This window comes from Vanellus vanellus, assembly GCF_965231255.1.
Source record: "Vanellus vanellus genome assembly, chromosome: 2".
NCBI lineage: Eukaryota > Metazoa > Chordata > Aves > Charadriiformes > Charadriidae > Vanellus > Vanellus vanellus.
In genome coordinates, this window is record NC_138906.1 from 34,016,655 (window position 1) to 34,160,833 (window position 144,179).

Consider the following 144,179-nt stretch of genomic DNA (forward strand, 5'->3'; position numbering starts at 1 on the left):
TCACCACTACTTTATAAAATTCTTTAGTTTTTATTTAATAAAATGTATTATTTATTAAATGTACTATTGTTACTGTTAACCTTGTGATGGATGAACAAGTCTTAGGGAAGAATTTTAATTTGGCTGGAGAAGAAGGAAGGGTACATAATAATCTGTTTTTCCTTTCCTTTGAAGCAATGTTAGGAAGTAATGCTTAAGTAAATTAGAGAAGCGTGAAAATACAACATAGGATCTAGTTCCTCTTCCTTGATACAAACAGGACTAGCCTTCTTATCAGACATGATTATATAAGGAATTTCATAATAAAATAGGGCAGAATCTGCCTGAATGATACCCAAAAGAAGATTTGGGAACTTTAATTTTACTTCCTCTCTTTCAGGGACTGCCAGACAGACTGTCAATATGATGTTCTTAAAGTTTCAGAAGGTTTCAGAATTTTCAGATCCTTTCCCCTTACCCCCAACACTTTCAGCATGTCACAACATTTGCTCACAGTGGCTGTCCTGGAGAGAGAGAGAGACACTGATCTCCTCTTTGGTGTTCCTGTGGGTGGAAAGCTGCTTCATCAAAGTCTTGCAAGAAAATCTGAGAAGTTTGATATGCTCAAGTGCACAGTTAAGTCTGGTGGATGTTGATGCTGCCGTAGGAAGTGAGTACTACTGGACGCTTCACGCTGGAGAGAATTGAACCTGAGGTCCAGTATCTGTGTCCTAACCACAAGGCTGAGCAGTAGCCTGAGTGAAACGCTGCTCTGGCGGTTGATGCTGATTCATCCGTGCTGCCAAGAATGGAGGTATCGCGTGGTAAAAACGAAAGCAGGTAACAGAGAGCCTAGTCTAGTGGTTGGAGTATCCTACTAAGAGACACAACTTAACTGCCATGGCCAAGATGATATATTCATTTATATCAGATCATCACTGCATAAAATCAAAACCAGTCCTGGAAGTAGGAACTACAACCCCAGCCTTTTGCTGAAGCTACATCTGAAATAAGCATATGAATTAGACAGAAGGATTTCCGTCACTGTTGGATTCTCAACGACTGTGTTATGTGAAATCTTAAACAAATGCTATGAAATATGTAAATATACATATAAACATGCATGTATATAAAAGTAGTAATTTTCTAACCAGGATCACCTGCTAAACCATTAAGGTTTTATTGGATAAAACAGGAGACAAGCTAATTGCTCTGTGCTTTATATTCCTCTGACTATTCCAAGTTTTCTTGATGAAACACTTGCCAGAAACCTGTGGTTTGCTTATATCTCAGAACTGTATTGCTAGTTACTTGTATTATTTGGTGATGTTTCTGTTTGACTGTCTGATTCCAGCATCCCTTAATTCTGTGATTCATTTTTACTAAAAGAAATAATCACCCCCCCTCCAAAGTTGCTTAAAATCACCTGTCTGAATTATTAAGAAATGCAGTTTCACAATATCACACGACTTCCCAAATTCTCTTTCTTCAAATACTATGTCCTGAAGCTCCTTTAATGCTGTTCCCAGAAAATGACTCATGATTCTTTATTAATTATGAAAGATGTTAACTTAATGACTGCACTAAAATGTGTTTTTCTCTTCTCACCATAGCTTGAAGGAAATATCATTGCCAAGGTATTATCTCTGACACTGATCTCGTACTAGTAGTGTACATGTAACCTTTTCATGATTGATTCTTTAAAGCTTGGCCAAATGGGGTATTTTAACATGTTAATGCAGACCTGATTTCATTTTCAATAGACTACACCTTTAATTGCATGAATAATTGCAGACATTTAAGGTTAAATATGAATTTCATTAAAAATGAGGACAAAAACTCTCCGACTGTAGGGTGGCCAGCATTTTGCTCTGTTCATGCATAAGTTTATTGCTGATATGGCGCATTGGATTTTTTATTATTCTTCTTTTTTGCACTGTAATAATCTGAATACTACTCACTGGAAGTAACCGGCTTTTGTGAGTTTGATGGGTAGCGTATCCCAGTGTCAGGAAGTAAATGAGAATATTCCAGCTTTAGCTTCAAATACATTCTCCTGGTACCATCAAGGCCATGTCTGGAGAAAAATTATGTGTTTGTGTAGAGATGGTAAATGGAGCAGTTCATATTCTTAGTTATGTTGTGCCCTCTGGCAAGCCTGCCAGGAGAGTGCTGTGCTTGTTTTGTGAAGAGAAACCTCCTCCACATTCCAGCTTGAGCACATCTATTGTTTTCAGACATAAACAGATGTGTTCCTTACCTAAGGGAAGCTCTCAAAAATATGGAAGTAAAACAGAAGAAACTGATGTGAAACCACAACAGTATTTGACCTGTCTGCATGCATTAATAATCCCAACTTTAGCTGAAGGCAGAGTTCTGTTGCATTCAGCTTTATTTATTTGCTTAGTTCCTGCCCTGCAGTATGTAAGAACAATGAAGGATATAAGTATTAACGTCTTGGTTTTAGTTTTAATTAGGGTTTTGTTAAATACATACATGCTTATTATGTCATTCCTAATTGTTAAATGCAGGATAATTCAAATTTGCTTAACAAAAGATGGGGAAAGGAGGGTAAACATATTCTTTGTTCTGCCAAATCACCCTCTATTCCACAGGCCAAAATCTCAAAGCTTGTGATGAGACCAAACTGCAGATCCAGAACAGAACTTTTTCTAACAATTTGGAGAGGGTGAGTGAATTTTATTTGCTTGCATCTCTGCTGATTGTTAGCAAAAATAATGTATATTTGTCAATAGTAAGATTTTTTTTTTACTTCTATACATTTACTTTCTGCAACATGCTGATCTGTGTTTTCTAACCTTAAACCAATGTTTGTAGGACGTTCAGACATGTGTTAGACTTCGAGTGTCTGGGGAAGTCACCAGTGGGTCAGGGTTACAGCTCCTTCATGAAGTCAAGGCACAGCAAACTTGTGTAACTCCTGGGTGTGCACCTTCTCCCTAGTGGTGGTGTGTCTCTCTCCTGTCCCTCATCACCCATCTACGTCACAGTTACAACACAGACTGTATGATGAAATAAAAAAAAAAAAAATGCTAATAATGAGTAACTGCTACTAGTACTGAGAAAAAGTACTCTATGTTGGAAAAGAACAGCGGGATGAGCGTATCAACAAAGAGGAAGAAAGGGGAGTGTTGAACACAATGCAGGTACAAAGGAAGGCGAGAGACACTGAAGTGTGATGCAGTACTCCCAGTATAGCACTGTCCTGGAACCAGCTCTAGGCACACTGGGAAAGCAACACATCACAGCACAGCACGGGCCGATCCAGCTTCTCTCCAACGCACCATGCTGTGCTGATGCTGGTGATGCCTTCGCTATCTGTGTCACATCGCAGAGCAAAGGCAGCCAGCTTGGATTAGAGACCTCCCTGCAAGGTTATATCCATTTGCAGAATTAGCAGGCTGAAAGAGTTGGGGCTGTTCAGCCTGGAGAAGAGAAGGCTCTGGGGACATCTTATTGCGGCCTTCCAATATCTAAAGGGGGCCTACAGGAGAGCTGGGGAAGGATGTTTTACTAGGGCATGTAGGGATAGGACAAGGGGGAATGGCTTTAGACTGGAAGAGGACAGGTTCAGATTGAACATTAGGAAGAAGTTTTTCACTTTAAGGGTGGTGAGGCACTGGAACAGGTTGCCCAGAGAGGTTGTTGAGGCCCCATCCCTGGAGGTGTTCAAGGCCAGGCTGGACGTGGCCTTGGGCAACCTGGTCTAGTGGGAAGTGTCCCTGCCTATGGCAGGGGGGTTGGAATGTGATGATCTTCAAGGTCCTTTCCAACCTAAACCGTTCTATGATTCTATGGTTCTATGTAACAAACCCTATTTAAAGCAAAGATGCCCAGAAATTCAGATTTTTTTACTTTTTTTTTTTAATCTACAGATATGAGATGGTCAGAATAGAAGCTGGTTGTGACTCTCCAGTCACACTGTGAATGATGAATGGGAATGATGAAACTGTGGTGCTACAAGAAGGAAAAAAATAAGAATCTAGAAAACCGTATGGCAAAATGTGATGGAAGGATTCAAGAAATGGAAATTAACTATCTCTAAATCTTGTAAATTCCAAAGTATTCAATTTTAAAATTTCAGTGCAAGTAGCATCTCAGTTCTGTAAAACTCAGTGAGATATAATTTAAAATATGAGACTAAATATAAACTGGAACTACCTGCAAAAAAGGATAATTAGCGGTTCAAAACCCTTTTACTCAGAGACAGAAGAATTTAATCAGTCTCATTCATAAGTAAACTGTGAAGTTTAATTTGTTCATAGAGCAAACAAGGTTTCCTGTAGAAATTCTTAAGAATGATAGTTATCATGATAGACTGCTATCTTTGTTCTTTATTTGATATTTCTGAATGTGCATCATATTAAAACCTTGGTTTTCATGCTACTGCAGTGTGATTCATATCTTGTGGTTAAAAAGACTGGCTTTTGTTTCCAAAATTTCTGCTGTGAGAAAACATCTGCTGAAATGTAGATAGTTTGTGGTGTGTGGATGAAATATGTATTCTTTATAACCTCTTCCAGTAAGAATAAACTCATCACAAGACATGTGACAGCACTATTCCTACAGTTGCATTTGAGTTGACACCCACTAATAGTATGATCAAATATTTTTTCTGTTTAGAAAGAAAGGTTTCATGTGATATTTGCACATGTATGATTTGCATAATTTCCAGGCTGTAGTTGTATACATTACTCTTGTTGCAGGACAATTTCTATCACTTAAAATGATATAATCAAAATTATTGTTCCATAGGATATAATAATTTCTATTACATAGAGCAAACACTCCTTAAAATACCAAGAAACACTTGTTGGACTGGAAATCCAGCTTTAAGTCCTAAAAGCAGAAAGTTTTTCTTATTCAGTTGCAGTTTATTGGGCTGTAATGGGAACTGTCTCACATGTTACAACATGAGTACTCATTGACAGGAGCTACCTGTTGTTAGTGGCATCTCCCAAGCTTCCAAACAGAGTTCATATGTCTAGATCGCGTAGCCACGCTTTTGCGTCCCTATGCTTCTGTACCCCTTTCCTCAACTGAGGATGGCTCCCAGAAGGAGCAGAAGATCCCCAACCTTTCTGCCACATGCTCCATGATGTCCACCAAGTAGCCACCTTACCCTCCTCAATACCTGGTGGCTTGGGCAATTCTCTTAGATAAGAAATGCAACTTCTTTCTCATGAAAGTGGATCCCCACTTTGTATTTCCAATCTCAAAGCAGCCCAGGCCTGCACCAGCATCCTGAGCGAGAAGTACAGAACCACCTGTAGATTGTCTAGATGTGCACCCATGCGGCCTGGAGAGAGACAGAAACAGCTGTTCCTCACTCTGTACATGCATAAAAATGAATCATTTCCTTCGCAACCAGTAGAATTAGAACCGCAGTTCAACACTGTCTTCCTGGATAAATGGTGTTACTGTTCGCACTACAGAGCAGTGGATACCGATGGGCTTCCTGGAATCCCTCTGTGGCCAAGACAATGCTGTCATTGTGTACTGTAACATGGAAGAGAACTAGAATTCCACAAAGTTTTGGTGTGAGAATTTTCACATGAAAGAAAACCTGTATTTTGTGATGGAGTGGTAAACTTGTGAGGATTTTGAAACTGAGGCTGCTTAATTGGATCGCTCTATATTTGTACATCTGCAGCAACTTCAAAATGTTTGTATTTAATTCAAACGTGTGTAAAGAAATTATTAATACACTAACATTTTTTATGAGGAAGGATTTTGAAAAGATGAAACTTGTGGCTTTTTTTTTTCAAAGTCACAGTATTTGACATCATCAACTGCTCAAACAACTTCTGTTAGTTTCTCCGTTAATGGTTTTGCCAGACTTTGCCAGTACACCACGGACAGACCTAGAGATAAAACTTACCCCTCCAATGTTCTTTTTAGCTGTCATGTCAGCAGGCAAACGTGGACCAACAGGGAAGAATGAGCTATCCTTTCACCTACAAAAAGTGCAAGCACCATGTAGGAGCTTGTACTGCTTCTTTCTGTGTAACACCTGTCTCACAGAGAAAGGTGAGGCTCCAGCTTTCACCACGGTCAAGAGGTGCTGCTGGAGTGCACTCATCCTGCTGGATACCCTGATTGCAGTGATGCTGAAAAGGGTTGTCACTCTGACGAAGACGAAACCAGAAACTCATTACAGAATGCCAGTGTGACTATAATACTTCTTACCAATAGATTTCTTCTACACACACACACAGTCTTTGTGGATGTACATTGCTTCCTCTAAATTATTGATACTCTATTTTAATAGCACAGATATTGCGTGGCTATCACATGGGAGGGTACAAAGCATAATGAATTGCTTGAAGATTATAATTTGTTCCAATGAAACCTGAATGTTGTGGTTTTGATTACATGTTTAACTGCATTAGGGAAAGCACAACGTACATAGACTGGTAATGAAGGGAAGGAGAGGTTTGCTTCTCTTAAGTGGTTATAGTCTACAAAAATCTGTCGTGGTTTTCTGGTATTATATACCTTTATTTTCTGTAGCTATTTAAGCTGTTAAATAGTTATTAAGCTATTTATCTTACTTATTTAATCAAAAGGGATATAACAAAGAAATGTACTTCTTGCATAATGAAAGTGAAAAGAAAGACAGGGGAAAAGCAAAAAAAATTATTTAAAGACAATTATCTTCCTGCCACAAATTCATTAGAAAACCAGCTGGCAGATGCTTAACTGTTTCCTAACCATCTCTAAGGTAAAATACCTCCCTGCAGCCTTGCTTAAAGACAGTAAGAAGATGCGCTGTTTACAGGAGATTGTGCCAGCCCCAGTCGGTAACAGTCAGCACCGCACAAACCCACCCTTCTGCTGTGTCTATGCATTTTCTAAGTTTAAACAATACAAAGGCAGATCTCTCTGAAATTCATCCTTGTACTTAAGTGCCCCCTTCAAATTCTTCACGTGATCTAGCCCGAGTGAACTCTCAGAAGAATACAAATAGCGTGCTAGCTCCTAGCACAGTTCCAAATTTCCCTGTGTGTAGGTGTTCCTCAGCGGTCACTAAGACTAGCGTTTCACCTGCTTTGTTAGGTATCGAGGTATCGCAAGCAACTCCGTTGCGATTGTCAAGAACAGAAGGATAATGCTGCAATTTTTGCAACAAACTTCACTCCAGTTAACTAAGTACTCACCCAGAAAATGTACATACATAATCTTATACTTAGCCTTCTCTTTTTCCTGTTTCTGCAGTTTCACTAATGTAACAGAAATTTCACAGCTCCTCTTCACACCCCCCTGCAAAACCTCAGATGCACATGCTCTGCCTGCCTGCTCCACATACCGTACAAAACACAATTTAAAAGAGTTTTCCGCAATATCATGTTACAGGAAAAAATTACACTTCTTTCACAAGAAAAGAAAGAAAATGGAGTGGCTGAAAATAGCCCTTTCCTCATATTTAAATAAGTTTTTAAAATCAATGTTATACATAGGGGTAACACATAGTATGCTCACTTGTCCACAGGAAAGCTCAACTTCATTTCTTGATTATTAAAATTAAACTGCAAACTGAGTTCTAGATTTTAGAGAATATGGGAAATAAAAATATGTGTTCACATATCCTGGCTGTTTCTTTAAAACATGTGAAAATGTATTCCCACAGCTGAGTAGTTAATGTAACAGATGTCTTATCTCCTCCTAGACTGATTTTTTTTCTTTGGCCGCTTCCTACTACTGAAAAGCAGAAGTATGTACTATGTTTGGTAAGCAGAGTGGTATTCAATGACTGATGTATTCAGCTATGATCCTAAGGAACATTATTTCATCATTGGTTACAACCGTCCCCAGTGGTGGTGTGCCATGTTTTTCTCTGTTTTCCTTTGGATCTCTTTCTTTTTACAGTTTGAAACGGAGCTGACTTTTGCACAGTTTGTAGGAGTATCATATATGTTTTCTTGATAATAGTCAGAACTCAAAGAATGCTTTTTGTTTGGAATGCTTGAAGAAAGCCGTCATGGAGTGAAGTGGGTGTTTCCCTGTTCTCTGACATTTTAATGGGCTGAGCTAAACTTAACAACCGTAGATGCCTGTTACCTCAATGGGATTGCTCTTGTATGGAAGTGATCAGATGCTCTTAAGAGGGAGACTCCCTTGGATAGGGAACCGACAGTCTGATCAGTATAACGTACACTGTCTCTGTATGCCCTTTATGGAACTTATGGCACTGTTGACATTTTGAGAAGTCATGTTTCCTTGATTTTCTCTCATTTTTATGCACTTGACTGCTAACAGTCTGGTTATTCAATTTTAAAAGGTTTTTGTTTTTTTTTTTTTGGTAGACACGGGGGAAGTCATGGAGGAAAATGATTCATTTGGTTGCTCTGTGTGGGTGTGTGAGCCTATGGATTTAAAAAGCCGCAGGAGTACAGAAAGATACAGTGGGAGGAGAAATTGCACTGAAGATTTTGTCAGCTTCAGAAGCAATGGGTGCAGTTTCAGATCTATATTTCTCTATTTGGCTGTATCAGTGAGAACTTGGTATTAGAACGAAAACATGATTTTTCAGTCATGGTTGGATTTCCGTCATTTTATCTGATTAACAAATATAGTAACAACTTGTCTCTCAAGTGGTTTAACATCTCTGTGATATAAATGTCAAGAAATGGCAGAAATTTTCTCTTCAGAGCTGATATGCCTGAGTATCTAACTCTGTTGAAAACGGTAAGGGTACAACCCTTGTCTAAATTAGGTGGATGAACAGATCAGGAGAGTAAGCCCTAAAGCATTACTAGGCTGCTTTGGTCTGAAATATATCCAGGGAAACACACACGGGGCAGTGGTGGGGAGTGCATAAAAGGGAAAAGTGTGGTGGGGTGTTGGCCACCCTTTTATAGACTTTTTAGAGCCTACCAAGAATGCCCGATTGAAATGCCAACACCAAAACAAAAATGCTTTGCTGCAGCCTGTCCCGCACCCCCCCCCGGCCCCAAACACTGGCAGCACATGTTTTTTAAACACAGCTTTAAAGAAGGACATTTTAGAGACAAATGCTGCTCTTTCTTGCCAAGTCTACCTAAACTGGGAGTAATGGGAGCTACTCCTGATCCCTGGCTCTGTCAAGAGATGAGGGAAGAATTCCCTCAATACTGAGGTAAGGTTCTGGCTTATGAAGCAACTTCTAAACTTCTCCCTCACAAAGGCGATGAAGTCCCCAGCAGAGGGAGCTTGCCTGGGTGCTAGGGGAGAGAAACCAGGTTTCTGGACTATGAAGGATTCTTGGTGCAGGAAACATCTCACAAACCTCAGCCAAGGGTAGTGTCTTCTCTCTGTGAGGTATAAACAACCTCTTAACTTTCACCAGGGACCACAGTGGCTTTTGGTGCAAGCTAAATCTGACAGCTTGAAAGCAGCAGCAAGCTCTGCTCTCTGAATCCTTTGACCTGGCTCTTACACTGCAGTGTCCCAAGGCAAAATTCTTAATGTCTTTGCCACTAGTAAATGTTTACGTTTCAAAGTTAGCTTGGAGGCCCTTCAACCTGTACAGAAGCTGTGGGTTTGGAGAATGGATGAAGAAGTCTGTCTCCTCACACTTGCATTTTGTTTTAATTTTTATGTTTCTTGTATATGTGAAGTCACCGACTTGTAATCTCAGAAAATAGAAATATCACCTTCTCTTTTTGTCAGATAGATGGACTTCTGAGATCAACATCAACACTTATTCAGTACAAACATGCAGGAGAATGTTCATGTGCTAATCTTCAGTGCCTGCTTATGAGTGTAGTAGAACTTTTTACGGGAAGCTGACCAGACAAAAAACCCATGAGTGATCATTTGGTTAAAAGGCTAACACTAAAACCAGAGGTTAAGCTGAAGAAAGAACTGGAAGACAAGAGGGTAGAGAACTTGGTCTTGCTAAAGGCCAAAGGAGCCTTGCAGACTCATTTGGTAGGCCATAGTTACAAGTGCATCACCCTGTACAGTGTGGCGGGGAAAGAAACCCAACACCAATGTGGCCACTGGATTTACAAAAGGGAATTGTGGGCCTAGCCTGGTGCCCCAAGTCAAAGGTTCTCTAGCAGAGATTTAGGAGCTCACATTTAATAGCAGGTCAGGCTCTGAAAATTTTCAGTGCTTGCAATTAGAGAAAATATAAGGTCATGTTTTCAATTTACAATTTGTTCCTTGCAATCTGGCATTGCTGATGGTACTCAAGTAATGGTTCTTAGAATAATTTACTCATCATGCTCTGATTTGGCTCAAGACTTCTTTTGTATTTGTATACATTTAGAGTCGCCCATGTCTCGAGTTTGTTAATTACAGCTTCTGAATTTGTTCTCCTCGGCATAGCAGAGATCCTTTTATTTAAAATAACAGTAGGAACATAATAAACAAAGAGAGGAAAATAATCAAACACAACTGCCTTTAAGCTGATCCACATCATGTTATATTGGATACTCCATCAAAATAAAAAACACTTAGAAAAGAGTGATTCTTTTATGGCAGTGAAAACCAAATGCGTTCAACTTCTTATTGAAAAGATTAATCAAATTGCATCATGTTGCTGTCTTAATCCCATTAGGGCTTAAAGAACATTAGTTTATTCACAGCCTTCTTTCATCTAACACTAGACAAAGCCCTATATTAAATCATTATTCAGAGTCCCTTTAATATTGTAGATCCTGGTTCCATGTTCCTCACTTGCACTGAAAATGGCTCATTTTTAGAACTCACAGGTTCATTATTCATATTTCTAGCAAATTAAAAATATTTTTTTTCTACTTGTCATGTAACTAATAATGTATTAATAATCTCAGTTGTTGTCTTAGTAGAGAGATGTGTTTTTAGCTTATCTGCGCACTAAGGCTTTGGGAAATGGTACTTAGTTCTGTTCAGTCATATTTCTAGCAATGCCTCTTTTGTGGTTCACCCTTTTCCCAGGAGACTCATATTTTAGCTCTTCCATATTGTTATCAACACAGAATCTTTCTCAGTCCCCAGAAGGCTTGGTTTTAAGCCACTTGTTTCCAGTTTCTTTAAAATCTTTACCCCTAATATCCTCCCGTGCCATACAGAGCAGCTATTCACCAGATGCCAGATGCATAAAGTGCGCTTCAGTTGGCTCCTTTCCTCAAGATAACTGATTTCTAAGCCAAACTAATTTCTAACTTTTGGGCTCCGTAGCTGCTGATTGTGCTGTTTCCTCAGGGCAGTTGTTACTGGAAACAGTCCCAGACGTCAGTGACTACTGTCATAAAACTTTTGAAAAAGTCTCGATATACTCTCTTTCTCACGTATTTTTTCTGGAACTTCTAAGGGTGAGCAACTAAACCTCAGTAGGAATAGGTAATTGTGGAACACATAACTTTTTACAGAGCTGAAATGTCAGTTTCATGATCTATGAGAGCTACATTTCAACAGCTGCTTTTACATCCTGAATAATGTTCTTTTAACATTTTTTCCCCAGACATTATTTAAACATATATGATGATGTAGGTATATTCCATAGGAAATAATTTTGCTTGCCTACCCTGTTAGGCTTCTTAGGATTTTTTTCTCAGAAGATGAAAACACGCATAAAACTACATCACAGTTGCAAAGTTGCTCCATATCTGAGGTGTCTTACAGCTGACAGGTTGATGGTTATCCCAAGTTTTATGAGTTATAGAACTGAAATGTTTGAAGATGGGACTGCTTAGTGTAAAACGCTACACACTATTGAGTCTAGAACTTTATAGTGCAAGAAAAGATACCAGTAGTGATATGCCGCGTGTTTATATACCTATTACAACACTGCCTTCAATTACATGGTCACTTGCTATCTTATTCCATAGCATTCTGTGTTTATTCTGACCTCTCAAGAATTACATAAGAAGGAAAATTTAAGGTTTCTCAGGCTGCTGTAAATCCTGGAATTTTTACTTTCTTTCCTTACAGTAAGCTAAAATTTATTATTTTTTTAATGTAATAATGGTACATATGACAGAAGTACCTTTGGTAGTTTACAAAACTACATTCAAGCAGCATGTTAATACTGCTTATCCATTTTCTCGGATTTGTCTTCTCCCTCATTCTTCTTTAGGCCTATCAAAAGCCTCTTTTTCTAACTACCTCATTCCCTACAGCAGATGTTTTGCTGATCCTTTTCTCAGAGAAAGAAGAGAATGTAAAAGCAACTACTCCCCAGGAGCACAATCTGATCCCTTTAAGGGCTTACTTTAAGCCTCCCATCTGAAGGATTTTGTGGGAAAGCACCTGAGTGGAGTGAATACTTCTGATTTGCAGGGAGCTGCTTTCTCTGGAGAAGTGATGACTACAGCGAGATGCTGGGGAGCCGGTTATCCCTCCCACTGTTCCAGCTACAGAAACAACACAGAAGCACAAAATAAAGGCCAGAAGATCATTTTTGACAATATTTACATAGTGAAAAGCACACACAGAATCCCCGTAGGTGATTTACATACACACCTGTGTTGGGTAAATCATTGAATATTCCCTAAAATAAGGATCAAGGTACAGGTTGTCAAAATAACCATTGTTAATTTTCTTTTCTGCATTTCAATTCATTTTACAGGAGACATTCTTCCTGTATTAAATATATTTTAGAGTATCTCAAATACCTTATGATTTTTATCTGCTACAACCTCTGTCTGGTGGCTATACCATACATTAGCATAGGGTTGGATTCCCTAACCTACCATCAGTCCTTCCTGTTTCTAACTACTACTATTAACTAAAGTTCCTTTAGTTTATATGCTGCCTATTCTGCTTCAGGGCCTAGCTTCCTCCATGCTAATGGGCTGGTTACAGCTGTCCAGTCTTCTCTCCGCCAGCCCTGCGAGATTAACTACATCCAGCCCTTTCAGACACTGATGAGGAGAAGGGGAATTCAGCTTCCCCTTTGTATCGTTTCTTATCAAGAGACTTAACACTCTCGGTTGGTGGTTAACGAAATAATGTTGTCTGTTGTACATATTCCCTGGCACGACAGACAAGTGAAATGACACACTAATAGAGACATTACATCTGCGGGAGAAATTCCCGAGAGTCTTCTGAAATCCATCCCTGTTTAGGAAAGTGTAGATCCAAATGTGGATGTTGGGGTTTTTTTATTATTTTTCTTTTTTTCCAAAGGTAAACGCACATATGATCAGTATTCCCGAGCGGAGGTGCTGTCCCCATTCAGAGCTTTAGAAGGGTCTCCTGCAAAGCAAGAAGGGTAACATTTTAGATTCTCAAAATTGTAATAAAGATAATTAAATCCAGATAGGCTGTAGCCATCAGTTTTCATTTTGCATACCAGCTTCTTTGGAGCAAGTGTTTAGGTTAGGGTCAGTAGACATACAGGGATTTTCATATCTGGATTTGAATGTGTGCAGATCCCGGGAGTGTTTGAATAGCAGGTTTGGACCTCAGCCTTCCTTCTTTTCCCATCTTCCTAAATAGCTCTTTCATATTGCTGCACCAAAAAAAAAGGTCTCTTGAACCACTTAATCTACAGTAGAAATCTCTCAAAGTTAGGAAAAGACTATAAATTAATAGTGTATTTCCACTTTTTATTTTGTACACACCAGCCACAGATATTTGTTTAATTTCTTGTGAAACAAGTGAACTGGAATATCTTTGTTATTGTTGTTACCATTTTTATTATGTCAAAGGGAAAAGGGAAGTAAACCCGAACTGAGTGGACTTGTCAGCACTGCCAGTGTGTTTCTGTGAGGATTCTGTGTGAAAAAAAGAAAAAGAAATTCTGAGAATAAAGAAGTCTGACAAAATTCGGGAAACACCTTACCTCACTATTCTTCCTCTTTCTTTTTTTTTTTTTTTTTAATCTTTGCTTGGTTTCCCTTGTTTTGGTAAAAATAGTAAAATGAGCAAATGTATTAAGTTGAATGAAGGAATGACTATTTATAGTCACACTCTCTTTTTTAATTTTTCCACTCTCCCTTGCTAAGTAAATCAGTTAAGAGAACTGAAGTCTTACAATTAGCAGCATTTGTTTGACATTATAGTCTCTTTAGATGAAATATAGAACTTTTATGATGGATACTAAAAAGTGGGACAGGCAAGTTTTTCCCTTTGAAGAAGAGCTAATTCCCCAGCATGGTGGAAGCCTTTGCTCCTTTTCCTTTAATCCTCAAGAGAGCTGACACCCTTACTCATGACATTACCCTTACACCCTCACATTGGCCTTAGGACTATATTCTGGTTGATGCCTTCTTTCAATATCTTCCCAGCTATCTCATGCAAAGAGAGACCCATCTCTCTGCTGCTCTGTCTGGAACAACCTTTAAACTCAGTATTTCCCCTGTATCTTAGTGCCCAGTTGGTATAAAGGCAGTAAAAGGGGAGACAACTGGTGTCTTGTTTGGAGACAGGAAGTGGTTGAAATTGGTCACACTGCCTAGTCCACTCAGAAGCTCTGCAGAGGTTTCTTTTCTTGTCTACAGTGAGGCTCCAGAAGTTTTCCCAAAAATAGGAGGCAGTATGAGTCAAATGTATTTTTCAAATGTCAGTTCAGCAAGTTGCATAACTGTGAAAGCCATACAAATGGATTTCACTTTTCTGCAGAATAATTCACACACACAAAACTATACAATTACCTCATGAAACAAAATCCTGAAATGTTCAGGTCTGTTCAAAACTCCGGTATAAGAGAAAGAGAAAGAGAAAAAAAAAGAAAAAAAAAAGAAAAAGAAAAAGAAGAAAAAAGAAAAAGAAAAAGAAAAAGAAAAAGAAAAAGAAAAAGAAAAAGAAAAAGAAAAAGAAAAAGAAAAAGAAAAAGAAAAAGAAAAAGAAAAAGAAAAAGAAAAAGAAAAAGAAAAAGAAAAAGAAAAAATAAGAAAAAAGAGAGGAGAGGAGAGGAGAGGAGAGGAGAGGAGAGGAGAGGAGAGGAGAGGAGAGGAGAGGAGAGGAGAGGAGAGGAGAGGAGAGGAGAGGAGAGGAGAGGAGAGAAGAGAAGAGAAGAGAAGAGAAGAGAAGAGAAGAGAAGAGAAGAGAAGAGAAGAGAAGAGAAGAGAAGAGAAGAGAAGAGAAGAGAAGAGAAGAGAAGAGAAGAGAAGAGAAGAGAGGAGAAAGCAAATACTGCAGAAGGTGCACTGGAATACAAAATATACCTTAATTTCTAATATCCAAATTTTTATGGCTACCTAGCATAGGCAGCAAATTTTGTTATTGATGTTTGAAATAGTCCTACTGGAAAGGATCTTTTATAGTAGGAGAGGAGATGGGACTCCCAATTTAAGGAAATTTAAGAAAACATTTTAGGAAAAGAAATCCAGATTCAAATTATATTGTCAATGTATCTTAATAGTAGCTATACTCCAAAATAAATTGCTAATTTAACCATATAATACCAATGCAAATATTCATCCGTATGGTTAAAAAGGTGTCAAATATATATTTATACATATAAAATCTCTCTATCTTTTAAATAAAAGAGTGGCTGCTTTTTCACGGGTTATTTTTCAATATACTCAGAAGACATTTTGGGTTAAAAAAAAAGATAAGCAGACCTAACGATACTTTGTCTTTTTATATACTGCATACCAGCTACAGGCATAGCTTTCAGCATTACGACAGAGTGTCCATGAGCTGCCTTCTTTCCCCCATCTCCCTCCCAGAAAACATTATTACTGAGAAATTTTCACAGGTGGGAAAAAAGTGAGGAACTGTTTCAGAGTTTTTATTTTCAAGTCGTTGATAACATTTTAATTGAAACATTTCTGAAACTCCATCTGAGCCTTTAATGTGTGTAGAGTGCAGTGCATACTATGCTGTGCTGTGGAGTCTTGCAAAAGGAAAAGAAAAATGCATCCATGCTTTGTAAATACAATTTTAGTGCCTGGAAATTTCTCTTGCACAAAGAGCTTTGTGTCATGCCATGTGCTGACACCTTTGAAATCTTGCTTGAAGTAGATTATAGCTTTGCCTAAATTGAGGTATTTGCACATGATGGTTTATACGATGACGAATTACTCTTCGCAAGTAGAGGACTTTGTACAGTTGTTAGGTTTAGCACTGCTATATAAAGCATTAAGCTTATTAAGCCCAAAAGAATTAAATTATGCTGAGGCAATTTGATTAGTTGTGTCCAAAGGAAGACACAATTGCAATGAGCTAAAAGCTTGAAATTAACATTGTTAATAGTAATGCATTATAATTAAAGAAAAATATTAGCCTAACTATTTTCATTACATCTGTTTTCCCTTTTATTTAGTCCATTTGCTGTTCTTGTAAAAACGTTATTTGCCTTCCAGACAATTCAAAACATGAAAGTCGATTGAGTTTTCTAACCTTATTTTGGTGTTTATACACACTACGCACAATCTTGCGTTCACAATCTGTATAAAAAAAATTTGGATTAGTTGGATTTCTTTCAAAATGTTAAATTATAGGCACCTTAATTTACATTTTCTTGAAACATCCAGGTCTGTGTATAAAATATGATACCAAAATAAAATAGCATCTACTCATTTCAGTCTGGCAAACTTAGACCAGTCATGAATGGAAGCTGGTTGATATTTCATTAGCATTATTTTTATTTGAAGCAAATGGAAAACCTGGATGCCTCGTGGTGGTCTGCTAAATGATGAAGAAGAGAGAAGACTATTGAAGCAGTGAGGTAACACAGTGAGCAAATCAATAGATTGCTGCAGAAGCAGGTTATTCAAAATTGGCACCTTGCCTTCAGAAACAGGGAGTGACGCAGCGATGGCAAGTGATGTCTCATGGACAGCCTTCACAGCACAGCTGTTTTCAGCAAAATATAATTTGATAAGCATTTTCATCTCAGCACAATTTAGCATATTTATTCCTTCATGAGTTGTAATTCCTCTTAAGAGGAATGATCCTATGAACATAAAGGGGTCATAAGGATTGCTGCATGGTCAGATTAACCTCTCTTCTACCTCATTGCCTCCAAGCTTTAGATCAGTTCTGCCTGATTTTGAAAACCGTTTGTGTGCTGTTTCCAGGCTACTCTTTCCATTTTGTTGTCATGATACTATATTTATTTATCTCTGTCTATTACTTTATCTATTTATATTCATATTTATTGGCCCATTCCTACCATATAGCCTGGTTCTAGGAGGTTTATATATCAGCACTGTATTTTAGGACTTTCCTATCTTTTCATTTTTGTAACTTTTTTTGTAACTATCTAGTTGTACTGTACAAATAACAGGGATTTACACTGATATTAATAATATTCTCTTCCCTTCTTCACCACAAACTGAGGTGAACAAGCACCTATTTATAATAGGACTGTTTGCAGTATTTATGCTGAAATCTCAGAGCCATCAGAACTTCACCTTAAGGCTGAGGCTATGTGGATTTATGAATCTGAGCTCATTCCTATACAAGTTTTTAAACTTCTGTAGGGTGGTTGATAGGATAGATGGGGATTTCATACTGTGGTTACCCTCTGAAGTTGCTTACAACAACCCCTAAAATCCCATGCTTTCTCACTGCCTCTGTTGAGCTTGAAACAGCTGATTCCTGGAGGTCCTATAGGGAGAGCTGAGAGAGGAGGTTGACTTTGTTTCCCTCCAAGGTGAAAATATGGAATGAAGGCAAACAGGCACGACTTAGGGTTTTACCCACTCGGGGTTTGTGCAGTATGTTTATGGTTCAGCAACTATTTATTAGTTATTTAAATTAGTGTTGTTATTATTACCCATATGATTGCTTGCGGCATAACCACTTAAGAGCAACAATTCCTTAAAAACATTTCCCTGGGAACTTTTCCACTGCTTTTCATTGTTTTCTACCTAGTAACAATAGCTCTTCAGGAGCAATTTGACAACTGGACATCAATATATTGCTACTGGGGTTTTGGTTTTGTTTTGTTATCACCTATATTGCGTGTTAATTGTGTTATTTGTATTTGTCATGTGGTATGTTAAGGAATGTCAGGTATTCCATATTTGTTAGATGCTCAGTTTAATTCTGACTTTTCAAGATTCAGTTTCTCAGGATAATTCAAATGTACTTAGTAGTTATTATGCAGAATATAAACTGATGCCTATTTATTTCAGCTTGATAGCCTCAAATGGAATAGGTACCACATGGAAAGTGTGCCTGAGAGTCCATTCAAAATCTGAGCCTGAGTTGTGTTGGATTCATTGTTCATGGTGCTGCATAAACCCATAGCAAAGGCAAACTTGCATCCATTTTGAGTAGAGCTGGATCCAAGTAGTTAATTTATTATGTGTATGAGATTCACTTATTTCAGAAAATCCACTTTGCATAATCCTGACTTTGTTTCAACTGACATTGGAGGGGAAAAAAAAAAAAAAAAAAGATTGCAGTGCTTTTTAGTGTTTACTCCAAAGGCTGGAAATCTTAACCCGTTGCCTAAATGAAGGAATTTTCTTTTGGAAAAGAAACTTGGAGATAAGGAAGTGTTCATTTTTTCTAGAAAGTCTGAATTATTGCTGTTTCAGTTCAGCCCAAATCAATCACTTTTTTGATTCTCTCCTACTTTCTCTCCCCGCCGCCCCCCCCAAAATTGAGTCTACATTATAAGTCTCAACTTACATGCTACACCTGTAATTTTCCATTGTGATTACAAGTCAGTATTATTGATAACTTCTAACTTCAGCCTCTGTATTTGTTTACTAACACAATAAGAGTCACAGTAGGTAAAAATGCATGTAAGTGTTGCCATAAAAACTATTAAAAAATAAAAGTATTTATTTTAATTACATCTAATACCACTTTCCATGTATTTAATTTAGACACCTTAAACATTCATTCCTGAAGAATGCAGTTTAATTTCAGTAAGAAAGCAATTAAAGAGGATATTTCTATTCCTGGATTTTTTTGCTTGTTTTGCTCTTGTTGCTTGTTTTCCCCATGCCTTCAAAATAACCAAAGTTGAGTGTGGTTTCATGAATGTGTCTTTGTGCAGTGTACAGCTGCAGAAGAAACAAAACACATTCTGGTGAAGGGTGGTGGAGGTACTTTCAATGACTAATGTGTTTAGCTTTGTATTGTTGTCTGACTGTTCAACAGCTAAGGGTTAGATAAAAAAAAGGCAATAAAGGAAGAGTTTAAAAAGTGAGAAAGAAAAGTAAAATAATGGTAGTGGTACAACCTCCCCGTACCTCTTCAAAGCTGCAGAGAAAAGCACTTGCACATTGGGTATATTGGGATAAGAGTGATTGGGAGGAGTACAACATAGATAATCCTCAGATCAGGGGAAACAAAAAATCTCAAGAATCCTTCAAACAGGAGGAAGTTTGAAAAGAAAGGAGAAGCTATCAAAAATGTGCCATTGATATCTGTTCAAAACAACAAAGTGATTTTTTGTTTGTTTTCTTTTCAGTGGTGGGATTTGCTCACAAAGAGAATTTATTTATTTATTACTTTTCCTAAAGGCTTTTTACCTTGCAAAAAGCAATATAAATTACTCTGTTTCTAAAGCCCTCTGTCAGTGCAAACATGCCATGACAAGTTCCCTCAAGGAAAGTCCTGTAGGGTCCAGATCCCAGCTGAAATTCCTGAGTGAGCCACGCTGAATGTTTGAGGCTGTTGCTGGTCGGAGTGACTGGATTGCAGAATACCGACTTGAAAGGTACAAAAGCCTGAGGATCTGTACATCTGGCAATACAGGTGGCTGCTCATCAAACCAAAGAGCGGCATCGGGGTGTTGTTCTGAATCTTTCACTCCTTAGAAAAGCAAGATGAAATTGCAAAAGTACTCATCATTGGCGAATTTCTGTTAACTTTGTATTCAGTAATATCTCTCCCTGGATTGCAATATCTCTCCCTGGATTGCAGCTGGTGAAGGGTCTGGAGGACAAACCTTATGAGGAACGACTGAGGGATCTGGGGTTGTTTAGCCTGGAGAAGAGGAGGCTGAGGGGAGACCTTATCACCCTCTACAACTACCTGAAAGGAGGTTTTAGAGAGATGGGAGCTGACCTCTTCTCCCTGGCGACAAGTGATAGGATAAGAGGAAATGGGTTCAAGTTATGTCAGGGCAGGTTTAGATTGGATATTAGGAAGCATTTTTTCACAGAAAGGGTTATTAAACATTGGAATAAGCTGCCCAGAGAGGTGGTGGATTCACCATCCATGGAGGTGTTTAAGAAAAGGGTAGATGAGGTGCTTAGGGACATGGTTTAGGAGTGGTGGTGTTTTTATCAGGGTAGGTTAATGGTTGGACTTGATGATCTTAAAGGTCCCTTCCAACCTCACTGATTCTATGATTCTATGATTCTATGATTTAGGCTACCGAGCTGGAGCAGTTTGTAATTGACCCCACAGTTCAGCTGCCCTGATGCCCATCACACACTGACTTTCCTTCCTCTTGGTGTTTCTTCTTCCAGTGTAAACTGGAGTACAGGAAATAAGGGAAGAGGAAGAGAGAAAATGATATTCAATTGCAGTTCACCTCATCCCACCATAGAATGCAGCCAGCACCTGCACCCCGGCGCAGGGACTAACAGCACCTGCAGTTTGGATGAACAGTTAATGTCAACAGAATCCTTTGCAAAGCTGCATGCTGCTCAGAGCTGATGAGGATAGCCACTTGTTCTCTTAAATTGGAGTGGTTTGGGAGAATAAGATAGGCTGGAAATTATATAACCCACATGGAAGCTGTAGTTTTCTAGAAATGAATATGATTTTTCTTTCTATATCGCCATTGCAATAGTTTCTGTTCAAGATGAGACGGGAATAATGTCATCAGCTTGCTGTCCAGATTATTTTCTTGAACAACAAGCTTGAGAAGGACAGATTTTTTTCCATCTGTGTGCCTCTGTACGTCTGTTATGCTAAATAGATTGAAGGGATTGGGAAATACTACCAGTCTAAACACTGTGATTTCTGTTTTTTTTACAGATGGATATGACCTAGCTGCTAAAAAATAATGTTTTATTTCATAAAGAAGACACAGGTGAATTAGAATATGGAGTACTGCTCAAAGCTTGTTCTGTAAGTTATGCCATTCTTCTAAAGTATTTCTGAAAATGTAGTATCTATGCTGTTTGGATACATGCAAATGTATTAACAGTGTGAAAGAGGCTCAATGAAATGAGGACAATATACCAAATATTACCAATATCGGCTGTTCTTACACCATGTGAATACCAAGGAACTCCATTAAATGCCTAGTGTTAATAATAGTAATTCAACAACAAAAAGGATATCATACTCTTTCCTTTCCCTCCCCCACGACACACGGTGGCTTAAACCTGAATCATTCGTTCATTTGCAGAAAATTCTGCTCTAAGTCTGCATACAGCTTGATGTTAGAAATTATTGTTTCTATGACTGTTTATTAGGCACATATCAATCTTTGTAGGATAGTTTGATGCATCTATCTATCTATCTATCTATCTATCTATCTATCTACGTATCTCATGCAGCTTGCACTGCTTATGGACTGCAGTTGTAATAAACTTGGAGAGGATCACAGGAGGTTGTTCTAGCCACCACAAGCCTAAGCTATCTGCAGCACCATCATCAAGTTTAATGTCATTAATGATGCCTGTGTGAAATAACTTTATGGTAGCAACTATTCAGCTGCTTATGGGTAGACTGTACATAGATGCTGAAGTTAAAGCATCAGCAAAGTCAGAGCATCGATAACCATAGCAGGAATAGAATGGCACAAACATACCTGAAATTCTTATACTTAATGCTATTTTCATATAATAAAAGCAGTTCAGGTGACCCACAGCCATGATTTTAAGGTAATCATATTTCCATCCATTAGGAACAGTAACATTTTAGGCCAACAATCATGAACTAGCAGTTTTCTTCACTCTGCTCTGCCTACAATAGAAAAAATTGAGATGAAGGGGAAAAAAAACCCTAAACACTAAGCTGTGTTTCTTCCATCTGTGTAGCTACAAAGGGAAGGAAAACAAGGGGAAAACACACACAAGGTAACCACCAGGTTCTGCCCTGATCAAGATAACTGCCTCATTGTGTCCGTTATAAATGTTGTCATGACTTTAGTTCAAACTTTGGCCTTAAACAATGGAGACCACGAAATACATGTTTGCTGCGTATTGAGAATGTTATGGGAATGACCTAAATATTTTATACAAGGGTAGCAATATAACTTGAACAAACATTATCTAGCCATAACATTCTGGAACATGGACTGCTGAAACAATTGTGGCTGGGGAGAGGTTCCTACAGGAAGACGAATATCCCAAAGTAAATTTGCTTTCAGGTCTCCTTTTAGAAAGGCTTTCTTTTTTCAGTTTACTACAGAAGGACTGTGTGGTGGGGGAGGTGGAGGTTTCCCTGCATATGCCCTTCCCTTAGGGGCTTCACTGAGGAAGAATTATTGTAAATTCCCAAGATGCTCTGCAGAGCCAAAAGGCCACCAGAAGACTCTATGGGAACAAGCTGAAGATTATTCCCATATCTTTCTCTTTCTTTGTCCATTTTTTCAACTGGCTGATTCTAGAACATGGGCATAAAAGGCAACATCTACATAGAAAATTAAGGCGAGCCTAGATGTTTGCAGTGACCCAGATACTGCAGCTTAGATGTACATACACTGTTAAATTTGTAGAATTCCTTGTATGGCTCTCTGCCACTGTAACTGCTGCCATGACAAACTTTAAGAAAGGTCTTTTTAATGTAACAACATATTGATCACTAGATCCTACAGTGACTTTCCTAAATATACTATTAGGAAATAATAGCTTCTGTGGTTCTATGAACTACTAGTGGAACTCTTTCTCTTTTGTCTCCTTTTTTCAGATTTTTTTTTACGTCTCCTTTTTGGTCACAAGTTCTTCCTTAACCATTGCCAGTTTTCTCTTCAATAACTAACTCTTTTAACTATTGGCTTATTGTTATTTCTGGATTTCCTTGTCTGCTGTACTTATTCTCTTTCCTTTTCTCCAGTTTTACCTTCCTGTTCAATTCTGGTTGCATTTCCAGGAATGTACTGTACAAATCCCACTTTTAGAGAGCAAAATTTTAAAACATCTGTGACTCTGATAAAATGCTACAAGACTTTTTTGTTATTAAAAGTCTCAAGGTCATATAGAGGTGCTTAATTACTTTTAGCAGATAATGAGTGTGTAATTGCACCAAGAACAACATGGTGTTCTCTCATTACTTAGCATGCACAAGACTGCCAGGTTTTCTGATCTGATGGAATTAGGGAACTGAATGAAACACAGACTTAATTCACTGTGTGTTGTTATAACTATTTATATTTTTTAACTATTTATATTTTAGTAGGGATAGTAGGAATGTTTACTAGAAAACAGAAAAAAGAAAATGTAACAGAGTTGTTGCATTTCATTCAATAAGATAACTTCAATAACTGAAGCAACCTTCAACTGATTGATTCTTGATTCTTTTAGGGTTGAGGTAGCAACAAGATCAGAAATTATTTCTTCCATCTTTGGAAACACACTTAAAAAAAATCACACCGGTCTTGGGCCACTATGTAGACTGTAGGCCACCTTAAGCCAGTCCTGAAGGTCAGCTGAAAGGTTCAGATAGACCAACTTGCAGCTGTTTGTTTCTTTCTTAGCATGGATGAGTCCACCTCACACAATTTCTGTGCTTATCCTTTGGTTTCTTTTCAAATCCCACTCTATTTTGAATATTGTCATGTGTTCCTTGAAAGGATTATCGGATACTTTTGAAGGACCATCTATTATGCTGCCCATTACTAGAGAAACCTCACCCTTTATTTTGTAACCTGAAAGAGCCCAGATCCAAACTTACCAAGTGTTGAGTCAGGGAATTCTTATAAGAGAAACCCTGGATGAAAAATTCATGCTTGCTGGAGTCTTACTGCCTCTAGGATCTCTTTTAGTAAGCCTTCCTTATGAAAGAAGCTGTGAACTGGCTCCAGATATACACCCTCAGCAATATTTTATACCTCTGAAATGAGCAATTTTTAATCTCTGGCAGACAGACTAGATAGAGGCTCCAGTGACTATTTAGAGGAAATTATAAACTTCTAAAGCTTCATGGTATCTTGGTGATGCAATCTATTGTAGCTATAGGGATGCAGTAAGAATATTTGTGTGAAACACTGAAGAAACAGTTCTGAACACTATTGTGCTGAGGTCACTGGAATTGCTAAGAGCACTGACAGTCATAAAAACTGGCACTGTGCAGGTTTTGAAGCTGCTTTTATCTACTATTTTCTAGAAGATTAAAGACATACTCTAAAAATAAGCACTTCTTTTTAAAAGATCTTTTATTACAAAGAATGTCCATGACAGCTTTTTTTTCCACTTCATTATTTCATTTGTCAGGGACACTATGAAGTTACATGTATGATATAGAATACAAATTATAAATAGGGCAACTTCCTTTAGAAGAAACAGAAGAACTGCTTTTTTTCACCATACAGGAAGTTTTCTAATTCAGTTTCTTCAATGACATTAGCGTAAACAGAAAAATATTTCAAGAACATTCTGAACTGCAAAAGAAGCCTCTAGACATTGCTCTGGGTTTTTGTATGTCTATAATATACAAACATTTAAGAGACAGCTTCTGCATAGCTGAGATGATTGTTAAAACCTTACTTTTCAGACGGCACCTGAGGCTCTTAATTGAAGCTGATGCTGCATAGGTAGTTGTGAAAATTAACAGGTAAGTCACTATAATTGAGGAGCTAAACATTTATCTTGCATGCGGGGCACATTGATTAGAAGGTTTTCAGAAGACTCATTACCATCAAGTGTTAAATACTACAAGTTACTCTGTGGGCCAGACTGAATTCAGAGAACCGGAGATAATGGGACTATAAAGATGATATGTAGCTAGCAACAGTTGTGACTTGCTTAAGGATACATGTAAACACAGCCTGGCTAGGACACTTAACAGGATAAATGTGGAAAAAAGGAAAGGATAAAGCAAACAAGATATGAAACGGTTTGAGGGCAGTTTTCAGTGCATTCATGTTCTCCTGTAATGCTGAGAAGAAATAACATGCCATGACTACTACTTGTAGAACAAAAGTGTTTCCCATAGCAAAGATACCTGCTCCCGTTACCCTTTCTCCTGTGTTATTGTTTGCTCTATGTAATGTGGTAGCTCACTAGATACATGCTGGCTTTAATTCTCCAGAGGCATCTTTTTCCCTACTTTTCTGCCCTAACAGACTCACTGTCCTCTCTCCTCTCTTCGCGTCCTCAGGTGTCTCTGTCACAGCTGAAACCAAAGAAAATTTATTATTGGAATGATGGAAAGTTGTAGTCATTCTGGATGGGAAAATATGTTACAGGTCTAAATTATATAACCTACGAAAATTACAAGTGCTCATTGAGAAACAGTCTCTAGCCCTGGAAAGGTTACCCAGGGAGGCTGTAGTGTCCTTGGGACAGAAGGCTGTAAACGAAGGGTAGGGCAATTAACCATCAGGCGTGACACAGGTACAGCTCACTTTGTTTTCAAAAACTATGGACTCAACGAACGACTGAATTTTGTATCATGTCAATGAAAACATTTTGAATGGAACTAACACTTTGTTCTCAAGCAGGCAACTTTCCTGAGTAGGTATTAAAATCACTGTGCCTGGGCTTTCTTGTTTGTTTGTTCTTGTTTCTTATTAATTACACATTATGTTCATTGAAATCTCTCTGTGTAATCATACCGATTTCATATCGGTTTTAGCCTTGGCCTTTGGCATTCAGACATCCGTGTATCTATTTGCTGTTTTTTCATGTTCTTCTCTAGGTATACCTACTAGATCCTATAGGAAATCCCATTAAAAAGAGAGAAGATACAACTGCCATTAATACAATACCTGCAGCTTGTCTTAATCACGGAAAGGTTTTATAAGGCTAAATTTAGCTATATTTAGCTAATATAATTTAACTATATTTATTAAAATTAGCTCAGTTTTGTTGGTACAGAAATTAAACTCTGGCTTGGCAACTGCATTGTCACTTCTAATTTAGATCATTTTTTTTACTCATTAGTCTTACTTTGTGTATACCCTTTCCTCTTAATGAGAGCAGAAAGAGAATTTGCAGCCTACTGAGTTAGCCATCATAATGGTAAGCTTGTTTCAGGCCCTCTCAAACCACAGGTTTGGTTAATATTATAAGCCAATTTAGCAACAAAGCCCTGTTAATAAATATGGTTCAGTAGTGTTTTTAAAGCAGAAGTAAAATGATCAGCTCTTTATGTATTTGTTCTGCGTATAACAGCACAGAAGGTCTTGGTGCAGCAAAATCATATGTTGGCGCAGCTGGATCATATGCTGCCCACATTTGCTGATTGTCATGGTGATTTACTGTTGTGATCAAAACTTTCCTGCTTCTGCATACTAATAATTGTAGGCTATTTGTAACATTTATGGCCAAAGGCATTGGAAATATACTCTAAGGTTATATCTGCACTAGTAAATTTAACGAGCGCTATGGAACTTCCTGGACATTAAAACTCAATCACTGGTAGTTTTAAATGGTCAGAATCATCCTTTACACAGTTTTGGCATGTTCCCACATCATTCCCAGGGGCACTTTAGGGGTTAGCGTGCAGCCACCTTAGTTTGGAAACTAAGAAAGTATAATAACATGAATGTGATTCGTTGCGTGCCTGTGAGCCTTGGTGGCAGGGAAGGATGCTGGGAACAGAAGGTATTTGTCAATTCTGATACGTTGACTGTCAGAAACATCGTACAACGTATGCAGAAATAGTATTTTTCTTTAAATGGGTCTGTAGTTGCAGACATAAGTCTTTGTATGTTCATGTAACAAACATAAACTTACCCCTTCAACAAGGAAGGAGGGGAGAAGGAAGGAGTGGTGGTCAGTCATACAGCTGTTTACTGCTGGTGTCTTGGTTAAGAGGCTCTACCAAGTCCTCCTGACTTGCCTTGGGAAGAGATGACTTGTTACCACTCATCACTTTATGGCTCTCAGTACTTCATTGGGAGTGGATTACATTAGAATAAAATAATGAGTGGCTTTTTACTTTTCAGGAAAAAATCATGAAGTTCATTGGGAATGAGAATGTAAGACTATTTTAACTATATAATAAAATCTACTTTTAATGCTTATAGTGGAAGAAAGTTGCTGAATGCTTTGGGCAGGGAAGGTTAAATTAAGTTTCTTGCTATGTCTGTATAGCTCTTAAGAACTGGGTTTTTTTAGATTAAAAAAGAGAGTTCTCTTGAACTGGGAGGCAGTTTCTGTATAAACTTTTTCTCTTCTGCTCATTTCTATGTACAAGAGAAAACCTGAAAATAGTAAGCAATGTAGTGATTTTTATACTTACTCTATAATGATATTGTTCCTTTATTCCTGTACTTACAGGTGAAACGTGATTTTCATTTTACATATCTCAGGATCTGAGCAGAATCATGATCCTGTCTCACAGATGATGCTTAATAATTTCTCAAATTTTCTCAAAGTGGAAAAATCTTGAACACTGTCTCTAAATGTGTTTTTTGTCTACTCAGGATTTTTTTCTGGCCCCTGTTGGAACAATTAAGACTATTTCATTGGATTAGTGCAATTCAATGAATTTTAAATAATTAAAATACCATTATTAACAAAGACCTTTCAGCACTAACCATTTTGTGAGGATCATAGTCTACTTGCCCAAATACTAATTATGGTTTGTATTTTTCATCCTTTATATGGCTCTTCAATTTCTGGAAATGGTCCCCAAGTTAAATACTCAATAGAAACCCAGGTGAAATTTTAAACACTGGCATATTGGAAGCACCTGCAAGGGTAGGGGGAGTGGGGACCCAGATGGGGAACAGGAGAAGAGAAAAAGAATGGGCTGGTTCTGTCCTATATTGACAAAAATACAAATAGCAGCGGGGAAAAAAGTTTCTCGTCAATCTAATTCTCATTAAAACTGTATACAGGTCAACTAGTACCTGCAAATGAGGCTTCTGTAAGAAAAGCTGTATTAAAGCAGTGTACTATTAGTTCCATTACCAAGTTTCTTTTTTCTAGATATAATTATTTCTGTTTAAGTTTTAAAAAGTGGGGCAGAATTTCCATTGATATTCCTCGTTCCTCACAGTAAAATGTTTGTGTGACCTTCCCAGTCACTAAAGAATCAGTATATTGGCTATTCACTGACTCTAATTGAAATTCCCTGGATGATTAGTTCCCTGAAACAAGTACGAAGAGAGTCATCTGAGTTACCATATTCTCCTTTAGCGGAACAAAGGTGCATGGAAAATAACACCTAAAACAGTGGTAGTTCTGTATATCCCCAAAATTTGAGCTGCATAAATAACAATTTAAAATCAGAACCTTCTTTCCTCATCTCCAGGGAGGCAGACAAGAAATCACAGATAAGCAAACCGGATTTCTTCTGTGTTATTTGCACTGGAAACAGCTAGAACAAGTCAGCACACAGAATTAAGCTGAGGGAAGTAAAACTTTGCCCATGGACAGAAAGAGTAGGATAAAAACTAGAAATGAGTCAGAGATGACCCTAAGATAACAAGCAGTGTTTATAATTCTTATAAATTCCTCCCAAATGACAAGATTTTTGTTGGTCTCATGGTGATCCTGTGAAACTCCAGCCCACTTGGGGATTTCTGTCTTTTTAGTAAAAGTCCCCTCTTCCAAACAGCTTGCATCTTGTGAAATGAGTGAGGGGCCAGGAGACAGAGCTGAGGAGGGGACTGTGCAGGGCAGGAGAAGCAGAAATGGGGCAGAACAGATGTGTGGAGCAAAAGAATATCGCTGATTTTGGAGTCAAGGCAGCAGACATGACTGCTGACAAGTGAGAGCTCTGGAAGCTTCAGAGGACAATAACCACAAAGCATATTGGATACAGAAGAACGTGTCCATTAATATGGCACCTCACACATGCCAGGGGTAGGGAAAGGCATGGTCCACTAGATGCACAAGCACATTTTTCTTAAAAATCTCATCATTGGATGGCATCGTGATTCATGATTATAAAGGCAAAAAATGCCGGATTTGAGCAATGGTGGGAGAAAGGTGATCACTAGTTGTTTGAGAAATTTTTTTAAGGGAAGATGATTCTATGATTCTATAAAGATGTGGTCTTTAGTTTAGACCTAGTAAGCCACTTGGGTAGTAGCCTAGAGATAAAATGAGAAGAGACTAGTTAGAGCTGTACAATACACACGAAAGTGATCTGCATAGGAGTTAAATCCTTTTTATTGTCCACATGACATCAGCCTCAGCCATCTTTTGCAACACCAAACATGTTGCTAAACCTGAAAAAATATTACTTTAAAAAAGAATAATAATAAGAAGAAAAGCCCAACAAAAAACTTATGCTGTAAAGATGGGGATAAGATTTCTGAATATTGGTTGCATAGTTTTTGCTTGTTTTACACTGAATATGAGGCAAGATCTCTACTGTACCCAAATTAACAAATAGAAAAGAACAAAAGACAGTAATAAAATCAGGTGAGGACAGATTTACAAAACCTGCAGATAACGTGATACAGAAATTTTTAGGTAACTGTGTCTAAAATGCCCCAGTGACACATAAGGAAGTTCTCCATGCATTCCGTGATTCTTTGTGTGCCAAACATCTGAAATCTCATATTTGTTGTTAAATAGGCAGCTGACCCATAGGAGTGGATTTCCAATAGCGGGCAGTGAATTCCAAATGTACAGAAGATGTGGTTTCCACCTAGCAACATGAGTTTTCCTTACTCTCTCTTTCCAAATTAGGAAGTTGAAGAGTAACCACAATCACAGAATCACAGAATCACAGAATCATCAGAGTTGGAAGGGACCTCTAGAGATCATCTAGTCCAACTCCCCTGCTACAGCAGCATCGCCTAGAGCACATTACTCAGGACTGCATCCAGGCGGGTCTTGAAAATCTCCAGGGAAGGGGACTCCACAACCTCCCTGGGCAGCCTCTGCCAGTGCTCTGTCACCCTCACTGTAAAGAACTGTTTCCGTGTATTTGAACGGAACTTCCTGTGTTCTAACTTGTGCCCATTGCCCCTCGTCCTGTCACTTGGAACCATTGAAAAGAGCCTGGCTCCATCCTCCTTCAACCCACCCTTTAGATACTTGTATGCCATAATAAGGTCTCCCCTCAGCCTTCTCTTCTCCAGGCTAAAGAGTCCCAGCTCTCTCAGCCTTTCCTCATACGGGAGATGCTCCAAGCCCTTAATCATCTTAGTTGCCCTTCGCTGGACTCGCTCCAGCAGTTCCCTGTCCCTCTTGAACTGGGGAGCCCAAAACTGGACACAGTATTCCAGTTGTGGCCTCACCAGTGCCGAGTAGAGGGGGAGAATGACCTCCCTCGACCTACTGGCCACACTCTTCCCTATGCAGCCCAGGATTCCATTGGCCTTTTTGGCAACAAGGGCACATTGCTGGGCCATGGATAATTTACTGTCTACCACAACCCCCAGATCCTTCTCCTCCAAGCTGCTTCCCAGCAGGTCCGCCCCTAACCTGTACTGGTGCCTAGCATTCTTCCTCCCCAGGTGCAGGACCTTGCACTTGCTTTTGTTGAACCTCATTAGGTTCTTCTCTGCCCAGCTCTCCAGTCTGTCCAGGTCACGCTGGATGGCAGCACGGCCCTCTGGGGTGTCAGCCACCCCACCCAGTTTGGTATCATCAGCAAACTTGCTGAGGATACACTCTGTCCCCTCATCCAGGTCATTAATGAATATATTGAACAAAATTGGACCAAGTATTGACCCCTGGGGGACACCACTGGTTACAGGCCTCCAACTAGACTCTGTACCGCTGATCACAACCCTCTGAGTTCTGTCCCGCAGCCAACTCTCAATCCACCTCACTGTCACCTCATCTAGCCCATACTTCCTCAGCTTCCTAATGAGGATGTCATGGGAGACAGTGTCAAAAGCCTTGCTAAAGTCAAGGTAGATGACATCCACAACTTTCCCCTCATCCAGCCAACCAGTTATAACATCATAGAAAGCTATCGGATTGGTCAAGCATGATTTACCCTTGGTAAATCCATGTTGACCACTTCCAATAACTTCCTGTTCCTGGACGTGTTTGGAGATGACATCCAGAATGAGTCGCTCCAATACCTTCCCAGGGACAGAGGTTAGACTAACCGGTCTGTAGTTCCCTGGGTCCTCCTTCTTGCCTTTTTTGAAGATTGGAGTGATGTCGGCCTTCCTCCAGTCCTCAGGCACCTCTCCTGTTCTCCATGACCGTTCAAAGACGATGGAGAGTGGTCTAGCAATAACATCCGCCAGCTCTCTCAGCACTCGCGGATGCATGCCATCAGGGCCCATGGACTTGTGAATGTCCAGCTTGGCCAAGTGGTCTCTGACACGGTCCTCCTCAACTGAGGGAAAATCTTCCACTCTCCAGACCTTCCCCTTTGCCTTCAGAGTGTGGGATTCATGAGGGACAGCTTTAGCAGTGAAGACCGAAGAAAAGAAGGCATTCAGTAACTCTGCCTTCTCTGCGTCCTCCACCACTAGGGCACCTGTCTCATTCACCAGTGGGCCTACATTTTCCCTAGTCTTCCTTTTTCTATTGATATATTTAAAGAACCTTTTCTTATTGTCTTTAACTGCAGTGGCCAAGCTGAGTTCTGACTGAGCTTTTGCCCTTCTCATTTTCCCCCTACATAGCTTTGTTATATCTTGATAGTCCTCGTAAGTTGCCAGCCCCCTTTTCCAGAGAATGTAAACTTTCCTTTTTTTCCTGAGGTCCAGCCAAAGTTCTCTATTTAGCCAGGCTGGTCGTCTTCCCCGTCTGCTCGTTTTTCGAGACAAGGGGATGGCCTTCTCCTGCGCTTTTAAGAGCACCTGCTTGAAGTATGCCCAGCCTTCCTGGGCACCTTTGCTCTTCAAAACTGCCTCCCAAGGGACACTCTCGACCATGCTCCTAAACAGGCTAAAGTCTGCCCTTCGGAAATCCAAGGTGGGAGTTCTGCTGGCTCCCCGCCTTACGTGATCAAGAATTGAAAATTCTATCATTTCGTGATCACTCTGCCCAAGGCGACCTCCAACTTTTACATCCCCCACAAGACCTTCTCTGTTAACAAACAGTTAACAGACAATACCTCACTGGTACCATGCAAGTTCCTGTGGCCCCAGAATGAAGCTGGGAGATGAAGGCCATCATGGGAGGCTAAAGCCTACTTCCTTCTTCATGTAGCCCCCAGTAGCTTTGGAGCTGGCAGATGAGACAGCATTAAGTATGGATGTCCCTGACAGTATCTCAGTAGCAAATAAGGTCAAGAAAGAGTTGAGATCTTGAGGTTCAGTGAAGAATAAGAAGTTGCTAGAGACTTTGTTCAATCTCAGTAAGGAAGTGAAAGACAGACTGGAAGCAATTAAATTAAAAATTGGAAGAAGAGGAGCCTTAAACAATGCCTGTAAGCTTTCAACACAAAGATAATGTAGCTGAGGAGAAGAATGAAAGCAGAGCAGCAATTTATATTGCGTATGGAGTGATCACAGTGCACTTGTGTTGACAGAGGAAGAAACCAGTGATCAGGGAGAGGCTAGGAGTGAAGAGTACTGAAAGGGACTGGGAAGTTTAGGCTGGAAGAAACTGAGTGCTTGGATAGATGGATGGGTTTGGAGTGAAGAAAATGCATTAATTTCCAATTTCAGCCCTAAAATCAGAAAAAGAAAGGGGCTGGAGAAGACAAGAAGGTAAGACGTGATGTACAGTATTGCCCACCTTTTTTTCCAGGATGCTGGTAAGATCTTGTGAAGCGAAAGGAGAGTGAAGAGCAAAGGGGCTGAGGAGAGAGGGAAGCTAGTGAATAGTTGACATCCTCTGCAAAGGCGTTTGGCCAGGAATGTGGCAGGAATGTGACTGCAAGGCACCGACCTCGTAAGGTGTATGGTTCTTTTAACTAAATTTTTTCATCAATTGCATTTGCTGGAGACATATTTTTCAAAACATCATTTGATCAGCTCCTGGCGTACTAACAAGCACGCTAGCATCGTTAAGGTTCAGTCAAATTAATTTTATCTGCATATTGTGGCTTCAGCGTACTTTGCATCTGGCATAGCTTCCCAGGCAATTAAACCCGAGCAATTAAACTGGTAAACAAGCGCGGGTTATGCTGCCTTTATCCCAGCTGCCAGCGCCCGCGGAGGAGGAGGAGGAGGAGGCGGCCCGGGCGGCGGGACGGGAGGCAGCGGCCGCCGGCGCCGGGGGAAGCCGCTGTGTTGCGGGACGGGCGCCGGGCTCTGCACACTCTCACGCTTTTGGGTTTTTTTACCGCACGGTGATACGTGGGCCACCCCGCTCATCATCTCCGTCGTCAGAGGGGAGCCGAAACGCCCGCATAACCGGGGCTTCAGCCACCAGCGAGGGAAGGTGCAGCAGCGCTGATGCAGCGCTGACAGCCCGGCGGGCGGGCGGGCAGACAGACAGACAGACAGACACCAGCACCACGGACACTGCCTCAGCCGGCCGGCAGCCGGGCACCGGCGGCTGCGGGGGGCACCGAGCGGCGGGGCCGGGGCTCAGCCCGCGACTGCGGGCTCGGCCGCCCCCCGCGGGACGCGGGTGGGTTTGAAGGGGGGAGAGGGGGGCGCTGCCGCAGGCTCTCGCCTCAGCCGTGACCGCGCACGACTTGTGTTTACCCAGGGCGACTCCCGGGCTCCCGAGTTCAGCGTTGAGATGAAATTTACCGTGGTTATTCCGGGGGGGGATGGGGGGGGGGGGGAGAGCTCTGCTGCCGCCGCTGCGAAGGGAAAGAGAGGAAGAAAACGGGCGGGAGCGGCGGCGGCGGCGGGTCAGAAAGGCACCGGGGGCTCTTCTCGGATGGTTTTATTTGTCAGCAGTTTGGCAGCACCTCCGACTTTTTGCGGTGCTGCTCCTTTCCTTTAAAACAAGTGTTGAGCTGAAAACGCCACTGTAATAACTCAGGGGTTTATGCCCTGACGAGCGATGAACCACGTCCAGGAAGCCCCGCCGGCCCTCTTGGTGCTCGCCCTGGTGGCAGCCGGGCCGCCGGTGACCTCCTTTCTTTTCCCAGGTGTCCTGCTGTCCTTGTCCTTGCCGGAGCCCGGCGCCTTTCCACTTCTTCCCCCGCGGGGACTCCTCCCCAGGGCTCTCCCCCCCCACCCCCTTCCCCCGATTTTGGGCGGCCGAGTATCCGCCGCGGATTCAGCCCGGGGGCGGCGGGAAGCGGGGGCGGTGGCAGTCCCGGCGGGGGGGGGTGGTGGGGGGGTGGGGGTGGCAGACACTGTGCCGCTGAGGTAGTGTCATTTTTCCTTCAAAACTGAATGCTGTGATTTTCCCCTACCCCCCTGCAACCCCCTCCTCCCGGTTATTTTTTTGCTATTAGGACTACACGAGCGCTCGGAGCTGACCTCCCTTCTCGCTTTGCCGCGGCAGCGCCCCTGCTCACCCCTCCCCGGCCACCCCAGGCTCGGGCGGTTTCCCTCTCCGACCCGATCCCCTCTGCCGCGGTCCCGCCGGGCGGGCGCCCCCCGCGGCGGCGGCCCCTCCGCTGCCGCGCCGGTCCTCCCCTCTCCTCGCCTGACCTTCCCAACATGGCGGCACGGCCGCCCCCTCCTCCTCCTCCTCCTCCTCCTCCTCCTCCTCCTGCCGCCGCTGCTGCCGGCAAAGGGCCTCCTCAGCGAGGCGGCGGCGGCTGTCAGCCGGGCGGGGCGGGAGCCGGGCGGGACCCAGCCGGGAGACCGCGGCGGCGGCGACGGGAGGAGCGGCGGCAGGAGGAGCGGTTGCGGGGCCGGGCGGGGCGGGGCGGGGCGGGGCGGCGCGGCCCGGCCCGGCGCCGCGCACACTGACAGGCGCTCGGCCAGCAGACGGCGGCCGCGCCGGGGTGCAGAGGCCGCGGCGCAGCACCCTCCCGCCGCCGCAGAGGGAACGGGCCGGAGCAAACAGCGTCGCCTCGGTTGGGGAGACGCGGGGCGAGCGGCATTGGAAAGCCCCGGCCGCCCCCACACCTGTGCCCTGCGGGGGCGGTGAGTGGGTGTAGCCGCCGCCGATCACCTGGGATCCCCGCCCCGTAGCGCCTCCGCCTCCCGTCCTCACCCGGCCGGGGAAGGCGCCGCTGCGAGCGAGCGATCGCGCTGCGGGCGGCCGCAGGCAGCAGGGCCGGGGCCCGCGGGCGAAGCGAAGCGAAGCGAGGCGAGGCGGCTGCGGCGCCGGTGGGGCTCGCCCGCTCCCGCCAGCCGGGTCGAAGGCGGGCAGGAGGGCGGCGGCGGCCCCCGGCCGGCGGAGCCTGCGGCGCGGGGCGCTGGATACCGCGGCAGGATGAACCCCAATGTCACCTACGCCAGTCGCAAGCGGCGGAAACCTGTGCAGAAAATGTAAGCGGCCCGGGCGGGCGGGCGGGAGGGGAGGGAGGCGGGGAGGGAGGGACCGGCTCCCCGGCGGGCTCGCCGTCCTGCCGCGCACCGCGCTGTGGAGGCCCGGCGGGGGCGGCCGCTGGCGGCGCGGTGTGGTGCCGGGGCGCCCGGGATAGAGGTGGTGCCTATGGGTGCCGGCAGAGGTTTTATTGCTTTTAGCTTTTTATTTTATTTTATTTTATTAAAAAAAAAAAAAAAGCAAGCAAGGAGTGTCGAGGCGGTGGAAGGGAGGGAGGGAGCGGTGCCGGCGGCGCGGCGCAGCCGGGTGACCTAGATGGGGAGGCATCTGAGGTGACGGCTCCCGAGCGGCGGCTGCGCTCGCCCCGCCGGGGAGCGGGTCCCGCTGGTGGGTGCCCCGCCGTCCCGTGCCGTCCCGTGCTGGGCGGGCCCCCACGCGCGATGGGGCCGCGCTCCCGCCGCTCCGCTCCGCGCTGCTGCGCGGCGGACGGCGACTCAGGTGTCTGCGCGGGGTTGGAGCCAGGGAAGGCTCGGCCGGTTCCCACCGTTTAAGGCTATTTTTAGACTCTCTGGGAGGGCTGAACCAGCTTTAACCCTCCGGTATTACACTATATGTTTTTATTTGTTCGGCTCCAGACAAACCCAAGGGCTGCAGACCGGTCGCAAGAGTGGGGGGAAAAATTGTGTGGCCGTATGGTGGTTTTTTGTTTATTAATTTATTATTTTGAAACTCTGGGAGCAGCTTTAGTACCTGAGTATTTTCGTATTATGCACCTGCTGTAGGTTTGACTCGTAGGCTTTGCATGCTCTGTTAAAAGACTGGTCTCATGGGAGTGATTTTTTCAGGCTAGAGGAGATGCTTAACTTGCACTTTCAACTGAAAGTCAAGAATCTATAGGTCATAACAAGTAGCAAAGCTAAACTACTGAGTTGCAAGAAAAATAAGCTAACCGTGATGCAAAGCTCAAAAAATCCCAGTGTATTTCTGCGGGGTACTTCTGTAGGTGTAAAATAACTGCCAAGGCTACAAAAGCATTAAAGGAGATAATGACAAATATTTAATGAAATTCTATTGTGAATCGTATGTTTTTAGATTTATAGCAGACAACTGTCTCTGGGGCAGGGGAATTAGCTTGAGTGCTTGTTTCTTTACGGTTGGAGTTGTTAGAATGGATGCATGTACATAGCTGGGTTTTCACCGTACAAATTAACACAGAAAGTCTAAAAATGCCTTTTAAAAATAAAACCCTTTCTAGAAGATGCATTCATTATGAAAACAGCAGTGTTTGCTTTTTGACCAGTCATTTCCAAACAAAAATGTAGAGGTGCTGAATTAAGTTCATGCTGTAAGTCTGGATTTTAAGAATGAAATGCGTGTTTTTTTGTGAAGAAAAATATACTGGAGGTATTTTTAGGCTATTAGTCACTAAAGGCAAATCTTAAGTTCTGATTGTGAAAGGGTGAAGTGTTCTGCCTTTGTGGTAAGAGCACATAATGTCTCGCTTACTATTAAATTCTGGTTAGTCTTGGTTAGAGGATGTGAAATCTCTTTTACGTTACTATAGTATCTAAGTAAGTAATCCTTGTCCGTGTATCTCCTCTTTATGTAAGTTGGCTGAGCTTCTCTGATTAGTTGAACTTGAAGCCTTTTTGTATTACTAATGGGAACCATTTATCTATTGAGGGACTTTGCCCTTTGGGACCAAAGGGAGAAGTAAGTGTTTCTTCTTAAAATAAAAGTATTCATATTAAAGTAGTTTGCTCACCCATAATTGAAGTGGAAGGTGATTATTAACGCACCGTGCTTGGGTTACTAGAAATTTTTATGCAAGACAAATCTATCTTACATGTAATGCTTCTGTGTTTCTTTTCTTCTTATAATGGCTCTGCTCTTTGGTTGCTTCTTGTGTTATACCAATCTTACAGAACATTGCTAGTGGGTCAGAGGGCTCCGATTTCTCATGTAACTAATTACAGATCATACCTTTAGGCCAAAAAAAAAAAAGTGTGAGAGGCAATAAGCTTTTGTAACTCTTTGGGGGAGGGAGGGAGGGAGGGAAGATGTACTTGCTGCTGGTTAATAAAGATTTTAAACTCTATGAACAGTTCCAGTGTTGTGTTTTCTTGTCCTATGGTTTGACAGTACTGTGATTTTAATCTGTTTGAAGTTGATATTTCCTTCCCCAAGTAGAATTCATAGCTCTTCGGGGGGGGGGGGGGGAATGTGCCACAAACCTGTGACAATAGGCAGCTAGTTTATAGAAATGGAAGAAGCTATTCATATAATGCCATAGTTGCCATGGAAAAAGAAAGTAGAAGAAACTTCTTGCTTCAGGTGCAAATAACTCATTAAAACCATGGTGGTAACTCAAAACTAGTGTAAGAAACTCCCTATTTTTATTATGTGTCAAGTAAAGAACTGAACTTGAGAGGGAATCTTGGGCTATTGCCCGACAGTGCTGAGTGTTGAAATGTGCTTTTTTGATTCAGTAGGGAAATACAGTATCACGGCTGAAAAAGAAAAGCAAACATGGGGGAACTTAATAGGCAACTGTTTCTGCAGTTCATCTTGTTATCTTGTCATCTGAAACAAAGGAGAAAAAAAAAAAGCCCGCTAAACTATGTGTACTCCAATTGCACGTAATATGCTACAGAAATCAATCTCTTAAACCGTCGGAGGCTTTAAATTTCCTCCTCGTTTGCTGTTTGAACACTGCGAGTCCCCCTGGTGGCAGCACGTCTGCGGGGTGTTTCACTCCCCACTGAAATTTGGGGAGCAATGAGTGGCCCCTGCTTTTTCTTCTTTTTTTTTTTTTTTAAAGTCTTTTCTACTGATTAATTGAACTGCTGAATTAATATGCTACTATTAGAGTAGGAATGATAAAATGTAAATTCTATGGAAGTGGGTTTTACTATAGATAGATTCTGTCAGGTAAAGGATATCATATAGATGTACCTCCATGTTGCAGTTTTAATATTTTTCTACCTAGCTTTTTATTTTTCTACTAGCTCTGATTTGCCTTGCTTTTCTTTACTTCGGTGTTTGGATAGGGATTGTTTTACATAACTGCATAAAATGTTATAGACAAGGAACAGGGTGAGGAGGTGTAAATGCTTGCACGATACTATGCAGGTGCAAAAAGTGTAACGGCATGTTCCTTTTGCAGACTAAATAAGAAGTTATGATATGGTGTTGTTCTGTGTTAGCTTAAATGTATTTATAATATTAAATACTCCAGAGAAAAATGTTTGACTGGTTGATCCTTAATTATAAGTAGACATAGTAATTTCAGAAAGCAGTGTAGAGATATTTTAATTTAAAAATGTAAACTATTCATGTATTCTTTCAAGGCAAACAAACTTTCAAAATGGAAGATCATCAGAAAAGAAAAATCATCACTAGAAGATTCCTTTGCATAAAGCATTGTCTGCTACAGACAGCAGTTTGCACCTCTTATTTGAAATGGAGGCAATATAGCTGTTATAATAAATTTATTCTACATATGATATAAATGTTACATGTAAGCTGCTACTTAAAATTAAGGTTTATGGGGTTTTTTGGGTTGTTTTTTGGTCAATGCTTCTTGCAAAAAATATACTTTTTAGAAAGAGAATCTGCAGCAAATGGGGATAGACAAATGTAGATAACATGGTCAGTAGGTAGGAACATACTTTTTTCTCTTTCCAAATAGCCTTGGCTTGTCATCTTAAACAATAATTAAATATATTAAAACTGAATGTGAAACTTTCATTCTTGGTTGGTGTTCTGGCTGTCTCTGTTGCTCTGGTGGAGTCCTGCATACAGCAAAGCAACCTGAGCACATTAAAATTCTGCTTACTGCTGGAGGACAAACAGTTGCCCAGCATCAGATGAGTAGCACACTGCTGATAGAGGGTTTTTAGTAAAAATAACTCTATCCCTTCAGTGGCAAATCTTTGTTGGTTTCATTGCCTGCTGAAGGAGCCGCTGGAAAGGGTCTCTTGCTTCTTCATGGTAGGTTGACAAGAAATTTTGATCAGAGTTCAATATCAATAGCCTGTGTTGTTTCTTTTGCTTCCAAAGGAATCGTCAGCTGAATTTTCAGTAACTGTTAATTCGATGTGGCAAATGAAAGAGTAAATGCTTGGATGTATTTTTCCAGATGCTAAAGTAAATAGAGAATTTTGGAGGATGTCACCTATTGTAATATTTGTTTAGTGGTGACTGATGCTTTTCTTATACCTGACCTACATTGAATTCAATAATATACATTAAGGATAACATATGTATAAGTTATTGCATGTACTATTAAATATAAGATGAAAAATACACGTAGCTGAAAAGATTAAGTCCATTAGTTAGGTGACAAGTATGTTCTCCCATATGTCCTTTTTTTCCTAAGCAATAAAACAGTTCTGATGAACTTCTGGTTAGATTTGTTAATCAGAATTAGGTTTTTAAAATGCCACTGTATCTTTAGTGCTCTTCTTGCATGTGCTTTTATTTTCTGACTTCATTTCATGCTTCAGTCTTGTTAATCATGCTTTTCAGTGCTTGGTTGTTGGTTTTTTTCCTTTCTTTCAAAGTTTTTGTTTTCATATTATGAAAAAAATTTGTGCTTTCTTTTCTTTTTCTCAAAGAACTGCTTCAATTTCCCTTAAAAAAAAATATACAAATTAGCATGTAAATATTGAAACTTATTTTGGCCTTTTGATAATAATAAAGACCCAGGTACTTATGCGCTTTCATTTCCATAATTTAGTGTTCTTAATGTTTGTGAAAGCGCACATGGTAAGCATGTGTTGTGAAAATTTCTGATTAAGTAGTCTGCAGCAGACCCATGCAAATAGTAGTCAGCTAATGTTATGATGGCAAATCCTTTAGAATTGTTAAAACAAGAATTAAGAGTGCTTCCTTGTCTTGCATCTGTTGGATGATAAGGATTGTAGCTCGGTTTGCAGGCACTGAGTGTAGAGAGACCTCTGGCCTTTGATTAAGGAATTCAAATTTCATGTGAAAGGTAAAAGATCAAGAACTGAATGATCAGCTTAAAACCCATTCCCTCCTTCAGTCTTTTTTTTTTTTTTTTTTTCTTTTAAATAAAACACATGCATGGATTTAATCTTGACATAGCATGTAATTTTCCTTGACGATAATTTTCTGCAACACAGCTAGGGCTGTCCTTAGCACCAAGGGTTTACATAAGTGGATGGAAAATGGTTTAGCTTGCTACTTATACCCGAGGCATTTCCGCCCTTATTCCTTTTGTCACTAAGGGATCCATTTTTATATAAATGGATTTTACTAGGGTGACAAAAGGGAAAAATAGGGAAAATCAATGTTTGGTTTGGAGGAAGAGAGCATGGTAAGATTTACGCTGCAAATACCAGTAACTTCATATTCAGAAATGTTGTATGCTCCGCTTTAGAAAATCCTTATGCTTTGAACTAGTTGGAAGAAAGAGAAATCATTAGAAAATAAAGCAAAACCAGTTAGGTCTAACTAACAACTTGACGAGATAACTGCACGGTTGCATATAGTTTCAACTAACTTGTCGAATTGCTTATAGAAGTTCTAAGCAAAGCGCAGGACGGTTGTGAAAATAGTAAAGTTGATATTTAGAGCTGATTTATTTAAAAAAGATTGTGTGTTTTGAATGGTTTCCGTGGGGACCTCCACTTTTCAGAAGCAGACCTGTTTGATGTGATAGTAGTGAGCTGTTTACTGATTGTTATACAACTGTTATCTGCTTAAAGTTTTGAATTTATTATTCTGTCTCTACATTTATGGCAGTTGAATACATGAAAAAATATTTATGAAGTAGCTTTTAATATTACTGGTAATGTTTGGTGATTATTGAACTTTATATTGTTAGGGTTATATTTAAATTGTGTTAATCATATGGCTTGTACAAGTGAATATTCTGCCAGAATGAGAGGATGTGAAGAAAGCTTTACTAAATTATTTTAAGTTTAGAATTCACTTGGGTTATGGTGAGCTGCAGGTCTCAAAGTCAGGGCTTGTGACTGAGGCGCACATCTAACCAAATATTTACTTTCATCATCAACTGCAATGGATAAGTTTTCTTTCTTTTTCCAAAAGAGAATTTTCATGTTTCTTGATTCATCTGTTTTTCCTGCTTTTCCAATGTTTTTAGGATAAAGCTCTACTAGAACCGTGTCCTAGACAGTCTTTACTCTGCAGCAAGCTTAACTTTATCCATCTGGGGAGTAAGTAGTTGCTGCTGAGATATTATACTTCTGTGCGTTAACAAAACTTTGTATTACGGCATCTTCAAGTTTCCAGGCTCCACATAAGGAGCATGCCTCCTTTAAAGGGCAGCTGTGGTGGTAGGGAACAGGCAGCCAGGCTTAAGTGCAGGTTTTTGACAAGTGACAATTGAATAAACAATGCCTCTGAAAAGAAGGGCTTGAATTTAAACTAACAAGAAGTGTAATTGAAACATAAAGTGAAAACAAGTTAAAAATAGGAATGTCCACTCTATTGCTATTTATTTCACTGGAAATACAAAACAAAATTATTTTTCAGTATGGTTTACTTTCAGCAGTGGCAAAAATAACTATTGGAGCTTTTGTAATTTCTTATCATAAAATTGGTGTAAGGATGAAGCTTGGGAGCAGACTAAATGACATACTGAAGAAATTAACCACTGAAAGTCTTTATGCTCAGTATTTTTGAGAGCTACATCTTGCAGAACCAACATTCCTATGAGAGCAGCATAAACTGATAACTGCTGCAGGTTTCAAGTAGAACTGCAATACTGGAAAAGTGAGAATGAATCACTCTTTAATTAGAGAACTGTTTAATAAACATTATAAAATCTACAATGGCTTGTGCAGATAAATTATTTGGTTTCAGTATTGGCTTGTAATGACTAATTATAATTCAAATGAGTAGTGGTTTAAACCTGTTCCTAGACTTCAGTGTACGTGGGAAGGTGTGAGTATCCAAGTATCTGGAATTGGAGTTCAGGGTGGATATGAATGGAAAATAGCAAGTTTACAAAAACTTCATTATGTAATTCATAACAGAAAGCTTTTTAAATTGTATTTCATAAGGTACAAAGGCATGCCTTCATTATGCCGTACTCAAATGAAATGCCTTCAGCTGAGAGCTGACTTAAAGGATGAGCTCGATAGTGTTTGCTACAAAGATTTTACCTGCTGACTGTGCTGTATCTCTTGTGTTCTTGTGCAGTTTTGGGTGCTTTGGTGTCTAGTAAAACTTTTACATTCGATTGGCAGTAGCCTGTTCCAAACACTGACAAAAATTAAGGACACCTGTGAAAAATTGCAATTGAAGTGAAAAACTGTATTGTCAAATGCCTTTGTAGACAAGTATTACTAAAAGTTATTGAATTATTTGTAATACAAACATTTGGAAGAATTCAAGTGACATTGGAGTGAAAGCGTAGGAAGCTGTCTAAAAAATGCTGAATCGCAAAGGTTTCAAATGTTCATTAGGTGTTCAAATAGCCATTGTAGTTCGAACTGCTTCATTTAATAGTGTGTGTGCTGGAGGGGGGTTAAACCATCTTAGATAATTTTTTTTTTTTTCTGATGGGGGAAACAAAAGTCACTGGGGAAAAATGTTTTGCTTGCTAAAGTTTAAAAGACAACTTGTAACTTTGTTTGGCAAATATTTACCTTCACTTTGGGAAGAAACTTACATTTATATCCTATTTGTTTTTTGTTTTTGTTTTTTTTTTCCCAGAGTAAAGCCGTCCCCAGCTGAAGGAGTCAAGTCCAATCCATCCAAGAGACACAGGGACCGCTTGAATGCAGAGTTAGACCGCTTGGCTAGCCTTCTGCCTTTCCCTCAAGATGTTATCGCCAAATTGGATAAGCTGTCTGTACTTAGGCTTAGCGTCAGTTACCTGAGAGCCAAAAGCTTTTTTGATGGTAAGAGTTGGTAATTTATTTGCGTTTGGACTGCTTGTAAAATTCAGTTGTGTTGATTTTAGCTGTTTAAGTACTTAAAACTGTTAATTTATCTGTATTTTAATGGAACATCCAGTTGCGTGGGTATGTACAACGGAACTGTATAAAGTAAGCTTTCCAGTTTCTTGAAAACCAAATGTAACTACTTATATTTCACTTAAATCACCAGTCTTTCAAAGCTTTGCATTTGGAAGTAATATTGCCCTTAATGAGTCTTGCAGTCCTCTTCCTTAGACTTTCAAAGACTTTTTCTTTCTCCTCTGAAATTCAATTTCAGAAAACCATTACTGTTTGAAACGTGTCATACGAGTTCCCATCAGCTGTATGTTTTGCTTAACGATGCATGAAAAATGACTTTGTTTTGATACAAAATAACAGCTAGTGCCCCTTGCTATAGTTTATTGCAAGGGTGACTTCTAAAGAAATAGAGGCAAAGTCTTTCCTGTGCTCAAGCCCTGATTAATGCAGGGCATGAGGCATTAAGATGACAGCTAAGGTTCTCCAGTTGTGTGGGCAGGTTTTCCCTGGCCCCAGCCCTGGCAAGGGTAATACCGCAGCACTCGGAATAGTAATCAGACCAGAAGCACGTGTCTTCTTACACCATCTCAGAGCTGGCCAAGGAGTCCTACCCCTCTCCTTCACTACCCGAGTTGTGCTGCGGGGTGAGATGGGATGGCTGGCTTCATGCCAGTTGCTTCAAAGCAGAAATAGTCTGGTCCTTTTCATTGCTGGAATAAAGCAGGGACCTTGCATTTAAATGCTTGTCCTGCTTTTGGACATGAAAATAACCTCTGTCCTCGGCAGTTTTTCCTGCAGGAATACAGAACATGTATTTTTATCTACTGTGTCTAGTGGGTTCAATTTAGTAGTGCTTGTACATTTCTATCCTGTGCTTTATTGCTTGAAGAATATATGCAAGTGTCTTGATTTCTGTGCTTGTTCGGGACAATTCTTAGTATGGAATCTACTCAAGTTGGTCAAATATTTCTAGCAGTGTTTTTCTGAATAAAAATACTTGCTCCCATGAAATGAAAGAATTCTCTTGGCACATCTGTTTTATCAAAGTCTTTGAAACATTATCTCAGGTGAGTGCCATAAAACAAATGATTTGGCTTGTCTGTGCTCTCTTGATGAATTGAAGAGGAAGTTCTAGTCTCAATGAAACTGTTTAAAAAAAAAAAAAAAAAGGATTCTGAAACAAATACAAGATTACAAGTTTTTTGTATTACTTGGGATGGATTGATAATAGCAAATCTCAAGTTCTCATGCAATGAAAATGCTTGATTTTTGGTGTCGTGTCCCCCTCCCCCCAAAAAAAAATAAAATAATTGCACTTGAAGGTCCTGGAATAAAGGGATTTAAGACTATGATTTCTATATAGGAAAAAAATTCACGGCTTTATCTGTAAAGCGGCAGCCAGAATCACTTCACACCAAAATTTACATCAGTTGCTCATTTCTAATTTGAACATGAAGGCAGCTTTCAGCCATTTAGATTGGTGATGTCAGGTGTGCATTAGTGGCAGGGAAGTTATATTTGCATTTCAGCTTGCAATTTAACTACTGTGGATCCAGAATTGAAACCAACTTAACCTGTGTTTTCAACTCAGTAGCGTACTACAAACATATGTAGCTAATGCAACCACACTGGACCACAGCTGTAGAATGTAGGGTATTGTGTTATAATGAGTTAAGTAGCAGAATTTTGATTTGTCTCATAGGAAATGCAACAAGCAAGTGCATATACTAGGTGCATTACAGGAGAATATTTTTCCTATAGTCTCCATAAAATGAAAAAGCCTGGTAAATGTGGAAAGATAAATAATTTCATGTTGCTTATCTTGTGCAAGACATTTCAAGCAGTGTAAGATGGAGCAAGTTTAATTTATACCTTTACGTAGAATAGCTTCAGTAGTAGCTGTCTTAACCCTTTTTTAGCAGAAAAAGGATTTTTGCTACTTCTTTTCAGGCCTTTGAACTGTAGGAGTACAAATCAGGTTAGTAATCAGTATCTATCTGAAGGTGTTTAAAGGCTAACATCAATGATTACAGATAAACAAGAGTAACCAATCTATGACTATGACAGATCCAGTATTGAAAATGAGATTTTATACTATTTTAATGTACTTAAATAACATGGAATTTATTTCAGTTGAAACTTACCCTCCAAAAGAGAAATTAGTACTTCGAAATACAGAATTAACAAAAATACCCTGGAAACCCCTAGGTTAGAGTTTTGCGATCTGTCTATGTAGTGCTTCTCACAAACTGCTTTTCTGAAGGAATGATTTGTGTAGTTAAATAGATGTGGGAAGCCCTATAGAATAAATCTGACAAATGCAAGAGTGGACACTGATTGTCACCCTGAGTGCCTAGACTGAGCCAACAGGTCCACTTTATTAACGCAGCATGCTGAAGTAAAGGGAAACGCTAAATGAATAACAGGATGCAAATGGGGGGTGTGTAAATTCCTGCGGAAAGTAAAATATAAACGCGTAATCATATGATCTTGCTTGAAAGGAAACCCAAGTTTTTGCTGTAACAATGGATATTTTTTCAAAGAAAACACTTGCATTTTTCCAAGTTTAAATAATCCAGAGTGAATGTCTGTTTTCTGAAGGCGGAAGTCTGGGGGCGGGGAACCTGTTTTGTGAAAGACATCTCAAGAAGTTACATCAATTTGAATAAATGTACCTCAGTTAGACTTTTTTTTTTTGTTAAAATCTAAGTGTATATATGTAAAAAAAAAAAAAAAAAAAAAGAAACAAACACATAAACAAAAATGCGTCTCCCTTGCCCCCAGTCATTAAGATGGTGCAGAATTGTCTCCAGAGGTAAAGACAGGTTTTTCCATAGTGTCAACTGAAACGTGTTAGACTTCTGCATGCTTACCATATTTCAGGTTGTAGGAAATAGGTATACGTTTTTTTTTCCTCTTCCATCTTACTTTCTTCTGTTGGTTATTGTATTCTGTTAAGCAGTTGCTTTTGATAGTTGTAGTTTGTTATGAAGTTATTGTGCTGCTAAGTGATCCTTCTGTATCCCTAACTTTTAAACACACTAGTTCTGCATGGTCAGGTTAGTCTCAAGTCCACGTGGTGTCAGAAAGCTTTCTGTATCCCCACGTCAAACACCCTGGCATGCTTCTATATGTACGAATTTGACCTTGTAGTCGAGACGGAAATTCAGTAGTGGCTTAAAGAAGCAGACTTGAGACCTTATTTTACGAAGTCAAAGTTCTTGTGTGATGAGTCAAAGCTAAGAAGTGATTTAAGGTGGTGTCACTTCTCAGCTGTGTGGCGCTACCTGTCTGTACTGAAGTGGATTAGCAGTCCTCAAAGTCAAGCAGGATAGCCTAAATCACTGCTGGAGTGTTTATTTTGTACATGTAAGATACTTTCTGAAAGTGGCTTAAGGCAAGCTTTTTATTTTTAAGAGCCGTGGATAAATCAGGCAGGTGTCTGCTGACAGTCAGTAAAGAAAGTCTTAATATGTTGTCCTGGTATTACTTCACTCCCTTTTGATGCTAGGTGCCCATGCGTGTGTGCAATCAGCGCTGAAAAATACAAGGTGGAGTATGGGACAACAGCTCTTTGTTTGGGTGCAGGTTAGTGCGAGTTCAGCATCTGGAGCACAACTGGATGATCATTTAGGCGTAGCCTGTGTTCCCCATGCATACTAAAGGGAAAAGCCCTTTTGCCTCTAGCTTTGGTCCTGATATGATGAACTGATAATCATTTAAGCCCTTTTCTGCTGTAAGGAAGAACATTTATAATGAGTCTTCTCGGGGTTTTGGTGAAGCGGTTAGATTAAAGGGATAAAAGAAGAGTTCGTATGATTGATTGCTTTTTTTAACGTTAGGGGCATGTTTTTCTTTTTAAAGGTATGCTGAGAATTAAGTAGAGGCATGGAGAATCTAAAATGAAGTAGCCATGCTATGTGTGTGTATCGATACATTAGAAACAAAATTTAACATGTTGCTTATTAATTATCCTTTCATCCATTTCACTAAGAATTCCTGTGGTTTAAAGTATGCATTTTTTTCCCTCTTGCTTATTGGACAGTATTCTGCAATTACAGAAGAAAGTTTCTGTTCAAAATTAGTTTAGAATTGGTTTCTTATGTTGGATGCAAGTGATTCTGGCAAGCATAGCAATAACAAAATAATTAAGAATTTTTTCCAGTAAGTTTGCATTGCCTAATTTTACTTTGTAATATAATTAACACACATTCCTTGGCATAACATAGCTTAAATTTGCAACACACCCATTGTCATCAGATACATTATATCAAAGAATAGATTTTATTTTTCCTGTGATGCCCACTGTTCTATCATACTGTGTATTGGAGAGAGCAGACTGCATGTGGTTCCTGCCCTGGAGAGTATAGCTTCAGAAAAGATGTACAGATGGGAAAGACAGGCAAAGTGGGAGACAATGTATGTATTCTGTCACATTGAGAAGGGCTGCAACATATCTGCAGTCTAGTGGATATAGACAGCCGTTCTGCCAAGTGTTAGGTGGTGGTCTGAAACAAACCTGGAAGCGCGAAAACAACTGATTCAAACTCAACCCATTAAGGCCAAGATAATACCGCAGATCTGGCCTGACTTGCTTTTGGTTCAGACTGTTGCTATATTTACCTGCCTTGTTTGTCTAATGCAGTTTTCCTCATGTATTTTTTGAAAGTGTGCCTTCCCTTTCGTGTTACCCTCTTTCCCTGCTCCTCCTGCTTTATACATAGACACTCCTGACTCCCATGTCAGGAAAAGCTAAAGCCCTCCAGGATAGAGCAGTGGAGTCAGGCTGCACTTACTGCTTTCAAGTGTTTGTTGATGCCATATGGGAATTTACTGTTGCCAGCAGCTTCTGGTGGGCTTGACTAGTCTTATTTGATTCACGATTCCATCTTGAGGTGTTTTTGTACTCCCAAGGTAGAAAACACCTTATAGTTTGAGAGAGATTGTTTGTGGTTTTTGTAGAACACCATCTGATTTTGATGTGAAGAAGTTAAATGGAGAATCCACTGCATCTCTTGGTAACTCTTCTAGCAGAAATATCATCCTGTTAAAATAATATTCAGATTTAAATATGCTTTGTTTCCTGCCTTGGAAGTTATGTCATTCTCTAATTAGCTTTTCTGTATTTGGTATTTCTGCCATGCATATGAACTCATTTTCACACTTTTAAATGAGCTGCTTTGAATTTTATCTGAGAGTTGGAGGGAAAAAAATAATTTGAAAAAACCCAAATAAACCAACCTTATTTCCTTCTGTACTGTCTTCCCCCCCGGCCTCAGTCCAAAATTATTATAAAATGTGAACCTTGGAATTGTATGGTTATTTCACTATTGGACTGTTGTACCATTCAAGTTATTTCCTAATCCATGCTTGTTCTTCCACACTGCTGTACTTATCTTTTTTTTTTTTTTTTCCTCTTTAAACATTTCCCCCCCTGCCCCCAATCCCCTGTGATTCATACTGAGCATTTGTAGCTGTCTGCTACAGGCTATTTTAGCCTGTATTTTACATAACAGAACATAAGTAGGGATTTAGGCTTTGAAGTCCTAAATTCTGATCCTCAAAAATGATGATTAGAGCCATGTAGCTGTGACATCACCTTAAATCTCCAAATGTGTATGCTTCCATTGTTACATGCTCATTCTTAGCTTGCTCAGAAACATTTTATTTTTAGGAGTGCTGTGTCACGAGGCAACTAGGCAACCCTGTACCCCTACAGATTGATATAATTGATGTCTAATATACCCCAGACCAAACATCTAAAGTTGAAAATTCTGTGTATATCACAAAGAGCTTAATATGTCAATATATTTGTAGGATAAAGAGGAGAAACTGGGTACAAATACTGATAGTTAATGTATTTGGGTTTTCTTTTCCTGGTGCACTCTAGTATTTCAGTGATTAATGTTAATCAACTCCCTTTGCAGGGAGGAGAAATAAAAGGTTATCTCTTCTTCTCTGCCCTATGTGTATTATTTAATCAAAGGCATATGGAAAGTCAGTGTAGCAGCCTCTCATGTTCCACAAAGCTCTTGTAAAATTTCTTGAAAACCCTGTCCCAGTATGCGGAGCATTTGTCTTTTCTCTGTAGCCCTTGTTAATAGGGAGATTAGTTTTATGCATACTGTTCTGGGCTTTGCTCTGGATACCTGTTGCAGTCAATATTCTCTTGTTTGCAAGATCATAGCCTAAAATGTAATGTCCTATGCTAACCATGTCAGTGTTTGGGAGATTGACTTTGTTGGCGTTACTATGATATTCAAAGCCAGAATGAGTAACAAGATAAAAAGCCTGGTCTCGGGAATTACCGCTGCTTCTCTGACTCTGTCTTCCAAATCTTGTAATCCTTAATGTTTTTATAACTATACTGTAGCACCTAAAGATAATGAGATTTGGAGCTTTTTGTTACACAAACCACAGTAACTGTTGATCCCTTCTCCAAAGACAGTTTAAGTGGAGAAGTATAATTAGTGGTAGCACCGGGGTCTCAACATCTGTCTTCCATGAACTTCGCGATTCATCCATTTGAATTTGTACAAGTATAGTTTGCTTGACTATGACCTTAAAAATATGTCCTGGTCATTTAAGACTTCAGTATGAATACACTTTAAAAATGTGTACAAATAATCTATTAATACTGGAATAGCTTTTAATGCTGTGTGTGCCTCTGTGACTCAGGAGTTTTCCTCTTGTGTGTGCTTGTTGATAGGAGAAATGCCCTAGCTTTTCCTGTTTGACTTCATCTGTTTTCTGATAAGGAAATAAGACTTGCTTGTATGATTAAGCTCTGTAGATGTTTACAGTTCTAGCCAGTTATAACGCTGTTTATTTTTCCTGAGTAAACAAAAAATTTAGCTCTCTTAAACCAGTTCCTGCTCCATACATACTTTGATAGAGTACTGACTAGTTAAAGAATGATTACTTTGTGAATCATTTTGGAAATCTAGCTAGATAGCTAGAAGTTAATTCTAGTTACTGGAACTTGGTTTTTGCATCAGATTAATTTGTAATTTCTTTATAAGAGAATGTGAAAAAGGTAAAAGAAATAAGTAATTTCAAAAGTATTCTTCAGAGATTCAGCTGATGTGTTGATAAATGTTTCCTGGGAAAAGCCTCCCAGGTGTTCCTGCACATTCGTGCAGTGATGGACTTTAACAAAGCATTATATTAGTGATAAAACTTACCATAGTTATTCTAGAAACCTAAATGAAGCAAACTGTAAGAACCAGAATAGCTATATGAAACTGCCTTAAGAAAACCTAGGTTTGCTGTTTGCCAGCTGTGAACATTAAAGGGGACACACAAATAGGAATTAGTCGCCTTCAGTGATGCATGCTAAACTCTGTTTTTAATTGAACAAAGAGATGCTCGTTTTTTTCCACTGAATAATTGCCTCTTGAAATTCAACCCATGTGCCTTTTGAATTGCTCAGTACTGCACACTTTATGCGTGGCATCATATAACATCTAATAAGCTGAAAGACATACATACTTGGCCCCTCAAGACAAATTCTAACTGATTGCATAAAGTAGGAATTTGCTGGAGCAAGTCCATGGCCTGACTGGTCAAATATTCTGACTCCCCCATCAGACTCCACTGTCACGTCTTCCGTGATACAATTCCTGTGGGCCAGCAGGAGACACTAGCTTTTCATACTGAAGTATTCAGTTTTAGGGAATTCATTTTGACCTCTTGGTGTCTATATCAGACTTAAAAACTGAAGGATGATGTCTTTCCTTTATTGACAAGCTATTTCCTTTTTTGACAAATTAGTGTGACACACAAATGTTTCGTATGTTTGGAGGAAAAGATAAGGGTAGCCCCAGTCTCCCCCTTGCTTATACCATTTGTTGTTTGGGGCACTTTCATTAGACAATGATAAGAGATGCATCTAGAACAAACAATCCCAGACTCTTCCTTTTGTCCTTCTCACAACTGCTCTTAATTTTGCTCTCATACCGTCATGCTCTGTATGGTGCTATATGTAGTATCCTACTAGAGACCAGGCTGTTGATTTGATCACATTAAAGGATGTTGAAATGCATCTGGTGTCATACAGCACCACTTGATAGTGAAAGCTTTTGTTAATTTTCTTTCCTGACCTATTTAATGGGAATCTTTGTAGGCAGGTGGAGCCTAATATATATAATTTTGTGTTTTGTAGCTGATGCTTCAGAAGGATAACAAAGCAAAGATGAATTCCTGGTGGCATAAATACTAATGAGTTATACCTAATTATGTGGGAGGAAAAAAAGTTGCCCCTCTTCATGTACATCATCACCATTTGAAGGTAGAATGCAAGGCTTATGCTCTTCTGCAGAAAGGGTTTGAGCCCTGTGGCTGTAAGAGCTTTTAGGAATGCATCAGCCTGTGTATTTCTGAAGTGTCCCCCTTTCCTCTGCTTGTCTCAGCTGTTTTAGCTGACTGGGGGCCTTCTGAGGGAATGCTTGCAATTCCTTACCTGCAGTGTTAGGAGCATCAGCCACCCGAAGTCCCCCGGTGTTTCTTGTGACATGGGTGTACTTCTCTGAATGGCTACTGCCTTAGTTAAGCGAAGAAGTTCTTCCTCAGCTTTTACCCCGTGAGAATACTAGTCTTATTCATCTGTATACTGTGGGCAAATCATGCCTGACAAACCTACCTTTTATGAAGGATGCCTGGTTTTGTGGACAATGGGAGACTGGTAGATATTGTTTCCCTTGACTTTAACAAGGTCTTCAGTGTCGGCTGTCGCTGGTTTTGTATCACTAAGCTGGTGAGTTAGGGTCTCTCCAGAGCATCCCTCCAGTTCTGTAACAAGCGATCCATTCATCTTCCCCTCTGTGTAGTACAACTGAGGTCTAACCGTTGACCTCAACGGCAACCTGTGAAGTGCCAGGCGTGACTAGAGGTTTCTGCAAGGGACAAGGAAGGACTCGTCTTTCAAACTGAGGACATGCATGTGGCTTTAGCAGGATGTGTCCATGGGCCTTGACAGTGAAATAAGCTGGGAATAAGTCCCATCTCCCACGTAGAGAAAAGGCAGTCTTGGGCTGGAAAGGAAGCAACCCTCCAAAAGCTCACTTGACTCCCTTGCCATGCTTTAGTGATTGCAGAAAGTCTTCTGTTAAATTGCTGAAAAGCTTTGAGTTGGCATAAAAAGACAACTTAATGTCTTTTGGTGGAATGTATGGGGTTTTTTCCTCCGTTTAAAGAAAAGATATTTCTGTTAGAAAGTGCTTATTCATTAATACCCTTATGTAGCAAGGATTGGACTTGAATAGTTTTGTAAAGAAACCTTCCAAACCTACCTCCATACCCTCTTAATGTAATAGTGGCAAAACTCAATATCACATTTTACTAGTAGAATAATTAAACTGTCCCACTTCATCCATGGAATGTAATTGACTGTTTCCTTTTTTTTGTTAAAATCCTAGAGAAATTCCCCAGTCAAAAATTCTATGTGATTGCGCCATCAGTTGGGTGAAGCCAAAGTTAAGGTATTGTCTCAGTAGGGGGAAAAAGAAACCAAATGGATTTGAGGTAATCATTGAGTACCAGGACCAAGTTTGGTTGAGATGAGTTCCTCACTGAAACTGATAGGTAAGAAAATAACTGTGAACAGTAAAGGGAATTTAAAAATCACTTTAAATTCCTAGGCTTTATTATAAAAAAATTACTGTTGATGTATAAAACAGTTATTTTGATAAGTTTGTTTTTTTGAGTGAAGAGTTTAACCAGTTATTTTGGACTCTATGGTATTAACTGTCATTTTCTACTTGGTATTAGTCTTTTCTACAAATCAAAAGCATAATAAATTGTTTTAACATATGGGAAAACTAAGTTATAGGAGAAGAAAACTCTGTTTTAGGAATCAAAGGTTCAAAAACCCCCAAAACATGATAGGTAGGTACCTCTATGCATCTAGGCTCAACTCCCCATAGACTTCATCCCACAAGGAAGTAAATCACTTCTCTCATCTAAAAAAAAAAAAAAATAAAAAAAATTAGCAAGCTTTTTTTGTCCCCTTCTTGTGGCTAAAGCAGTATCATATTAATAGGTCTGAGGGTAAGTTACAAGCATGTACCTCTCGCTGACTTTTTTTCTGTACAAGCAAGGAAGACGAACCCAGACAAGCAATTGAATGGGAAATACCTCAGAATAAATGTGGGTGTGCCAGGATATGGTTTTGGTGATTCAGCAGGTGACTGTCGTCTCTGTGATAGTTATGGAACCAGAGTTCATTGCCTCTAAGTTTTGAAACCACAAGCAGTATACGGTTTGGTATGTGGTTGTTAAGCTTCAAAGCCCAAGTGAGAGTTGACAAATTTGAACAACTGCATATTTCCTGAGATCTACTTTTCTGTTTTAAAGTAAATGATAAAAACAAAAGAAAAATTATATTCCCTATGTGTGTAAAAAAAAAAAAAAAAAAAAAAAAAAAAAAATAAAAAAAAATCCTGAACTAAAATTCTGGCATCAGGTGACAAGGTACAACTAGCCAGTTGTAGAAGTGCTGCACAGTAATGCTGTTCTGCTGCATTACAGCTATGTCATTCTTCAGGATTGTTTTTTCTCAACTCCAGGCTCTAGTTTAAGTTGATGTATGAGAATCTCAGAAATTTCCAGACAGCCTATCGATACTATTGACCCTCTCGGACAAAGACATAATAGTTTATTCCTGATGGTCCTGTAACTTTCTGCCTAATTCTTGCTCTCAAAAATGGCTGCTTGCCTTCAACGATATAAATCTCGTTCTGTCTCCTTCTTACATTATCCCAATCTGGGAACCTGATGGGGGTGTTCTGAGCAAGAAGCACACACGTGCTTGTAGGCTTTAAGGGAATGAGCTTTTATTGCATAGTGGTTGCCACAGCTTCTGATTTTTATTCACACACACCCCCACTCTTTTCTTTTTCCCCCTCTTCTTTTTGTGTGTGTGGTTTTTTTTTTTTTGGTTTGGGTTTTTTTTTTTTCCTCCCTCTGTCCCTCAGCCCAGGACCGGTGGCTCCTAATGCCTACCCCACACATGAAATAACTTTGAAGTGTCTTGCATAGCACGGTTTAGGAACATCTGCTTTAGGTAGTGCGAGTCTTTGTGTGAACAAAGACTTGAGTCTTCCAAATGCAATGACTGAAGTCTCATTTTTGGAGGTAGGCACATGTTGACTTAGTGTGGTGTTTCTGGAGTGATTAATTAGCCTGCTATGAAGTAAGTTCAGCATCACTCAGTCACTTAAGAAAAAAAAATACACAACTTGGTGGTTGTTTTTTCCTTCTACTTAAGAAAACATAGCAGTGTGTTAAGTGCCACTTTGTGGCAACTGAAGATATGTCCCCCATTTAAGGGAGACTAGTGCCTAAACACTTAACATTCCACACTTAATGCTGTTACTCTTTCTTTAAAAAGCAACATTAAAAATGATTAAAACATACAAAAAAAGTGAATTCAGCTGTAGTGTGTAGAAGAGCTTGAGTTGCTTTTAATCTGTGTTGTGAGCAATTCAGTGGTGTATAATGGCTTTTCAGATCTTTAACAAGCGATTTTATTTATTTATTTAAATATTTTAATGGTTGTAAGAGAAACACCAGTCTGCTTCAACAAACAGCTCAGGGCTTGCTGAGCTGCATTTTGGGAATGGTTCTAAAGAATGTATCCTACGAAAGTTGAGGAAAATCTCATTCACAATCTGGTTATGCTTCAAGTTCTTAGGTTATGTGAATATTTTAAAAGAGGGTTTTGTACCTTTATGGTATATATGTTAGGCAAATCTAGCAAAGTCTAATGCCTTCATTCTATAAAGTGCTTTTAAAACCAGTAAGTGTGTTTCCTCAGTGTCATAACTTCAGCCATGTTTAAGAATGCCATAGCAACTGTTAAGGCTTTTAGAAGAAACACTGACTCTATGTGGGTGTGATATCATAGGGAAAAGAATTCGATTACTCTGCAACTTAAGTTTTGCAAAGCATTTTGCTCTAAGCACACAGCAGGCATTTTTGTATAAGCCAGTAGGGTTGATCAACATCATCTGACCTTTAACTAATTTGATAAACTTATCCTTCCTCTGGTGTCTCACGTGAAGGACTAGAATATTATGCAAGGTATTGAAAATGGAATTAATGCTACAGATGTTGGGAAAAAAAAACCAACCAACCAATTCATTACTTTTTTCTGTAGTTGCTAATACAACTTCATTGTTTGGTAGCAGTAAATTTTATAGACAGTAGCAGCTGTGACCTCAGGAGTGGGATTTAGCCAACAGTTTGTAGATTCGTCGGGGTGGGAGGAGAAAACAGACGGTAAGAACTGAGGCATTAAACTGCTGATGCTCGTGCCAGTTTTCCATTTTAGTGGGTCTAGCACTGAATGGTGTTTTTTGGTTGTTTTTTTTTTTTTTCCTTCAGACTTGTGATATTGCTGGTACCTGTCAAGAAATTTTTGGGGATAAACTGCTGATGTTATGACATTTGTATATTTGAGCTGAATTAGGAAAAGTTTAGCAGAACACTGTCAACAGGCTTTCCAATTGCATTTAGTCTGATTTGTATATTTTAAAAAAATTTAAAACCAGCACTTATGTATTTAACTCAGTTCAGCATTCATGAGCAAAATAGACTTTTGCATCTCTCAAACCACATCAGAAGAAAAGGTTACTAGGCAGTTTCAGTTCATAAGTTATGGTGCTTCTGTTAATGTTTTAACATTTTTGCATTAGCGATACAGAAAGAAACACAGATTGAGGAAAATGTTGGTGTTTTTTTTTTTTTTTTAAGTGGCTAATTGCCTGGACTCTTGAGTACTGTGTTGTGCAAGGTGGTTTCCTTCTCAGACACAACTTCTACGTGCTTAATTGAAAGTGCTTGCAGTAGTAGGAACAGGCTTAGCCCCGCCCCCGCTTTTGCTGTACAGGCCAAGTAAAGGCTGACTTTTGTGAACAATAAAAGGCCTTGATTGTAAAGAAAAAAACCTATTTGTGAGAGTGGGCCTGTGTGTGCAAGCAGGTCACCCTTCACCAAATGGATCTGAGCTGCCTGCTCATAAAATGTGATTTAGGATATGTTCAGAATCAAAAGTTGGGGCAAAATTTCAAGAAGTGATGAATGCATGATACGGATCTGCTGTATTTTTGTCCTCTTCAGTAAATCCTTTTCCAGTAAAATAGAGACTGTTTAAAACAAACAAACAACAAAAAAAGAAGAGGTGGAATTAGAGCCAAGACTGGATAAAAGCAGAGGACACTTCTACAATATCATAAAAATGCTTGGTCAGAGGACTAAGACAGACAGACACCTGGTAAAAGAGAGAGTAAGCAATGAAATTTGTGTATACAAATGAGAACTTTTAAAAGCACGGATAGACTGACAAACAAGATCATTTTACAGTAAGCAATAAGGAAGCCTGGGAAAAGATGGAGCGGTGGAATATTGTAAAAACTATTATAAGCTATACAGGAAAAAATAATTCAAGCAAAGAGTTAGATTACTAATAATGTTAAAATGTAGTGACACACTGCCTCTTCTAACTTAAGAGAAGAAAGACACTAGTGACAGAAGAGGAAGTGCCTGAGCAGCCAAACTTTTAAAAATAGTATGACATCAGGCTCTACCAACTGTTATGTGCAGAAGAACACACTGGAGGAATCTTAAGTTTTTTTTCTTTCAGGCTTTGAATCCATCTGAATTAGACCAAAACAGAAGAATGCAAAAAACTTGCACAAAATGGGGAAACGTGGCTGTGTGTGAGAGGAACCTTAGCAAGTGTTTCTATTCCAGACCTCCCAACTTCAAATTACTTTGCTCTCATTTTATTTTATCTGTAACGTCCATTCTTGTCTATGCTTGTCTAGTGCAAAGGAGATGTTTCTGGTGCTACCATTTACTTATGTTGCCATTAACCAGTTCAAGTAGCAGTGCTGAGGAGCAACTCACGTTGTGAAATTCCTCTCATCCCTGGAACAGTATGGCTCAAACAAGTTGCTACATCTATATGCAGAGACGTGGTTTTGGGAAGGCTATTATGTTTTGTAGCTAGTTTTTATTCTGCCTTTTAATGGAGGGAGGCGCTATCTGAAATGCAAGAGCGAGGACCAATTATCTGATGTCTTTTTGCGCCTTCCTCTAACTGAGGTCTCATATCTGACTTAGTGGCTGACCTGGTGATAAATAGCTAAGACTTTCCCTCATTTTTAGCCCTTCACCTTTATTTTCCCAGTTTAAGCTCCTAAGTGTCCTAGGAAGGAATATAGCCACATTCATTTTTACCCCTTCTCTCCCAGGAAGCCCATATGTAAATTACTTCACAATCTTTTGGAGAGAACTTGTCCAATTAAGGGACATAAATGGAAACGAACAGGGAAGGAAGGTGCTATCAGGTGGAAGGGGGCAGATTCAAATGATACACTATTAGATGGTTATAACTGTTCAGAAAAAACTTCTGCTTTAAACCTGTCTTGGAGAAAATGGCCTTTACAGAATCTTTCAGTGCCATTCAAAATCACGTGCTGTTTGAAACTATGGGATTTTATCTTTGTGGAATTGTACGGGAAAAGATCTGTCTCCCTTGTGGTAATGGCCCCCAAGCCTACAGTTGCGCTCTTCTGTAAAGTGGGTCACATTCCTTTCAGGATGAAAATAAAACATGGGAATTTATACTGTATATAAATATTTTCATACTTGAGTTACCTTTCAAGTAGTCTGAAGATTCTGTGGCTGCATTAGCCAACCCCATACCCACAGCCATATTAAAGTAAATGTCAAATTAAAGCCATATCAAATTAAATGGAAGGTACAAGAGACTTTTGGAGGAATTGCCTTAATTTCTCTCTTTTTTTTTTTTTTTTTTTTTTTTTTTCTTTAGCAAGCTGCAGCAGTGAGAACACGGCTATATTTCAGAGATTTTCAGATTTTCTAACTCGGGGCACTGTCTGCACAGCTATGTGATTCTTGCAAGTATCCTTCTAGGGCTCCATGATCTTTCTCTGGGGGGAGTTCCTGTCTTTATATAGGTGTTTACTGACTTAATATGTCATGACCAGATTATCTCCTTTCTGTTCACCTTCTCTGAGAGAAGAACCTGGCAGGTGCTATTAGAAGCCTTCTTAGCATCAAGAATTTGAACTCCATGTTTGAGGGACTTTTAAAATGCAAATCATACCATTAAATGCTCATAGGCATACTTCAGACCTATAGATATGTGAAAGGTTCTCTGTGAAGATAGGCAGTCAAGATTATTGCTTTCAGTATTACCACCGTGATATGACACAGGAGGATTTCATCTCCCTTAATTAGAAACTTAATGCTTAACAGAGGGTGTAGCTCTTTTGGCAGCATCTGTGAGATGTCTAGGGAATCAGTTCTGTGTTTCAATAGCTTTATACTTTTGTTTGATTTCATCATTAGAGTCAGTAGGAACCAAAGCACTAAAACATTGCAATAAATGCTCCTTTTTGTCAAAAATCAACCTAGGAAATAAGAAAACAATCTTATAGGATATTTACTCTAGATATACATTAAGGCCACAAACCGAACTCTTTTCCTCAGAAGACATTCATAATAAATAGCCTTAACTAATTTACACTTAAATGATACTTGTATAAGTTCTGGCAAATGAAAAATTATTCTCAACCCGGTAAATTGCTAGCTGATGCAGTAAGTTCAAATATAACATTGCTACAATGTCATCTTTTCCATGTAATTCTCTGAAAATAAATGTTGCTGTCTCCTTTCTGAATGTGATAATGGATGGCATGTTTCTCAAATTGAATTTAAAGATGAATTGTCACCTCACTTAAAGGCTCAGTATAAGGAAGTTACATGCATAAGATAAATGGAGAGATGCAAAAAATAAATAATTTTATAAAAGCTGATTATTTATGTATTTTTTTGTATTTTCATTTTCAACAATGGAAACTGTAATCAGCTGTGATGCCCAGATTTTATCTTTAGTTTTATGAGCAGGATGAATTGTTTATAGCAGAAGCTTTTGGTGTTTTCCTTGCAAAATAAGTTGCTTCCAGGGAACAGGTTGGATGTCAAGTATTTTGTCACTTGAATATATTCTGCAAAGCTGGCAGCTATATATTTATGTATGCGTACATATGCGTGTAATAGTGCTAAATGTTTGGAATGAAGTAGTAGATTTTTTGGCACTAGGATCTAAGGATGTAAATGCCATTTGGTACATAGAAGCAGAAGGTTGTAAATTACTACAGTACTAACTAGACTAAACACCCGTAGTTCCTTTCTTAAGAAATACATTACTGAACTCCATCTAGTTTATTTATAATTCACCCTTAAATTATGCCGGTTATGTTTGAAGAGAGAGGCAAATATTAGTTCTCTTCACAACCTTCCATGCATGAAGAGCAGGAATACAAATCTGATACTATAGACACTGCTTTTTTAAGAACCTCTTTTCTTGCTAAAGCTAGAAGTAGACTAGGAAAATTGATAGCAATATAATAACTTTTTGCCTGCCTTAGAAATCCAGGATGTCCTGAAGAAGCAATGCCTGGCAATTTTTTGTTTGTCTTTTATGAGACTGAACAAGATCAGTTCCATGTCAGAGGTTCCGGATATGCTTTGTGCAAAACAGACAATGTCTATTTTAGCTCTGTACAGGTCGGTACCTTCCTCTGCTCACATATTAGTATAGTCATCACCAGTAATACACCTTTTTAATTTCCGTTTGCACTTGAACTTGCACTTCTGTTTAAACGTACCTGAGAGACCAGTCAGAAGTTACGCTTTAGCAGGGTGAATTTTATTTTTTTTTGCTGAGTAGTTGATACACATATGTATCGCAAAACTGGAGACAGTACAGGCTCATTTCAGTTTTCCTAAATCAGTAAAATAACATAAATCACTGACTCTTCCAGCAGCCTTGCACAGCCTAGTTCTTTTAATTGAATATGTTTGGGTCAGAGTTAAGAGCTGTTTATGGAATATTAACCACTACTATCTTTTCCCTACAAATGTTATCTTCCGCTCTCTTTGATGATAAATGTAATGTTGGATTTGGTGACATTTAATATTTGGCTATCGCACTTGCAAATATCGTTTAACACATGCAGAGGGGGGCTTACAAAATTGGAGGTTGCAGCTAATGTTACTAAATATGTTCTGTTAAACTTTATTTGGGCTTCTGGCTTGCATTAGCAGTTGAGCTCTGGAGCAGTGGCTGAAGCTGGGTGGCTGTGAACATTGAGTTGCAGTGGTCTACTACTCACCATATTAAGGAAGCGCTATTGTTTTTTTTACATGAGCACCATATACTGTGAACTATCATAGCTTAAAGGCGAACATGTCCCCTGGTAAAGCTATCCAAGTTGCAGGGCTAGCAATGTCCACTTTCAGGTGGGAAAGCAAGCTGGAGTAGTGTTTGGCTGTCTTACCTTCACAAACCAAATCCTTCAGTCCTTTGAACCATTGCATTTGTTTCCATCTTATTACTTGTGTTTTGCTGTAAGAATGAGAATCGTTCAACTTCATACTCATTTGGAATGCAGATATCTGAACTGCAGAATTTAATAAAGTATATCCAAAATTTGTTTGTATATAAGTGCTATCAAACTCTTCTAAGAAGTTTTTATCTCTGTTGGAGAAATAGAAACATTCTTCTATTTACTTTTATAAACGTGATGTATTAAATGTGAAGGTAAAATAATTACTTAAATTATGATTGGCGGTTTTGTTACAGAAATGGTGATGTGCAAGGCAGTAAGGGAGATGCATATAGCTTTTGCCAAAAATTCTCATGTTGCTGTTCCTTCTTTTGTACTATAAGGTCTGGGCCATAGTATGAAGCTGTGCCCGGAATCAATTGGTAGACATTTCTACAAAACTCTTCATAACAGCACTATATTTGGGGAAAAACAAAAAAAAATATTGTCAGAATATGATGTATTTTACAATCACTAATGAGAAGAGTCTTGATGAGTTCAGAATCCTCTTGCGCAAAGGCCTGGGATGCAGGAAGGAAATGGGGTTCCTCTCGGTAACAGTCACCATCTGAATCCCGGGGAGAGCTCTGTCATCTTGTAATCTGCCCTCTATGTGTTTCCCTCAGTAACACATTAAAACTAATAATAGTTTCTCATTCTGTTTTATCAAAGCTAATCTTTAATTAGATGGATTAATTTTAGAACTAAAGCAAATGTCTTGAATTATAAATACGGGAGTAAAACTTAGTTTCTATTAAAAGATTAAACAGAGATGGCAAATGGTTGCAACCACACTGGATTGTTTTATATAAAAATATATCTTGTCTTTAATGACAGTTGTCAAAGGAATATATTTATACATGTTGTTGTTAATTCAAAAGGCCCAGTAAAGCGAATGGAGTCAATTGAGTGCAATTGTCAATAGAGTATTTCAAAGTATTTTTGCACAAGTTTCTCTCATTTGAAACTTAACCTAAATGCATATATTTCTGGAGTTACGTGTGTGGTTTTTTCTGGTGAACACAATGGGCAGAAATAGTTAATATAAATCTTTTTATCTAAGAATCAATTGTGCAAAGATAACGTGGTGTGCATTTTGAGGAGGAACTGCTCAACTACCAGAAGTGCTTTTGCTTTTCTTCTTGGCTAAATCCCAAATATTCTAAGCATATGGAACAATTTAGCAGAAAATACATAATTATCAAACAGATCTGTCTTTGCCACCTTGAACATTATTTCTTGTGGCAGGGTAAGTGAAACCTCATGTTTAGATTTTATTTCATTTGATCTTCCACTGTATTGGCAGAAGATTACAAAAAAAAATATGACAGATGGCACCATTAAAATATGAGTTGATTTGTGCTTACTCTAATACGAATCTGAATATACTTGATAAAGGCATGGCACAAACTTCTAACTGAAAATGTGAAGCAAAGAAAGCAAAGTACATTTATCTTGGTAAGAACCTGAACAATCTATGTAACTATAAAAACAAATTTAATATCATGCAGGTGTTCACAAGCAAATGTATGCACGTTATGACATTCATTATAAATAAAGCTGCCATCAAACCTTGGCTCTAAGCTTGTTTCTGTTTTTCTTTTCTATGTGGAGGCCAAAATCAGTGAATGCTATTTCTCCATTGCAGTGTCCACTCTGTGGGCAGATATCCTTACCAATGTTGTAGCCTTATCTATAAAATAAACACTTTTCACATCATAAGAAATGCCCTGTCAAGATTAATTCTGTATGCTCCCTGTTAAATGACTTTTGATTTATCTTAAATAACTTACTTGATTCTTTCAAAACTGAGTTTTCTGGACTAGGTTATGCATGTTCCATGAAGCATCCATCCCATAAGAGTGGAATGGCCCTTTCTGTTGGGACTGGATCGGGGACTGATCTTGTCCTTTGTCGTCAGTGCCCCAGCTGGGAACCTGCATTCTGATTTTAACTTTCAGGCTTGGGAAACTTTTATTCTTTTATGTATGGTAGAAAATTTTCAATAGGAAACGTAGGTATTACCTGTACCCCAGCTTTAATACTTCTACTGCAGGGGAAGAAAGGAGTGGGAACCACCTGTAAAGAGGGGGGGAATGAAACCTGGGTTTATCGTATCTGATGCTGTGAAAAAGGGCTATGTAATTTTCTCCAGACTTATGTTTGTCAAAACAACCTAGATTTATGCCATATGGGGGAGAGTCAGGAGAACGCCTAGTTTCTGGACCATGCTTGGAGTCAGACTGAAGTGGGTACCAAGCCATCCTTTCCCATCCAGAGGAAGGTATGGCAGCTGTACATGGTGAGGCTTACAGTGGAACTTGGGAAACTGGTATTTGGATTGTGAGGTTTCTAAATAGTATATTGGGTATAGAACCCCAAATGTCATGTATTAGGTCCTTTATATGGATCTGGCCTCCTGGAGTTGAGTCGTACAGTACTCTGGCCTGTAGCCATATCAATCTTTATAACAATTGTCCATATTAAAACAGTATTTCCTATTATGTAACTGTTTTCAGAAGTCTGGGAGCCAGACAATAAATGCTCAAACCACCCACTAAAATGTTAAGAATGTTTTTCACTTCAGTAGCTACACTTAATAAATACCAATGAAAAGTATTTTTATAAAACTTGTAGATGTTCTTGTTTCAGCTTTTCTGGTGGGACTTAAATACAGTGATGGGGGGACTGATCATTAAGTTGGACTAGTTGTCTTTTTGTTTCTTCCTTCTGAGGATTTTGGTGGAGTCTCCTGAAGCAGTCTTGGAGATGGTATTGGATGGTCTGTTCCCATAACACGTGGTTACTCCATTTATTGAATTTGGTTTAAAACAACTGAGATTCTCCAGAAGATCTGAGAGAGATGTCATTCAATTTGTAAAATCAAGTTAGGGTCTTATGAGTATAATTGGAATGGGTGCAGAGAAGGCCTAGAGAGTGTATGCTACTACATGAGATGACTCTGTGTTTGCCATGTTTAGGGTGGCAAAATAGAAGGCTAGGGGGTATGATTACTGTCTATGAGTATACCAGGTAGGGTAACGCTGAGAAGGGAGAAGAGCTGTTGAAGTTAATGGGTGGTTGTTGTCACAGGAGGGCATAGGAATAAACTGGACATGATAAAATGCGCACTGGGGATTCAAGGGTTTCTTGTAGCAAAATAAGCCTTACTAGAATTTCAGGAAAAAGAGGAGGGACTATCTATTCTTAAGACTTATCTTGATATTTCGCGTGGTGATGTGGTCCCTGTCAAGTCTTAAATTCTTGTAGCAGTTACTGACTGAAAGTGTTGCTTTGTCTCCTTTAAGACATTGCACCTTCCATCTTAGCTTTCTAATGACATTTCAGCTGCAGTGAAGGTTGAATATGCTTCAGAAAGCATTTTGAGAGGAAATAGTAATTACTTACGTACAGCCTTTCAAATGTCAGAGTTTCTTTAGAAATAAGAATATAGGCAATTCCCAAACAAGAAAGAAATGTGTGTGAAATGAAGAGTCAGTGAAATGGGCTGTTCTTTCTGTGCATCTAGCAAAGTCTTAGTTTCTGTAAAACTGTGGAACAAGGTTACGTGGAAAGGATGAAAATCCCTTTTAAATGGTGGTGTAGAATTGTCAACTCCAGAGATAGAAGATACTGCAACAACACATCAAGCGTACTATATCTGCTTCATAGCCAGGTAGTGTCACAACTCTAGAAGGGTCCCTTGTGCTGTCAGATGCTCACAATAAGTTGTATGTCTAAATAGTTTGAAAACAAGCAGACAAAAAAACCCCACAATATAAACAGAGAACAAAAAAAGCCTAAACCCTCAACCCCTCACGTCCCCAATGAAAAAAAACTCTGCAAGTCCACACAACTCACGTAGCTCTTATAAAGAGTGAAACTGCAACAAGAAACTGAAATCTTACGTTAGAAGTCTGAGATGCTATCACTCATCTTTTGTTTTTGTGTGGTTGCCCTCCAGAGCAATCTTCTCAAGGCAGGAGCTTTCTTTGTTTATGTGTATCGGTGGGTCAGTTAAATGGCGATTCTTAATGAATATTGTTTGAGTATCTATCTTGATTTATGAGGCAGTTTATTAACAGTAGAAAGGAAGTATTGAAAATACTGAGACCATTTTTTGTAGTTTTTGGTTTACTGAAAAACTTCTACTATGAAAGGGATGCATTGTTTCTGTGTTCAGAATTACTGGGAATAGAGCCTTAACTGGACTGATTATTCAAATCGTAAGTAAAATTCTAGATTAAATTTTGAATCTTAAAAACATAAAGTACGTTAAAATATTTTTAAGGAAAAAAAAGTTCTGTCTATGAGAACTGGTAGACGTGCCTGGTAATGCACTAGTCAAACTAGCCTTTTGTTTTATCTTTACTGTGGCTGTTTTCGTATACCTCCCACTCACTTGAGCCCTTACTTTTCTGAAAGACTAGTAAATTAGTAAATGAGTTGTTCACTAGCAAGTGTGTGTTAATACTCGGTGTGATGTATCTAAGGCATATTTTAACATTTAGTATAAAATCCTCTAATGTTAGAATTAATGGAATAAGCTTCACAAAACTTACACTCGTGGTTTGTCTGCGGCCTTATCAGACCACTTCTGTGTGAAGATGGAGGTCTGCACAGGTTCACTTGTGGACAGACTAAAACAGGTCCTCTGTGAAATGCAGCCCTGTGGGGGAGAGCAGATGACAGGAGGCAGGAGCTCCTGGTTCTCTCAAGTCCTCTTCTTTCAGAGTTTACCTTGTTTGCTCCAGTTCCTCTTCTCTGCAGCCTTCTTTGCCTTTCTCCTTCCCCCCTCCTTAGGGTTGTAATGAATAAAGTATAGTTTTCCTTTGCATCACAGTCTAACCCTTAAGAACAGGAGCTGTATAATGCTCGCCGCTGCTAATTCTGCTTTCTGAGGCTTGATCAAAACCACAGGCCTCTGTCCGGTGTGACCCTCCGAAGCACAGCCCTCCATAAAAGTGCCTGGGATGAAATCCAGTCCAACCTTTTTTCCCCCTTTTTTGCTCTCTGTGTAGAAAACCACTGAAATTTTTACCTTGTTTACTTTAGACTATAACCATTCATAGGTCTTGAATTCATAAACTTTACAGTTCAGTATAACAAACTAAAATTGTCAGGAAAGATGATATTAAAATACTGTGCAACCATAAGCTTTAAACTATGTATTATCTAATATTATTTTCCTATGAGGTGCTAAAATCTCTCCCAGTTAGAGAATCTGAACTTCTAAATCTTTACTGCATTTATTCATGCAGTGCTGCTGGAGTTAGAAGTGCTGGTTTGATAGTTAAGGAAACGAAGTGTACGGTGGTGCCGGTATGATTTCCACCGCATCGCACAGGAAGACGGTGTCGGGACCATGAAACCATCCATCCTCTCAACTTTTAGGAGTATTTTTGACAACTTCCTCCTGGTCTTCAGCCTCACTGGCTCTCCCTTTCTCGCCCGCCCACCGCACACCCTGCCCCATGCGTACGCTGTAACGTGGTTTATAATCCTGTATGTACTTGAAAAGTGTAACAGTGTCTGTTACCATGTGAAAAATATACCAAAGCCACAGGTGCTGTACTGTTTATGGCCTTTCTTATTTTTCGATAGTGGTCCTACTGTCTTAAAACGCTGCCATGACTGAAGCCGTGGGGAAAGACAGCTGTCAGTTTTGGAGACTGTTTCAGTTAAGCTCTCGTTCTTTTGGGATATTTAACTGTTAACTGTGTGATGTTTGTCCAAAATCACAGTGGAAACACAGTGTCTGGTCCAAATTCTGGCTCAGGAAGCCGCTATACATTTAGCCCATCATAAATAAACTCATTAGGTAAGATCTAATTCCTGTCCTGGTTACCTGCCGTTACCTATTCAGCTTTCCGTAGGAGTGAGAGGTTAAGGTTCATTTCCTCTAAGAGGCTTTCTGCTGGTACAAAAATAATACCAGGGAGAGCTGGAGCTTTTGCATAGAGGCTTTCCCATATTTCAGGTGCTCGGAAGAAGGGGTTTATGGCTTTCTTCTTCCTCCTGTTTAGTATTGACCTGTGTAGTTAGGCGCTTAGCAGAACAATGGCGTGTCAGTACAAGCAGCTACTGAAATATATCTCCTAGTTTTATTATAAATGAGTTTTATGATTGAAATTGCAGTTCAGTAAATACGTAACTTTACATGCAGTAAAATGGCCAGTACATTACTGACTTGTTGGTTCACCTTTGTGTAACTTTAAGATGCTTTATAGTTGCTGATATGCATTTGTATGACATTTTCTACAGATATACCGTTTAATAAAATTATTTAAATGACAAAAATGATGAATTTAAATAAAAATCTTCTTCTATAGAAGACATATTCAAATACATGCTGTGTTAAAGTGCAACATATCAAAACCAGACTGAAGAAAGGGAAAATAAAATCTTATGTTACAGTATTCCAGGATAAAGTGGTTTATCAACAAAAGCTGTACAGAAGGATTTTGAAACCTTTTGAAAATTTTTTTTCTTTTTTTTGTGTGGTGTTGGTGTTAGTAAATTTTACCAAGCAGAAATATTATATTTTTTTAATTTTTTTTTTCCAGTAGAACAGTAAACTCATTTACTGTCTCATAAATAATCTTGTGATCCAGAAATGTAATTTCTGGGAAATTCGCGGCTCCCTTTGAGTCTTGGCCAGTGAAGTTTGATTGAAGTTTAGATAGAAAAAAAGACGATACTTCTGCCAAGTTTTTGTCTGTCTTACGATTTATAACTCTGAACATTGGAAACGTATCCTCGCCATAGACCTGGAAACCAAGTAGCACTGGTCTGAGCTCACAGCCATGTCAATTTTGAAAGGGCAAGCAACAGACTTCCTTATGCCAAAAATAGCTTTTGTGCTAAATTATTTAAGCATAGTACTTGATCGCAGATAAATGGGAAATAACGTTTTTGGACCTTTTTTGTACAGTGGGGGAAACCCAAGGTCATGTTAAAATTAGGTGGGTTTTCTTAGGTGAATCTGAGATATCATCGCACGTTCAAAAACCACGGTACTTGGCATTGAGAGAAATGTTGTGCACTGCTTTTATTCCTCATGTATATTGGTTATATCTTTATTTCAATGAAGAGAATATTTTAGACTCGTGCAGCAGTTGAAGTAACGTGTACCACTTCAGTGCTTTTCTGTTGTTGAGTGTAAAATATGTATAAAGATATGTCTGAAATGTAAGTACAGCGGGCCCTTGGGAAGTTCTGGAGCTGTACCCGGAGTAATTTCACTCCAATACTGGCAAAATATTTACTGGTTTATTTTTGGTTTGTAAGTGTGTTTTCATCCATGGTCTGTGAAACCTTCAAGGACAGTTCTTAATAGAACCTTAACATGGGAAGTTCTTTATCTTGTTTATACCAATAGTATAAATGGTTCTTTTTAGTCTAGCAGACAAATGCAGCTTTATTTTAGCAGTTGCTTTGGTGGCAGCCCCTAACGGTTCCTGATAGTTTCTATTGAAATGTATTTGCATTCAGGCACTTATAACCCTCAGAATCATCCACTTTTAGAGAAGAAAATTTGTGGTGTTTTTTTTTTTTTTTTTTGTTTTGTTTTGTTTTCTCTCTAGCCAAAGCATTTTGGGGCAAATCCTACATTTCTTCTTCTCTTAAAGAAAATTTCTTGTCTACTTGAACAACCTCACAGCTGCGTAGACTTGTGCTCTCTCTGATGTGTCTGATTGTATAGGTGATGAGTTTGTGTTTTACTTGATTTGAATTTGGGTTAAACTAGAAAGTGCTGGATGACTGAAAATGGAGGCGTGCGCATGCGCACAACTTGCATCATATCCAGTGCAGGTCTGGGAACTGAGGGGCTCTGGTTTGAGTCGCTGGCACAAATTCTGCATTGCAAATGAGACACGTGCCTGGCAATTCTTGATTTCTAGAGATTTTTACACATCAGTAGGTGGTCTGTATCTGTACAGCAGTTAAGTTACTGACCGGGCAAAGGCCCGGGGAATTCCCAGAACCTGACCACTTACTTTTTACCCTTGTTCTCTTCTCCTTTTTTAATTAGTGGAAATATTTCTTTTTAGGCTTTTCTTTTCCTATCTCTCTTGGTAAAACTTGTTCTGGTAAAAGTGTTATTCCCCCTCAGTCTCTTTTTGCTTCCTTCACCAGCCATAACCTACTAATATTTCTTTGAAAATATTCATGGCGGTATGGTTTATCCTGTTGTGATAACTGCTTCACAGCATTTTCTCTCTCTTGACCCATGAATAATTTCTTTGAGCCAAATGAAGAAATACCAGTCTCCCATGGCTGGTAGGTTTTTCCACTTGCTTTTCCTAAATATGTAGACATGTTTATATGTCTCAATGTTATCTGCAAATATGTTCATGAACCAAAGCACCATGTCCTCTGTGGCAGAAGGTTGGTTGTTATTAATTTTTTAACATTTGCTTGGCTTTTGTTATGGAAATACCAAAATGTAGGCAGCTCCTGCATATGTTTTTTTGGTATTTCTCTGCTTTAAAAATAAAATATATTCTTTGAAAGCAATTCTAATATTATCATAATTTGGTACATTCAGTCATTCGCACGCTTAAGAGGAAAAAGGTATCCGTTGTTAATAGTCACTCCCAAATGTACAATTTCATCCTCATTTTGCTTAAGTTTGCAAAATCTGACTATTCAACTTCCATGACTAGTTTTGTAAATTGTTTTCTGCATATATTGGTGCAGACTGTGTCAGAAGAGTGATGTATTTTTTCCATTTTTATTAATGCATTTACATTTTGCTGTTTCGATACTAATGGAAAATACATGTTATACATCCACCCATCCATCCACAGTTTACTGTAATTTACAAGCTGTATTGTAAATTGTAATACAGCTTATGAGGAAGACTGCCCTTAAATTCTTTCCTCTTCAGACGTGTAAGAAATAAAAATGCTGATGCATATCACGTCTTCCAGATTTAATTTTTAATGAATGGCAAAATAATTGGAGGCCAAGATATTGAAATTTGAAGGTTAAAATATGGAACACTTCAATATTAAAAAATTGTTAGTGTTAAAAACAGATGTCTCAAAAATCTGATCATGTGTAAACAGTGCATGAGAGCAAAAGCCAGCTGACAAAATAAATGACAAAATTTTGCTAAATTAATGGAATAATTATAAATTTAATTGACTTAATCAGAATTTCTGTGAACAAAGAGAAGTTGCCTACCATATATTGCCTTTTCTTTTTTTTTTTTTTTTAGTACTTTGTTGTAAATACTTGCTCAGCTGTTAGTGGGATATAAATAAACAATGTAAAGCTATCTTGAAAAATATTCAGAATTCATAAATGAAGGGATGAGAAATGCAGAACTCAAGTATGCAAATACAGTGAAAACTTTTTTCCCCGTATGTAACTTGTTTTACTTGTACATACAGCCTACACAGAAGTCTATCATACCTCTTTGTGTAACATAACTAAAACTTTAGAGATAGTTATGATAATGCTGAATTGTATTTATTTTCTTTTGTATCTCAGTACTGAGCAATCCCCAGCAAGTTTTATTAATGAAAGTACACCTTATTCTATCTAGTACAAGCGTACCTATTTACAAAATATGCAATCAATGCATGTTTTATCTTTCTAAACAAATAATTACATTTTTTCTTAATGACAATCATGATCATTTTTTGCTTTACGCTCTTGGAGACAGCAGGTGCAAAATGTTTCATATAATCTTAAGTAATGGAGATAGCTAAGGTTGCATGTAGATACATGGGTATATATATTATTTTCTCCCACATAAGAGTGGATCTTTTGCCAGTGTAAACAGTTTAGCGTATGTTAATGATTTAGGCAAGAGTTTAATATTAAACTCTGTTTTCTCAGTAGTGCCCTCCTTGTCTTGGCTAATGAACTTTGTGTTAGAGGTTAGCATTTGTTGCTGAATCGAGTAAGACCACCCCGCTCATGAGAACTGTTGTTTTTTAAAGTAATCTAGAGCAGACTAGTTGAATTTAGAATTCTACTGGAGAGGTTATGAAACAGTCTAAATTGGCTCTGACTGCAAACTTTGACCTGTTTGGCCAAATTGTGGGAACTGTGCCAAAATTTGATATAAAGCAGTTCTGGGAAGCTCTTTACGATTAAATTCCAGGGCTACATGACCAATGTGCTAACGATATACTTATGATATTAGGCAAGTGTTACTTCAATACTGGTTTAGGCTTGAACAGATCATTCACCTAAAAATAAAAATTATCTCCAGCCTGATTTACATCATTTTTTGCCTCTCAGGATGAGTTTTAAAAGGCCCAGTTAAAATTCGGCATCTTGATATTCCTTTCTCTGCACCTCCCTGTGGTGAGCTGCCCTGGCTCCTCATAAACTTTTTGCCGTGCATTTTCTTTGGGGCAGAAAAGTTAGGAAAGAGAAAAGGTTCAAACTGCAGAGTATCTTGGTAGGGTTTCCACGAAGCTTTACAGCTAGCAATTGCCAAGTCGGTTTGTATTCAGCACTCTTATAACACGTGTCTGGTTTAGGTGACTTTTGAGATGGAAAGTCTGTTTAATCATACGTTTCTTCACTCCTTTAATAATAATAAGAGACATTTGGTGTGGGAATGCTCAGGTTTCAGTTGAGAATAATCTTTCCGGCCTCCACAGCTGAGCACCAGCAAATGTGGTATATTTTCTTAATTTATGTTAGAAAAATTTCTTTATTCACTCGACATGGAAAAAAATTACCTGTATTTTTTCTTCTTTATTTTGTTCTTTCTGATGCTTTGCAAAAAATGCACTTTTTTTTTTCCCAACTGAAGTAGTTTCTAGATTTGAGGAAAACAGTATAATAGAACTTGGTTTGGCTGAGTATTGCCGTTGCACTGATACGCATTACTAGGAGGGATTCTCATCTTTTGTTCTGTGGCGAGACAACGGAATATTCCATAAGACAGTAGTCACGTGCAGGTTAAAGGCATTTTTATTAGATTTCATTTTTACTGATACTCCTTTTGAATATTTGCCTAAATATTGTAAGCGTGTCGCTTCTTTCACAGAAAGGGGAACTGGAACCGTTTTTGAATGCCTCTCTGTATTACTTTAAGAAGTCTAGCTGCCAATATTATTTTCTTAAAGTAATAGTAAAGTAGACCAGTATTTGTGTGTTAAATCAGGCTTCTGTATGAATGTATATCAGAAAGTTGGCTGGATAGTTGCTGACATGTACCTTACGCTGAATTCTCTGCATCTCCAGTTACTTCATTAACTTTGCAACAATTAGTTGTAGCAGTGCCCTCTCGAGTATGTCAGTAGAGTGTATTTGCACTTGCTCTGTGACAAATTTACGATTATCTGGTGTTGTAACTTCTGGTAAACAGAGTAAGGAGTCACTGTTGGCAGGGTTCCTGCTGAAGGTGCTCTGGTAGCTGCAGGTGGCCGCATGGTCATTGATTTTGCAAGCTGGACTGGATGAAATAGTGGAGATGGGACTTCCAAGCAGCTAACTCTCAAGTGAGGAAATAACGAAAAGGTGGTTGCTGAGAACAGGAGCGACAGACCAGAAGGAAGAGGACACCAGTTGTTGTGGGTTGCAGCTGGGGGGGAGCACATCTACCAAATAGAAACCCTGGACACCAAGTGTTTGAAGGTGAGAAGCCTTTGTCACCCTGGTCTAGGGCCTCTCTTGGAGGACAGCATGGAGATTAAATGAGATGGTGTATAGACTCTTTTTTTTTCCATAATTTTCCTCATACTCTTTGCTGTGCCTCTGTTGTTAGGAGTTAAGAGTATTGCAGTACATTAAATCCGTTAGTTTGTTGATGCTCGTAGCTAGTGAGGGAAGGACTTGAAGGTTTTGTTTCCAGCCGGATCCGCTGAGCAATCGCTGTTGATGTTAAGTGTGTCTCAGTTCAGGGACCTGGTTTGAAGAGAGGAAGAATATGAGAATTTTCTCCCATGAAAGGTGAAAGCCATAGGTCTCATATTGAGGGAAATGCATTTTAACAGGCCAGTTAGGACCTGGATGTGTTGTTATTCCTACAACTCCAGCAGCTGCAAAGCACGCTGATTTTCTGCCTCGTAACAAAGAGGATCATTTCTGAGTATCTCAACAAATCGTTCATGAAATTCATCTATCATGTACTACCAGTTGATTTAGCACAGTGCTTGTAACTCGTGCAGGTTAGGATACATCCCAAAGCACTTTCTCATACTGAATGTTATTCCCTGGAAAGAAGGGAGGCTGCTCAATATCTGCTCTCTTAGGTATTGAGAATAATTTTTCGATAAATACTTACATAGGTTTAAAATTAAAGGTGGCTTTGGGCAGTGGTTAGAACTCGGTTGCTTGAATTCTGTTCCAGACCTTAAGAAGTAGTTGTATGTCAGATTTATTTTTTTTTCCCCGGATATATTGTTAAGCTAATAAAGTGCTCTACATCTCTGTACAAATATCTCATCACCTGAATGTAACCATTAGAACCAGAGATAAGGAGCTGCTAAACACCAATGTTACCAGTGTTATTTAATTTGTCTTTGTAGATATGATGTAAAACTGACTGTCTTTTACATTTGCTGGTTTGGGTGCTAAAGCATTTCGCAATTGTAAAACAAACATACCAAAAACTATAATGTTGTCTGTCTCTAGAAAACCTATTAAAGGTCGCTATCTGGTTTTGTTGTCTTTGGGATTTAGCTTTTACTTCAAATCAGGAAAGTCCGGGCAACGGAAATGATGCTTGTTGCTGGACATAGGATTAAGTGACAATCATTAACCTACTTGGAAAGCATGTGCTTACAATCTAGCCCTCTTGCTAAAATTGCGGAGCAGATTTTTTTTTTTTTTTTTTCATTTGCACAAGTATAAGCAACTGTGCTTTTTTTTTTTTTCTCCCTTTAACGTTATTCACGGGAAATTCTGACAAGTAATTTGATTGTGTCTTTCATGTCCTTTAGCGTACGTATAGAGATTTTTTTTTTTTTTCCTATTCATTCTATGGCACTATTCATGTTTTAATTTCCTGTGGCTGAAAATTAAGAGGGGCTAGGCTGACGTGTTGTACTTAATTCAGAGATTCAAAGATTATAAAGCAATGAACTATTGGGGTTATTTCGTCTGACTACATAAGTAACATAGACTACGAGAAATAGCAGAATATGTGGCTGATTTTCAACTAGGTGATGTTGCCTGTGGTAGTACCTTTGGATGAGTTACCCTTTTTAACTTTAGTTCTCCTTATCGTCGTCTGTTCCTGTATCTCTAGCTGGTGTTTCTGAGGCCACAGCATTGTGTGCTGTGACCCTTTTCAGAATTACTGCTTGGCAAGATGGCCCTCCCATACTGTAAGGCCAGTTGCCATTGGGATCTGGTAGCCTTCAGCTTGACTGTATTGAACCACACCTTGCAAGTTTGCGTCCAGGTAGCCACGGTTGCTCAGTGTCAGGGACCTGTGTTGGCTCTTGTTACTCTCATTGTTTTTTTCGCCAACCCAAAATCTTACTAGCAATGGTTTTTTTAATGTTTGCTTGAAGAGTATTGATGAAGAAGGTTAATCACACAGGGCTGGTAATTACCATACCCTAATTATATTAACATTGTAAACTTTACATTTATAATTTCTTTAATAAAAGTTTATATATTTAGTTTGAATACTGATTTTATTTTATTTTTTAAATGCTACCTTCATTTAAGTATTTCTTATTCAAAGTTGTGTCATCCGTTCCATTGTCTTATCTCCCCAGTAGGAAATTCAACAAGCTGTTTTTAAAATCTTGACTAAAATTTTATCAAGTCTTGTTGATCTAAAATATCCAGTCACTTCTGTTTAGCTCTTTTGGACTAAAAGGACTTTCAGCATGAAATGTGAATACCTCGTTATTCTCAGAAGTATTAAATAGAAATATTTGGTCATCTTTCCTGTTTTTTTTTTCTGTATTATTATTTATATTTTTTTCACTTCCACCTAACAACAAATCAATTCTGTTGTTTCAATTTCTATGTGCTTCTAGCCGATTTGACTTTTGATTTTTGTGAAATTGGCCTTTTTAGTACCAGCTAAACAAAATTTGGGTTTTATTTAGTAAATGCAGTTTAGTTTTTATGAAATCATGGGAAGACCACACCTACCTAAGCAACATCTGCACTTCACTTTTGATGCCCCTTTATTAATTGAGAAGAGAGATGATAAAAATTTTCCTTTCTGTAAATGGAACAGTAAACCTTTTTCCAATGTAGTCTTTAAAAGCGTGTGGGTGTTTTAGAGCTGTCACTTAGTGATGCATCTTCAAAGTCTCGGAACATGAAGTCCCCTGTAGTGCGATCTCTTCACCCTGCCTATGGGTGTTGGGGGAGAAACTCCAGTGACTGGGTGGCTTGTAGCAGGCACCAGCAGGTCTGTGATTTATCTGTCAGAACAAGGTAAATTTGTGGGGTGTTGTGATTTTTTGTTTTGTTTTGTTTTGTTTTTCCCCAGGAGTTGTACACATCCAATGATGCATATAGCTGTAATTTCCATTGGTTTGTTTTTTGGTTTTTTTTTTTTTTTTTTTTTTACCCCAGATTGTCAGCAATTTCCCGCCTGTCTCAGTTTACAACAGCTTGATTTCATCCGCATTCTGATTTGTGCTAGAGGTGTAGGTTCCACCTCAGCAAAATACGTAACTTCCCGTGGACCTATTGCACGCTTTGAAAGTTAGGTGGAATTTAGCCATACCAGTGCGTAGGCTGTGTTTGAGCTCTAGAGCTCTGTTAATTGATAGATGTAGAGCAGAACATCGTACACTAGTAAAGCACCTGTAATTCCTCGCCCTCATTTATTATTTGCACATTCTAAAAGAAAAAAACCCCACCTGTACGTATTTGTATATGGTATTTTTCAGAATGGGAAGCGTGATTAACTGTTTTTACTTGTAACCCCCAAAGTTGAACATGGGCTTTCTCAATAATCATACAATATAAATTAAAGGGATAATAAGTTTTCTTCTACTGCCAGTGGACTTCAGGGGGTTTTAGTGAATGTTCTAGATATCCTTTTAAAATAATGCTTAGGGAAAAAAAATAGTGCTGCATCTTTTACTCACTTGAATTTAAAATGAATTTGCAATTGCAACTCTGTGTGGCCTATTACAGGGTTTTTTGACTATCTGGTAGGAAGAAGAGCATTAAGGTTTTAATTTCAAAGCAAACTCTCAGATAAATTCCTGACTGATTAATCACTTAGTGTCTTTTTAGAACATGTTTTTCCTCTGCGGTGCCTTTGAGGGATATTTTAATGAAAACTGTCTGGCTTGAAAGTTGTTAGCTGCAGTGATAGCTTAAAAAAACCTGAAAGGCATAATTTATCTTTCAGTTAATATACGTAGTGTAAAATATCATATGATGTAGCTGAAAAGTGAGTCAGCAGGAGTTCTTTAGGATTCTTGACTAAAGTTCTGAGCAGCTGAAAAAAGAAGGTTTTCAGCAGGTTGAAAAATCATTTGGAATTTAGAGTGAATATCTCATCATTATGAGATATACTGTTGGCATTTTACAGAAGTGCAGTTGCTTCTATAAATTTTCGGTTTAGAAATTCTGGGTTTGGGAGGGTTGGGGGTGGTGTTTAGCTTTATGGTGAAGGTTTAAGGTATAATTACTCAAGTAATTTTAAGCTGTTTAGATGCTACAGACCCACTTAGACCAATTTCAGATTTGGAGCCTTTTTTTTTTTTTTTTTTTTACTTTTTGGAACTATGTGGACAGTAGATAAGTTCTGAGTTACAGACAGTCTTTGAGTATCTAGTATTATGTGACAGCATCTCGTTTATTAGAAGACAGTGCAGAGATGGAAGGTAGTATGTCTTTCAGGTGCTTTGTCGCGATTTGGTCTGATTCTTCATCCCTTATTCTTTTTTTTCTTTTAATTGGATATATTTGTGACCTGAATAATGATGATTCCTGGTTAAATTATTTTATCTGAAATTGGAAAGTGTGCTTGATTGTTTCAATGGTTAAAATTAAACTATTGCAGGAAAAAAAAAGTCTTTTTATTTGAAATAGCTTTCTTCACTTTTTCTTTAATGTGTAATATGCATTTAGGGTTTTTCTGTCTTTCCCTCCTTTCTCTGAAGGGAGCTTTACGTCTAGAGCAGGTATCTCTATATCTGAGGTACCATAGTTTGATGTCTGAAATTAGATGGGGTAAGAATAAATGGAGTCATACTTTAAAGCAGAGGTGTTATCAGATTATAGGAGGCTGTTCTATGAAAACAAAAATGTCCTTTATTACCAAGAGTGACAAACTGAAAGTAAGCCTTACAGTAGAGAGAAGGAGAACTAAAAAAAAAAAGGAATAAAATAATGACGTTTGGATTGATTTCAATAACACTGATTCTGCTGTGAAAGTATTATAGTTTAGAAAGGAGACAGATGACAAATTTGGAGGCTATCCCTAAAGGTAAAGAAAAAGTCTGACACTGAAACAGAAATCTTTCATTAGATTAACTTTATAAGCATTTTAAAAATGTATTTTATGCAAAAACAAATTATATAATCACATAAATTTCTAGTGAGCCTTTCAAAGACCACTCAACTTTTCTCTTTCTTTTTTCTAGTTGCATTAAAATCTTCGAACTCTACAAGACCAGAAAGAAATGGAATTCAGGAAAACTGTAGAACAGCAAAACATGGAGAAGGGATGCAGATCCTGGAAGGAGAACTCTTACTGCAAGTATGTTTTGCAGTGGATGTATTATACAAAGGTTTACATTAAAAAAAAAAAAAAAAAAATTACATAATATCTAACATGCCAGTTATTCACTGATGAGATTGAAAAAGGTAGTTTTCTTATTAATTCTTTCCTCATTTTCTTCAGGTTAATATTATAAGCTCTTGCCCTTTTCTCTGGTGGTAATTGTGACTTTGAAGAGATGTTAGACTATGGTCCTCCTAACTCTTCCTGAGTCATTTCTTAGAGCTGTTTTTTTCCCATCTCTTTGCATCTATTGTTAATAAAGACATTAATATAAAGAAACAATCTTTGTAAAGGTCAGATAGTTTAGCCATCTACTGTAAATTTGGTGATTAATTATTAAAAAAACAATTCTCTTTAAATGACCTTGTGCTTACTGGGATATCTAGCAATCTCAGTGGTATGAAAGAACTCAGAGTTCATTGCATATGTTCAGGACAAATTTTAAAATACTTTCAATAACTTTTAGTAATGTGAACTAATGGAAAGTATTAATGACATACAATCAGATTTTTTTAATTAAATACTCTGTTTTATAGTCTGTTTTAATGTCCTAGAATGTCAAAGCATATGAAAGGTAATGATATAATACTACATCCAGATTAAACTTAAGAAATTACTAATATATGTATTCCAATGTTCTAATTAGTTTCACAAAATAGATTTTACTGTGACCTGCAGCTCCATTTGTAATATGTTGATAATCTACCTTGTACACAGGTTTCACCCTAACCTATCTATCAGAAGTGGCAAATCATTAGGTCAGTCAGAGCCAATGATTTGCTTAGAATAAAATTAATTTAACTGTTCAAAGGTTAGAAATGAAAACAGGTTCTAAGAATCCCACAAAACAATTACTGTAAACTAATGCTGGTTGAAAATTGTTTCCTAACCGACTAAAAAACTACGACAGGTATATAATTTTCTAACTTTATTAAAGTATGACAATGAACTGTTACGGAGTTACTGCAGGTGAACAGCTTTGTTTTAAACAGAAATTGTCCAAAAAGGTACAGCGTATGGTTTATATTGGAGATGTCTATTTGATGTGAAATTCGGTTATTTTTTATGACTTCTGAATGGAAGTTACGTGAGGGAACTGCTATAGCAAACTGCTTTCCAGTATGAAACCAAAATAGTTGATGTAATTCTTACTGTAAATACCGCACTCCTTGGGAAGTAAGTAACTGAATTTCTAAAATGGATTTGTTTTATAAATATTTTATATATATAAAAAAATACAAGAATGAATATGCAGATTGAGTTTTCTTCCTTCCCTTCTGCCTAAGCTCAGAAGTCTTTTATGTCACACAGGTTTCCATAAATTATAACATTTCCTTTTTATTCTCTCTCTACTTTTTGCTAAGGTGGCATGAATATATACCATATTGTTTATATTCAGTTTTATTTGTTTATCAGATGTTTTTTCTTGTTTTCTAACAAACAGAAAATCGTGTCTTTAATTTCCAACATAGAAAATGTTTACCAATTCAATATATTGTGGAAGTAGAGATCAAATACATAGATGTGCCTTCATTAAAATTAAGCTATATCTCCTTTAAAATGATTTAAATTATTTCAAATCCTTATTTTAGATACATAATCTTTTACATTCTAAGCAAGTTTATCATACAATGTGCAAGTCAAATGACAACCTCCCAGAAATTTTTAAAACATCTATTTGATTCTCACCAGTAATGAACAGTTTTGGAATTGCCTTTGTATTAGGAATATTAAGAGTATTTTTTAGAAGCACAAATATTATCTCCAATGCTCCAGAATAATAAACTCATTAAGAAATTTCATTATGCCTTTAAAGATAATTATTTTAGGATTGCATTTTTCCAAAACTTCCATCAGATCCGATCTCCCATTTATTGGTGTATCCTGGATACCTGCATGTTTTCAGGAACTTCCAGTAATTTGTTGCGTTAGATTTTGGGGCAAAAAACTTTTTTCTTGGGGGTAAAAAAAATGTTACAGAACATTTGGCTTACAGAAGGCATCTGATTTCTCCAGAAACAATTCCGGTTCAAGATGAACTGCGTGCCAGAGCCACTGTGAAATGTGATTGAATTCCAGGTACAAGAGCTGTACATAGCTTTGTATGAAACGGAGCAGAATAACCAATTTTAACATGTGGGCCAGAATTAGATGCTGTGCAGCTTGCAGGCTTTTTATATCAGGCACTTGAGGTGAAATGCCCTGCAGAACAGGTCAGCAGAGGACACAAGTACCTGCCATTGCGGCATTCTGCTCCCTTGGAATTACTGTGAACTTCATCAAAACCAAGGATTCTGTGCAACTACTCAAGAGTTTTTGGGTTGTCTACGCTATTCAATTTCAGATTATTATTAAATTTTTTTTAGCTTCTCCTGTATTCAGGTGAAGTTCACTAAACTTATATAAGCGGTTTTTATAGATGTCACGACTGTTTATGAGAATAGATTAAGAAACGTCTCCACATTAAATAGGAGTGGTTCACAGCATTTAAAGACTAGTCATTGAGTCAGATATTTAACTTGAGTTAATTAGACTGTATTAGTAAAAGAACAACAAACAGTAAAACCATATCTCTGCAAAATATGGAAAAGCAACTGTTGTGGTTACCATAGCGTGGGGCTATGGGAGTTAACGTTTGTGCAAGAATGATGCTGGTTTATAATTAAAATATATTATTATGTTGTTACAGTAAGATATAAGATATTCTTCACTTACTTTACATTCTCTATGTTACAATAGTTTTACATCACAGAGTTTTAAAAAATGTGGTTTGTGAACGCTGGCCAAATTTGACTGAATGCAGCTGAGGAAATTAAGTGGCACACTATACTTAATCCGGTCCCTCGAGACAGCCTTTTGTTAAATGTTGACTGAAATCCATAGAAGTAAATCAGCACCTTTCAGATGAGCTGCCAAGTCACAAATGTGCTGTTTGCTATCACAACAATTGCCATGAACCGTATTGATTGGGAGCTCAGATAAATGCCCTTTGCGTGACTTTGAGTAAGGAGCCGCTTAGTCTGCTGCTTCATGAAGGGGGAAATCTCTTCAAAAACATTGTTTACTTGCAACGGTCGGCTTGTGCAGAGGTCTTCTATTTTAAGTAAGCCATAAAATGTTTTCTTGGACTATATAGGGGATCTTGATCGCTTGATTTCCTGTCCACTTACGCCCGTCTGTGCTATGAATAGAACAGATTTGGGGAATGGGTTTGTGACATGGCTCCCGTTGGCGCTGCAGGCGGCTGGGTGTACCGCACCACGCTTGCTTCAGCCACGCAACCATCGTGAGCTACGGTTGATATCCGATAAACTTACAGTTAGTTGTTCATACCGCTGTCCCTCAGCTCCTACAATCAAGAGTAATTAAAAGTCATCGACAGACTTTGGCTTCTCCCCTGAATTTTCCAAAGGAACTTTTTTTTTTTTTTTTCCATTAGATGCAGTTTTCTTCATTGTGTCACGTATACTGTAGAGAGGTGCAATGAAGAATCCTTCTGTTTATGGTCTTAGATAATGATATGGTTTTGCACGCTTCGCATTTTATTGGGAGACTAGGGTATAGGTAGACTTACAGCCACAATAATTATCTGGAGTTTTGTCTCTGAAGCTGACAGATTGGTGTGTTTCCTCCCCAGGCATTAAATGGTTTTGTATTAGTTGTTACGGCCGATGCTTTGGTTTTTTACGTCTCTTCTACTATCCAAGACTACTTGGGGTTCCAACAAGTAAGTTTATTTTTTTATCTAATTTTTGCAGAGGTTTTGCTTTATTTCAGAGTGCATCACTGTTCATATTTAGGGTCTGATATTTTGTGTAATAAAAATCTCAGTTAGGTACTTGGGGTTGGATTACTTTGAAACCATATTACTTTGCTATCAGCTTACATAGCTGAAAAGGGACCTCAGGCCAAGCACAGCAGGAATATAATTTCCAAAGCTGAGTTAGGCAAGATAGGGAATTTTCACACTTAATTAGTCTTTACTGGAACAACTGTTTGAAATTTATACTGTGGTGTTACCCAGTTTATGATGCCGAGTGAGACATAATTCAATGGGAAGGTAATTATTTTAATAGAAACCTTTCATACAAAATTAAATCCATATGCCTTGGGGTTTTAAGTATCAACTGAGTGATTTTTAGTATCTTTAGAATTTTACTGTTCTCTCTCTTGTATTTATTTTATTTATTTACTTATTTATTTCAAAACAATCATTTGTTATTTACAATCGATGGTGCAGATCACATATGGCTAATTTTCTTGGGCTTGCAAGCCAGGTAAGCAAAGTAGTAAAGACCAAGGCCCAGTGGGCAAATGTTGCCTTCCTTAGAGAACTCCTGGGATTAGTTTGTTAAGGTGACAGAAGCTTAGTTTTAGTTATCGATTTATATCTTTGGGTACTGGATGATGATAGATTCAGGTGCTGTCTAAAAAGAGAGGCACACTCTGCTTGGTCTGCAATTTCAGCTAACTGATAAGAGACTGAGAAATGTCTATGTAAAAGAAAGTATTCCAAACAAAACATTGTTATTCCTGGGATTACGGATTCTTTCGGTGTTGGGGAATGAAGAAAAAAAGCTTGGAAAACAAATTGGGCATAAAATTTGTATAGTAATGCCAATTAATCAAGCATATGATATAGAAGTGAAGTCTTAAAGTTACAAAAATTAGAATTTCTGGGAGATTATTCTGGAAAATACTGATTCTTTTATGAAATTCATCAAAGCAAAATTTGAGCTAGGCATCTGCTTTTGCCAGCTCATCTTCATTTGTTTAGATCTATGTTTTATTTTAAATATTTTCTGTTTATCTAATGGTTGGATTTTCTATCCATGTGGAAACATGCAATTTAACTCCTCTCGGTTGACTGAGGCTTTTCTTTAATATTGTGGGTGGGATTTTTTTTCCACCCCCTTAATTTCTTTCAACCATTGATCATGCCTGTTATAGCTTTGTAGTTTATATCACATTCCTAACCACAGAATTGGTGGTGATGAGAGAGCTTGATAATTACAGATTTTAATGCATCCTTAAGGAGTGACAAAGCTTTCAGGCAAACAAACCCAATGTTCATAATCTACTTGGCTTAGTTTTGCAAGTTGTTTGGTTCAAGGTCTTTGGCTTGTTTTGTATTTCTGTAGCACCTAGAATGGGTCAGGTCCTAGTAGCAGCTGACTAGGACTTCATTTATGAGTATGTAAAATTAAACAATTTAAAGAAAACTTACCATAACAGTTCCAGGCGTGCTTAGATAAAAGCAGGCAAAGAAATACTTGACATAATATGATTTTTTTCTAAGTTAATTTTTTTTTTTTATTTCTCATCTTTGCAGTCCTGGGTGTGACTGTATTCTTCTCTGTGCTGCTAAAAATTGTTTCGTGAAGCTTTGCCACGTCTATGCAAATGTGTGTTTTTATGACCAAGCAAAAGGGATTTTGCTATATTCACAGCAGTGTTGTCAACCAGACAAGTTATATCATATTGTCATATAAGTTTCTTATTCACACCTTTTTCCTTTTTGTACGTAGTCTGATATTATACACCAGAGTGTCTTTGAATTGATTCACACCGAAGACAGACCTGAGTTTCAACGGCAACTACACTGGGCATTAAATCCTGCCCAGTCTGCAGATTCTGGACCAAGCGTACAAGGTGAGAATACAGCCAACTGATGTGTTTGCCTGTCTGATTAGTTGGGTTTTTTAATTTGCGTATGTAAAAATGTTTAGATTCTTTTACACGAACGAAGGAAGGAATAACATCTTTTAAACCTATTTGAATGTTATGGATATGTTTGACGAACAGTGGAAATCACTATTATTTTGCACTTTAAATAAGCACTGCTATTCTTAGCACAGCACCATTAAAATACTGATTTTGCTTTAAATTGGAAGACTTTAATTTGGAGCATTAATGACTGAATGTTTCACGTGTCTGATCAGTAGTCCTGTGGTAAATAGCAAAGCAGGTTAGAGCATCAGATTGTCACATGTTATTGACTGATGCTTAAGTGACCTGCTATATTGAGAAACACGTTGCTTATATATCAGTCCAGGGATGTGTTGGTACAGATAGTTACGTGTAATATGGGAAGTGTATGCCGGCCTGATAATAATGACAAATCTGTTGAGACGACTGTAATGCTCCATTTTGCACAACAATTGTTAAAATATGTAGGTAAAGTTCTATGTTACTCTAAGTTACTTGGTTCTAGATAATTCTTTTTAATCCAGAAAAATTCCATATCATTTTTTAATAAATCTCTCATTCATAAAGCAACTTGATTTTAGTTTCCCATTTAATATTTTATAGTATGGAAATGCCATAATTTGATGGAGAAATAAAAAATCAGCAAATGTTATTTACTTGTTTGGCTCACAGCTCAGTATATTTCAATTTTTCATTTAGTGGTCAACATTGTTATATCATCTATGGATCAATCTACACAATCCAGTTGAAAACATGCTACAGAACTAGTTAATATTGCAATTTGGTATAGCAAACAGCTGCTGGCACTCAGAAACCAGGTTTTTATGTGGTGGCTTACTGTTTGCTTTAGGGTGAAATGGTGTTCTATAGCGCTTAAGCAAGTGCATATGAATTTGCAAAAGGTTGTGTTTGAAAAGTGCGATGCCAGTTTGACTTGGCATCAGGTTTGACTGAATGACGGGAAGTGCTGAGCAGGATTACAAACAATCGTTTGTTTTATATCTTGCGTTCCTAGCTTACTAAAAGCTGCTAATTATTTTTGGGCCTCAAGCAGCATAAAAAGTTTGGACGCTGAGGATTTTTAAACTGAATTGAGATTTATAACAAAGCATAAAGCTGTGATCATGCGGATCCCCCTCCATTTTTGTTAATTTAATCCATTTCCATTTTAATACATTCAGCTGGCATTATGTAGATATTTATAGACATATTATAATTGTGCTCAGGCTTAAGCACAGATTCCAGTCTGTGTCTGGGAACTTACTCTGCTTCAGCCTGGACTGGTTGTTTCTTTCTCAGTACTCTTCTGTGCCCCTAGACCACTGGTTTCCTCAGCTGTTACTGTTCTTCCCAGACACTCCTCCCAGTCCTGTCATGCTACCAGAGAAGTCTGCAAAATTCTGATTTTTTCAGTCCTAAATATGTGCTTTGGGGCCTTAAATTTGGATTATGTTTTAAATTTGCTTGCTACGGAACTGTGTATGGTCTTGAGCTCAAAGAGGAAGAAAAGGACTTAATGCACTGCATGTTTTTCACATTGCTGCATGGTGTTGGTGAGATCTGGTGTGAACTTCATGAGAGATACAGGTTCTACCCCCTGTAGCGGTAACTGGTAGTTTTTCTCCAGAGATTGCAGACGCTCTCTAAGATTCTTTGCCTTCTTACAGTGAGTCATTTCTCCAAGATCCTAGCACTAAAACCTCTCTGCCTCCTGTCTGCCTGCGAAAGTGCAGCAGTATCCCTTTCACAAATGTAGGAGTCTTGGGCTTGAAGCCCATTCTCTCCTGCTTTGAGTTCTGTTCTCCTCCTTTCATGAGCTACAGACTGTGTTGCTTTTTCCACCAGAGCCTTGTTCACTCTTGGGAACTGCCCGTTTTACTAGGGAAGTTGACAGACACTTGAGAGAACCCAGATAAGATACCTGCATTCAAATATATATGTGTTCAAAGATACCTGCATTCAAATGTTCTGTATTTACCAGAAGAATAGCACTGAGTTGCTGTGGCAGAGATGCTGAAGGGCATGCCTGCCAGTGCCAAGGATACCAGCAGGAAGCCTTGGATACCAGAGCTACACTCAGTAGGCACTCCTCAGCCAGAAGATTTATCTGAGTTGGAGGACTTAATCAGAGCCCTTCGAGGAGCCTGCTGCTGATGATTCAAGTCTTTCCCTACATCCCCTCCAAGAAGTTGCCCATAGTGTCATTAATCTCTGTGAAAGAATCAGCTGAACACACACACAGGGACTTTCACAGAATCACGGAATTTTCAGAGTTGGAAGGGACCTCTAGAGATCATCTAGCCCAACTCCCCTGCTAAAGCAGGATTGCCCAGAGCACATTACTCAGGACTGCATCCAGGCGGGTCTTGAAAATCTCCAGAGAAGGGGACTCCACAACCTCCCTGGGCAGCCTCTGCCAGTGCTCTGTCACCCTCACCGTAAAGAAGTGTTTCCGTGTATTTGAACGGAACTTCCTGTGTTCTAACTTGTGCCCATTACCCCTCGTCCTGTCACTGGGAACCATTGAAAAGAGCCTGGCTCCATCCTCCTTCGACCCACCCTTTAGACACTTGTACACCATAATAAGGTCTCCCCTCAGCCTTCTCTTCTCCAGGCTAAAGCACTAAAAGGTGCTTTAATGCACCCTAAACTAGACTCCTGCCTGGCCAGCAGCAATTCCAGTCAGGTCTTCTGACAATAGCCAACTGTTGATACCAATTTTCTTTTGGCCTCACTAGCTGGCATCTTTCATGGTAGTAGCTGGTCTTACAGGAATAAAGTCGTGGCAATCGAAAAGGTACACAAATATTGGAGTTGCTTGGGAAAAAAAGTATTTTAGTGGCTTCCTTGGTGCTGGTACTTGTGAAACGCAAATGTTGATATAGGCAGTGTATTAACCCTTTTGAGGAGACCTTGAGTAATGTATATGTGGGGATTCTCAAGGATGTCAGAGTTGGCATGATGAGTTGGAATGTGCAAACTGTTTCTTTGCCCTTTCTTCATAGTCATTGCTTCTTCAGAGAGCATCTAACCCGTTTCAGCACCACTTGGAGAAGCCCAGCCTCAGAAGTATTGAAAATTCTCACCAGCAATTAGGCAATTTAAAAAAAAATAATTCATCTGCAGCAGTAGGAATTAAGTTTGCTTTTGTCTGTCGAGTACCATATGTGTGGGAATTTGTTATTTTCTAATCCTAGAATCATAGAATGGTTTAGGTTGGAAAGGACCTTTAAGATCATCACATTCCAACCCTCCTGCCATAGGCAGGGACACCTCCCACTAGACCAGGTTGCCCAAGGCCACGTCCAGCCTGGCCTTGAACATCTCCAGGGATGGGGCCTCAACAACCTCTCTGGGCAACCTGTTCCAGTGCCTTACCACCCTTAAAGTGAAAAACTTCTTCCTAATGTTCAGTCTGAACCTGCCCTCTTCCAGTCTAAAGCCATTCCCCCTCGTCCTATCCCTACATGCCCTGGTAAAAAGTCCTTCCCCAGCTCTCCTGTAGGCCCCCTTTAGGTACTGGAAGGCTGCAATAAGATGTCCCCGGAGCCTTCTCTTCTCCAGGCTGAACAGCCCCAACTCTCTCAGCCCTTCCTCATAGGAGAGGTGCTCCAGCCCTTGGATCATCCTCGTGGCTCTCTTCTGGACACGCTCCAGCAGGTCCATGTCCTTCTTCTGTTGGGGACTCCAGAGCTGGATGCAGTACTTGAGGTGGGGTCTCACGAGAGTGGAGGGGCAGAATCACCTCCTTTGACCTGCTGGCCACAATCCTTTTGATGCAGCCCAGGATACGGTTGGCCTTTGGGCTGCGATTGCCTAATACCAAAGTTAGGTGGTAACTATCCTGGACCAGAAGTACCTGAGTTTCCGTACCTGTGGGATCAGTTCATAGCGGTGGCTTTGGCCAATACACAGTTCTGCAGATGGCTGTCATTTCAGATTATCCCTTTTCATATACACACTATCAGATAAGGCCCTTTTTCTTTTTCTCCATACTTTGAAGTTTGTTCAGCAAAAATTGACCTTGTATAGCAGTTTGTTTAAGAAAAAAAAATGTACCTCCTGATTTTATCTGAAAAGATGGATTACTCAGCATTCTTGTTGGATTTATATGGCCTTAGGTTGCAAGGCCTCTTGGTGAGCCATCAGCAATCTCATTTGACTACAGTTCAGTCCCTTGAATTAATAGGAGATTAAATTGGACTGGCTTTTGGTCTTGGTTTGTTTTCCTTTGGGCTTGATTTGCCATTGTAAAAACCACCTAGCCTATCTGTAAGTTTTTCCAGCTGTCCAAGAGACAGAATTATGTTCCAGAGAGCCTAATGTGGTGTGTGATTAAGTGACATGTTGTCCCTGACTTCATCTCCAAGTCTGGAAGATTAATATGGGTTCTTTCTTAAAATCTGTGTTCTTCTTTTGTCTGTACACGGCAATCGGTTCCCTCAGAGTATATGGACTGTTTTTTAAATTACAAAATACTTAACACTCTAAAATAGCATTTTACAATGGTTTTTCTTAATTTTCTGTGTGTATGAATTCCAAGAGAGTGAGCAGTTTGTGATTTTTTTGTATGTATTGCAAACAAGATCACTTTGCTAAATTTGCTGTGAGTAGACATGCTCTGGTATCTCTGTATATGTAGTCTCATGCAGAACATATGTATTCTATCAGAAGTTTATTGATTTGCCTTCTGGTTTTACTTTATATTCCAAATGTTTAAGTCTGTTTTCTAAATGCCACTTAGCAGCAAATACTTGTTATGAAGTGGCAGAAGAATATCATGTTGTTATCCTAGTTGTCAGTCATGGGTTTGAATCTTTTTTTTAAAACCAACAAACAAACAAACAAAATGCATGAAACACAAGTGCTCCAGGTTCCTCTGGAGAGGTAACTGTGTTTTTTGCTTGATCGGCACAGCCCAGATATATTTTCACTATTTAGTAGGGTTTTTTGCTTCCATTAGAGAAAGTACTCACATTGATGTCTTGTGGTGGTTCCCTAAAGATGCTTCTTTTTATTTTTTGCTGCGGCTTTCACCTGGCTTTCTGGAAAGTAACAGTTTCATGGTTTGATACCGTCTACTGAGCTTTCGAATACTCAGTTCCTCTAGTTACCATGCCTTTCGCAGATCCTGCCATTGCAGAAACGTGGGTGTGCTCTCTGCTGAGAACTCTGCTCTCTACAACTGATCAGAATCTAGATTGTTGACAAACTTAATGAATAAATTAAAAACCAAAACAAACAAAAACCCAAACCAAAACACCAAAAAACACCACTTTAAAAAAAAAAATAAATTGCATGCATTTTTCAAATACCATAGCCTGTAAAACATAATCTCATCAGAAGAGCTGATACTTCACCTAGTGTTATAATCAGTATAGGTTCTGAGGATGTTTCCAGTTTACATTGTTCTTGCTCAGGTCATGACCTAAGGCTTTGTTTATGAGACGGAAAATGATTTGTTATAGATAGCCTTCACTAGGTGTTCTTCTAAAAATAATCGTTATAAATAATCCTTTCCTGTAGGAGATAATGGCTTTTCACAGCCAGCAACCTATTATAACCCAGACCAACTTCCTCCAGAGAACTCTTCCTTTATGGAAAGGAATTTCATCTGCAGGTTACGATGCCTCCTGGATAATTCATCTGGGTTCCTGGTGAGTATGGAGTTATGTAAAAATTTCCACACATGCTTGCAAGTTGGAAATTTGCATTATCCTTACAATATGTACAGCAACTTACTTTATTTGTGAAGTCTCCATAGAGATCTGAGCTGCTTGAACCAGTATGTTTCGGTTAGTGACACTAAATGTGTCCCCTTCAACACGTTGTTACAACCATGTGCAAGTTCTCTCATTTCTCGTGGCTCAGTTTCCTCAGTGAAATATGAATAAGCATCTGCTTTTGTAAAGTATTGTGTCATTCGCAGATAAAAAAGATTACACAGATGATTTTCTGTTGGGTATCTTGAGATGTAATAAGTCATAATAACTAACAGAACCATAGTTTTCCCTTACTTGGGAATGTCTGTGTTTGCTATTTTGATACATTTATTTATTTGTCAATGCTGTAGATTTTAAAAGAAATATGGGTTTATCACCCTGTGGGTGACTTCTTACAAATAGGATTGTTTATATATGATGTTGCAATTGTACATATTTGCATACTTTATACTAAAGACTGACAGAAATGCAATGTTATGTTAGTTGTATATACGTATAATGCCATGTTCATTAGAGTATTAGAAGTTCCAATTGGCATTTGCTATTACATGTTTAGGGTTGTTTCTTTTACAAAACAACCTTCCTATTAGTTCTTTTTCAAGTGAGTTTATCTCAAAATGACGTGCTCAGGGCATGACAACAGTATGCTAACTTCTGCGTATGCTGTGCTACAAAGCTTGAATCTGATGGGTCTTAAAAAAAATTGTATGTTTTACATCATAACAGAAATAGCTGACTCTTAAATATCTCCAACATATAACAATTATTTTTTTTTCCTCATCCTAAGGCTATGAATTTTCAAGGACGATTAAAGTTTCTCCATGGACAAAACAAGAAAGGGAAGGATGGTGCTACTTTGTCTCCTCAGCTTGCTCTGTTTGCAGTAGCTACTCCCCTGCAGCCACCATCTATCCTTGAGATACGAACCAAAAACTTCATCTTCAGAACGAAACACAAACTGGATTTCACGCCTACTGGCTGTGATGCAAAGTAGGTGTAAATTATTCTGCATAATACTCTACTTATTTGCTGATGAGACAGGTTTCAATGTAAAGCTGTTTCAGTCAATACTGATGATTGTTTAGGAACTGTTAGGATTTTTCTCATTCAGCCCTGCTGAAAGAGAAAAAGGAGAAATGGGATTGTCATAGTGTACTTCCTTGAAAGGCCATGTTGCTTTTTGACTCACAATCCTTAAAACAAACAAACAAACAAACAAAACCTACCACCACCACACCCCAATAAAAACCACAAAACAAAACAAAACAAACAAACAAAAAAAATCCCAAAAGACAGAATACTAATGAATTAGGGAAGAAGAAAAGTTTAATGTTTAAATCTGGTTGAAATTTGGTTTTAGAACTGGTAGAACAAGTGTTTCATTTTGTTCTACATGCGTATTTTCTCCTTCAGTTCAAATAGATGTAAAATACAATGGAAATGTTATTTACTTCAAAATAAACAAATGAAGTCCTTTCTTATTCAATGACTTACCCATTTCCAAACCATTCTTTTCCTTATATAAAAACTGGAAATGCTATTGCATTACTAGGTCAACATAACGTAACTATGCATCAACATGGCAAGAAGCCCATTAAGATTTTTCTTTATCAAAAAAGAGCCTCTGGCCTCCTTCCCCTCCCTCCTGTTTTTGACTGATAATGCTTTCAGCTTTCAGATTCACGTTCAGTGGAATATCTCATGGATTTCCATGCCTATTTATAAAATAACATAGAGTGAAATTACTTGGTATTCTGTCTACTGATAAACAAAAATGTTTTTCTTGGGTTCTGTAAACTGATATGAGGAAATGTTAACAAAATGTTAACACAGGCTTTTCTTTCCTGTGATTTTTTTTTTCCCCCCCTTATGCTTCACTTGAAACCTTCAATTTTTGTCACAATTTACGCTTTTGCATATATTATTCCCCATCCCTACTTTTTCCTATTTTTTCCCCTTCTGTTTTTGGATCTCCATTTCTTTGTTCCAAATCCTGTTTCAGTCTCTTTGACTATTTCATTCTATCCTGTATTGCACAGTGCTCACGTAAAGGCTGTTGAGTTCTTCATCTCCCTGACCTCTACTAAAGTACTCTAATTTTATCTACTAGGGTCAAACATGACTCTATTGCCACTACTCCTCTGAAGCGTATCTTAGAAAGGGAAAGCTTAAATGCAAACACAGGGTACCCAAACCACTCAAAGGAAAGAGCATAGTTCTGACATATGCCCTGTTTTGAATTTTAAGCTACTAAAAATACTAATTTAGGCAAGAAATTTTAGATAACTAAAGTTAAGGCCCTACTTAATTCTACATGCAAAGCACTTCAGGGTAAATGCTATGAAATAGGGTGAGGCAAACTGTGTCTTTCATTGCAACAAATGGGAGCTGCCTGCTATAAATGAGTAAGTTCAAAAATATGGAATTAAGAGTCTAGCTGGACTGTAGAATACTCTTCTTTTTTTAATGATCTAATAATTTTGTGAACCTGCTCCTAATCACTGAAGGCAACTTGGGGGGACTAGTAAAAATTTTATGATTTTTGACTGTATTTTTTATTAGAACTGTTATGCTTCCGCATACAATTGATATTGCAACAAAATGTAGTTAGCATTTACGTCTGAAATGTTCTAGCCATAATTAACTTGCTTGGCATTCGTTCTGTGAGTTGGTTCATCAGCAGTGTTGCAATTTTTTGTTTTTACTTTCCAGAGGAAAAATTGTCCTGGGATACACCGAAGCAGAGCTGTGTATGAGAGGAACAGGATACCAGTTTGTTCATGCAGCTGATATGCTTTATTGTGCTGAAAATCACGTCCGAAGTAAGCTTCATTCCCTAAGAAAGGCTGAAAAATCAAAGCATGGATTATATTCATACTGCAAAAATACTATGAAGTACTCTTCAAAAAAAAAAAAAAAAGTGGTCGTTAACAAAACACTATTCATTTCATGTCATCTTTCCCTCTCTATAAAAACTTATACTGGGTGAAGAAATATTTAATATCCCTATCTAGACCATTTTAGGTTATATATTCCGTTTTCTGTCACACCTTACTCTTCTTGCTTCATTCTCTGCTCAACCCAACTTCTGCTATTTCTACAACTTCCTTTGGGCAAAGGGACTGCTTCAAAGATAGCTTTCCTCTTAGGAAGTTAAAGAAAGCATTTTCTCTTGATATCAGTGTAAGATTTTTAACAGAAATTAATCTGTGATTTAGCGTGCTAGTGTCCTGTAGGTTTCTGGTTTTGATTCTTGGCAGCTTGATTTGGTTTAAGTAACAACTTAAGGAGAGAAGTATAATGTTTCGAGCTGAGGAAATAAGTATCAGCTATCTGATATGTAACTATTCAGTGGACTTCTTTCTTTACTTTTTTGTTAGCTGTAATATAATTGTCTTTGCAAATTACAGAAACATCTTCAGGATATTTTGGTGGTGCTTCTTTTCTACTAATTTCCCTTGAAATTAGAGAAATTTTGTCCCCTTATTTACAATAAAATAACCCCCCTCAGTAGGTTAGTTCTCAACCTGCATTAAGCAGGTTTTCTGTTTCGGGTATAGCTCAGGCACAGTTGCCTATCAGTGGTTTTGTTTGTTAAGGAATAAGAAGGAAAATATTTCCAGAATAGAAGGGGACGAAACTTTGGTTTGAAATTTTCGTTTGAAACTTTGTCTTAAAACTGGTTGTGCTCCATTTCTGATGCTGAGATAAAAAAGAAGTCTTATAGCAAAGATTATTTTTATTAGGATTTGTAAAGTTTCCTAATATTTTTGCGTTTAATTTTTCTGTCTAGAAATGGAGTGTTTTCAGCAACGTACAAGAAAAGTGTAGTATGTTTATCAAGCATTGCTAGTTGGAGTGAAAAATAATGGCTTTTGAAGTACCTCTGCATTAACTAGTCAAAATGTGAATGAATTGGATTCAGAGCTAATGAGTTTTCTAACTTCTTAAGTAACAGTCACTTTTCAGATGTAGAAGACACTTAGGCTTTTGTCATTTACATGTTCTAGTATTTATTCATTTCTATTCTGGCAGAAATAATGGACCCATATAGGACGTTGCCGTTCTGTAGTGGATACGTTACAATTGCTTGCAATTTTGGCCTTTATTTTACCAGTAAATTAAAGTAGATCTTAAAGTGATCGATCATCCTGTTTCACTAGGAATACATTAGTCCCATACAGACTGAGAACATGAGATTTGTAAAATTGCTCTACAAATGGGATTAATTTCCTGACATGCCAGATTTTCCCATTTTTGTTCACTGGACAGTAAACGGTATGCTCACTCTTTAACTCTAGTGATGAAGACCGGTGAGAGTGGAATGACTGTATTTAGGCTTCTAACCAAAGAAAATCGATGGGCCTGGGTACAGGCAAATGCACGTCTTGTATACAAAAATGGAAGACCGGATTACATCATTGCTACGCAAAGACCTCTTACGTAAGTCATCATCACATAAAGCAGTATATTTGAAAAACTGAAAACTTTTGAGCTTGTTCGTATTCACAAAGGAGTTCTTTATTTTTAAATAAACCCCCTTTAAATCCTGAACTCCAAAAAGAAAAGCTCTTTCAGTTTGTGAGCAAACATTGAAAAGAATTCTGATCTTTCAGTACTTATGTGGCATAGTCCTTTATATGTAAAACTTTAGACATTTTGATTTCATATGAAGAATAAGAACAGTGGCAAAAGCACCAAGTTATTCTATACAACCTATTTTTAATTCAGTATCGCTATTAGCAAAAATTATGAAACCCAACTGCAGTTGTGTAGAAGAAACAACAGAAAACGTAAAGAAATCAAGTCCTTTATGGTGCTGAACTAAATTCTACATAATATGGAATTCAGCATTATTATACAGGCTTTTGCTAAGGAGTCTGTAAAATGGAGAAAAAGAGATACTTCCGTCTTGAAGTATTCATTTACTTGCTATGCCAAGAAAAACATAATGCAAAACAAAGCCCACTTATTTTCATTTGAGCTCACAATGCACAGAAAATGGTGTATGCTATCTAGATTTAATTACAAATGTAATATGTAAAGGTGGTATTACATTCATAAGCTCCTTATTTCATAATCTGTCTCTTGATTTAACTCAACCAAGTTGAGCTGGAATAGCAGGGAATTTGAAAAATGCCTACAAATAGAATAGTTCATTCTTTTTTAATATTAGTGGCAGGGGACAAAATAATTACAGTAACTGTTTAGTACAGCAGTATTATGCTATATATATGATTTATTTTCAGAGATGAAGAAGGGGCAGAACATCTACGGAAGCGTAACATGAAGTTGCCCTTCATGTTTGCCACTGGTGAGGCTGTGTTATATGAGGTATCTTTCCCTATGTCGAGCCTTTTGGATCCCTCTCAGCTAAAGAATAAAAGCACGACGGGAAAAGGTGCCAAAGCAGCGCTGCACAATGATTCCGTGGATCCAAACTCCCTCCTAGGTGCCATGTTGAGGCAAGACGAGTCTGTGTATCTCTGCCCTCCAGCATCTCATAAACTTTCCTTTGAGCGGAACTTCTTTGCAGACAGCAGGGATGAACTGGGCGGTGGTGTTAGCAGCGGCTGGACGGATAATCTCCTACCTGCTGGAAATCACAACGTTCTCAAACGGGAGCTAATGGAGTGTTCTCCGGACAGTACTGTTCCACTTCCTGAAGACAGTGCAGCACTCTTTCAAGATAACAAAACCAGTGATTTGTACAGCATCATGAAAAATCTGGGTATTGACTTTGAAGATCTAAAGTGTATTCAGCAGGATGAGGAATTTTTAAAAACTGAATTATCTGGTGTGGATGATATTGGGGACATCGACATAACTGATGAAATCCTGACTTATGTTCAGGATTCCTTAAATAAATCTGACTTCTTATATTCAGGCTGTAACCAGCAGCAGCCCCTGCTCCAGGATGAAGGTTGCTTTGTACAGCAAGAGTTAGATCCACATCAACTTCATCAGCACCAGAAACAGCTTGCGGAGCAGCAGCAGCTCTGCCAAAAGATGAAACATATGCAAGTCAATGGGATGTTCGCAAATTGGAGCTCTGGCACCAGCATGCCTCTTAGCTGCTCGCAGCAGCAGCCCCAGCAATATGTATTCCCTGGCATGCATGCCACCGCATCCGAGTTCTCTTACAAATCAGAAGTAAACACTTCCCCTTATGCGTGTAGGCAAGAGTTTAGTCCTTACAAGCAACCCACAGCGACGATGCCACAGCTTTCTAATTTTCCTGAAATGGAATTCCCCGTAGCAGGTTTTGACAGATCGACCTATTCTGCTTCTTCCAACTTGGAGGATTTTCTCAGTTGTTTGCAGCAAGTCCCTGAAAATCATGAGTGTGGGATAAACTCCGAGTCGGTTATGCTAACTCCTCAGACATGCTACGCAGGCGCTGTGTCTATGTACCAGTGCACGCAAGAAGGACAGCCCAGCTGCGTGGATCAAATGCAATATGATCCTGTGATGGCGAGCCAACAAACGTTGTTGAACAAGGTAAGGTAGAGAGCATTGCTCCACTGCTTGCGTTTTAAATCGTGTTTTTATTGTTTCGGGTGGCTACCGGCATGCAGAGTTTGTCATAATTGAACCACTGAGTTTGAAACCGATGGGTTAGCACTGTGTGAGTGCCCTTGCTTTATTTGCTCATTAGACTGAGGAGAGCTGCGTTTGGTCAAGTTTTTATGTACGCGTATCCGCATCCTGGTAGCTCACTTGGACAGTATTAAAGCAAGAGCTGAGTGAACCAGTTTGTACCTACCTGTAATTTTCCCAGTAGGAGCAAAGGAAAAGCAGATTGGTCAAAAGCTTGGAATTTACTTATATACCTTTTTTAGAGGAGTGGAATGATGTGAGTCTGGCACAATCATGTTCATGAAAGTTTTTGTAAGAATCTGGAAAAATACCTTGTTTTTAAAACGTAAGTGTTCTCTAACTAATCAGATTCTTTGATGATTTTAGGATTGCTTACGGTATCAGATTATAATATCACATAAATAGCATGAAATATTATGTACTGTTGCATTTCTACACATGATGATACTGCAAAAGTATTTTTATATATTGCCATAAGTGAAAGTCAGCTTGTTCCTCAAGCTGCTGTCTAAATTGTCTGCTGGAGACAAAAGAGCAGGAAAAAATTATGCTCACAATAGATAATTTGGACCTTTTTCCCACTGTGCTAAGGAGAATGCACAATAAAAGCCGTAGAAGAGAGGAGCCTGGCTGTAGCAGAGACTATAGTTTAAGCACAGTTCTTCATAGATAAAATTAACTTAGAAATAAAAAAATCCAAATACTAAGGTGGTTCCTGATTCTGAATAACCTGTGTTGAAATACTTTAAATACTACCATTTATTTTTGTTAATGCTGCTCAAGTACAGAGCCACAATTCTATTTTTTTTTTAACCTCAATGAGTTAATGTTCTAAAGTACTGATCCTACAAATACTTATGCACATGCATAAGCATTTACAGAATTAAAGTATTAACTGGCATATAACCTGCGCAAGGCAGAGGTGAGGAATGCAAGTAGAATATACCCATTTTTTGGTATGCTTAATACGAGTACGAAAAAAAATGCTTTTAAAAACTGCTTCACTAGTGGAAAGAATATAATTGCAGAATTGCAGAAATTTATCCAAAATATAGGACAGTTCTGCAAGATGAATAGCTTCTGCCTGAGTGCCCAAGGGCTGAAATAGCACGAAGAGACTTTGGCAAACTGCAGTGCGCGAGCTTGCACAGTGCTTGGCTGTATGTTGCCTGGCTGTGGTCAGTGTTATTAGTCCTTCATAGTGCTTGATAATAGGGTTGCAAAGAAGTTCCAGGGTCATCCAAGTTCATCCCTGTAATAGTATAGAATTGTTCTTTTCACAAAAGCTATACTGATGTGGTGCATCGGTTTTGAACAGCCAGTGCATAAGCAATTTCATTTCTTTCTTTTTAGTGGTTGGCTTCAAATACATTTATTTCGTAGATTATTTTGCTGTTATGCTGCCTTAATTGTTTTTGTTATGCCCCCTCTTTGTTATTTTCTTGCTCACTTTTTCTTCGCGTCTATCTGTAAAAAGTTTTGTGACTAATGACTAAGACAGTATTTCCAAGTGCAATAAATGAATGCGTCTATTACTTCATATTTACTAGAACGCTGTGCTGCAATAACAATATTGTGTTTAGCTAGTTTGTCATAAAAAAAAAATGAACAAAGGCCACTTTGTTAAAAGTTATCTTTCCTTAAGTTGTTCAAATTCATCCCCTCTTGCTACGGCATACCCATGCTGCGTTGCATAAGCAGAAGCCTCGTGCAGAACTGACGTTCGTTGCCCCTGTGCACGTTGGCTTCTGTTTACCTCAGAAGAGAACTGCTGAACATTTGTCCAAATGAGCTTAAAAGAGGAGCCCCCTTCTTGATGAGATAAGGAAGGATTATTCCCCTAGTCCCTTTTGTAAAAGAGTGGTCGTAGATAGCCGATAGTTCCCTCCAAGTTCTTGTGGGTCCAAAACTTATCACAGAATCACAGAATTTTCAGAGTTGGAAGGGACCTCCAGAGATCATCTAGCCCAACTCCCCTGCTAAAGCAGGACTGCCCAGAGCACATTACTCAGGACTGCATCCAGGCGGGTCTTGAAAATCTCCAGGGAAGGGGACTGTAGCCAGTTTTGACCTCTAGTCTCATCTGCCAATAAACATTTTTATAGATTGAGGGCAAAGTAAGGCTCTATATAAGGCAAAATTGTTATGTTGAGAAACATTTTAGTGTAGAAACATTTTTGTAACCTAGAAATGTCATTGCTCCAGAGAAAGGTAACCCTATATTTATATATGTTTATATAACAGAGACTGTATTTAGTCTTGTATCAGAGTTAAGAACTTGAAAATATGTGAACCCCTTGGAACTAAGAAATCAGAAATACAGCTGCTGCACTTGAAGGAATCTTGTAAAATATCACCTGTGCCAAAGCCATGACGGCAAATAATATGCATTTCTTTATTGTAAATAGGGAGAATATATCACTGCTTATGATAATAAACATAAGGTTTGATTTTTATTGCTAGTTGGTAACTGTAGTAAGGATGTGACTAAGCGGATAGGATACTACTGTCTGAGCCTACGTTCACACAGCCAAACCAAAGTAGGGCAGTCTTTGTGGCTGGATTTAGCCCATTGACATCCCTATCAGCAGTTGGAGTCTGGAGAGAGGACAGACTTTGCTACACAAGCCATGATTGCTATGCTTTCCTCAGCCTTCTAACTCCCATCGATTTCTACGTGAAAAGACTGGGGGATTAGAAAGCCAGAAGGGTCTGTTGTGGTCATCTGCCTTGACCTTCTGCCTAACTTGTAATTGCAGTAGGATGAGAGCCAATGTAGTCTAAAAACACTTTCAGTGACGGAGAAGGGCAGAAAGGCCTTAGATAATGTGATTGCTTGTTTAAGGTCCGTATTCCTTTATTAAACAGGAAAAACCTTGCTAATTACTGGATTCTGTGTTGAGAACTTAGAAATTTTAATGAATGTGCTCATCTTGTTAATGAAGAATATTGAAATAATCTGCTTCTGTCAGAAGTAATCCTAGCTTATGTTATTGTAGCTGTCTTAGAAGCATGGCAACTTTGATTAAAAACGTAATTCACATGGCTATAAACTTGTTGTTAAAACTTAGGAGAACTGTGCATAATTAGTCAAATTTCAATGTTTACATAGAAGGAAAAAAAAGTTTCCAAAACCCAGCATATTTTGGTAGATGAATGAATGCATATTATATGTTTTTACGGACAAAGCTTGAATGAATGAGTACTTACAATATAAGCTACTCCTGAAGACATGATGAAAATGTTTAAAATATTTTGTTGTATTTTCTTTGCATGACTGAATGGAGTATTTTGTAGATAAAGTGACTTTTCCATAGCACGACAGGAAGCATTACATCAGATGATTAAAATAATCCTATGAACAATTATGTCAAGACTGATGAAAGCCATTCATTGCTCTTACTTGGCATTGTCAATACGAAGACCGTTTGTCAGAAAAGCCCACCCTACAACAGCCCAGCCTGCGGACTGAATGCAGTACACTTCAGCGTACGAACAGGACTGCATGTGCATTCCTGGAAGAGCTGCAAAGTCTGGATCCCATTGCAGACATGAAAATATGTAAATAGGTTGCCTTTAAAACGTAACAGCTGGATGTGGAAATTAGGAGCGCGCAGTCAGACTGTGCTTTCTACAAATAGAAACTGTATTATGCTTTAGATAATAGCGATGTTTCTTTACTTAGCCAGAACTAGGATTCCCACTGACTTCAACATAGGTAGGTTTCAATGTTGATTCAGATGCTACGTTTAATGCAAACTAACATTTTACCATTTAAAAAAAAAAAAGTTTTAAAGCTATTCATTATATTTTAAGATTATTTCATCCAATCTGTGCCTTTAGGAGGATTTTTAAAAACTTATAAATAAATCAGTTTCCCATGCTAACCATTTATATTGTCTTTTTTCCTGCCAGTTCCAAAACGGTTTCAATGGAGGAAATGTAAATGAAGCATATCCCTCTCAGTTAGATGTGATCAGTAATGCACAGACTGCCACACATCTTCAGCCTCTTCATCATCCGACAGAACCCAGATCCTTCTCAGATTTGGCATCTAGTGGATTTATGTGATTCAGATCTAGAGCTCCATCTGTGATTTTGTCTGGGTGTCAGGCTGCTCTGAGAAAAAGATTGATATGTCTGTCTTTGAGCATCAGACTTTAACAGCTAAATTACATTTTGAGAATATGAGGTTGGTTGCACTATATACTGGTGGATATGTAATCCAAAGCCTGGCTTTTTAAAGGGACAGGTGGAATTAAAACTTCTGACTAAAAGTATGCATGTGCTGTTTTCCATCAGATTGACCGTGTCATTGCAGTGTGGATTACATATGTACTACAGACGATGTCATGCTATACAACATAAGATAAGGCAAATGGTTTTGTTGCTTAGAAAAATAATTGGGCACTTTACAAATAGCATCAATGGCACAAGGAAGATGACTTCACACGTGGATTATTTCCAGACTTTATTTTTTAAAAGCTATTAAAAAGCTCTACATTCATGAAACTCAAAAGCACTTAATTTTAACGCGTACTAAGCTCTTTAATCACTTATTTTATATTTAAATCCTTTTGTTTTAAGTCTCCATTTCTAGCACTTTAATAGAAGGCTTAATACAAGGATATGATATGCAACTTCAGGTTTTCTATGAAGCAGACCCCTTGCATTCCTCCTTTTCTTGTCAACCTTAAGTGCCTCACAAGTCAGCTACCTTGTTTCTGATGGGAGCTTATTTTAGCAAAACTCACTATAAATGTCATCCATGTTCCGTGAATTTTATCTAACATCTACAGTGCTACTGGCTGTATCCTTTTTTTTTCCCCCCCCCCCCTAAAGAGAATTTGTTTAGAGAATGACTTAATTCTTTATCTGTGGATTTGTTACACTATTATCAGGAGTTATTAATGTTCTGACTTTAGTTCAGCTAAAGAGTTTTGGATTACTCTATACTGCTTTTCTGCTTTCTTCAGGTAATACAGGGTATATTAAAAAAGCAGATTTTGCTGAGAGGGAGGAGCAGATCCTCAGGATTAGTTTTAGATTATTAATGCTGAAAAACATGTGCCTTATCTTGTGTTAAAATGCTCATAATGTTCTTTAGAAATAATACAAGGCTGCTCTATGCAAATACTTTCATTAAAATGGATATTGAAAAGGATTGCATTTTAAATAAGGGGGAAAGGAGTCTCAATAGTGATTGCTATTGATGTTTACTTTGACTGCAGTTTCCAATGTTTGTAGTGGGGAAAGGGTCAGTTTTGGTTTAAACTTTATCCCTAGCAAATTGCACTGGAAAGTACAGAGGGGTTATTTTTTTTATGTATGTTGATCCGTTTGAAGAGCTTTGTGCAAAATACGAAATTGGGAAAAGAAAAAAGTCAACAGAGAAATTCTCCTTGCAATAGGTTTTATTTTCAGGAAAAAAAACCACATCCATGAAACATTCTGGGGTTTTGTTTTGGTTTTATCTAAGAGGATTGTTAGAATTGCAGACACCAATGTTTGGTGCAAAATAATAATCTACGTGAAAAATACAGAAATGTGTATATGTTCAAAATATTTCATACTCTTGTGTGTTGTATAGTTCCTATATAATAAAATGTCTTTGTAAAATATTTTAAACCAGTTAATTTTAAAGTGTTACATCATTATGTGTTAAGAACAATTTTATTACTTTTGTTATATATAATATAAAATGGCAATTTAGCCAGTTTGTTTAAACCAGGCAAAAGTAAATTGGCTCCCTCCAGTCAGTTGTTAATATTGTATAATACAGGGACAATCACTTAAAATTTGAATCCTTTCATAGCTGAAACATGCTTTCTTTGAAGAAGAGCATATTTTTTTCCATTCTGTGTGACATGATATGCTAGGCCAAACTTCTAATTCAGTTACAACTTTTCAGATTAAGAACTTCAGAAGTTCTTTAAAGTGAAATTACCATATATGAAAGGGACATTAAGGAAACAATTACTATTCAGGAAAAGTCCATAAAGACATTGTGAGTTGTATTACGAGGTCACTTTTTTTTTTAAACATTTCAGATTTTGTTTTCAGCACAAGATAACAGTAACAGATTTAATTAATATCATTTGAATTAATGTGAGTCTGTCATTTTTTTATTGAAGGTCTTGTTTTAACCCAATATCTGAAACGTCTTCCATATCTAGCTAGTGTATCACGTTTGCATCTGAACTTGAAAATGAGAAAAATGGTATAAAACCAGAAGGTTCAAAGGGATAATGTCTGTTTTACATCTTCCAAACCAGTATATATCCTGTTCATGAATTTAGTTAAACCAAATACATGTTGTCCTATCACTAAGTGCCAAGGATGCAGTACTACAACTGTGCTGCCCTTCTTACTGTAAACAAATTAGTTGTTTATATGCATATCAGCGTATTTTGTGCATTATCTTATGCATACAACATTGACTGTATTAGCGCACTCTTGATCTGCACCAGACTGTACCTACAGTGCACAGATGTTTCTATATTCAATCTCTATTAGCCCTTCAGGTCTATTGTAAGTAAGATTATAACCCCGTGTTAGTCAGTATTACTGTCCATTTTTGTACAAGTTTTCTTAGCTTGTTTTTCTTTCCAGTTCTGTCTCCTTTGCTATGCCTGCACATACCATGCAATACACCTCTTGCGTTAAGGTATGGTTTTGTAGTGCTCTTGCTCATCTCCAGTAAAGTTTGTAAGACATAATATATGGTAATAAAATAATCACTTGAATGTAGCTGAAATGTATGTGCTTTTACTGCAAAACTGTTTGATTTCAGCAGTATACAAAAAGATACATTATCATGCAGTTACTAATATCTTTTGAGAGTTCATCTAATAGTTTACAAAACTATTGTTATTTACGTCACTGTGGACTTTGCACTTCTCTGAATATTAGATGCAAATACAATGTATATAATTTAGTGGTGAACAAATGTGTATTTGTCCATGGAATTAGTATTTTATACTTGCATGAAAATGAGTTTATAAATAAACTTTGTAAATAGTAAGCCACAATTAGCAGTTGGGAGGCTTCTATATTCATTGCTTAGTGACAGTAAATTCACAGTCGAACCGTGCTGAGGCAGGAATAGAGTTCTGCATCGATGCTGCTAAAAATAAGAAGCATATTCTCGTTTGAGTTTTGTAGCTGGCCATCGGTAACCTATTTACTGTTTATTGCTTTTTCATAAATAGTGATTTTAAGTGAAGAAAACACTGCTTTTAGTTTATTTCTAATTACTGATATTACTGTTTCCTGTGTGCTGTATTGACTTTGCATGGTAATCTTTTAAAATCAGTTGTAATGCTGAATCAGATGTTTCACGGTAATCCCCTATGCAGTTTACCAAACTTACAATAGTTCTTTGGTTTAGTGACACGATGGACAAGAATTCAATTGGTTTCAGCTACACTATTATCTTGTAACGTATTAAGACGTGTCTTACCCAGAGTCAGTACTAGGCTATGAACTCTGTGTGTAGGTCCTCTTGTTTACTCTTCTTGCGTAGCACAAAAAGACAGGCTAAGATACAAGAGTAATTCAACAAGGCTGCAAATCTATTAAGTAACATCTGGAAATAATCAGGCAATAATATAAGCAACGAAGGCCGTCCTTTTTTGTGGTCTGCTGCATTTGTTAGGAGGATGTCTGCAAGCCGCCTATCAACCTGTTCCCAGAAGTGTAAGACCTCACTGTCCAGTTTTGTTTGAAGGAGGGAGATACTGTCTTCCGGACTAAGCCATTTTCTTTATGATTTATGGAATTCCACTTCTATTTCTAATTTAACTTGGAAGATAACAACCATGGTGGTACCTAACCTGCAGTAGTCCACTGACTGCATCACGTGCTCAGGCAGTTTGTTGATGGAAGTCGTCATCTAACTCAAGGTTCTGTCAGAGGGAGGCTTTCCCAAATTGCTCTTTTGGAGATGCGCTTTCCTAGCGAGGAACCACATTTCCCACTCACACACTTAAACTGAGAGCTGTTTTATTCTCAGGCGATGTTGTTCGCCTGAGAACTAACTGCCTTATTAAGTTAGGTTAAAGTTACTATCTAGAATAAGAGCCTGATTCTGCTTTTAATATTTTTATTCTGTCCATTGATTAAGGTGACAAATTATCTTCCTGCCTTCTTCCCTCTCTGCCCAGGCACCCTTCCTTGCAAGCTGACACTTCTAGTGCTAAGTAAGTAACACTAGACCAAAACAGCTTTAGACATCCAGAGTACAAGTTGACATCTAAAAATAATAATGGAATTCCACCCATCATATACTTTCCATAGTCTGAATATTTGATGATTTCCAGCATGGGCCACTGTCCACTTCTCACCCTTTCGTTTCTGTTACCCCCAGTGAGCAATATTCACTTTGATTGCTTACCAGGGACTCTGAGCCAGCTGTCCCGAAAAACATCCATTCTTTCTCTCAAGCAAGTTCTGGTGCATTGATTTTTGTGGTGAACCTACATTTTATAAATCCCTTTATCTCTTGAAGCTGATCCTTCTGACAAGTAGAGAAGGACCATAATAGTAAGGCATCAGCAGCTAAGTGCAAAATTTTCAACAATTCCACCAAAGATGTGAATTCAAAGATGTGATCAGTCTATGGGATAATGAGGTTTCTTCTAACCTTTTTAGTCAAAGTCCAGCAGGGAATGTTATTAGCATTAAACAAAGCTATATACAATTTAGTTTCCAAAGTAGTCTTTGAGAAAGGAAGAAGTTCCTCAACATTAGAGTTACTGTGGCTTTTATAATTTATGCTGAAGCCAACAGGCTTTTATCTTTTCTTGAATCCAGCCTGGCTGCAAATAAAAGTATAAACAGTATTCAGAAAGTAATAACTCCCAACAGATATTTTTTTTACACTGTTTTGAAGCTTGTGTGTGATCATAACTGTCTAGATGTCTAAAATTCATATGAATAAGTTGGAGAAGTTTCATTGCAAAAAAAAACCCATAAAAACAGATGATGAAGCTGAGGCATGTTGGGACTAATTGTGATCCTTCATACTGCATAGTAATAATAATGATATGCAATGTAACAATTCCTCCTGTATTTAAAGAATGACAGGGGAAAAGAAAAAAATTGATCAAATTTTCTGCTTTTTACTGACTATGGACACAAAGACTTCCCTCAACATTGAATAGTGGGCATCTGTTGGTAGGTGGTATGAGCTAGAGGAACTTGGCTCCTTGCTAATCAAAGTAAGAGCTAAATTAGAAGCAACTGTGGAATTTACTTTGTGACACTCGTCATTGAAGTTTTGAGAGGGAAGTGCGGGAAGAGAAAGGATGGTTGCACTGTAATGTACTTGAAAGATGTCTGAGGGTATTTGTATTCTCTTCTACTTTCTGAATACTTTTTTAAACCTAAAATTTAAACCTTCAGAGTCTTTACTCAGCTGCCAACTGCCTTGATTCTTCCATAACTGCTCAGATCCTGGCAACACTGAGCTACTTGGCTACCAAGCCATTGAGAAGTTGCATAGCAGGCATTTCTGTCATCCCTGTGGGGCCCAAACCAGTACGTGATTTCAGAACACACTGAAAAAATTTGTCCAACAGAAAGCAGCCAGAAAGTCTTCTGTCAAAATGAACTGGTGGGCAAGCAAAATGCACCAGTTAGCTCCATTCTCTACCTTGTTTGGAGTTAGGAAGTGAATGAAATCCAGATCTCTGAAGTGGTTCATAGGATATCCTGAAATGAAGCAAACTCTTCTCTTAAATTTTTCCACTTGGAAGAAATAGTTCATGAAAAACTGAGAGAGTTGGAGCATAAGGGATGTATCCTTTATTCTAGGAGCTAGGAGATGCACTTAGGACAACTGAATTCTTCAGTAGGAGGTGCTGGGTGCCCAGGGCAGTCTGTGGCCCAGCAAGTAGGGCACTCATTCTGCTATTCACTAGCGTCTTTTTCATTCTCTTGAGGGGGGAAGTGTCATCAATTCTGGATGGAGGTTTAAATGTAAAAGCCTCAAAACAACAAAACAAACAAACAAACAAAAAAAACCCAACCCACAAACCTGGCCTGACCTTCATACTTGGTTTTACATCTGCAGTAGATGAAGGATCTCTGTAGCTGAAATATGCTATAGATGGTCTTATCAGAGAGGTTATTCTCTTGGATTTTAGCTCTCCGTGGCACCATATATGGTTTCTAAAGCACATATTTTCCAAGTTCTCTTTGACATTATAATCATCAGTGTCTCCAAAACATTTTTCTACAGAAGCTACAAATTGCTCTTCCAAGTAATAAAGGGAACTGTAGAGAAGAGGAGAAAGACTTTCTACCAGTACAGCTTCAAATACAATGCTAAGAGCTGGTCAGGGCTTCACAGTAGTACCAATCAGTATAAAAAATAGAACAGTCCTTTGCTTGCAGAAGTCCCTAAAATTACTGGACAACATGGAATAGCATTTGTGAGTCCATGGTGGGTGGTGGTAGCATCGCTGTCTAACGTGCACATGCACGCACACAGAGCAGCCTGTGATCGTGAAGGCACATGATCCTGTGCCAAAGAATGTTTTAATTACACTGGCATCTAATCAAGCCTTGAAAGGCTAAAAAGAGCCTGTGACACCTCATTCAGTATAAAGAAGGATCTGCGTTAAACTTCAGACCTAGACTTAGAATCTGCACGTAAAGTTTTATGTGCGTAGCTTTATGGCTCAAGTCTACTTTCAGTCCCTCAAAAGTTCTTAATAAAGTAAACAAAAAAATCTCAGGCAAAGAAAAGATTTGCCAACTTAATGCTTCAATTTTAATATTGCTAGGTAAAACAACAAGGGCAGGAGCTTCAGGCCAAGAATATTATTGTTAAGCAGCAGAAGTATGGAAATGATCTGTTGTAGATACGTAGATAAACCTCATTAACATGCTTTTGAAGTTGGGCTTTTCCCCTCAGATATAGCTGTGTGAAGTCACATTCATCAAGTTGGTTCCATTCCCTCCTTGTTTTGCAAACGCCTAAAATGTCTAAAATGTTTCTTGCTAAAGATGAGAATGAGACAGATTTTCTGATTCAGCTGTGACTTCGAAATTTGTGGAAGTTCAAAGTGCTTTGAAGTCAGCGCGTCAGTTTCTCTCTAATGATAAAACTGGGACAAAAGTGAAACATGGCAAAAGACCCAGATCTGAGTGGATGCACCACTAGAAAATATTTCAGTGCTTTTATTTATTTTTAAAAGTAGGGTATTTGTGTATTAATGAACACGCTTGCCTACCTGCTTTCAAGAGTCACGTAAACCTTGTATAAAATCTGTTCCAATAGATGCTAAAAGACCAGTTTTAGCTTATCATTTAGATGCTATCAATGTTTTTTGTAGCCTCTGCTGCTTTCTGATGAAGACAACTGAGTAGCTTCTGCAGAAAGAGCCAAAGTATAGCATGAATATCTGTTCTAATCGCTTTGGTAGGTTGCTCCCACATGGCAAAGGCAGACGTGGAGTTTAGATGGGAGTCTGTATCGCAAGAATGATTACCTTATGATTGGAGAAGTTGCTTGTTTCCTCAGAGAACAAGGTAGCCAGACTTCTGCCGCGATGCTGCACAGCAGCTGAAGAAGCTAACAGGACACACAAAGGAAGATATGGCTCGGAATAGCTGCCAAAGCTCTTTAACCCCTTTACAGGTAAAGCGGGGAGAGCCATGTTGCTCAGCGCCGCTCACACCACAGAACCCAGAGCTGACTGTAAGCTCCTAGACCAGACTTGTCTGAGACAATTGTGTAGAGACTCACGTCTCCCTTTTATGCAATAGGCTGGTAGTTCTAGTACAATCCTTCTGCCAGGGCTTGACTGGCACCAGGAAGGACTGCATTCAAATGTAGAGCATCGCAACAAACACAGCAGTTGAGTTCCCACCCAGGAACTTGGAAGAACTGCTCTGAATTACTTAATCCTCAAAATGAGCTGACTTCCCTGCTTGCAAACACAGATCACTTAACAGTTGTTATTTAAGGGGGGAAGAAAATTCCAACAAGTTGGGTAAACAGGATGATTTATAACACCTAATGCCTAAAGCAAATACCAAACTATTTTAGAGTCTGTTTTCCTCTGATGTGGCAACTGTTGGGTCAAATCTTGTCCACATTGCAGTATCACTTAAGTAGCAGCCCTCAATTGATAAACCTGTTGGGTAACACGACCCAATTGGAACAGCTGCGAAGTTGCTTGTGTTACCTGCTTTTTGTAGCTTTGCCGCACTTTGCCACTGTTCTTCGCAACTTCTTGCTGCTCTCCCTGCCTCTCTCTGCCAGCTTCTCTCTTTACCGTGGCACTTTGGTGACTGGTTCCTGCTACGGCAACTCAGAGCGGGTAACACTGAAGAAAACAGACAACATACATGTTTATGTGTGTTGGCTTAAACAGGTTTTCCTACTTTGCAGTATACAGGGAATTTTTTCATAATAGTCCTTTATTCACCTTTAGCAGAGAGACCGATTCTTTTTTTTTTTAGGTCTTGGCCATCAGTCTTATAGCAGAGTCGGCGACTAAGATACCTGTCTTGGGTCTGTCCCCTGCCATCACCGTTCCTCCTCTGCCCCCTGCGTGCTGGGAACAGGGACCTCGCCCCAGTGCCAGGCTCAAGGCAATGGTTCAGTGCTCTCGTTGCCAGTCGCTTCTGAGTCATGTCTTCCCTCAAAGCAGTCTTTCTCAACTTTTTGGCCTGTCAGTCTTCATGCAGCCCTGAGTCAATTCTTCTGCCCGGGAGGAACCAAGCCGCTGCCAGCGGTGAGAGGTAGGTAGCAATTGTCTGGCTAAGATAAACATACCCAGCCAGGTATTACAGCCCACTCATGTTCCCTCGTCACTCCCCATGTTAGAGGAACAGAACTTCTTCCACCCATCACCTCTCTGAAGCCTTTTATAACTTCCTAGTTGTAACCCAAAATTTGAGAAACACTACTTTAAAAATAGTGCGCAACAAATAATGAAGGACCTCCCTCCATCCCTCTAGAGCCAGTATTTGACCTTTCATTTACCATACTGTATTTTTAGTAGTATAATTTCAGTTACAATTACTTACACTCAGCTTCTTAAATCATGCATGAAATGCTTTTTCAGAGCCACATTAACAACTAGCTGCTCAGCTTGATGGAATTGGAAACCAGATATGTTGTTTTATTTACAATATAAAATCAGAGTGTGGTTTTGGTGTAGATTGCTATAATAAAGAGGAAAGGTCCCTTTGGTGTTCTTTAATTTATGACACACTGTAAAATGTCCAGGCACATTTTGCCTAGTAGCAGAAGGAGGAAAAATAGTAACTCCTGGCTGGAAACTAAAAAATTCTCACCCGCCATTTAATGTATTTTGAGATCTTGCACATTTGGGAGCAAATCGGCTACTTATCTGCTTCTGGGATCATGCTCATTTGTAACCACAGTGCAGGCTCTGCGGCTTTTAAGATTTTTTTTTAGTCTGCCTAAATAAAATCATTCATATCAGATGAATGTCAGTACAGTGCCATTAAGATCACATTAAAGAGATCTTTAGGCTAACGTTTTCGGCCTTGCAGGATAAATTGCATCCTGTTCTGATTTTTCTGATTCTTAATGTCTCAAAGCCTGCTTTTTAAGCACACGAGAAACTAAAAATAGTCTAAGTGCTGTGAATTGCAGCTATACTGTGCTCATTACCCTGCTCATGTAAAGTCTCGCCGTCATTCTGCTGGAGTGTTTCCTGGGGAGCTGCATAAACAAGCTATGACCTATGGCTTTCTATAGCTTGGGATCAGGCTGTTTAATCTCTGCTTATCAGTCAGGAACCTTCAAAATTGCTATTTCACAGCAAGGCCTCTAGTAGAAGTACATCACCTGATTAACTTTAATCAACTGCATCAGTAAACAGAAATATTACTAGTGAATCACAGAATGATGCAAAGACCTCTTGCATCATCTCTCTCCTCTCACCGACAGTACAGGATTCCTCATTGTTGTATAAAAGCTTCGTCTGTCTGACTAGGGCAACTGTGGTAAATCCTTTTCACTCAAGAGTACAGTCAGCCTGTACAAACTGTCCCTGGGAGAAAGATTTCCTTTCATTCATCCTATCTTTTCCTGCTCTTAATTTCTTCCTACTAGTCTCTTTCTGTAGATATCTCAAGATACTGCCTCCCAGACAGCCACACAATGAAATATTTCTTGACTATTACCCTTAGTCATTTTGTAGCTGAACAGTATGTGTTCAAGGACTGGTATTTCCATACAACATGCAATAAAACAGTTGGTATGAAGAGAGAAGTTAAAAGAAATAGACCGATCCAGTAGAAGTGGCAGGCGACTACCTGCTATTTTTTCCAGAAATGAAAGCAAGTTCTTCAATAAAAATCCTCAATCCTTTCCCTTGTAACACAAGAACATTTTTTATTGCATTTCCAAAATCCTTTCATTCTGGCAAGCTGGGCGTTTGGGGGGGGGGGGGGGGGGTGTTGATTTTTTCTGAAACTGAATACAGTCCATTATGTCAGTGCTGGACAAAGAGACATTAGTTAAATCAATTGTTCATCATATTAGAGACATATACACATGGGAAAATCTCTTCCCTCCTCCTTTATATGAGGAAATTCCTCATGCATGCCAGATTTGTACTGGTTGGGTTTTGCTGAACGTTATGTTGCAGACTCAAGTCAAATGTCCTATCTGATGTCTTTTTCTCCATCACTAAGAATTCTTTGTTTTCTTCGTACTTTGAAAGATGTGACAGTCTGTATTTCCCAAACAATGAAGATAGAAAGCAAAGGTAGAACTGTTCTGACAGAAGAGGATGCAGCAGGGAGCTGTTAGATAAAATTGTGGAAAAAAAGGTAGACCAATATATTAAGGAAGGTTGGGAGAATAATAGGAGACCCAGTGATGGTCCCTCGGGGGCTGGTTAGAGGTGCCATTGTGTAGGGGGCACTCAGACCTAGACTGAGCTAGCTTGTTCTCTGGGAACAATCTATATGACTTAATGGATTTCTCCCATCTTTTATTCATGACTCTGCTTAGTCCATGACTGGGGTCTTTCACTCTATGGGAAAAACATGTGTGCACAGCCTAAGAGTGGATGCTTGCCTGTGTGTCTTTAAAGGGCTCCTAGTTGCTTGCCAAATTGCTTTTTCTTTTCGGTTTCATGTGTTTTTGAAAATCATACAAAACCTTTGGAAGTGACTCACCCAAACATTTCAAAATCCATCCAGAAAAATTGGAAAGGGAAGGTGTTTACTCCCTAGCTGACAGCCTTTGTGTGTCATATCTCCGCCTGCAGTGAGTGTTCTCAGCTATCATCAAGATGCTCTCATGGCAGCTGAGCATACGTCTTCCTTTGCTCATGATATTGTTTTATCTCATGGAACTTGACAAACTGCAGCGTAATTTATCTGAGATGCTTTACAAAAATTGTATGTAAATCCTATATTTGCTGCTTCTAAATATTTCTGCAACATCTTGAGGAATCTTTTGGGCCTATGGAAAAAACAATCTGACAAACACACAGTTAGATTTACACACTGATTTTCTGTCTTCCCCTCCATTCCTCCCTGTGTCCATACCCTGACTGTTCTTCCTCACCTGGAGGCCCAATCACAGTGGATTTAGTTCAGTCTGCAAAGTAAGAAAATTAGCTTGTTTAAAGCTGACAGGTGAGTTTAGAAGGGGCCTACCGTACTTAGAAACTACATGCCTCAGGAAGGAGATCACTTCTGCCTATCCATGTAGAAAAATACAGACCATATTTGTGAAAATAACCGTACTCTCCGCATGCACCTGGAGCAATTCTGGCAGTCTCTGGCTCTGATTTTCACCTCTGGGTCTCCTAATTTTGCTCCCATCCTGCCAGTAATGGTTACTGCCTCTGAAGCTGGAGACAATTGTCATTCATATAAAACACAGAAAAGCTCTTATGCCCATTTTAAAAATGAATATGGATCAAGCTTGCAAAACACTGACTGTTGCGGGTTTTTTTTAACCTTAGTTTTCTGATCTATGCTACAACCTTTCTGTCAACAAAGCAGAGAAGATAGAAAATATCACATTAGAACAAAAATGGGACTCTTTCCACATTTCAGTCCTGCCATTACTTGGTCCATTAGACCGATAATTTTCATAAATGACGGTATACTATTTGAAGTGGTTGAGGCAATAGAAAGAATTTTGTACTTTGTTTTATGAACACCTTTTGGAAGATTATCTTTTCTGCAGGTGGAGAAATCAGCTTTTGTGGTTTTCCTTCTTTCAGTTGTTTTTTTTTTTTTTTCCTCAGCCTCTCCTCAGCATCTGTGTAGTTTCAAAGAATGTAATCCCTGCCCTTCACTGGGAAATTGAAACCTTTGCTGTATTAGCAATCTACTGACACAGTCTTACTGGTATGCATCTTTTCCTTCTCGCTCAGCGATAATGTCATCATCCATTTTACTCTTAACTCTGAGGAATGAAGAGTGACTATTTGAAATACTTCACTGCTGCAAAGGGAAAGGATCTGTTACCAGATGTAATGCTAGATGTAGCTTTCTTCTGTATTTTACAGAATATCAGGAGCATGACTAATGTACAAGATCAAGATCAGCCATCTAATTACTTAGGGTATACATAGCTAGTGGTTACACAAATAAATTTTGAAATTCTGAACTCGTAAATTCAATCTCTCTACCCACATCAATGAATGACACATTGGAAGATATTCAGGGACCTAAATACAGGCATCTAGTGCCATTTTAGCTATAGGCTATCCAAGACATCTACATGAGCAATCTCACAACCTTTTAGAGCAGCAGCTGGTAGGCCAGAACAGATTGATGCCTATGCCAGGGGTATGAATCACTGCCGCATTGGGGCATCCACATTGCTGAGGAACACTTAGAAGGAATACAATTAATAAAGAATTACATCCCTTTTACATTCTGGCATGACCAACACGTGGAATTGTTTAACATGTTAATAGACAAACATTTTGAATTAACTACCATCTCACAGACTTGGAAATTAGGAGGACAAAACTGAATTTAGTAACATATTTCTAATGCATCATAGGTGGGGCGTAGTCCCTTTCTGCTTGTAACTGGTTGATGTTGTGCTGATAAAACTTTTTAAAACTTAAAGTTAATTGTATCAAAGCGTCTGCAATGCAGAAGCAACTTACATTTTTATGTGCAAAAACCTGCCAATCTCATTTCACTAAAGAAAATGCATTGTGTTTGTCCAAATGTGACAGCATGATAGCACATCGGTTCTGGTCTCTGGTGCTCGGCCTTCAGCATAAAGCCATTCTGATCAAGTATTCAACACATTCAGTTAGGTTGCATCTTGCTTTTGAGTATCTTGTGAGCAAGAGACCTTGGGAATCATCCATTTGCTTCTGCCAGTGGCATCTTTCCTGTTCCCCTCTCTGTGACAAGGGATAAGAGAGTCAACCAGAAAGCTTTTCCAGTGACATGGGATGGACCATTTGCCGGTACCACTGCGTGTTGCAGGGATCGGTCCAGGCTGCCTTAGGCAGACACAAAATCCAGATAGAGTGAGCACAGCACTTCAGGTCTGCTGGAACTGCTGGCACTCAGCTCAGTTTTCTATGCTAATTCTTCTTTCTCCAGGTCTCTGGCCTGGTGAGAGAGGAAGAACATTTCTGAAGAGATATTTCTGAAGCAGAGCCTTTTAAAGCTGATTGTGATCCCTCAAGCATATGCTTTGCATGTATCTGGGTAGCATCAGCTAGCTGGAACAGTGCTGGATATTTTTCATAGATGATGCATCCACTTCTCCAATAGAAGCTCTGCCATAACTGTTCCCCTCTTATCTCCTATTTCTCATTCTGAAAAGTCTTTCTGTTTGCAGATGAGGTAATGGCCTAAAGACACGCTTGCTGACCAGGCCAAAAATTCTGTGGACCGTTCTGCACAGTTTTACAAAGTGGATGATCTGTGACTCAAAAACTCAGAGAACTGTGTGGGAAGGCTCGCCTGGGACATATGCACAATATAAGAACTCATATTAGCCGTTGTAAATGATTAAAACACTCGGAATATCTATCCAAGAGATAGATTTTACTCTAAACAAAATTAAAATATGAGCAGAGAGGTTCCAGGTAGTGTACTGAGAACCAGTGTCTCACTCATGAAGTAAATAAAGCAAATAATTCCTACCACGCACTAAGGTCTGGGCTTATAGGGGAATCAGGCAGTTTTATATATATATATAAAAACACACGCACATATACACACATGTAAACACAGTAACAAAATTCCCACTGGATTCAGCTTGCTGGAATAGATGCAGTAAGAGTCACCAAAAGAGAAAAAAATAACCTGTTTTATTTTACAGAGTCCTGATCTTTAGAAAACCTTCCTGTCACTTCTTCCAATAAATCTGCTCTTTTTATAGATTTTCTCCTGGCCAAATGTGTGTATTGTCAATAAAAGAGGTATTTTATTTTTAAGACACATGCAATTTACCTGATGCTTTAAATTGCCTATGAAAAACTTTTGCTTCAAAGAAGTGCATAATAATTATTCCACACCCATCAATAATAACTTCACTTTCTCTGAAAAGCAGTGGTACAGCATTTTTCTTTGGCTTTACGCCAAATGCAGAGGCATTCATTAAGGTTTTACTGCATTTTTTTTTAAACACACTCTGATTTACTTGAAATACCAATGTGATCTTTGCCAGAAAGGTCATTTACTTAAGGAGTTTTTTTGTACAACGCATTTTCCTTGAGGTCCTACACGCCGAATGACTGTCCTTTGAAGTCATGCAGCCACTGACCATGTGTGCCAGGCTCTCAAGATCGCAGATATATTCTGACATCTGGGTCCAGACAGTTGCTGGGTAGGGTCAGGTCTTCAGAATCCTTCTTTGTGTTTTGTGTAATGATAGCATAATATTTTGTTTTCATCCCCTTGACTCACTTAGCAGTCTTTTCCCATTGCTTTGATAAGTTTTGCAAAAGCCCCCTCTTCTATTTGAATCTATGTTTATCAGGATTTATTCCATTTATTTAGATTCTGCTGTCTGCTGAGAGCCACTGACTTACATTGAGGAAGAAAAGAATATATACAATGTCACATCAGGCAAAGTGCTAGCATAATTTCGTTTAGTTTCATAGTCTTCTTTTAGGTACCAAAAAGGGAACTAGAAATGTGTGGTCACTTCCTCTGCCTACTGCAGTGGAAAAAGTGTGCATTGTCCACAAAATGGAAAAATGAAGGTCTAGGATATAACATGACCCTTATGAGTCCCTCCAAACTTGAGATATTCTATGATTCTATGATGTCCTGCATCAGCCTTATTTTCAGTCCCAGACTAAAAATAAAATGTAAATGTAGACTAATTTGGGGTTCTATCACCTATATTTCATTTTTTATTACACATTTCCTGTTTTCTTTCTGTCTTCACAAATATGTCAAAGTAAATTCAAAGAAATGTAGTTCATTTGATGTACTCACAGAAGTACTCTGGTTCTTTCTCTCCTGACAGAGGCAGACTCAGCCAGAGAAGTTGCTGGGCAGCAGCAACAGACAGTCATGGGCCAGCACGTGTAATGTCAGGGCACACAGGGCAGCAATGGGACTTCCAAAACCAGATAGAAATTGAGTTGCCAAGCACCTGAGATGGTGGTTATGAAGATATGCACAGCGGGCCTGGGGCAAGGGCACTGCGGTGATTGAGCAAGAGGAGATTTTGGGCAGAGGTGAGTGGTGAGAGGGGACTGGAAAAAATAGAAAAAAAAAATAATCCCTGCCTGTGTTCAGGTGTGCCAGTGTCATCGCCTTGTTGCTGCCTATCCCCGTCCCCTTTTTTCTCTTGCAGAGAAGTCAGCAAAGACCAACTGTGGCATATCATTGCTGAGGTCAGAACTGCTTAAGTTTATTTCTAACTGAAACTAGTTTTCAAGACCTCATAGGCAGTTTTTGTCAATGCCACCTCATGAAATCAGACAGGAGAAGGGGCAGGCAGGTACTACCGACCTGAAATGGCACAGGCAGTGAGCAACCCCACACAACTGCTAGAGGTGGAACTTTCTGGTCTGACCCCAGAGAATGAACGGGCTCCCACGGAAAAGTGTAATTGTTTTTTTTTTTACTGCCTTTGCAGGAGCAGGTTTTGTTCCAAAGTGAGCCATTCACCTCCCCCCATAATTATGACTAAATCTTGATGGAAATGAGGAACCTGCAGCCCTGGTTGCTCTCTTGTGAAGCACTGAGTCATGTAATGGGGCTGACCCAAAGCACTGGAGATTACCCCAGTGATAAAATGTAACTACTCTCTAGTTCCCCACTTAAATATGAGGCCCTTTATTTTAATTAAGGTTGAGTTAAAAAAAAATGTTTTCATATTCCCTGTATGCAGACCTCAGCATCTGAGACCATTTTACTGAGCGTTTGAAACTTCTTTTAATTTACAGATTCATGGATGAATCAGAATGAACCGTGCCAGCTAGTCCGCATGGTCATAACTTACTGCTGTCTTGACTCATACGATTGAAAAACTGCAACAGAAACAACAGAAGAGTGAAAGGCTGGGGAGTCAGCACCAGGTGAAGAAGCCTAATTTTAGAAATCTACATGTGAGCTTGGTGTCAGTACTGCAATTTTTATTGTCAGCAAAGATCTCAACCTACAGTCAGTGAAGTCTGGAGAGTGATTCAGACGTTGGAGTCTGGTCTAGTGTAAACAGAACCAGTTGAGGAGGACTCCTGGGTCACCAGAGTTAGCACCTCAGTGTTAAAGGAATCTGGTCATATCACCCACACAAAAAGTAATAAAGCACCATAGAATTCTTCTGATGGCTAAAACAAATTTTCTCATTACTGGCCTAATCACGGTCAGTCAAGGATTATTTATCCTCCAAAGTAGGAGAATCGAGATCACACAGTGATAGAATGACAGGACTTTAGGGATTACCCCTCACATCATGCAGTCACTTAGGTCCAGCTTAGTACTGTTGTGACTACAGAAGTTTCAGGCTTTGATCTGACAACATTTTCTGGACGCGTTCCTGCTGTAATACCATTGCCTCGCACTGCATGGAGCAACCATGCATTCTTCATCAAAGCAGTGGAAAACTGTGCTGTTGACTGTATTTACCTTCACCACTTTACCTCATCCTTTGAACTTCCTTTGTGCTGGCCGGTGACCATAATAACCATGCATGTCACTCTATGCTGTAGATAATGTTTGCATAGTGATACAGCTTGTGTAACATTATGCCCATCATCACATCTATTCTGCCTTTTCTGAAAGTTCCCCATAGTTAGATTTGCTTCTGTATCAAAACATGTTGCCGACTTCTTTTGCAAAGCACTTGCAAGCACTGTGCTTTCGTTTTTTTTTTTTTTTTATTTTGCCTTGGAAGTTCTAGAAAGCAACCTGACATCCACTTTTTCTAAACCCAGCTATTTATAAAGCCTAGCAAATATTTTCTGCCTTAATCTACTCTTGAAAAGCTGAAGTTCTGCTAATTTTTCCTTACTGTTGTAAATTATAACTTTCTTGTAAGAAAAAAAACATATGAAAGGCACAGGACATGTCCTGCAGCTTTCACGTTGCAGAAGATCGATATCTCTTCCCAATATAATCCAGCATCTCTAAAATAGGAACAAAGGGAAAGTTTTGAATCAATTTCTTCAGTGACAGCTGAAGATAGCCAACTGTCAAAATGGAGAATAAAATAAATGGAAGACGACCGAGACAGTTCTGAAACATGCTCTCAAAGTGTATTTTTACAGTTATTCTATTTCAGTCTCTTTATGTTTTCATACCTTGAAATATTATACCAGTTGTTATATTCTTAAAGAAGTTATTTGAAGAATGGTTCACAGTCCATTTATTGTTATTCTGTACAGAGATGTGATGAAATCAATGTACTCTGCACTGCAGGCATAATATAAAGCAGATGGTTTTTCCTCAAGCAATGAGTACATTAAAATCCAAACTATAATACAATGTATATAGTGCTTCTAGATTAAAGCTCTTGCATGCCAGATTTGTAGCTTTGATTCTCTCTGATTTTAGCGCTTAGTAGGATTTATTCCAGTGATTCTGCCCTTGGGCCAAAATGAATCAGCTTTTATCTAGGATGATCATATATTGGCTAAGCCCTGTAGCTTTTCTTTTAATAAACATGTAACTTTAACCTACCATTACATGTACATAAAACATTACAAATCAAGCTTGCACACAACACTATAGCCAAAACAGAATCCATTAGAGTTCAAAATGGGGTTCATTTGCAGAATGAATGCTTCTAATGTGTGTCCTTTTAATTTCTGTGATTGCCTTCTAGTCAGCTTTCTTATAATCAAATTCATTCTCGCCCAAGCTTAAGCCTATTTGTGAGCACCATAGAAAAGCATCTTCAGGCTCCTCCCTTCAGAGTGAAAAGTCTTCATAAGTTGCAATTTCTGACTAGAAAGTGACGCTGTCATGTGTCCAAAGTGACTCTCTGATTTTCTTGTCTTGGTAGCATGAGCAGCAACTTTCAAAAAAAATGTTTTTGTATCTATTTGGCTTATTTTCTTAAAATTCTGTTTTTCAAGAATTCCAGGGCTTTGCCCATACTCTAAAAGATTAAATTTCCTGAATATGTAATTATTATTCTTCTTTTCCCAACTCTCAAAAAATACATTTTGCACTTTGAAAATAGTCAAGAATATCCTCTTGTCCAACATGATATTTTACCACTGTTCAAGAGCAGAAGTAAAAAATTGTCTCTAATGTTCCCGTCTGTGATACTTGAAAGAGACATCTCAGTTACAGAGTTAACTTCATATGGTCCCCTCCTTTTGGTCCCCTGTGCACATGACGTGACAGGGGCATAAAAGCAAGAGGGCAAGTTGCCAGTCTGCTCTAGAACATTTTGGTTTTCTCAGCACGTGGGAAATTCCTGCAGGCTGTAATTGGAGGGTGGAAGGTCATAAGCAATCCTTGCCACCAGTTATGTTTTCAGCGATTCTTTGAAAGCATCCTGAGATGTCTGGGAATACGGGCTGATTTTAATTGGGAAGATATTTACAGAATCTGAAGTTAGAGGAGGATAAATGAGTATCAGGCATGCAGTCCAATCTGCTGTCCAAAAATTTAATTGGTTAGTTCCAGGACAATTAGAAAAGAACTCCCTCTCACCCCAAAATGCAGTTATGTATCTGTCTAGACTACTCAAAAAGGCAGGAGGAGTCTGACCTGAGATATCTCTGTGGCATCAACTGTATGCTCCAGTTTCACGAATTTAGCTCATGAACTCAGCCATTGCCTGAGCAGTCCCACAGAGAAGGTCTCAGTAGGAAGAATAACATCTAGACAGGGCTGAGCGATTCAAGACAAGGTGAAAAAATTGTTGCAGCCAGTCTACTGAGAGAGTTGGGACTCTTTCGCCTGGAGAAGAGAAGGCTGAGGGGAGACCTTATTATGGCGTACAAGTATGTAAAGGGTGGGTTGAAGGAGGATGGAGCCAGGCTCTTTTCAATGGTTCCCAGTGACAGGACGAGGGGCAATGGGCACAAGTTAGAACACAGGAAGTTCTGTTCAAATACACGGAAACACTTCTTCACAGTGAGGGTGACAGAGCACTGTCAGAGGCTGCCCAGGGAGGTTGTGGAGTCCCCTTCCCTGGAGATTTTCAAGACCCGCCTGGATGCAGTCCTGAGTAATGTGCTCTGGGCAATCCTGCTTTAGCAGGGGAGTTGGACTAGATGATCTCTAGAGGTCCCTTCCAACTCTGAAAATTCTGTGATTCTGTGATTTTACCCAGGCAAGAGTCCTACGCCTATTTGCACAAGGATGTGCACTGCTCCTGCCCTCTGCTTTTTGCCACCAGTTTTGCAGATTTACTTAGATTCACTACAGCGTGTCGTTTCCACAACTGGAACATCAACTCCTTGACATGACTACCTCAAGCACCATGCAAAAAGGTAAAAGAGAAATACTAATATTCATACAAATAAATTAGAGGGAGTTTCCCTCCCGCCTTTTTCTCTTACATGCAAATCAGGGGCCTATTTACCATTTCCTGTAAGTCTTGCAGCTCTGAGGTTTGTATTGACTCAGAGCAAAATCATTTACACTAATAAAGAAAGAAGGCAAAGATTTCTCTCTAAATTTAACGCAGCCTTTTTCCTGACTGGTTCAATTTCAGAAACAGGCAGTATAAGGTTCTCACTGAGTGCTAATATAATTCACTTATAAAAAACCAACCAACAGAAACAGTGCAGAAGGTGAAGATAAAGCACAGTCTTCCTACGCTCTCCGGTTTCATGTTAAGATCATTCAGCATGTGACTTGCAGTACATTTCCTGCGGCCTCTAAAGGTGCTCAGCAGGTCCGTAGCAGGTCTCAGCAGGTAAAATAAAAACGAATAATTATTTGAAACAATTTGTATATTTTACATGTTAATTTAGCATGGGGGACTTTCATGCTGTCTGTCCTTCAGACGTTCCCACAGCAAGCTTTCCCAAACCTGTCCTCCGGGGGAATATTTCTAGGGGCGAGAAGTAAGTGCGCAGTCCTGAACGCTAAACTCAACTCCTGCTCGCTGTGGTGGGACAGCCCACAAAGCCCCTGATGACAGTGAGAGATTTTCTGGTCCATGGAACTGCAACTGCTGCTTCAATTCACTTACTTAGAAAACAGACTTCAGAAGATCTTTATCAAGGACAATAAAAACTTTTGGTTACTCCTAACCTGGGCTGCTTCAAGCCAGCTATAGAAAGATGAAAGACGCTGTCTTGCTGTACTTATCTACTGAAACCTTCCAGTCTTTTTTAGCTCTGGATTGAAATATGATCGGTTTTAATCACCATATTGTTAGAACTTGTTCACCCTGCCACAATTAATGCAATGAGAATGCATCTGCACAGCAAATTGCTTGATCATTATTTCATTTTAAATGGGGGATATAAAATTACTGCAGTGCAGAAACTCCCTTTTTTTTTATTGAAGAACTCATTGTTCTCTGTGAGATTAACTATGACTCTCCCATATTTTTGCCAGCATTTTCCTCTGCAGTTGGAACACTGTTTTTTTGTGACTGGTAGAAATTCTATTAACCTACATTGAGCATTTAGCTTCAAAGGAGTAATAACAAATAGGATGAATGACTGACATCTGCCTGCACTAATAAATCCCATGTCTAATGCTATTTTAGCTAGAAAAGTATTATCTTCCTAATGTATGGAATTCATTTCTTCACAGAAAGAACATTGCTCCGCCCCCCCCTTTTTTTTTTTCAGAATCTCAGTGGAATAAAATGTTGGATTATGTATTCTGATCTTGTTTGGGGATTTTTGTGCCACGTACTGCTTGTTTTCAAACAACTCAGAAATATGACTTTTGGACAAAATCATCTGTTTAGTATAAACCTACACTAGAAAACAATAGAAAATAAATGTTTTTTCTACTTTTGAAAATTTCAGCAGCTGTTTACATCAATTCACAAATACCACAAAGGAATAATTTCTTAAGAATAAAACAAAATCACAACAGAGATGAATATGAAGTACAGCATGGACGATGTGCTTGTTACAGAGGTTACATTTGAGAATGTGGTGGTATGATTGCCTGTAAGTGGTAGGGCATGGTCCTTCTCTGACTTGTCCTGACATAAATCAAAGGTAACAGCTGTGTAATCAAGGATAATATAGAGAGAAATAAAGTTCAAGTGATCTTAGCCAATGTTATGTTATACATAGGTATGTACATATACATAAATAAATATGTTTGTAGAGTCTCCCTTGTCATTTTGCTGAAAAATTTTCACAGATGTAATTTTCATTTTATTCCACCACACAGCCAATGTAATGATTCTGTGGGGCAGTAATGGTTCCGTTTGGAAATATGCTGCGGTTTAATGCCGAGTTCATTTACTTTTTGTTTAAATTTGCTTTTCATTGTTTTACTATGTAGTTAAACATGTATTTGAATTACAATACAGCTTAGGTATGGTGGCTTCTATATTCAGGGAAAACAAGGACAAATAAAACTCAAAATAAAACCATTTGCCAAGTATGAATGCTTTGAACCTTTGCAACAACAGAGGAAGCGAAATGTGAATTCTTTCCTGTGAAAACATTTGGGGAAAGCATGAAATCTGAGAACTGGCCGGGTTCTGTGCTCTGCTTGTTTACCCAAGCAAACACATAATTGCACCCGCTTACGCAATGCACTGTCGCGCCTTACCTGCGGTCCCTTCACAGAGAAGACTTTCAGGAAGGAAACACTTAATAAAGAGAAAAAAAAAAAAAAAAGATCCCCAAACCCTGCAGTTCCCACATAAAATCAGCCCTTTCCTCTGGAAACTAGTGCTTGCTCCACAGCTCTGGGGAAGAGCAGCAGTTGTCGCTGGGACTGGGAGATCCTGAAGGGATCCTAACTGCAGCCTTAGACAAAATTAGGAGATATTTGGGGAACAGTCTGAGGCAGACCAGCTGGAAGTGTGGTGCGTGGCCGGAGCCAGGAAAGACCCTGGGGAGGGATACTGGGAAGAAAGGCCAAGTTTGGACAAAGTCTTCCCAGGGAGGACTGGGACTGGCCAGGGTGGGACCAGGCCTGCGAGTCAGAAGAGGGGGTCAAATTTAGGAGCCAGGTGAAGGGATGGATTCAACAAGAGGTGAAATAAAGGAATATAAGCAGACAGAGAAGCTGTTAGCTTTTAGAAAGGGAAGGGATGATTCTGTGCACCAGTTAATGCACTCTACGTAGGTTGGATGCAACCAGACCTTGGATACAAGCTAGGGGGTCTCGAGCAGAATGCAAAATAGGGGTGGTGAATGCAAAATTAAGACACCAAATACTACTGCACAGCTGCCACATAAGCCTGCAGCCACCTAAGCACCGGAGACGCTTTCCTCTTTCAGTGCCATTCCCCAGTGCCGGGGTTCACATCTCAGCACATTCCCAGAACAGGCCCATTTCTGACAGGGCTGAGCAGCTGGGGAACCAGGCATTCCTCTGCCTAAATCCCCGAAGGGCCATGATCGGAGAGGCATTTGCAAAGCATGCCGAATGCACTTGTGACCGCCGCTTTCCTTTAAACGCTGCCACGAGGGGCCCCTTTGCAACACTCGTGGGGTTAAAGCTCTTGCCCGGGCTGCAGAAGGGCACCTTTGTTTCCAAACAGCTATCTCCAGGATCTGGGAACTGAGCCTAGACCTACACTTATCTCTCCTAGTCGGGCCAGCAGGCAGGCTATGGTCCCTGGAAGAGGTGTTGGAAATAAGTTTGCATCCAGTTCGTGGAAGTATGTGGGCCCCACCTGGGCTAATATCTGGGACAGATCTGGGGGAATCGCATGGCTGCAACATGGTGGAGACTGGGAGGAGGACGTTCTTGCAAAAGAGGGAGCGAACCAGCCTGGCAGCATGGCCTGGAAGCACCGCTGTGAGGTCAACATCTCTCAAGGCTGCCAGCCAGGCTGGCTCGCGTCACCAAGTGTCTGCTGGCCCCCATGCATTGCCAGGGAGCCCCGGTGCAGATGCCGGGGTGCTGGTAGATAGATTAACATAAAAAAGGAGACCCTTAGTAAGTGTCAGATCATAGTTGTGTTGGCAGGTGCAGACCTTGGCAGCGAAGGTAAAGGTGCAGTTGTGAGCCCTACCTGCTATTATGTCCCACACAAGCCAATTCCTATTGCTATTTAGTTTTGCAGTAAAAGCACCAAATATACTTGACCGGCACTTTACACGATGTTGATTCATAGCTTCACCCTCCAAGACTAATTTCCTTTTTTATCTCTTCTTTATTGATTTTACTCCCCTCAGTGGCATACCATAGATGAGAACACCCTAATATTTATTACACCCACATATCTTTATCATACGTCAATGCATGACTACAGTAACAGAAGGCAATAACAAAGGAATAGTGTTATAACAACCACTGTGTGTACAGTTACTGTGATAGCTGCTTGATTATGTTATTAAGTACATACTTTACTTAACCACATATAAAATGCAGTCTGCATTCCCCACGTAGTGTTTAAAACCTGCATCCTCACTCAAAAGGGAGATACCTCAACCTCTGAATTTCTGGCCATGCCTCCACTGCGCTCGGACCAGGCTTTATTTGTGGCCAGACTCCTCTCCTTGTACTCTGTGCCTGCAGACACGGTCCCAGGCGTACCCGGAGCCCGTAACGCGGGGTTTCTGCCTCGGCGTGCCTGGGGGTGAGCGCGCTGCCAGGCACAGCCAGGCAAGCTGCCTGTGAGACATGGCTGCGGCGGGAGGAAGCTGGCACCTGGGCACACTCAGCCTCTGCTCGCTCTCATGACTGTCTTGGAGATAGTATTTTTCCACTAGAAAAATATTTCCCCACTTCCTCTCCACTCACACGTTGGACTATGCAGAACGGGAGCCCATTCACTTTGACAAGTGCTTTAATAAGTTAGTCATTTATTTCCTTGTACTTTCACCAGTCTTTCTCTCCTGAGATAAAAGTGAACAAACAAAGAACTTTTTTATCGCTGTCAGTTATTTCTTGCTCAAGCTACTGTTCCACCGATAGTGCTAAACAAGTGGGAGGAAAAGAAGATGAAAAAGGCACTGAGGTGGGTTTAAATTGCAGCTCGCCCTTTTACTTGTAAAGGGGAGGAAATACAGAAATCTGTGAAACATTTCTCAAACCAAATTTATGTATCTCTAATTAGGTATTACCACTGGGACCATGCTGGGAAATGAAGAGGTCTCGTCCATGGAGACCTGACAGAGTTTGCACCTCTGCTATAACCCTTAGACTGAAACACCTTATTTTCCCCCTAGTGATCCTTGGAATCTCACCACGCTTGGATTCATTTTGAGCAAAATTGACAAGGAGTCTCCCCATCACCACCCAGCACACTGAATGCAATATAAATCTTGATTTAAAGACACAAGAGATGATGAGAACACAATTCTAAGAGATTAAAGTACTGGTGAGAACAACATATACGATCCATCAACATCCCAGTGGTAACCCCAGGCCACCTTCCAGGTCTCCAGGCAAAGCAGGACTCTGCTACAGCTCTGATGGCCCCAGTGTCTATATCTATAAAGCTCTTCAACAGCCTTTCCAACTCCAAGCTCCAGCTCCATTCTGACACTATCCCTCATCATATCTATCTGTATATTCAGTGTCCTGAAAAAATAACCTAAGCCATGTGCCATAGACATTGTGATCCTTCCTCAGCATAAAATCTGGGTTTGTTGTTGCTATTGCAATCCCATCAGAATCATCCTCCACCGCACAACCCTCACATCATTTCCCCTTGAATTCCTTTGCTTTATTCACCTCTCTTTCCATTTGCTGCTTCTGTATGTGTCTTGGCATCGGACACTACACACAATAAAAAAAGATTGTGGAATTTCATTCTCTTTTATTTATTCAATAAATCTCAGAAAGGGATATCTTGTTATGGATAGGAAACCTTCTTTAAGGAAAGGTAAGAGGAATACAGATTTAGTTATTAAGTAGGGAATCTATAACTGTAATAATAATGCGTAAAAAAGCAACAGCTCCTGGGGTGGTATAATACATTATTATTAATTTTATTAAGGTATAATACATAACTTTCCTGATATCATCGGAGTGACTCAAATTAAACCAGCTGAGAGTCTACCTACACTTTTTAAGGGGCTTTAAAAAGGTACATAAAAGTCTAACTATATAAGGTCTGTAATCCATTGACCAAACAAAAATACAGTGAAAGTGCATGCCTGTAAGAAACACTGTACAAGCTCTGCAGACAGCTTCCAAACCACAATATCTTAGCAGCTTTCATTTTCCAAAACAAAAAGCAATAAACTATATAATGCACGGTTACAGTGCCAAAATAGTTTTAGCTATTATGGTTAGATAAGCACAAACACATCCAAAATGAATAAGGCTTGGGGTGGGGTTTTTTTTGTGTGTATATGGTTTAGAACAACCATATTTTTTTTTTTTTGTCTTATCCACAGGGTAGAAGAATTACTAACACTATAGTACACCATAAGTAGGGTTCGCAGCCAAAAACAGTCTATTGTATTGCAACCAAACTAGTCCTGTTTTGGCTATTAGGTTTTGTTTTGTGGGGTTTTTTTCATCTCAAAAAATAATAGGGCTAGCCAGCTGCTCATTTTGAGACACGTCAATGATTTATTAGTTGTTTTTAAAGTAAATGGAAAGAGAGAGGTCTCAGTTCAATTTGAAACATAATCTGAAGTGAGAGTGTGTGGGTTAATCATTTTGGGTTTTTCCAAGCATGATCTAAGAATGTGTCTAAAACATTGGTGGTGCCTATTTGTTCTTTCGATCAGTAACACAGAACAGACCAGTTCATAAGATGCTACTGCTCGTGATCTGAGTCGAGGGAAAATACACTGTGATGGCTGGCAGAGCAACCTGGCCTGAGCTGACGCACATAAAGGAACCAGAGTCAGCTTGACTGTGGCATTTATTCCCAGTTCTACATCGGCACCTTGGACATAACAACATTGATGTGTCTGACGATTTCTGACCATCACCTGTGACTGAGCGGAGATGGGCGCTCGGCTTGTCCTCATCTGCGAAATCTTACACTAATAATTTCTTTGTGATCTGCACCAGAACTCCAAGTTAATGCTCTGTAATTATTAGTTACAGCTAAAAAAGTTCCCTTTTTTTGGAAAAGTGTGAGCACAATAATCCCATAAATTTACATATGACATCCTATTAAACCCCACCAATAAAATTAATCCAATAAGCAATGCACCACACAGCTTGTCCACCTTCAAAAATTGTTGTTGTACTATATGGCAGTGGGAAGATTCATCTCACATTCTTGTGTCCCATCACCAAACTTATTCTCCCACCAAAGACATTTTTCCCCCTTTACTTTAGATCGCCATGTTTGATTGAAATGTTGCCTGACTTTGAACTTCACCAAGCTGTTGCTCTTCTTGGCTACCCAGGTTGCAGGGGAGCAACTGAAAGAGCTACTTAGTACTTTTAATCTTGTTCATCCATGGGCACTGCTAGCAATCACCAAGTTCAAATACTAATGCATAATTGACCGTACAGCTCAGACTGGCTCCCCCCTAGTGCCCAAGGCAGCACAGTGGAGGAGAATGGTGTTTTAGAGCTGTGAATGGCATCCCTAACTGGCATGCAGAACTCTGTTGCAGACAGTAACGTGCAAGGTAGAAACACCACAGCTTGATTTTCAGAAACTGGCTAAAATTAGCATTAAGAAACACCTTTTTTTCTATACCCAAAATACAGGATTGTGCAGTGCCTTGTTTTCAACTGAAAGCAATACTTTCAGGGAAGGCTTGAGTATTCAGCAGAGGCATGTCAAATGAAAGAGGAAAATTGAAGACCTTTCAATGGTACTCTCCCTCATGTTTAAACTACTATTTTTCTTCTTCCCATTTCTTCCTGAGGCTTTGTTGAGACAGTTCTTGGTGGGTGGAAAGAACATCAGTAACGTTTCCTAATAGCTGAGACCATTGCACCATTACTGGGGTGGCAGAAGCTGACACGTGCACCCACTAATCATTACCTTGAGTTTGCATCCTCTCAGCTGTCCATGTTCTGCTCATATCCATGATCTAGTAAGACAGCACTATGTGAAACAAGGAACTTTTCCCTGGCACTGGTTAATGCTTCATACTGTCATGCCTGGCATTTTTGTTAATGGGTTGTAGCTGGAGATCCCAGAAAGACAGTGCTACATACAGGTCATGCACTTCTCATTTTCCTGCCAACAATTGAGGTCTCTGGTCAAAACTTAACTAATAGTTAGCATGACATTTCTGGAAGGAGGTAACTCCGTAACAAAACATCTTTTAGTCATAACATAAATAAGCTTTAGGAGCTTTAGGTGTCTACATTCCACTGCAAGCTGGGTCTTTAAATCCCCTAAATTCTTCAAAAATCCTAGGCTTTGTTCATGTGATAATCAACATCATCTCTGTCCTTCAAAAATCTGCAACTAACTAAGCCCCTTAATTTGGAATTAGCTCTCACTAATGCAAATGAAGACACCAGGGAACCTGACCAAATTTGAATCTGGTCCACATGATAAATTCACAAGTGATCTCTAACTGTTTATCAGAAGATTGCTGCTGGTATAATTTCTTAGAAATTGAATCCAGCTATTAGCAGTAGACATTAATTTCCCACAAAAATAATCTGAGTTTACACAAAATGTTGGGTTTTAAGGCCAAGCTAAACATGGTTCCAATAAATTTTATGTTCTTTTAAATTGCTTGATCTCAGACTTGGTATTCCAAGTCCCAGAAACAACTACACATTTAAAGCTCTTTCTTCAACTATTAAGGTATAGGAAAATTCAAAGTGCACTTTTTCATTTGTAATTATTTAATCCTTCTGATTTCTTAAAAACAAGAAATTGTGTTTATGGGCTCAAAGAAATCATAGAACCATAGAATGGTTTGGGTTGGAAAGGGTCTTAGAGATCATGTGGTTCCAAACCCCCTGCCACAGGCAGGGACACCTCCCACTAAACCAAGTTGCTCACTAAACCAAGTTGCTCATCCAACCTGGTCTTAAACACTTCCAGGGATGGGGCAGCTTCTCTGGGCAGCCTGTACCAGTGCCTTACCACTATCAGAGCGAAAAATGTCTTCCTGCTCTCTAATCTAAACCTGCCCTCTTCCAGTGTGAAGCCATTCCCCCTTGGCCTGTCATTGCATGCCCTTGTAAAAAGACCCTCCCCAGCTTTCCTGTAGGCCTCCTTTAGGTACTGGAAATCTGCCATAAGGTCTCCCCAGAGCCTTCTCTTTTCCAGGCTGAACAACCCCAGCTCTCTCAGACTGTCATAGAAGAGGTGCTCCAGCCCTCTGATCATCTTTGTGGCCCTCCTCTGGACCCGCTCCAACAGGTCCATGTCCTTCCTGTACTGAAGACTTCAGAACAGGACACAGTACTCAAGGTGGGGTCTCATGAGAGTGAAGTAGAGGGGTAGAATCAACTCCGTCGACCTGCTGGCCACTCTTGATGCAGTCCAGGACACGGCTGACTTTCTGAGTTGCGAGTGTGCACTGCCAGGTCATGTTGAGCTTCTCGTCAACCAACACCCCCAGGTCCTTCTCCTCAGAGCTGCTCTCAATCCATTCTCTGCCCTGTATTTGTGCTTGGGAGTGCACTGAACCCAAGTGCAGGACCTTGCACTTGGCCTTGTTGAACTTCATGAGGTTGGCTTGGGCCCACCTCTCCAGCCTCTCCAGGTCCCTCTTGATGGCATCCCTCCAGCATGTCAACCACACCACACAGCTTGGTATCATCGACAAACTTACCGAGGGTGCACTCGATTCCACTGTCTGTGCCACCGACAAAGATATTAAACAGCACCAGTCCCAGTACTGACCCCAGAGGAATGCCACTCATCAGTGGTTTCCACTCGAACATCAAGCCATTGACGGCAACTCTTTGAGTGCAGCCAAAAAATTGGTACACATTAGGCACCTACGTTGTCATGCTCTAAATTAATGTGTTATGAATTTCTGATGTAGACAAGGAAGCGTAGATATTGACATTTGCCAGCTGGACAAACTGAGACCTGGCCTTTGATTATCTTACAGCAGAACACGCTCACAATGTAGAGCCCAACGCAGGATTTCAGAAAGCGCTAATTGACATATTCTGGTAATCCAGTTCATGTCATCCAGGAAAATCCACAAATTCCTTGGGAAAACACCTGGCAAAATGTCCAAAACTAGTTACCTATTGCATTTAGAATGGAGTTCTGAATGCTGTGGAGTAGAAATATTTGTAGCTATTTGTAGCCCTGTGCTTCATCATACCGTTTTGGAGTGCTGCAGGTATAAATGACAACCTCTTTTCACACTGTCTACCTACTGTGTGTCCAGTGCTCTATCAATGTAAAAAAGCTGGCCTTATATGGATGTGGAGAGTTTCACATATTTTTGGCAGACTAGGCAGATTTGCTTATTCTGGAACTAATGATGTAAGAGAAATTATATGAACAGAAAGGATGGAGAATTACTGACATAAAAAGATAGGGGAATTGAGAAGAAAATATATTGTTTCTACATGCTTCATATGATTCCACTCTAGTAAGACCCGACCTGGAGTACTGCGTCTGGCTCTGGAGCCCTCAGCACAGGAAAGACATGGACCTGTTGGAGCAGGTCCAGAGGAGGGACACAAAAATGATCAGAGGGCTGGAGCACCTCTCCTGTGAGGACAGGCTGAGAGAGTTGGGGTTGTTCAGCCTGGAGAAGAGAAGACTCTGGGGAGACCTTATAGCAGCCTTCCAGTACCTAAAGGGGGCCTACAGGAAAGATAGACACAAACTTTTTAGCAGGGCCTGTTGCAATGGGACAAGGGGTAATGGCTTTAAACTAAAAAAGGGTAGATATAAACTAGATTGAAGGAAGACATTTTTTACAATGAGGGTGGTGAAACACTGGAACAGGTTGCCCAGAGAGGTAGATGCCCCACACCTGGAAACATTCAAGGTCAGGCTGGATGGGGCTCTGAGCAACCTGATCTAGTTGAAGATGTCCCTGCTCATTCCAGGGGCTTTGAACTAGATGACCTTTAAAGATCCCTTCCAACCAAAACTATTCTAAGATTCTATGACATTTCAAAGACAAAGGAAAAACCTCTATAATTTTGCCTTTTCTTTTCAGAAAGATGGTGAAGCTGATCTGCTGAAGGGGTTTGACTTCCTCAACATGGAAGAGAATTCCAAATTTCTGAAGCACAGAAAAAGTAATGATTTACCACAGATATTTCTGACTCCACAGATAATCCACCTTCTCTTTTGGTAGTGGACAATATACTATATACCAATAAATCCAAATAGACATAAAGATCTTGAAAACAATGCAAACAACTACAGATGGCATATTCTTGTTCCTAAGTTTATCCTATGGCTCCAGGTGACAAAACAGGGAAACATTTGTTTCAAGAAGATTACAATCATCATGGATTCTGCTCAAGCGTCAACCTGCACTCTTGAAAGCAGAACAAAGTCAGAGAGAGGTCACAGTCACTGCTTATTTATTTACCTGTATATTTTTGGAGGTAAGGAGGAGGATGGGAAAGGGATTGCGAAAATCATAGCAAAGAATGATACACACAAAAGAAGCAAAAGGGTCACTAACTTAACATTAAAAGGACTAGAGGTTGGGTTTAGAGAAAGACTGTGAAGACACCATGGGCTAGAGGAATTTTTTCTGTTCCTGAAGTTTGTAGGATTTCCTGTTTGTGCTCTGCATCTTCCCGTGGATTGCTGGCAGTCAGTTTTCTGCAATTAGCTGCAATTTGCTCCTCTTCACGTCTGGTACAGTTTCTCATTCACGACTGAAGAGTGTCAATATTTTCAGCCTTTCTGATGGCTCAGGACTGCATTTCTGCTGCACCCCACCTAAACGAGTAGGACTTTAGAGAGCCCACAGGCTCTTATGGAGTGCAACCAGCGTGAGGAGATAAACAGATGTGCAGCAGACAACAAGGAGGAGTTTGCTACACAGATCAAAGTACTCAGAAGTGGTATCACTAACTCCAAATTATTATGGCCCTTTGGCCTGAAAGAGGTAGGCTTTAACAAGTATTTATGACACCATTTTGCAAAAAAGTTTAAGTGTGTGTTTAACTTAAAATGTTGAAGTCTCATTTGAATCAATAGGATTTAAGTGTATATCTTGGCATATGCATTGTGCGGTATGTTGTGAATATTTTGCAAATGTTGGTGGGTCTGTGTCTTCTATTATAGAAAGGCTAACATAGGAAAAGGTATACTCCAACCATGCAGAGTATGGGTATCCTTGAAAGTTTCTCATTTGAGATTTGCTTGCAGGGAGACATCAAACATAATATAATTGAGCATAGATATAACAACACATGATAAAACTCTGTGCAAACGGAAATGAAACATGATTTCTAATAAATAGTTTGCTTTTGGAAAAGGTCTTTAAACTGTGTGAGAAGTGCCACGTGCCAGCTTTATATATTCCCACAAACCATCATTTCCTAGAGGCAGTCATTGACTGAAGGTCTATACAGAAGATTTTTTCCGTGCTTTCAGAGAGGTGAAATATTTTCCTTGTGGAAACTTCTGGGCACCATAATGTATTCAGAGAAGTTAATGTATTCAGAAACATCTCTTAAAAATTATTTTGCACTTGGTGGCAAATATATTGTGGAGACTCTGTGACAAGCTAATGGTGATCCTGCTGTTGCTGAAGAGGAACAACTGGATGATATATAGATGACCTGACCCTAGTTTAAGGAGGCATGTCGCAGACAGGCATTCCTGTGCAAAAAGAGCATAAACTATCCATACCAGAGAGGCCTGAGGTGATCAGGGCATGACTCAAGTAAAATTCAAGAAGTCAGTCCCTACTTCACATTCAGAAAGTATTTTTCTATGTTGTCTTGTGACTGATGCATCTCCAACCTCCCCAAGTTCTGCCTGCTCCTCTTCCCCACAAGTCACCCCTCCTCCTCAAACACTTTCAGCCCTACAGCATTTCTAACCTTTTTGCTGTTTGTACCCCTGGGGCATAGCCTTACTTATCTGTGTCCTACCAAAATCTTCAAGCACCTCTTGAGACGCCACAGTGCAAGAAGAGGTTGTTTCTGTGAGCAGGTTATGGTAGAGGAACTTGTTAAGAGGACTGGATGGGACAGACTAAATAACCCTGGAGCACTCAAACACATGGGACCTATGCAGCCATTTAAACTGGGTGAGCTTTAGGCCAGCTTTGTGTCAGCATTTCATTTTTTCTCATAGAACAGATGCTTGTTTTATGTTGTATCTTCCATATTCTCTCAGTATCAAGCATTTCGCAATTAACTCCATCCATGACAAATAAAACCTGACAGAATTCAGTGCATGGGAGACAGATGTAAATGAGCAGCGTCGCTTTGACCAGCTGTATCTGGCTGAACCTCAGCAGCAAGCTGTCTGTCAAACTCTGCCATTGAAAAAAAAACAACCCTCACATCTTGTGAGCCGGTGTGCGTGTGCGCTGCAGAAGCCTGTGCTAGAATAGCGATCCTGCTAAATGGGGAAGGAGAGGGCCTGTGATGGAGCAGCTGCCGCAACTCAACGCAGCTTCATTTAGCTTTTCCCCCTCCCACAATAAATGCTAAATCTACCCTGCTAAAGAGGAGTTCAAGCCATGAAGATATTCCCCACAGAAGAGGATTATAAAGCCCTGTGATGAGCCTGGAGTGAAATTAAAAATAGCCTGTGAAATGAATGTGCTTTTCTTGGTCTGCTTTGGGAGGTTTCGTGAAGGAGGTTTTGCTTCTCAAAGCGGTACATGTAATCTCTCATGGATCGATCCCAAGTCGTCCGCTGTGTAACAAATGTAGATGGCTGTTCAAAAGGAACGCGGTCGCCTTGTCTGGGGTCTTTTTTTTGTGGTGCCGGAGCAAGGGGAGCGTGTGTGTGCATGCGAGTATGTGTGTAGGAAAAGGAGGGCTCAGCCAGTCGATCAGATTTCATTAGGTTTCTAACTGCCAGCTTTAGGCTAGTGGTTTTGGAATATTACTTGGGATCATTTCAAGTATTTTCAGCTTTGAAAAGCAAGTTGTTGTAGTTTCTAATTAAAAGAGAGGAAAAAAAGGCCCCTTTGTCAGTTAATAAATAATGGTCATTGACACTTCAGTTCAAAAAAACAGGAAACACTGGAGCTTTCCTTTCTCCCATCTCAGCTAAGGGCTCCTGGCAAGAGGCGGTGTCCCCAGCAGAGGACCACCTGCGGCTCAGGAGCAGCCAAGTTCTCAAGCTGAGATAGAGGAATTTTATACATGACCATGATGTCCACTTCCACTCCAGGCCATCTTGAAGCCAGATGCATCTCTACTTTCAAGATACTGAAGTGGAGGTTGCCAGATTTACAGTATAAAACACCTTCTTTTAGCATTACTCAGTCTGTGGGATCCCTGGCTGCTTATTTTATCCCTCATAATATTAGAACAGAATATGGATCCTGCCAAGTTTAGTAGTTTCATGTAAAGCACTGACAAATAACCTTAGATGGTAAATTCCCTCGGCTCTCTCTTATGCCTGCAAAGTACCAGGCACACTCCTGCTAAAGTATATATAGCATAGTTTCGAGGCTAGGGAGAAGATATATTTAAAATTTCTTTAAGTCTTGCCTCATTCATGTCACTTATTCCATCACTTGAATCTTGCTATCCATCCACTGATGCCAATAAGAAGGAAGGATATTCAAGTATATCAAGCACAGACTCCCTTGCTTTGTCACAATGTAGTGGGTACAGATAGATTTTTAAGGGTGCCTACCACAATTTAATTCCCAAAAGTGTGGCAGGTATGTAGATCCAAAGGCTGCTGAGGGCTGTTAAGTCAAGGGAGATAAATTGCCCCATAGATGTTCTTGTCTCTTTCTAGTGCCTGCAGAAGAAGCCTAGGCAACCAGCTTATACACAGCAACTATTACTTACGCGCCTGAAGTCATAAGAGATGAATCCAGCCCCTCTCCCTAAGTTACTGTGGAAAATTCTTGCCTTGGCCTAATAGCATCAAAATTATTTCATGTAGCTATTTCAGTATCTTCAGAAAGTTTGGAAAATGGTAACACCTTCATATCTTCTCCGGATACATGGAGTTTGGGCTCCTACATAGGAGCTCAGCTAAATTCATACACAGCTAAACTGAAAATACAATTCATTCTTGATGTAATAAGGGAATAGGAAGTTGATAGGACTTGTATCTGTTATGCTAGTACTATACACTGTCCTAGAACTCACTACATGTAGGTTTCTTGAAGTTTTCTATGTAGAGATCTGCAGATACTATAGGTGAAATTAAAACCTAGCACTAAAATGAACCATGGTGAGAGAGAGCACCACACTCACTGGTTTTTCTGTGGCTCGTGTGAGAGTAAGCGTGGCCAGGAACAGCTAAGCTGAGCCTTGTACCTCAATATGAGAAAGGTGGGTTAGTTAAAAATTCTCTGGTCTTTCAGACACTTCTCTATTCTATTTCTGTGATAATGATCCAAAAAATCTTGGAAGGGTCCCTTCATAGAAGTTTTACATGACATCAGCTTTTCCTGTGACCAGCTCAAAAAACAACTGTAAAGAGGTATATATGGAAACAATAAAGACCTACTGTTTTTTATGGAAGTATAATGCCATCCAAATAAAATCCACCATCTACGGAAACTTTCATTAAAAACATAACTCTGAAAGACTCAGTACTGGTAATTCAACAAAAAGAACCCTTGTTTTCCAATGTAAGTGAGAGTCCTGTAACGTCAGGGTTATCACAGAAAAAAGAGCTATTCACAAACACATCAGAGAGAAGCTTGAACGTGAAGATAATGAAGGACAGATGTTATCTCAGGGAAGATGCTGAGCTTAAGATTTTTTGCGATGGAGGCTCAAGAATAGGTGTTTTATGCATCATACGCCATTGCAAAAGTTACTTTTTTTTTTCCCATTATATTCAGTAATATGCCTGTACTTTACAGGGAACACAGAGCATTCTCGGACAAGAACAAGCTCTCCATCAGCTGCTGACAATGTGATAAACTGCCCCGCTCTTTTTCCTCTGTCTGAACATCTTTCAGCTCCCTGTACCCAATCCTCTACTGGTCCCAGAGCACATTTGCAGGAGTTAGGAGAGGGGAGAACAAGTCTTCTTGTCTGGTTGACAGGGGGAAGAAAGGAGGCTTCAGGGCGCTCGGTGGGTAAAGGGTGACCTGGAGGGAATTGTCTGCACACCACTGCTCGGGGAATCACAAGCTCACCTATGTGGAGAAATTGAGTACTACTGGTGGAATTTAGTCCCGGCTCTAAAGGGTTACAACTGTGAGTGGAAGAAGCTCTGACAACTCCTAGGAGAGCTGAAAAGTAATTTTACAAGAGCCAAACCCTCCTGCACACCTGGTGTCTGTCCACTGTGGTTAAACTACTCTTTTGTATCTTCCACACAAGGAAAATTAAGCTCAATTTATCAGAATTATCTGTGTGTATGTACAAAAATATGGTTGATCAATAAGTGGCTGATAAAAATCCTGGAATATCCTAGAAAGAATGAAATGCCCTTTGAGAAATACACTTATTATTGGGGTAATGAGGTAATATTAATTCAACAAAAGGGCAACCGCATAAATGGTAAAGTTCTGTCACGGGTAAGGATTTGGCTATAAAGCAAGAAGAAATGGTCAGCTTTCAACATGAGAAGTGGTAATTAATGTCTCTTTTTAATGAGCTGAAAAAAACATTACCATGTAAAAAAGTAGATGTCCCAGTATAATTTAGATCAGAATGAAACATACTCCTGGAACTGTCAAACTGAGGATCAAAGATGGCTTGCATCCATTTTAGATGACTAACTTGTTTATTTTTCCTGATGTTTTCAATTATGTTATTGAAGCAAAAGTTTTCGTTGCATTGAGTAAGAGAATGCCCACTGTGCTTTTAAGTGAAGAATTAGTCTGGGCCTCGTAAACCATTATCTTTGGTGCTTTTCAGTGCCCAGATCTGCTAAAAACACAGCTGCTACCTATAATCTGCTGATATTGTTTTTTTTAATTTTTTTTTTTTTATACTGGTGGGGAACCCTGTGAAAGGGTCTTTAAAACATTTAGCAGGGTTTTAGATAACTAAGTTACAGAGCATGGCTATCATGTAAGCACTCACTGCTTACATGATAAGTACTCTGGGTTTGCTAGGTAATACCTTGTACCTACTGTAATTGCTTGTTCTTGCAGATTGCAGAGTAATCCAGAAAGAATTCTATAGTCACTCTACATTAACAGAAAACAGGAGAGGTTGCAATGTGTACATTCCTTCTCTGATAACGCAGGCGTAACAAAAAAAAAAAAATTAAGTAGGTGTGCCACAGCCCCATTTATTTCCCACAATACAGGCTGGTTGCTTCAAAGCGAAGACATCAGACGTACTAGTGGGGAGAGCAGCCCTGGAGTAGTACAGCAAGTTCAGACAGGTACAGATAATAGCAAAACATATTTACTGCATTTCAGGTGCACGAGCTGAAAGCTTAATGTTGACACTACCCAGTCCTTTTTAAAGGCTATTACAGAATAAGGATGAAATATGTTTTGCCCTGAACAAGGTATTTCAATTTTAATAGGCTTTGGGGCTTTATCTGTGTTTTTTTAACATATGTTCTTTTATCAGTTCATTTGTTTAGTTTGTGTGTAGTACTTTATCAAACACTAATCTTAGTTTTTCTGGTTATATAAGCAAAATTCTTAAATTTGCCTATGGAAGAGAAACGCGATTTATTGCAGGAGGATGAATCGTTGTTAGCTTTATTCACTGGTGATGTACAGTTATCAACCTTAAAAGTTCCAAGTCGGATTCTCAGATTGATGAGGTGTAACCCACTATTGATTGTTAATTTATTAATCAGAAAATATTAGCTTCATGTATCCCTTGACAATAGCCTTCCTGTGATATATTTACACATCATAGACCAAACATAGAACAGGAAGCAAAGTAAAAAAGCCTGTGCAGTATAAGCATAGATGAAATCTAATGAGCAGCTCAGCTGCAAAAAATAATTCAATTAATTGCGTGCTTGCAATTTACACCATCTCAAAACATTTTTGTGCTTTGAATGATGACTGACAATTGTATTCAAAGTAAGAAACTTCTTCACTCATATTTATGGTATGCACGCAAAACAAATATTCACGGATGCTTGCAGCTGCAAACTGTGCTGTGAACATCATGCGCACTGCCTTTGCCATCTCTTGTTTTGCTTGTGATCACCGTAACAGATGCGAGGCACGCTGCCCTAACTGGTGGGTCAGAAAAGTATTTTGAGAATAGCTGCACTGGTTCAACGAGTGTATTGCTGGCTCTCTGCTGTGCTACGAGGAGCGGATTCACTGGGGCAAGACACATTCCTCTCTCTCTTCAAATAAAGAGAATGAGCAAATGGAGCAGGGAGGTAATGTCCTGACAGTTTACCTGGGATGAGCTGAAGCGTCAGTTTGATACGCAGCCTCGGATACCACACTTTCTTATGGAAATGTTGAAGGGATGGGAACAGGAGGCAAAAATGTGGATAACAATTCTGAGGAACCTGAACTATTTTCATTAGTACTTGTCAAGTGCAAGAAGTTCTGGACGTCTAACCTCACCCCATTTCTTAAAATCAGTCCTTCTCAAAAGAAAGTATTGCAAGTGTACCAATCTGACATTGCTTAGCCATAGTATTGCTGACAATCACCTCATACCTCAAATCTTGGCCGAGGTTCTCTATTTGCACAGAAATAGACTGGCAGTACCCATAGCTTCAGGCTAAGCCTCTCGGGTCGTTCTCTATGTTTTTCATCTTTCTAAATGCAGTCTTTTTACAAGGTTCCCTGATTTCCTTCTTTCCATATGTTTTCTACTTGTTTTTTGCTCCGCCGCCTGACGTTGCAGGGCTGGGTTCTGCCCCAAGTGCTGTCAGAGAGAGGGGTGGGCTGTGCCCTACCTGGTGCCACCCCCTGGCCCTGGGGCTCCCTTTCTCCCTCCAGATGCTCTCCCTCACCCAGGAGGCAGTGTCACCCTTGCTGTCCCTGCACATACTGGAGAACTGAGTCACAGTTGCACAAATGGGCGATCCTCAACAGCCAAATTAGTGGCAGGCAACTGATAGAGTGCATTTAAATATCTGAAGCCCAGGAGGCTCAGAAAAGACAGCCAGATGCGTGTGAGGCAACTTAAGATGACCAACAGGGAATTCCCAGGCAAGAGCAGGATTTAGCTGTTTTCTAAAAGATGGTTCATCTGCAAATTATTGAGTAGAGAGACAGAGGATTCCTTTAACATATACTTCATAGCCACAAATCATTTTCAGAAGTAGGGTAGATGCAAAAGTGTTGTTAAAAAAAAAAGCCAAAAGAGGAATGCTGTCATTGTAGCTGAAATAAAAGCATTGAATCCTTACACTGAAGTCCTCCTTACGTCCGATTTAGAGCAAGGCTTTGAAATAAAATTGCTTTCCTTCTAAGAGAGCTCCCTTACACTTAGACCATAGAATAAGCTTAGCAAAGTTTTTTTTTTTGTTGAAGGTGATCCACTTTACACACACTAGTAACTCTATGAGCAGAGGCTGGGATCTAAATATAGTCTTTTTCACACTCTGTCCAAGCTCAATGAATATTTAAGTATTTTTTACACAGCAGGACAAGAGAGACTGAGAAGATATCAGAACAGAACAGCTCTAGCTTGGCATTGGTTAGAGGATCTAGTTTTAAAACCCACACAGAGATCAGGCAAAGGAAAGATCTGTATTTGGACATCCCAATCCTGCCTAAGCCCTCTCAACATTGACTTCTCAGTGAAAAAGGACAGGGGAAGACATGGGCTTTAATCAATGTGTTTTGCTTGAAAAGCATTCCATAGGGTCCTAAAAGGTGTTGGGAGGGAAGGCATATTAACATAATTCTGCAACGTGCTAGAACTTACCCATGAGTTACACACTTACGTGTTTTACAATGCCAAGATTTAGACAGAAACATGCAAGAATTTAGTCCCTGAAGATTTTAAGCCAGGTAAGTCAGGAAGGAGTATGAGCTGAATGGACAGAAAGGTGAGTTTAATCAATCTCTCCAGCTTTCAAACTTTCCTAGCTTGAGTTTGTAACAAAAGAAAGATGACTTGATTTGCAGTCACTCGCTCTAGTGAGAAATCTACACTGAAAAAAAAAAAAAAATCCACTTAACCTCTGGCAAGTACTCTTGTGGTTTTCAAGGAAGAGAAAAATTCTTAGCAGGTTTACAGAAAGGCTGGATCTCCTCATTTGGATTCTTTGACTGCCATGTGTTAGAACTATACACACACAGCCTCTCTCAAAAAACCCCAATATTAAAAGCCACATAATTCACAAGTTAGGAAATGCTAGACTTAAGGGCTGTCTTCGTGACCGTAACCCAGCTGTTTTGTGCATGTGCATTAAGGTAGGACCCAAACCACCCTTGCCTTGTCCAGTGCTTAGCATGGATGGGGTGTCCCTAATAAGTAGGTATTTAAAAATGTGTTTTCTCTGTGTATCTAGTGTGCGGTCCCCCAAACATATTTACTGCAAACTGTTTAAATGCTAGTCAGGACAGAAATGATTTTTTTTTTTCCTTGCTTTTTCCTGTGATCCTCAGAACCATAATGACTATGTAGTCATTATGTGCCTGTATATTTCCCAGTTCAGTAGAAGCTGGGAGCACACAGTGGGTCCTGGTGTTGTACCTCCAGGTCTCAACTGACCTGGAGGAGCTGGGCTTCTTCAACAGAGCTGTTTCATCATCATGCCGTACATTTAACAGGTCAGCAGGTCTTGGAAGAAATTAAATTAGTTAGTTAAAATCCCTATTGCCATATATGCATGGGGGGTGGCTCTTAAGATTACTCTTTTGCATGCTTCAGTTGGCAGCCCTAATAACTTCATCACAGCTCAGCAATTTTCTAGCTTGCTTGTCTTTCAGGGCAAAACTTTGATACATAGCTGGTACAGGATGATGCCTTCTTTTAGCTATTTGAGAATCCCTTTGGGATAATTTTCAACTCCAAGGTCCCTCGAAGGGAGAGGTCTCCACATCTTCACATGGATAAAAATGCTTTCACAGTTGGCTCTTCTGCAATGCTGCCGACAGCAATGGGGACAGACTCTGTACATGATCACCTCGTAGCTGCCACTCGTAGCACCTTCCCTCAGCTTCAGCAAAGAAATTGTCATCATCAAACAAAATACTCATCATGCAGCAGTTTAAGATCCCAGCACAGATGAATTTTCTTGTCTTTCCATGCTGCTTCAGATCAGCCACACCCATTCCAGCTATTTGATTCTTGTGAAATATTTTTTGTGATCCTTGAGCACATGATAAAAGTAAACTCTATGGCTTCTTTTGTTTCTGATAAATCTTTTCATGTTTGCCTAAAGTACCAGATACATCCTATAAATTTTCTTCAGTACTTCCCTTGACAGAAAATGAGTGAACTTCAAAAGACAAAGAGATTTTGCGTCTTTAAGCACCAATCCAAAGTAGAGGTGCTCTGAAGAGCCCTCAATTTCTTTCTGAAAAATCTTTCTGAAGGCATTTGGTTTTACAAAGCTTAAAAAAAAGAGTAGTTAAATTGTATGGTGCCTCACATTTAAAAGCAAAAGCTTGTTGCTTCTTCTTTAGTGTTCTCTCAAAAAAGCATGAAGAGTTGCTTCCTCAGAGTAATTGAGCTCGAAGTACAGCTGGAGTTCCCTTCTCTGCCTGTAGTTTTTGATATCTCCTTTGTTCCTCTTTTTAATACATGGGCAGACTTAAGACAAGGGCACAGTAAATATTCCCTCACAATTTACCTTACCCTGTGGAGTAACGATGTGGTCTGAAGAAGGGACGGCAGTGTGGCCTGACCAGAGATTGTTTCTCATTGTATTTCTAGCTCTCTTCTGGCCTGAAATCAGGAACTACAGAATAGTGTAGGAGTTATTAGTATGAGGTTGGAGGGTTTCAGCATTATTTTCTTCAGATCAAGGGTTTCACCTGCTAACTTCAACTTTTCCTGTGGAAAATCTCATGCCAGTGATTCACAGAACAGAAGGCAAGTGAAGGGACGGATTAAGAAATATCATGTGAACTGCTTGTTATGAACCTGGGCTCTCCTCTGCCACTGTAATTAATGGACTTGCAATGAAAACGATGGTCAGACTCCCGTAGGAGAACATCAGTCCCTTGCTTTTATGCAAGGAGAAAGTCAGGTACACTTAGAGGTTGCAAAAACTGTCTGTTGCCTGACCCAGATCTCAGCTTGGCACTGGTAGATTTGATAGTGCATGTTTTGGTTTCCATTTCTTATTAATTCCCTCTTCTGTGTCCTATAAGGTACCTGACAGATCAGCCTAAAGTACTGACAATTGCAGCCAGTTGGTTCCTGCATCTGACTGAAGCAGCTCTGAGGGCTGAATCCTTTCCTCCATCCCCTTGCTGGTGCCCTGAGCACTTGGAGGAGGTTTACCACTCTTACAGAGACTCTTTCCTGGGAGTAGCCATGAAGGGAAAGAACACCTACTGAGGGTCTGGGCCTACAGAGCTTATTGGTTAAGGGGGGTAATTCTCTGTGTTCACCATAAATCACTTGTAAGTGCTGCAAATTACGGGCAATTAAAGCTGGAGTCCTTTGTATTCTCACTCGTTGCTATTAAGATCTAATGAAAAATGAAGCCGCGTTTCCTTGCAAATGGACGGGGAATGCAATACTGAGACAGAGTTTGGGACTGAAGCAATTGTGTGTCTTGCAACAACTTGGGGAAGCTGGGCTTAATCTGGAATTTTCCCCATAGTAATTCAAATTATTTCTCTAAGTGACTTAGGTGACCTTTTTGTGGCAACACTCATGTTGCTATGGCAAGGTTTGTATTAATATTAAAAGGTGCTGTCAGACCGCATGCCTCCACTGAGACATACAAACACTTGAAGGTGGGAAATCTGCCAAGATATTCTACACAGTTAGGAAAAGGAATGTATGGTTAATCATCGTTTTGCTCAGAAGGAAGCCACGAGAGATACATTTGTGCCTTTTGTTTGCACCACTCTTCAAGCAGCAGAGCAGAGCAAGGCCCAATACCGCACAGAGATGTTTGTAAATATTACAAAAAACATTTTAAAATACAAATGGTTTGACAGAAATTTTTCATAATTACTGGTGTCTACGTTTAGTCTCAAAAGAGGAAGCAAGACAAAGCTCAGAAAGATATATTTTCAATCTCAGTTATTCCAAAGAAACTTCACTGACTTCACTGGGTTTGCAGAACATTTGGAAATGTGTCAAAAGCCTATGAAAGTAGAAAATAGGAAAAAAATCATTTTTATAATTGTTCTGGAAGGTTCTTCGCAATGTTTGAGGATTAAATACTGCTTTCTTGACTCTCTATGATCCCACCTTTAGGAAGAAATATTTTTCAATGTTACTGCTCTTTCATCTGAACACTTTCTATACCCTACTTTCTTCAGGTTTATATGAACGCCAGCCAGTATATGTGGTTGTATCTATGTATCTATGGATACATTTCATATAAGTTCCATAAGCAATAAAGGGTTAAACAAATACCAGATTCAGTTAATTGTTTTTGAGAGCCACAAAACCTGATTTTGAGTTTTGCCTGGAGGAATAACTCTGGGTATTGCCCAGAGCAGTGATGTGATGGATGGCAAACACTTCTGTATTTACAGTGGCACAGTGCCCAGCCTTTATACTGTCTGCTTCCTCCTCTTCACAGCCCATGAGGTCTTCAGTTATGTTTCAGAATTACAGTCCTCAAATGATACCAGAATGCCAGACTATAGCTGAGACATACATGTCTCCAGCATACCCTTTTATTTTATGGGAAATGTCAGTCTCTAGATAATGAGCCCCAATAAGCTCTAATTAGCAGAAAGCCTTATTATATCCCTAATAACAGAACGGTCAATTGTAAATCAGTAGATGAGGTCATTATTTTCAATCAGCCTCTTCCGTCAAACACCAAAACTTCATAGCTAAGAAAGCAGAGACTTCTTACAAACCACTAATTCTCATTCACTTCATAAGTAGTTTAGCAGAGTTCACATGAACATATGAATCATTCTATTTATCTTCTTTCATCAATTTATTTTATAACCGTTCCAAAGAAAACTCTTTTATAACAGTGATTTACAATGTAATAAGCTTTCCAGTATATATTTGTGCTATTATTGTTGCAAAATTAAGATCTATTTTTTCTTCCTTACTGTTTTTGAGGAAGTGAATATTTGGATTGTGAATAACTATTTCAGTCCCATTAGCAATGAAGTTCAGAATCCCTTTGGCTAATTTAATGAACAATTCAACAACTTTATGAACCGGTAGTTTCTGCAGACATATTTTTGGGTGGTAACAGAGATGTAGTTAAAAAGAACCTATTTTTTCTTTAGGTATCAGAGTTTAGCCACTTTTAACACTTACAGAACTGTGAGGTTTTTTCCTTTACTTTTACGCCATTGGGCGAGAATGGATTTCCTTAAGAACACACGTACTTCAAATTTGTACCATCAAGAGCACACTGACGACTGAAACTCTTTTTAAACGCATAGAACACATGCAACAGTGCCACTGACTACTGTGATTCAGCTGTGGGTTGCAGAGCGCCAAACAGATCTGTGATAATAATGCTGTTCCCAAGCTTACCCTATCCTTGAGACTTCCAATATAAAGGCCTACTAACATCATCTGCTGCATTGATTTCCGTTATGCTTTGCTAGGAATTGAAGAGAAATCATGACAATAGAGATTTTAAAGTTAGTGGAAGACAATATCAATGAAAGAGAATAGAGGGTGAAGTCTACTGGAAGTTTTATGCCCAAAGAGTGCATGTCTGCCTACAAAATAATCCTTGCTGTAACAGCATTAATTTCAGAGTTTAAGCCACTTATGAAATTTGTTGATAAACAATAACTTTTGGTTACGCACAGCCTGTGAGGAATGTATATCTTTTTTATAACTTACAAGGACACTCAACATGAGATAATTGCTTCTAGTATAGGGTTAGGGGGGCAGTTCTACATCAGGATTTTGCATTGATGGTTAATAACAATGCAATTCAATGAAAATTCATTAAAGTGATGTCTGCTGGGTGGAAATCTCTATTATTAACTCAACTGGAGTTCATTGTGCATTTCTACTACTGTAATGGTGGAGGAAGCAAACTAACAAATTATTTGTTTTCAATAAGAACAGCAATAAAAGTAATATGCAGCAACTCTTTAAACTTTCACTTTAAAACTATTTTTAAATTATATACAAAACATCTGTTACAGATATTCAAATATGCCTTCCAGATGTGAAATAATGTTTATCAAAGGATGGAAAAAAACTCCAGTTATCACTGAAGTAGGTCAAGAAGGAGGTCTCTGGATTACAAAGGTCTACCAGTGCTTCACAAGAGGCAAGGGGTTACAAAACAAACATGTGATCATGGTCAATATAATTTTATTTGT

The 144,179-nt window shown here is 39.2% G+C and overlaps 1 protein-coding gene across 1 annotated transcript; it reads left to right on the forward strand.

Annotated features, from left to right (window-relative positions):
* The first annotated feature begins 35,001 nt into the window (after positions 1-35,001).
* AHR (aryl hydrocarbon receptor) lies at positions 35,002-99,422 on the forward strand. Its single transcript, XM_082479636.1, has 11 exons — positions 35,002-35,173; positions 42,885-43,072; positions 77,100-77,215; positions 80,877-80,966; positions 82,768-82,891; positions 88,475-88,605; positions 89,459-89,661; positions 91,384-91,493; positions 92,973-93,114; positions 93,921-95,172; positions 99,187-99,422. The coding sequence occupies exons 1-11, from the start codon at positions 35,118-35,120 to the stop codon at positions 99,340-99,342; spliced, it is 2,568 nt and encodes an 855-aa protein (XP_082335762.1). The 5' UTR covers positions 35,002-35,117; the 3' UTR covers positions 99,343-99,422.
* The last annotated feature ends 44,757 nt before the right edge of the window (positions 99,423-144,179 follow it).

Coding starts and splice junctions, on each gene's coding strand:
- AHR (XM_082479636.1), top strand. CDS start 35,118: ATGAACCCCAATGTCACCTACGCCAGTCGCAAGCGGCGGAAACCTGTG. Junction 82,892..88,474: donor TTCTGGACCAAGCGTACAAG/GTGAGAATACAG, acceptor CCTTTCCTGTAG/GAGATAATGGCTTTTCACAG. Junction 88,606..89,458: donor ATAATTCATCTGGGTTCCTG/GTGAGTATGGAG, acceptor CCTCATCCTAAG/GCTATGAATTTTCAAGGACG.